This window comes from Cibotium barometz, chromosome 46, assembly GCF_041138505.1.
Source record: "Cibotium barometz isolate CiBa-2024 chromosome 46, ASM4113850v1, whole genome shotgun sequence".
NCBI classification, from domain to species: domain Eukaryota; kingdom Viridiplantae; phylum Streptophyta; class Polypodiopsida; order Cyatheales; family Cibotiaceae; genus Cibotium; species Cibotium barometz.
The window spans coordinates 9537911-9682089 of NC_141091.1; the positions used below are offsets into that span (position 1 = coordinate 9537911).

The 144179-nt window shown below is 42.2% G+C and overlaps 3 protein-coding genes across 6 annotated transcripts; all 3 read right to left on the minus strand.

The window, feature by feature from the left end:
- Positions 1–16999: 16999 nt before the first annotated feature.
- On the minus strand, positions 17000–101229 carry LOC147611851 (acetyl-coenzyme A synthetase, chloroplastic/glyoxysomal-like). 4 transcript variants are annotated; one of them, XM_086783729.1, is made up of 16 exons: positions 100310–101229; positions 100050–100199; positions 99796–99951; positions 99416–99538; positions 99059–99230; positions 98789–98871; positions 98550–98651; positions 58707–58795; positions 58407–58497; positions 58203–58316; positions 41791–42015; positions 41465–41697; positions 38580–38670; positions 38376–38474; positions 38042–38161; positions 17000–17360 (listed from the first exon to the last, which is right to left on the minus strand). In XM_086783729.1, the coding sequence occupies exons 1-16, from the start codon at positions 100517–100519 to the stop codon at positions 17295–17297; spliced, it is 2124 nt and encodes a 707-aa protein (XP_086639855.1). In that variant the 5' UTR covers positions 100520–101229; the 3' UTR covers positions 17000–17294. The 4 variants fall into 4 exon arrangements, with proteins under 4 accessions (XP_086639855.1, XP_086639856.1, XP_086639857.1 ...); XM_086783730.1 differs by having other exon boundaries at positions 17185–17379; XM_086783731.1 differs by lacking the exon at positions 17000–17360 and adding an exon at positions 35106–35177.
- Positions 101230–123210: 21981 nt separating this feature from the next.
- Positions 123211–126658, minus strand: LOC147611852 (pentatricopeptide repeat-containing protein At5g39350-like). Its single transcript, XM_086783732.1, has one exon. It carries the CDS (start codon positions 126656–126658, stop codon positions 124211–124213), a length of 2448 nt encoding a protein of 815 aa, XP_086639858.1. The 3' UTR covers positions 123211–124210.
- Positions 123211–128551, minus strand: LOC147611853 (uncharacterized). The gene is made up of 3 exons (XM_086783733.1): positions 128297–128551; positions 127586–127696; positions 123211–127489 (listed from the first exon to the last, which is right to left on the minus strand). Exons 1-3 carry the CDS (start codon positions 128505–128507, stop codon positions 127413–127415), a joined length of 399 nt encoding a protein of 132 aa, XP_086639859.1. The 5' UTR covers positions 128508–128551; the 3' UTR covers positions 123211–127412.
- Positions 128552–144179: the final 15628 nt, after the last annotated feature.

Below are 144179 nucleotides of genomic sequence, written 5' to 3' on the forward strand. Positions count from 1 at the left end.
CTGAAGGTCTTAATCTTTACATCTTGAAGGATGCCCAAAGGTTTAGCTATCATTAGGGGATTTGGGAGGTCACTTTTGGGTCACGTAAGAAAGTCCAACTCAGCATAGCGAGAGTATGAGAAACATTTAAAAATAGTAAGGAACACTAATATAAATAGAATACAAATAATTAAAAAATTAAAATTATATCATTCTGATAACCATTTATGAAATAGTTAGTAAGAATGGTCGGTGTCATTAATATATCACTTTTCATGGATGTACATAGAAAAAGTCGTTATGAATTTATATATATTCTTCATAGCAACAATCATTGTAAGACAATTATTCTCTAAAGTACAAACTTTCACACCACTTATCTTCTTTATATTTTCTACATAGTATCTAAGTCTCATTTTGAAAAGTAGAAACATAGAAACTATGGTGAATAGTAGAAGAGATTTATATAATTATCATATATTAGAGATTGATAGAGAATATGAGCAACTTAAGAAACAAAACAAGGTAAGTACTTTAACTCTATTAGAGGCAACCAATATGAGAACACAATGAAAGAAGAACATGGTTCTATGGACACATGAAAGGATTTATCTAAAGGATCCTATTACAAATTCTACACCTCCATTCTCAAATATCACAAGTATTCTTCGATTTATAGGTGATGGAATAAATGTCCTCCAAGGATATACAATGTATCTTCATGCAAAAAATGAAGTCCTAAATATCGACAAACATCTCAATATATCAGAATGCCAAAGATCAATGGAAGAGAATGAGAAGATTATACAAAAGCTGAGGTTAAACACAAAAACAATCACCACATTAGAAAAGAAGCTTATTGAAGCAAGGAGAAAGAATATTGTACTTCATGTTCATTCAAGAAAGAAGAAACTCAATAATATAGAGAATCTCTCAATCAGTGGGTGGAAGAATCTCTCAACAAGTGGTCGAAGCCTTAAAAGAAGAGTTTAAGCAACACGTATTCTTCAATACTAACTATTTATTATTTTTTCTTTTAGATAAATTATAAATTTTATTATACAAAAATACTTCATCTAGATAAAGAAAACATTGATCTATGTAAAGCTATTGATGGATATAATAAGCTTATTGATGCTTTGATTATACAGAATATGTGTGAGAAAAAAGGGTATAAATTCATTGAAGAGGTTTTACAACGAAATACCATAGACACAAATGTAATTCAAGAAACACTTCACAATTTGGGCATAAGCCGTAATAGATATTTGCAATTTGGGCATAAGCCGTAATAGATATTTGCAAGTTTACAAAACATTATAAGGCAAGCTTAGAGATCAAAGCAAATATTCTACCTATAACATACATTTGTAAGACAAGAATATCATACAATGAACAGAGAATTGTTGCGAGGATATATGCCATGGAAAGAAGAAAGATCTGAATCAATAAATCTAATAATATTATCTTTGATCTTGTGGTAATTTAGATTTCAATGGTTACATATTTTGATATTACTCATGAAGAAGTCAAAGATGTGCTTAAATTTGTGATAAAGCTTAATGAATGTGAAAGCGTCACTCACAAGAAATAAACAAGAGCGTGTTTCAGTGACACTTATGAACAGGGCCCTTGATCCCTTTATAGCAAATGCAAACACACATTATTTTAGTGTGCAATCAAAGAACAACATTTGGTGGTTTAGGGGTATATATTTTTATAAATTTAAGTTCTATGTTTATCAATATACGATTATTTAACATAATGAATATAGTGGTGACAATGAAGACTTTGATATCTTATATTGGATTTTTTATCATACTGTTATCCCCACTATGATATCAGATAAAATAAATGGTAAAAAACTTCATATAGATGGGATAGGAGAATTCAATGTAGAGTGGCACATGGCAGGAGATTTGAAGACACTCAAATGCATACATAATGTGTCTAAAGGAGGTAATGTAAAATCTCAATTTTTATATTATATAGAAACTTCTAAAGTCATGGATACAAAATATTGGAATAAAGTCTTCTATCAGACACCTCAAGGATCTTGACTTTAAGCAGGTGCTTAACATTTCTCTTAAAAGGGTCCACATTTACATCCTGCATGCTCTATGTAGAATCATAGAGAAACTTATGTATCACTATATAAGATTTGCGTGGAAGTTGAAACCGAAGAAAGAAGGGTGAAAGTTATCAAAATAATATAGAAAGTACTATTTGATATGGGACTCCATGGTGGCAATGTTCATATAGAGACAAACATAAAAAAGTCTACCAATAAAAAAGATGTTCCAACCAAACTGTGAATTGGTGGAGTAAAAGCCAGAAGGTTCCTATCATTTCAGGTGAGGAACAAAAGGGAAAAGCAAAGAGGCCATAGAACAAACAAATACCCAAGTCAATTAGATATGAATAATGGAAGAATCTTCATAATGCAGTGAAGGATGATACAGATGATGGAAAAGCCAAAAATAATAAAGTAAATGTTTGGAAGAATTAGACAAGCTATTTGGATATTAGGACAAAAAGAAGTGGAATAAGCAAGCCTTTTGAGAATTCAAAAACTGTTTAGAATCTTTCAAGTCATCTTTGAAGGATGCATGATAGTGAGCCATTAGTACATGAACAAAAGAGACTAGAGTGATACATGTTAGGGAAGCATTGGGATGAATATTTCATGAATTATATGGCAATATCATATCTATTCTATTTTCTTTCTTCCTTGTGTGCAAATCACATTTTTCTAACTCTTCTTTTTGTGTTTTCCTAGCATATTATATACAACCCATCTTCCTTACTTTATCAATGAGTATGGACGTCCATCTATTTTGTCCACATATAAGGCATGAAGAAGTCTCAAAACCAAGCACATACTGCATTTTTTAGACAAAAAAAGATACCAGTCCAATTTAAGTAAACAATTTACTTGAAGTTTTCCAATGGTTGTATAGAAGAATTTTCTTTAACTTGAAAAAAAGATAGCAATCCAAGTCATCACATGTCTCAAGAACAATTTGTCTTCTTCAGAAACAAAGGAGACAAGAAGCATGGCAAAATCCAGTAGTACATCATATATGATGTAATGGCTCCAAGGAAAACAATGTGCAATAAGAAAGTGGATTCCATTAGAGCAAAACCCTAAAATCACTTCTTATGTTTTGTTGCTTATACAATGACTTTGCATTTCCTAAGTGTCCTCTTCCTCAATACATACAATTGGAGTATAAGCTCATCTTATCTTGTGTATATTGAGCTACTACTTATACAAAATTGGAATATATAGACTGATTGTCTCGTGTGTAATATTGATATTTACGAGATGAGAGGGCTATACACTACTCTAAGTGGGAAAACATCATTCGGCTATCGTCAGTTCCCTACATTGTTCAGAAAATATTGTTATGATCATTTTTGTGCAAAATACCCCCATATCCAATGTAGTGTAGGTTGCTAGCTAGCTCTACTACAAAATAAGGCCAAATATGTTTGATTTGAAAGTTACCTACAAAAGAAAGTAAATGAAATAAAAGGATCTCAAACTCCTCAGATCTTGGTTGTAGGAGTGAATTTAACATTAGATTTGCATTGAGGCAACACGTGTGACTATCAACTTGCTTTGAAACTTTGACCCTTATGAAATTTGTTTAGTTGACATAAGTGGCACCTTGTATAATTACCTCCATAACACTTAAAATTTTCTTAACAAACCCACATACAATATTACAACTAAGTATTAATTGTCAATATTACAAAGATTAAACCACTTAGAGACACGTGTGACTATCAACTTGCTTTGAAACTTTGACCAGACATAAGTGGCACCTTGTATAATTGCCTCTCACAACACTTAAAACTTGTTTAGTTGACATAAGTGGCACCTTGTATAATTACCTCCATAACACTTAAAATTTTCTTAACAAACCTACATACAATATTGCAACTAAGTACTAATTGTCAATATTGCAAGATCAAACCACTTATAATTTCACATTTCCATGGTATCCCATGATAAAATTGGTATAGTAGTAATTTTTGGCCGTTCATTTACAAAGATTAAACCACTTACAATTTCACAGTTCCATGGTATCCTACGATAAAATTGGTATAGTAGTATTTTTTGGCCATTTAGATCAATAATTACTAAGCTCCAATGCGCACTACAAAAAGATATCTTTCATTAGACAATAGTGTGATTGCTTGACTTATAACAATTATTACTTTTTGTCATAAGCCAAGACAAAAAATACTACTATGTCAAAGTCCACTCTTGAAAACCAATTTAGGATATCCAGGAAGATCTTATCAGGATGGTGCAAAAAATTAGAGATGATAGGATCAAGAATATGGATCTTTGGTTGGATATCTTTTGAAAATCCACTCACGATCATACTGAACACCATATACACATATAAGTCACAAGGCAATACAAAATATGCTAATATACATATAACATAACACTAAAGTAAGAAGAGTAATCATAATTGTATCATTCATTTCTCTCATTCGATCTTAGAAGATGTCAGTTTCTTCTTCATGTAAACTGTTGTAGTCCACTGTGTGCATAACTACCCTCATAGTAAATTCAGGTCTAAGTTGTTGCAAAGTAGTAATATTTAAACGACCTACTTCCTCTTTGCTCTTTTTCTTGTGCCTTCTTCTTCTCTACTACCATGGTCTGTATTTTTTTCCCTTCTTTGCTTCACCCAATTGAGTCTCTCTTTCATGAGTTACTTCTTCTATGTTAATTTCTTCTTTATGTAGCGTAAACTATTATGGCCCATTGTGCATAAGTACCCTCATAGTAAATTAAGGTCTAAGTTGCAAAGCAGCAATATTTGCATGACCTACTTTCTTACAAAACTTTTTCCTTCAATCTCTTTGCACTTTTTCTTCTTTGTCATGGTTTGTATTTTTTTCATTCTTTGCTTCACCCAATAGAGTCTCTCTTTAGTTACTTCTTCTATCTTAGTTTTGCCTTCAGGCTTTTAAGTAGGGGGCTTCTAAGATTTCATGCATTTTTGGATCTGCAATATATATAGGCTATGGTGATGGATCTCTATGATATCTAATGCGGCACGAAGAATGCATATCCTTGTCCATGATAGTAACTCTATGTGCATGGGCTGTTGCAAAGATAAAGCTGTCCTAAACAAATTCCACCAGCCAATATTTTGTAGCCTCAATGGAAGCACAATAAGGCTGATGATTGCCATTTCATTCCTATGTTATACTCGCAAATTTGCCTGACCAGTGTCTCAAAAAAGGAAGCCCTGGCATAGACACATTCATGCATTTTTGGGATCTTCTGATTTCCTTGAGTATATTAGTGTGTTGAATCTTCGCTTTGACATAGCCATATTCATGCATTCTTGGGCTCTTCTGATTTCCCTGAATATATTAGTGTGTTGCTTGAATCTTTGCTTCTGTCTCTTGAATTGAGGCTTTCCATTGATTTTCGCTTTCCTAGAGACTTTCCTTTCCTAGGTGTCCTCGGTCGCTTACTTGTATATACCATCTTCTGATGAGTAACCTCTGGGTCCCCCTTAACTTTTCTTGCAATGCTCTTAGTACGTGCCATCTCTAGACAACTAACATATGAAACATAATCAAATGTAATATAATGGAATAAGATGCATCAACCATATTGTGCTGTGATGAAATAACACATGGAAAATAATCACATGCAATAAAATGTGATATGTTCTCGACAGACATGAGATGTATCAACCATATTGCCTTGTGATATTATGAACTAGTACATGGAAAAGAATCACATGTAATACAACACAATGTGTTCAAACAGACATGAGATGCATCGCGTTGTGATGAAAAGAAATGAAAATTGATTTCAAATGGATGATATGAGCAACACATTGTAGTATATAGACCACACATAACTTAATTTAGTGATATTGCATTGTATCGTGCCACAACACAAAAGAGGCCTTTGAAACATGATGAAGAGCACTTTCATCACCAGAATGGGTTGTATCACATTTCAAGGGCACAAAATAATTTTGAGAAAAAAATTATCTAGATTAGACGTAAGTAAGTGAAGGACATAGTGCATACAAAAAGCAGAATATGTCCCCTAGAAAGTGATATGCATAGTGTAGACATAAGGAACACAGTGTGTATGGTGTCTTAGGAAAAGATGCACTACCTTGCATGTCTTACCCAACCATGTGAAGACTTTGTCACCTATGTGCTCAAAGAATTGATTGATAATATCTCCGAAGTACACGAATGATTAGCAACTCATTAGCGAGCGATCGTGCTTAGGACTACACGTGTGGGGGGCGCTTATTGAGAAAAAGTGGTATAACAATACATGCGAGTTAGTGGTCCATGCTGTGTTCATATAACGATATATGCGAGATAACGGTCATCTGTTTGTTGATTTGACCGATTACGTCACCTTGATCATTACATCCGGCATGTTGGTCTCACTGATACCTTCATATACCCGTTTCTTGAAAACCATTCGTCCAATATTACCCACCTCGATATTATGCACCTTGAGAAATCATATTGCTTGATTACATGTGTATTTTTCGTTCATTTTTGCTTGTTATTCCCTTGATATTCTGAATATTCTGTCGGTTTTGACAATTCTCGAATACTTGATCTCACAAATATCACGTCGCACTCATGTTTTGACCTTTCCACACTGGCTCTTGAAACGCAACTCCATGCTCATGTTTGCAAATTGAAAGTCTTCTTTTGTTTTCTAAAGGTACGCAAGCACACGTCGTATGGCTTTCAGTAGTCTCTTTATTGCAAGTGATAGCAAAACTTTGTTAGGCTTTCAATTTATGGAGGTGGTCATGCATGTTTTAATACAAAGTGATAGTATTTTTTTCACTTATATAGGCATGTATCTATCACATTATTATGCATCGTTGAGGTATAGCCAAAGCAAATAAAATCGATATATATTTTCTCCTTATTAATACAAAGTGATACTATTGTTTTATTTATATAGGAATGTTCGTCTATATCACATTATTATGTATCCCTATGAGGCTCCCTTTTGGGTCAACTCATTATTAAATATAGATTCATGTTTTCTTCTCATCAATGAAATACGAAGCATGCTATCGTTGTTTTAGTTATGTAGGTTCGTCCATAGCGTGTTGTTATGCATCCCTGCTGTGAGGCTTCCTTCTCGGTCAACTTATGGTTAAATATAGATACATGTTTTCGCCTCACCAATGTAATATAATGCGATACTGTTATTTTATTTACATAGGTTCTTCCATTCACTTCTTCGTAGCCTTGAAAGAAAGAAAATCTAATGAAAAGAACCATGTTACTGGAGTTTACACAGTTTAGGCTCAAGAGGATTCTATACTCTAGCTCTTATATAGGGGAGAAAACCATAGCCAAGAAAGAAAGAAAGCCTAAAGGCTTTTGATTAGTAAAATAATTATTTCATTTGTTAATGCCCATAATTGGTATTTATACCTCTTACCTTTATACACTACCACTTATTAATGTCCTCTATACTTGGGTAGCCCCTTCCCAAGCCCATGGTCTTGGTCCCATTATTATAGATGGCCCATAAGCACTTTCTTACAAACCATCTCCACCCATAGATTTCATCCTCGAAACCTTTCATCAATTGAATAATCTCCACCTGGGTAGGATCTCCAATCATAATTGCTTGGATACCAATCATCCAAATTTAAATGAATGAATCGCATATCCAAACCATAATATCTATGAGCTAGTTTGGTGTTGATATTGTCCCTAAGAGATGCATATCTTGATTTGGGAATGTGGAAAGCACCCAATCCCCTTCTTTGAATGGCATATTGCTTCATACTCCTTAAGCAAGATTTAAATTATCCTTGCATGAGTTTGCATCCTTTTAACATCATCCTCTGCATTTGGATTTGCAACCTCTTCTCTATTGATCACCATTGGCACATGCACCTTGTATCCATAGATGGCCTCAAAAGGCAACATTCCAATGCTCACATGATTTGTACTATTGTAAGCAAATTCCGCTAAAGGCAACCAATTATCCAATGTATGTTGAGTGTCATTGACAATAAATAGTGTCTCAAATATGTCTCTACCCACTTATTACCTCTCTCTGTTTGCCCATCTGTTTTCGTTAGCACATTCACCTTGTATCCATAGATGGCCTCAAAAAAGGGTGACATTCCAATTCTCACATGATTTGTACTATTGCAAGAAAATTCTACCAAATGCAACTAATTATCCAATGCATATTAAGTGTCATGACAATAGTGTCTCAAAACATGTCTCCACCCACTTATTGACTCTCTTCGTTACCCATCTATTTCTGGGTGATAGGTGAAGCTAGGAGTCAATTTGGTTCCTATAAGCCCAAACAATATTCTCTAAAATGTACCCATAAATTTGGAATATGTATCACTTACAATTCATCAAGGCATTCAATATATTTTAAACACAATTTATCAAGGCATTCAATATATTTTAAACACATACTCCACAAATGGCACAGATTGCATGTATGTGAACCTTAGAAGGAATGAAATGTGCCATTTTTATCAATCTATCTACCACTACGTACATGCTATCCTAACCCTTGTATGAGGAATTCCTGTAATAAAATCCATGGATATATACATCCATTTACCTTTGGGAATAGGCAATGGCTAAAGCAAACCTCCTAGTTTATGCATTGGATCATTATTGTTGATAGACAAATATCTTGTCACATATGCATGTACATCTCTCCACATATCCTTCCAAAATAAGCTTATCAAAGGTTTTGTAGAGACTCAAAAGCCCCGTTATAGGGGTTACATGATGCAAGTACTTGGATAAAAATGAAGACATTGAGAACATGAGTGTGGCCTATTAATAATGAATGGAAGTCCTGCATGGCCTTGAGTATGCTTAAGGACAAGACTACTATCCAAGATTATATCTTGAGCTTCATATCATTAATGCTAGATATTGAGGATATGAGTGGCGTAGACCATTTGTTCGCGTTCATCTCACACATTCATCCTACCACTATTATTACAAGGCAAACTAATTCTGACATTTTTTCCGCCGACGAAAAGAATTGCTTGTAATATTTACGATCGTCTCTATGCGCGTCGGTATAAAATCGTCAGAATGATCGTCGAAAAATGGTCAAAATATACGTTTCAGCAAACATCTAAATATTCATTAGAGAAAATGTCGATATACCTATGGTTTTTGACGCTTATCTTGACAGATATACCTATGTTTATTCTGATGTATATACCCATGGACGCAAGAATTTATCGCGCCAGTTCAGACGGATGCAGGGAATTATTGATGCATGGAATTATTGAGACGGACATTCCAACACTTTTTTCGACGGATGTACTTATAATTTTTTTTGGCATAATGGTGCATCTAAGTATAGTTCTATACCTAGATGCACCATTATGCCAAATATGTAAAGACTGGAACATTTGTGTTCAACTGAAGTTTTATACAAATTTAAAGAATTGAGGCAAACAAAGATACATTGACACAAAATCAAGTTTCATTATTGGATATCAAACCACAAAGATACATTGTTACATTGTTACTAGTTGCTGAATATCAACCCTTATACGATAAATGTTATATACAAAAAAGTTCCCGCATATGCGAGCAAACTATACATGCCCAAAAATAGTACAAAAAAGATCTATACAGTTTCAAAAATATCTATACAATTCCAAAATCTCTGCGAGCTAAAGTGGTGTCCAATCTACGAGCTAGCCTCAACGAGAAGACTCGGGTATTGCTCTCAGCAAAAACAATGCAAAACCCACAAATTAGCATATACAAATTTATTGAAATCTCAAATTGGCATATGGTATGAAGCACTTACCGAAACCATAGCTATCTAATCTACATTTCCACCGTCTTGCTCAATGCAGTCAAGCAAGGTATAAGTGCCATACTTGAATGTATAACGCTCCTCTAGCTCGGTAGCCTGGTGTCCAACCACCCTCTCCTGTGTATACATGAAAACAAAACATAAATCAAAACATACAACTATACACTAGTTGACGTACAAACATGAGGCTACATTAAGCATGGATACTTACAAAATACTCATAAAATGAGTCCCATCCACCGTTCCCGAGGTGCGAGCTCCCCACGCTCTGTAGTCGCCTCGCCACTACTTCCTCTTGTTGTGCATATCGTCGAGAGGGTTTTCTTTGTGCTTCCTCATCTCCTCATCCCATTTCTCTTGGTCGCAAAACCAAGGCTTTTCTCCCCTTGTTTTCACTGCTTGGACGACATCAGACCTCTTGTGTTTCATACAATCTCTCATGAGATCGCATATCCACTTGTTGGGTACTTCCTCGCTACTTGGGCCAGGCTTGAACTCATTCTTGATTTAATTACACATTCTTGTTTTCTTCTCCGATGATGGGAGGTGGAGGAATTTGGTCAAAGTCTCATGGTAAAACACTATGTCACATAGCTCCCTCACACGATTCCGCATCATATAACCTACATCATCAAAAGAATGATCTTCCCTTCCCGCACTACTGTGTAAAGATGTTGATATGCATTGAGGAGAGGGTTACTACCAAAATGTCGACGACTAGATTGACGCAATGAGATGGGGGTGTCGGCCGCCACACTATGTATGGGTGGATGCTCTTGCGGAGGGTAGATGCATCTGTGGCACTACTGCCACAACAACCACCACTACCCCTACCCCTACCCCTACGACGCCAACTACGACTACGGTTGGAGGAACAACCCGAGGGTGGGGGGGTTTGAGTAGGGGATGGTATGGGTGTGGATGTGACTGTGGTCATAGTTGTTACCAATGGGCCTGCACTTGGTTCGTCATGGGTAAAATAGGCTCTAGCCATGGCTACTTGCTCGGGCGTGGCTTGTGCAATGAAGAAAAAAAACTGGTCAAGGCTCATGACACGTGGAGTAGGTGGGACAGTTGGTTGGAGGGTAATGTCAAGGGTGATTTCTAGACTACATATGTGGTCATCCATCTGCATACGTGCATGGATATGGTTATGCAGGTTATGCAGGAGCATATGTGAACATGTGAAAAATATATTAAAAAAAAGCATAAGATCAGAGGGCTTACCTCTGAGATTAGTTGTTAGAGTTCTTGCATCACAAAAGCATAAAACCTACACTAATTAGCTACATTTTAAAAGCATAAAATTAAATAAATATGGAGAGATTAGGGAGAGAAAAAAGGGGCTTACCTCTGAGAGATTAGGGATAGATGGTAGAGATATGCAACTTGCCAAAAAAACCCCAAAAAAAGATTTGAACACTATATGCATATGTAAGAAAACATGAAAGCAAGAAAGATGGTGGTGTAGGAGAGTGCAGGGATGTAGGAGAGAGACAGAGAGGACAACCAATAGGTCATCATGTGGGGGGGGGGGTGTGGAGATATGCAACCTACAAAAAAAAAAAGAGATTAGAACACTATGAATTTGTAAGAAATCGTGAAAGCAAGCAAGATAGTGGTGTAGCAGAGTGTAGGGATGTAGGAGAGAGAGAGAGAGAGAGAGAGAGAGAGAGAGAGAGAGAGGAGATGCAATAGGTCATGTGGGGGGGTGGGAGATGAACTTACCGGTGTGCCACAAACGAAAGCTTTCAAAATGAGGAAAACAGAGTCCGCGATTCGGCACTGTAATTTTTTTCCCATCGCCGAAATGAGCGTCGAAGAGTGTGCCGAAGAGAAGACGTTGGAAAAAGTGTCGGAAAAACAGTGTTAAAAAAAATCCGATGTTATTTTTGACCTGTTTTTCGACAAATTTGTCAATGTCAATTTCGAGGACAAGAAATATTATTATGAAAAATGTATGCGACCTTTGAAATTTCCCACCCCGACACCTTTCCCATTAGAATTTAAACTTTGGCCGACTAGACTATGGCCTAATATATAAAGGGCCATTTCCCCCCTCCCAAAAAACTCAAATTTACGGTCATGGATGGTGTGAACACTACAAACACGTCAGAATGCTTGAACGTAGAGGAGAAATGCTTGTGCCATTGCAATTGGTGCAAGTATCAAATCTCTGGACGATGAAGAATTTGCAATGACCATATAAAGAAAAATGGTATATTTTCCAGTTGAGTGTCTAAATGCCTTGCTTGGTGGTTCTCAAAATGATGAACAGATCAATTGCTTGGACCTTCAACCTGAGCGGAGTGCTAGACGAATACAACAGAAGCAAGTACTACTTAGCCTCATGTTGAAGAAGAAACTATGGTGGACTCTCCGGCGTATTTGGAGCAAGACATGGATGACATGATAGACGCCCTACATGACACAGGGAATATTGAGCGAGAAATAACACAGGAAATGGGCGCTTTCCATCGATGCATGGAGCAGGCCTTGAGAGAAGAGCAAGAGTTGCATAGGCTCGCTCGTACGTCTCTGTAGTATCATGGTGCACGTATATCTATTTTGTGTACATGTGTTGCAATGCTAAACTTGCAATCAATATTTGGAATATAGCTGTAATAGTGCTTTGGAAGACTATTAATGAGATCACAAAGAGCAAGGGCCAAAGGGAGGATTTATAAAAAAAAAGTGATCGTATGCCACGAAACCAAAGCTAATGGTAAGTTGCTACTACCTAAAGCTCCTTGGGTATTGACAAAAGAAGAGAAAGCTCAAGTTAAGAAGTGCATTTCACAGTTTTGTACTCCGACTAAATATATGCACTGCCTAAAGGGGGCGTTTACAAAGGATAATGACCTCTTCGGCTTAAAATCACACGATTGGCACAAGTTTTTGCAATTTGTCTTACCTATGGCCATAAAGGGTTACCTCACCGAGAGAAGGATGGATGTGGCCTTACGAGATAAGATCAATAGATTTTGCATCTTAAACTCATAGAGTATGCAAAAGTGGATCGAGTGGTAAGGAGAGGCCAAAAACGAAAGGAATCAAGCTCGTCAATCTTTTCGAAGGAGTTGATCGCCAAAACCATACCCTTCATCACTTGCTATACTTCCAGACTTCTGTCAAGTAGATGCCTTCAAAAAACCTTACAAGAAGCAAAACTTTGTGATGAAGTGATTACAGATGAGGAAGAGAAGCTTGCATACAGTTGTGACTACCGTGTAGGTGATTTTATTCATTTTAAGCCTCGATATGTTCACATGTTCTTCAAATATTATTTACAACTTTTCCATAAACTAATGGTGTTATTTTCTTTTAGTAACAAAAATTTACAACACTGTGGTCACATGGATACCATTTTCCAGTGGAGCGGATCGATAAGAAGAGAACAACATTTGATTGTGGTGTCAAAGCAAATTTCATGCAGGAAAGCAAGAGTAGTACAAGTGATTCAAATACGGATGTGAACATGCTCGATTACTTTGGAACCATCCAAGATATCATCAAGGTTGGCTTTAGAAAGTTTGATATGTTTATCTTTGATGTGTTAAGTAGTTCAAGATAGTCACAATAGGAGCACATGTAGCCCGTACAAAGAGACAAATCCGGATTGCTTTAAGTGGACTCCACAAAGATATGGACAGACCAAAAAGACACATTTGTACTATCAGAGAATTCTGAACAAATAATCTTTGAGGAGGACCCAAGAGATCTAAGATGGTGGTTTGTAATCTAAGTGGCACCATGTAGTAAACAAATATATGAAGACATGGAAATAGTAGAACTAGATGAAGTAGAGATTGGTGTGGGCCAACAAGATCAAGTTTCACTACATGTCGAAGTACAGCAAGAGCAAGGGCTAGACAAAGGTATAGAGATCGAACAATTAGACACATGAGATGTCTCAAACACAGTAGTAGACGGTGATATTGACGAAGAGCCAGCACAACAACAACAAACGAGGAACTAGAGTTAGAGCTAGAAGATTTAGAGGCCGACATAGATACATCTTCTATTCCTATACAATTCGAAGATGGAGGGATTTTCCATGAAATAGAGAGAGTTGATAATGATCAACTATGATTTTGTAAACATGCAAATATTCTCACATGCTATGATTTGATGGTAATGTATTTGTGTACGTGGAAAGAGGGGTGTGAGGACCATGAATCACCTCGACGAGATGAACTTTTTTTGTTGGTTTTATTTACTTTTGCAAGTATTTATATATACCAAAAGTGAGAAAAAAAACATATATATTGGTTAAGATATAAATAAGGTGAAAATAAAAAATTTTGAAAAAGAATTTCGATGTCTATTCCGACAACATTTTTGACGTATTTTTGACGCTTTTATGGATGGCATTTCCGCCGCTGAAATAATTGTCACGAAACTCACCGTCGGAACATAAGCATCGTGTAGTTAATATATAAACGTTATTTTCGAGGTCGAAAAAATCATTGAAACATTAGCATCATGTAGTAGTGTACTACAAGGGGCGAGGTTGAGAGACAAAACGTTAATAATGTGCCTGAGGCCTTGGGGGCTACAAGTAAAATCATAGATTTAAAATATTCTAATAGACCAAATAGGTTCTCGATGGAGACCAAGCAAAAGCAAAGAGCTTCACACCTTAAGGAGTTCAAAACAAAGGCAGATGCTTCTTCATCAGTTGCTTTGGCTGGTTCTTAGGTGTCGTGTGACTGTTCCAGGAAGCAGAATATGTGTGTGCACAGAGGCGGGCCAACACGTAGTGTAAGGGTGGTTTTCTCCGTTTGGGCTTCATTGCGGTGGGCTTGGTTGGGGTGCTTCCACATAGCCACCTTGGGCAAGAGGACCCAATACCTATCATGAAAATATCAAGGGCCAAGTCCTTGTAGTGTAAAAGGAGGGAGCTTTGCCTAACCGAGTCATTGAGAGGACGTTGATTGAGGGGGGGCTAGAGTCTAGAACCCGATTGTCCTTTGGGTCTAGTCAACACACCCAAAGGATCAAGCATTCCTCTTTTGCTTCATAACCTAAATGTGGTGATGAATGCAAGTGTAATGGCCATTTACCATAAAAGGAATCATGTGTGTTGACATAGGTCATTTAACAATGACCTATGTTTGTTTTTTTGTTTTTTTTTCCTCAATATGATTCGCTATCAAATCAACCTAATTTAATGAATCGTCACTTTTTTTTAAATTAAAAATCTTATATTAGATTCCATAAAACTACTAACCAACTACTAACTTGATTTGTGTAAACCAATTTGGAAAAATAAGTCCCTATGAGGCGCTTGATCTAAAGTGCTAGTGTCCATATGAAAGGGTTCAAAGTTCAAAAATTAACTGTGGCTTCGTGTTTAGAAAAATCACTACGTGGAGCAAAAGAGTGCCATGCCCTTTGTAATGTTTTTTTAATTGTAAATTCCACTTTAAAAATGTATTTTCTCATCATTAGCTTCAACACATAAAAAAGAATAAATTTGATCACAAAATTCAAACACACTTTCAACATATAGCATTCTGCTCTTTTTATTCTCTCTTCACCACTCTTTGTAAGATTATTTGAAGTTCAACATCTTCACAATATAGTTTTTACAAGCTTACTCCCATTGTCCTTTGTTTAGAGTAATAAAATTTAAATGTTTGTTTGGGTACAAGTTTGGAAGGAGGAAGACTTTCTATTGGTGACATTCAGGTACATTTTTAGAACCCACCATAACAAAAGAGGGCTAGCATATCTTTTGAAAATAAAAGAACCTTTATTTGCAACATACTTGATGTGTATAGCTCCACTCAATAAATAATCATTTCTTGCTTACTAAGATTCAAATTAAACAATAAAAAATGTCATCCCACATGCCATTAACAAGATAACTCACTCCCTTGTTCCATGCCCCCGAGTAGTTGAGAGTTGATTTTGCAACTAATATCATCAATGTGATTTTTAAAGTGAAGTTGGCTCTTACCATCATGTAGAGGAGCACATGCCCTTAACATAGAAGGTTGGAAAATGGGTATGCAATATAAACTCTATAAGGTGAATGAGGAAACTTCTTCTGGGATTCATACCAAACTGCCATTAAAAGTAGGAAAGCATTCATGGCCCTTGAACACTCAGTCTTTGCGCGTATGATGTGATTCTACTGGCAAATGGGCATCACAATTAAGTAGTTTCTTCATTGACATCATGCTATGGTTCAAGGAGCACACACAATTTTGATTAATATCACCTTCAAAACAAAGAACATGATCTCAAACTGTAAGTCATGTAGAATATCACAACATTTATGTTACAAGTGCTAGCAGTTAGGGAAGGTGTCTCTTAAGTCTTAGAATGATTAAGATGGCCCTACTAGGCTAGAAAGAAGTCAAACAAATCCATTTGCATTATGTTAAGGTTTTGGGTCTTTGGAAGTGTTAACTTTACATGGGGTACAAGATCTTTGGAAGTGTGAACTTTATTATGAATGTCACAGACAAATAATTCATCTACATAACACTTCATTTGACATGGCTTATGAAGAATAAAAAGATGAGTGACAAAAGGCAAGTTAAATGCAGTGAAAAGGGAAGAAAACATAACCTGACCAATGCCCATAGAGATTCCAATTGTTAGCTACAAGTCCTTAGAATTATAAATAAGCTATCAAGTACTACATACATTGTTTAGTTTTTTTTTTTCGTACACACCCGGGGCCCACTCAAGTGGGTGGATCCGATTTCCCCTTCCAACAATTAGCCAATTATCATGGTCGGGCAAGGGCCACGTACCATCAGGCAAGAGCCACGAATTAGGCATCCCCCATGACCACCGCGATGAGTCGAGCGCTGGAACAGCGGAGGGGTCTCGTATGGATCCTCCTATCTCGGGTGATCCACCACCCAAGGAGGAGGAGTCACTTGAGTGTTCAAGGGGCAAGAGCCCGAGCAACCAAATACATCAAGCGAGCATAGGTGTCCCGTTATAACATGCTTTTCTTAGTAGTTCTATAACCATCTATGTTCTATGATGCTTTTTCATTTGACATGGCTTATGAAGAATAAAACGATGAGTGTCAAAAGACAGTTAAATGCAGTGAAAAAGATAGAAGTTTGAAAGAAACATAGCCTAACCAACGCCATAGAGATTCCAATTGTTTGCTGCGAGTCCTTCAAGGACATAAACAAGTTATCAACAAGTAATAAATACATTGTTTTGTATGTTGACTTTATTATGAATATGCTTTTCTGACTAGTTCTATAACCATCTATGTTCTATGATGCATCTAAACACTAAAAATTCTGCAAAGTTTGCTATCTAAGAATGAATAGATAACCATGCCATCTGGATGGATGTCTCATGATTCCAAACCTCATGTTTCTACTGATAAATTATTGAAGCAACTCCATCTGTGCATTGTTTGACATACTTTTGATATACAAATATAGAATAGATTCTTTTCCTACTAAGATGGCTTTGACTTGAGGATTTCATCCACAATGGTTGGCTCTCCAAGTGAGCTCAAGTCTCCCTAGATTGGGGGAAAAAAACTGACATAATTATTAGAGCCAGAAGGCGGCCTTCAAAATGAATACAATCTCACAATTGAACTGGTAAGGTGCCGATATGAAACATTCAAACATTTAGAAAACGCTCTTAATCATTGAAACACAGTACACGAGACCATATCTCCTAACTTATCGATCCTCTGATTTCATCGAAGAGGCCTCTGCCCAGTTTCACACGACTCTCCAGTCTTCATTGCAAAGGCACCGTAGCCCACACATACTCCTCAGAGTGGCAAGCTTGCTTGAAAACCAGCACACACAAGCTTGCTTGGTACACGTATTCCATGTCCCATGCACAATGATCATGTTCAATTCCAATGCTCCTGTCAGAAAGTGCACAAACTCCACTTTGACCTTTAAAATAATCAATTCCAACTACTGCTCATGGCTCGATCTCTAACCCATTGCCACGACGTTTTCCACGGTTCCAATCATGAACTCGCCATTGGACTCTAGCCAAGAATCAAGAAAGGCTTTGCTAAATAGCTGTCAGCCTGTTTATATGCTCATGACTAGGAGAAAACTAGCATGAAGTGCTAGTGCATTTCCCATGCGTGGCTGGCTTCTCTTGCTGCTGGGCCGACTGGGCTGCATAGGGCTAGCCCCCATACTGTCACCTGCTTGGACATTTCCAAGCATGAAAGGGGTTCGGTGGACTCTAGGAAGTCTAAATATTTGGAAAGTACAAGCTTTGGGAATGGGAGATCATTCCCGAATACAAAGGATCACACTCCTAAAATTTAGGAGTGTTGCTATTTTTGGCCTGACTTCGATCTTAGATTGGGACATGTCACATGTGGCAAGAAAGTGGATCAAGGTGAGACAAGTGGCCTCACACTTGTTAGAAAGTAGATCAAAATGAGACAAGTGGCCTCACACTTGTCACTATAACTATTGTGTGGCTCTTGACACTTGTCATTATAGCCTTCTCTTGCCATTTTAGCTCATATGAGGCCCAAATCTATAAATTGGAGCCCTCTCTCTTCATTTGGAGGAGGCTCTATTGTTGCAAACTAGCCTCTACCATGTTGGCAACTCCTCTCTATTCTTGGTGGTTCTCTACTCCAAGATTATGGCTCTCTACGACTGTTAGAGGTTGCCATAATGCTGGCTGCTCTCTTTCTCTTTCTCTTGAAGGCTTCCCATGAAGTATACCGGCTGTTGGGGACTGTTTTGAAGGCTTCCATTGCGAAGAAATACTGAAGGCAAGGGTATTTAATCATTGTATTATGATTTCTAGCCACTGTACTTATTGTACTAGTCCTTGTACTTTCTATACCAACCCTTGTACCTATTGTACTAGTCCTTGTACTTGCTATACCAGCCACTGTACTTGTTATACCAACCACTGTATTTGTTGTACCAACCATTGTACCTCTTGTACCAGCCCATTTACTTGCTATAAATGGAGAGCTGTACTTGTTGTACTAGCTCTATTGCATGAAGACCCATGGTTTTTGGAGAAGAATCAGTACCCACATGGAGGTACATGGATTATATTGTTGGCTCCGCATTTCTACAGCTTGTGTACCGGCTGAATTTTATGGTTGCCTCATGTTGGGTGTGTTATGGCGTTTGTATATGGATAATCCGGCATCTCCCGTGGGGAGAGTAAGGCCCTCAAAGCTTGTACATGATATTATTCTCCTTGGGTAAATACAATTCTCCTTGGGTAAATACAATACTCCAAGAGGGGGGGTCAGCCCATTCTGGTCTCTATGTGCACATCTCTCTTTTATAGTTCTGTGGATTAAGAGGCATATGTTTAAGGTTGTGGCCAATTTTAGTGTTTAATTGAATTAATGGTCAAGTGTTTTGTGAAACAACCCTGGTTTTGGTACTGTGCTTGGATGGTGTATATGTGGGTTTCTCATGGAAACAGGACATTGGTTTTTGAGAGGAAACAGGACTTTGGTTTCCAGGAAACAGGCCTATGGTTTATGGGATACAGGTCCTTGGTTTCATGTGGAAAACATGTCTTTGGATTCATGTGAACAGGTTGTAGTTTTCTCGAGGTTACATGCAAGCTGTGGCTATAGGGAAGGACATGTGGTATGGTACAGCCCTACTGCTATTTGGGAAAGGGTTTGAGGGATCCATGGTAGAAATGGAGAAGACCTTTGGAAGCAGGGAGGTGTTATACAGGTGTGCCTTCTCTATGGTATGCGGTGTTGTGATAACGAGAGTTCTCTTTTAGAAGTCTTGGGTGAAACTACAAGGGATCCTGTTGGTGGAGGATTCTACAAGTTGTACTTTGTACTCAAATTTGATTAAAGTAAAGAAATACCGCAAGGGGCGCCACTGCGTTTTGGGGCCAATCGGTGTCTGTGTACTTTTTGCATGAGCACTCTAGCTCCCCCTGTTTGTTTTCCTTTTCCAGGTCCTCAAAGGTGTTGAAGTGTTTTGTGTGCGAGTGTTTGTTTCACCGCCCGTCAAGTTCTCTGAAGGCCGGTTTCAGTCAACCTATCCACTTATGGGAGCAATCATGCATCAAGAGCATGAACATAAGTCAACATGGTCTATGGATTTGTGGATTCATGGAATCTATCTTGGAAGCATTGAATTGGCTTTATTATGCATGTTGGGTATTGTTTTCCATATCGATATCATGGATCATTTCATCAAGCTCAAGACAACCTATATGGAGATACATCTATTGGGCTTTATGACGAACTTGCCAAGAAAAGCGAAGTATTCCTTTCTTTTTCTTGCAAGATTGTTACATCGGATTTTTGAATGCCTTACCCTTGTATCTTTGCAAGGAGAAAATGAGTGTGTTTCAGGAAAGTATTGATGAGCTTGATCTACATGGCTACAATATGATTTCTTCTAACCTTCCGCGAATGGGATATGATATCAACATTACTCTATGGAAGAGATTGTTATTATGGACTACATTCATGGATTATTTGGTTGCATCTATAGGACCTTCCACGGATGGGATATGATGCATTACTCAATGGAAGCGATTGTAATTTGAACTATGGACCACATTCATGGATTATTTGGATGTATCTATGGAGATTTCTTTTTTGGACGAGATTTATATAGATATTGGGCTTTGCAAGCAATTTCAATGGACAAATCTGTCCGAGCTTATAGAGAAGAAATATATGGATATCTCATGGATATGATGCTTTTATGGATTTTTCCATCAACAACCGAAATGTTGATAAACTGTAAGTCCAAGGTGTGTGGCTAGCACGGAGCATGTGGTAGAGTTATGGTAATGGTTTGGCATGACAACTCATTTCCATTGACCATGCCAATATGGGTCTACCGATTGCCCGCTTTAGAAACCTATATTTTGCTTGGTATGGGACACGACAATAGTGGTATTACTGCATGGTAGTACTGTGATCGAAAAACTTCACACTTTGGTGAGTTCATTGGAACTGCGTTCTGTGTGTATGCATTGGACTGGCATCCATGCCTATTGCTTAGCATGGGATTGACGCCGTGTCGTGATATATTTGAATGGGAGATTAAGAGTTAGGGTTTCATGTGGGAGAGAAGTATACCAGTTGTTCCGGGACTGTGTTGAAGGCTTCCATCGCGAAGAAATATTGAAGGCAAGGATATTTGATCATTGTATTATGATTTTCAGCCACTAGGGATTTGTCTTTTTAATTGGTTGTATACAGACAGCCATCAGACACTTCTACAACAATTGGGCATGCATTTGAGTCACTGGGTACTTACTATCGCCATTGGCCATGCATTTGAGCCATTGGGCACTTCTATTGCCATGGGGTATTGTATCTCAGCCATATGGGTTCATGGAAAGATTTATGGACTTATGATTCAGCCATATGGGTTTATGGACAGCTGTGGGCTATTGGATAAGCTATGTTGGCCGGTATCCACACGGAATATACATATTCTTGGAATTTTCATGGGGCTTTTTGATGACAACCCATATATATATGAATTATTCATGCTTGTATGTGGATAAATCTAGATCATGTGCTCCCCCAAATCTTTTACATGATATGTTTCTTCTTGGGTAATAAAATACTCCAAGGGGGAGGTCAGCCCATTCCGGCCTCTATGTGGTGTCGGATGTGCACATCTCTCTTTTACAGTTTTGTGGAGTTAAGTCGCATATGTTTAAGGTTGCGGCCAATTTAAGTGTTTAATTGCATTAATGGTCAAGTGTTTTGTAAAATCCCTGTCCCACTTGGAGTAACGCTTCTTGTGCGGCAGCACGCCTGCAATTGAAGCTCCACCTCCCATATTTGCAACTCAAGTCGAGAACGGGCCTGTTGCATTAACCCCTCAATGGAGTTAGAAGATATAGGAATTGGGGTAGGGATTTGGGTGAGAACTAGAGAGAGGGGAGGAGGAATGGGGGAAGAAGGGGCTAGAAGAGATAATAGGGTTTGGATCATAGCTTTCTGCTCAAGCAATTGATCTCCCCGTTGCTTCATAAGATACGTTAAATTCTGGAACATAGTATGAGTAACAGTTCTTCCTAGATCTATTGTTCTCTCATCCTTGGACATCACCATAGTGGGGGTGGCCAAAGGTGTAGGGATGAAAGAGTGCACGAGATGAAGGCCGGATGCAATGGCTTGAAGCCTTGAGCAAGAGAAATGGAGCGTGAGCCTCTATGAGGGTGAGCGTGGAGATTCGAAAATCAGAGAGAGAGAGAAAACGTATGATTCTTGGAGTTGGGGTAATGCTTGTGTGCTTTAGAAGCCCACTTACCCTTTTTTATTGTTGTGGCCTTTGGGCCTTTAAAAATAGTCCTAGGCCAAGTTCAATGTGAACTTGGCCAAGACTTTAAAAGTATACATTGAGCCTTATAAAAGGCTATATACAAATACAAGGGAGGCATTTAGCCTTTAACCCAACAACCTCCCACTTAAAGGCATAAATGGCGCCTTTCAGCTATGTAACTCCCACCATCTGTATGCATAGCTGATGTTGTGCTTTGGGTAAGCACTTAGTGAGAGCATCTGCAGGGTTTTGTGACGTATGGACTTTAACCATAGTGAGAAGTCCATCCTTAAGCAACTCTCGAATGAAGTGATAACGCACATCAATATGCTTTGTGCGCGCATGAAACATAGCATTCTTTGCCAGACATATGGCACTCTGGCTATCACAACCAAGCATAGGTGCCTTGTCAGGCAAACCAAACTCCCTGCATAAACGTGCCAACCATATGGCTTCCTTGGAAGCCTCAGTGGCTGAAATATATTCAGCCTCTGTAGTAGACAGTGCAACTATTTTTTGTAGTCTAGAGCACCATGAGACGGCACCTCCTGCAAGAGTAAACACATAACCACTTGTGGATTTGCGTGTATCCACATCACCTGCCATGTCAGAGACACAAAATCCCTTCAACTCCAAAGGACCCTTACCATAACAGAGGCATTTGTTTTTAGTCCCTTTCAAGTACCTCATAATGGACTTTATTGCATCCCAATGCAATTTGCCTGGATTAGCCATAAAACGGCTCACAACTCCCACTGCATGGGCTATGTCAGGCCTAGTAGCAACCATAGCATACATAAGTGAACCACAAGCTGATGCATAAGGAACACTTTGCATCTCATTGGTTGCCGTGTCAGACTTGGGACAATCTTCCTTGGAGAATTTCACATGTGGCTGTAATGGCACACTAAGTGGCTTTGCATCAGCCATGTTAAACCTGTCCAGCACCTTTTCAATGTATTTTTCTTGCGACAAATACAATATGCGCTGGTCTCTTTGCCTTCTAATTCTCACTCCAAGAACATGCTCTGCTGCCCCAAGGTCTTTCATAGAAAACGCAGATTTCAGCTGTTGCTTAAGAGCATCAACAGTGCCTCTTTTCTTACCAGCAATCAGCATATCATCGACATAGAGCACAAGAATGATAGGGCTGCCATCCTCATCAAGTTTTGTATACAAACAGTGATCTGCATGGCTTCTTTTGTAACCATGTTTGAGCATAAACGCATCAAACTTTTTGTACCAATGTCTAGAAGCTTGCTTCAGCCCGTATAAGCTTCTATTGAGCTTACATACCATGTGTTCCTTTCCGGGAATCACAAAACCCTCGGGCTGTTTCATATAAAGCTCTTCCTCAACATCACCATGCAAAAAAGCTGTATGTACATCCATTTGGTCTAATTCCAAATCAAGGACAGCCGCTATGGCAAACAAGACACGCAAAGTGGTCATCTTCACAACAGGAGAGAACACTTCCTGAAAGTCTATGCCTTTTGTTTGCGCATATCCCTTTGCAACCAGCCTTGCTTTATACTTGGGTTTTGCATCAACTGTCTTGATTTTATACACCCATTTGTTAGGAATGGCCTTCCTACCTTTGGGCAATTCAACCAAGTCCCAAGTATCATTAGCATGCAAAGCTTTAACCTCTTCCTGCATAGCAAGCTCCCACTTGCTGCTGTGCTCACATGTCTTTGCCTCCTTGTAAGTAAGAGGCTCCCCCTCATCTGTCAACATAATGTAATGCAAAGAGGGATCGTATCTACTCACATTCCGTCTTGGACGAGTAGAACGCCTCACCCAATGATCCACATTATCCGGAAATGGGTTTACATCAGGTGGGATAACACCATCATCAAGTATGGGCTGCTGTCCATCAATTTCAGCACCATTTTCAGCATTGATAGGCTGCTGTCCAAGCCCTTCAGGAGCCTCATTTTGCTGTCCAACATCATCTGGCTCAAACACCACTGGCTCATCAACATTTTCAGTCATATGTGGTGCATCCTGAGGGTCTAAAAGAGGCCTAATAGGTGTCTGTACATGCTGAAATTTGACCTTTTTATGGTCACCATGAGAGGCACAATTGTGTTTAAGCAGCTTTGCCTCATTAAACACAACATCCCGGCTGCGTACAACCTTTCTGAGTGAAGGTAACCAAATCCTGTAACCCATTTCGCCTTCTTCACCATATCCCATGAAGAGGCCTTTAATGGAAGTGGCATCGAGTTTACTTCTCAACTCAGGTCTAATATGTACAAAAGCTTCACAGCCAAAGACGCGTAAGTGATCATATGAAGCAGGTTTGCCAGACCAAACCTCTTCAGGGATGTCACCTTTGATAGACATGTGAGGGGATCGATTGCATATGTGTACTGCAGTTTTCAAAGCCTCTCCCCAAAAACCATGTGGGAGATTAGCTGTGGACAGCATGCATCTCACCCTCTCACAAAGTGTCCTATTGTATCTTTCAGCCACACCATTAGAAGAGGGGCTGTATGGAACAGTAAGCTCCCTCTTAATGCCTAAATTTTCACAAAATCTCGTAAATTCAGCACTTGTGAACTCCCCCCCATTGTCTGTACGCAAGCATTTCAGCTTTCTACCTGTTTGGGTGGTCACAAATGCATGAAAGCGCTTAAACGCAGCAAAGGCTTCATCCTTAGATTTAATCAAAGAAACCCAAATTTTTCTAGAATGGTCATCCACAAAAGAGACAAAATAATTTGCACCCCCCATAGACTTGGCGGGCATGCTACACACATCAGAATGGACAAGATCAAGCACACATGACTTACGAGAGACACCGGAGTAATAAGAACGCTTCACTTGCTTGCCATATTGACATTCATTACAAAATTCAAGCTTTGTGCCTTTAGCATCAAGCTTATTCAAGTTACAAAGCTTCGTGAGGCCCTTTTGGCTCATATGGCCAAGCCTCTTATGCCACAATTCCATATGGGAATTAATTTCAGCCAAGGCAATAAACTTGCCCAACAAGGCCTTGCCATGCAAGCAGTAAAGTGTCCCTTTCTTTGTGCCTTTCACAATCAGCCTTGAGCCTTTAGTCATTTTCCATGATCCTCTCTCAAACAAGATGCTGTAACCATGCATATCCATCTGCCCAACAGAAAGCAGACTCTTCTTGATTCCCGGCACATATCTAACATCATGCAGCACAAGCTCATTCGTGCCATCCGTAGAAAGATGCACCGTGCCAATACCCTCAATGGAACATGCATGATTGTTTCCAAGGTATACATGGCCATGGCTGGCACCGGAATCAACAATCCAAGTCTGAGACAATGCATCATTCACAGTCAACAAAGCATCAATGAGATCACTTTTAGTGATCTGCATATCCTGTGTATGAACATAGAGAGAGGCATCAAACTCATGGACATCATCAGCTGACAAAGTAGCACATAGAATGTCCTCTACATCTGACAGTTCCTCAATAACAACACTTGAGGCCACATTGGCCTTCTCTTTGTCCTTAGAGCTGTCCTGTGCATCTACCTTGACTTCCTTCTTCTCTTTCTTTTTGTCTCCGCCATTCTTTCTTCTTTCCAATTCTGCTTTGTAGAACTTGCAATCAGGTTTCTTGTGACCTTTCCTGCCACACTGATAGCAAGTCACATCACTTTTGCCCTTGCTGGCATTTCCCCTTTCCTTACTCTTACTCTTACCTCTCTGTGCATAGGCAGTCTTCTTCTCTGTCCTGCCTCTAACCATGTTGGCTGCACTGCCTCCCTCTCCACTTGCTTTCCTCCTGATTTCCTCATTCAAGATTGAACCCCTAACACCATCAAAGGTCAGATTGGGGTTGTTAGACAACGAAACCACCAATGTTTCCCAAGAATCAGGTAACGTCATAAGCAAGAAGATAGCTTTCAGCTTATCCTCAAAGGGAGGCATGCCAGAATCCTGTAACTGTGATAAAGTACCTGTAAACAACGACAAGTGCTCTGCAGCGCTCTTGGACTCATCCAGCTGCATGCCAACAAGTTTTCGCATCAAATGCACTTGGTTGACCGGCGTTGTATTTTCATACGTTGCCTTTAACTTTGCCCATAGCTCAAAAGCAGTGACAAGACCTTTGAGATCAACCAAGATCTCGTCAGAAACGGCCATCTTTATGTACGTAATAGCCTTCTTGTTCAAAGTAGCCCATGCATCCTCAGACATGTCCCCTGGCTTCTCTGCCTCTAATGCCCTGTCACAATCCTTGAGGAAGAGGATTCCTTGAATCCTTTCCTTCCATAGGTCAAAACCTGTACCCTCAAACCGCCGGATCTCAAAGAGATTCTTCACGTCGGAGGATGACGCCATAGTTGCACAAAAGGGCTAACAATCTGAAATTTTGGGCAAAAATGCACCAAAATCGGAGTATAGCCTCACAGAAGTGTGCACTGCAGCTCTAAATGGTCACAGGAGCAATTTAAGGCAAAACGGGTCCGTTTGGGCACAAAAAATCAATTCTGAATTTTCTGCGCAGAAAATTACAGCAAGTTGATTTGTGCCTAAAAACAACAAATTTTGTTGTTTTTACCCTCAAAAGACATACACAGAAGGCTAATTCACAGCCTGTAGAAGCATGTAGCATGAAAAGTCCCAATTTGTAGCATCAAGTTTGCATGGAATTGAGCCACAAATGGTCATACATGAGCAAATTTGGTCAATTGTGCATAAATTATGTCAATTTGCATTTCCCTCAATGTAAATGCATCCCCCGCACGCTTATAAAAACCTGCGCAAATCTGAAATTTGCTGTAAAACTCTGTTTTGGCGACCTGTTTGCGGCAATTTCGGTGTTTTCGGGTTGCGGGAAGCAAGAGGAATCGTTCCCTCAAGTTAAAACATCAAATAAAAACCTGTGTTTTTGCTGTCATAACCTGTTTTTGCCCTAATTTCAGCCTGTTTAGGGCTGTTTTGGCACTGTAGGTACCCTAAAGTACTCCGGAAGCAAGGGGCTTCGCGATAGAAGCGCCAAATCTTGCTAAAAAACACCTGTTTTGCTGCTGTCCAGCCACCTGCACTTTCTGTTTTGTAACCCTAATATGCTCTGATACCAGTTGTAGGGATGAAAGAGTGCACGAGATGAAGGCCGGATGCAATGGCTTGAAGCCTTGAGCAAGAGAAATGGAGCGTGAGCCTCTATGAGGGTGAGCGTGGAGATTCGAAAATCAGAGAGAGAGAGAAAACGTACGATTCTTGGAGTTGGGGTAATGCTTGTGTGCTTTAGAAGCCCACTTACCCTTTTTTATTGTTGTGGCCTTTGGGCCTTTAAAAATAGTCCTAGGCCAAGTTCAATGTGAACTTGGCCAAGACTTTAAAAGTATACATTGAGCCTTATAAAAGGCTATATACAAATACAAGGGAGGCATTTAGCCTTTAACCCAACAAAAGGTTCTTCCCGACCGCAAACAGACTATCCACTGTGTGTGTGGGAGTTGTTTCCAATCGCATTCTAGAGGCTGAAAACCAACCGTCTTTCAAGGGACAAGAATCACACCGGATTGGGGAGTGCTTCTGTTGTCTAAACTAACCACACAAGTGAAAACTTTTCTTCCTTTTTTTGGGTGGAATTTCTTCACCAAAAGGCAAAGCTCTGATACCACTGTAACATGCGTAAGCTTACAAAACGAGGATTATACTCTGATAAACAACTTTCAGCCCTTTTGTCATTGACGATGTAAAGCACAATGTAATGAGAATAAGACTGCACAGAGAGAAGAGAGACAATACATAGTGTTGGGTCCCAAATACCCTCTAAGGGCCCCCACCACGTATGGTGTATTTGCTTTATTGAATGAGTAGTCGAAATGACTGACTGATGGCTGTAAATAACTAGGACTGAACTGTCCACTTGGCTGAGATAACTCAGCCTGAAGATGACCCTTGATCTTCTCCTTCTACCTTGCCCTTGGCTCCATTTGGCTGTCTAGGCCCTTGACCCCTCGCACTTGCAGAATATATGAGATGATTTATGCAAGAAACTGAAGATCACTTATATATGTTCTCCAATATGCTGGTCGGTTTCCTTCAACAGCTGTCAGCCTGTTTATATGCTCACGACTCGGAGAAAACCAGCATTAAATGCTAGCGCTTTTCCCCATGCATGGCTGGCTGCGCTTGTTGCTGACCGACACGCCTTCTACTGGCCGACTGGGCTCCATAGGGCTGGCCTATGGCTATCCCGCATACCCATGGAGACTCTTGATGGTTCTTGATCTGGCCCTTTGGTGGGCCATGGGCTGCAATAAAAGTGGAAGTCCAAGCAAAGCCCGGTCCACCTCTACATCATTTCAGAGGGTTACACATACGTGCGGGACATGCACTGACTTCATGTGCGAAACATGCACACATGACCATGGCCCTCTACAATGGATCCCTGGCCGACTCGTCCCGGACAAGGGCTCACAAAGGGACAATTACCACTCTTAAGTCTTGCACCTTCTGTACATATATCATATATGTCTATGTAGGCTGGCCCTTTGGTAGGCCATGAGCTGCCATAAGAATTGAAGCTCAATCAAAGCCCGGTCCACCTCTACATCATTCCAAAGGGTTACGTAGACGTGCGGGACATGCACACTTGACCATGACCCTCTACGGTGGATCCCTATCCGACTCGTCCTGCAAAAGGGCTCACAAAGGGCCTTCTACCACTCTAAGTCTTGCAGCTACTCTACTGTAAAGTCCTTCCCTGAATCTTCCTAAACACAGCTGAAACCAAGGTTAGTCCTAAACCAAATCATGAGGTAACAGGCTAGCTCACCTCCCAACTGCGACCGGCATCCACCGATCTCCCCCGAGCCAAGACTAGGGCTTCTTGCACAATCCCATAGGTCCGTGTTTAACTCCGATGTCCCATACCACTGAAGCCCACCCGTCGGCCTTCGACACGCCAACCTATGTACTCGCCATGTGCATGGCATTAGTATGTCGGCTCTCCTGGTCCAAGTTAGACCTTCAAAGCTGCATGCGCACAACTGTGTCTCATAATAACCCGAGCCCTCACCTATATAGTGATAACTACGCCATAAATAGCTAACTCGCTATAAAAGGCCATTAAGCTTGTTTTATCAATCCATGAACTCTAGCCATGTATTAGCATGCTAATCCCTAATCTCGTTGGACTAGATACCTAATCCGTAGATTAGTGTCCAGGTACATAACATCTATAGATATGTCCACGTGGCATCCAATTGCTAGATGCACGTGACATAGATCTTGGTGGGCTCATCAATCCTTCCCATAGATTCATAGACTTGTTTGAACTTATGCAGATATTGAATGGGATCTCCATGTCCGTCAAATCTAGTCATTAGCTCAAAGATGTGGATTGGCTTGGTCTAGGTGAAGTCCATGGTTCTAAGTGCCAAATGCATGGCAACCCCCCTTCCTACTTCCTATGCCATTTGAACATATTGCCAACATCATTCATGAGGTGGCGAAATGTAAGGGAATGGTTATGGATAACCTTCTGCCTAAGGATTTGGAGTTTCAAGTCCCATCATGGGAGTCGGTTGTACGGTTTCCGATGGCACCAATGCTATGCCTGGCACCGACATGGCTGAACATACGTTAGGTGGTTGTCCTTGTGGAACACCTAGGTTGGGCATAGTTCCTCAGATAGGTTCTTTACCTTTCCCCACATTCTTTGCTCCTCATCCGTCAAAACGAAGAAGAATTGGAGCTTGGTTCCGCGGTGAAGAGATGTCCAAAGAGGGCTTTTCCTTGAGAGGTGGTACTCCAACTTTCACTGTGTACGCTTGCGGACCAGTTTGGGGGTTGCCCTATGGGTTGCTTGCCCTTGACAGTGCGCCAAAAGAGATGTGTCCCGATTGCCACAAGGGAGGTAAAGGGGTTGCATGGCCGAGGCCAGGTCGGGGCACTCCCAACTCCAAGCCGACGCCAAGGGTTTGAAAAGGTGTGGCGTCCAATATGGATTGAGTCTTTGGCGAACCTTGATGGTACTAGCCCACCTCCCTCATTGGAGCTACATCCAAAGATAGGACAATTGATCGTTGTGAACACAATTTTCACGAAGTTCATGGTGCTTTTCAGTGAGCATGTTGGCGAATTTGGGGCTTGGGGGACTGTGGCGTCTCCCATTTCCAGGGGTTCACTAGTTCATCCAAGTCTACGTTTATTTGGCTCATTTTTTCCCAAAGCTCCTTGCTTAAGGTAGATACGAAGGTCGCTTATCTTATTATCATCTTCACTCCTAGTCAATTTATGGAATCGAAGGCTTGGTGGGTTTGAAGAATTGTCGTTTCCTTGGGCCACCTACGCAGGTCTGGATAGCATCAAGCACATGTGCACTGCACAAGTTGCAAGAAATGTTTTTTTTTTTGGTTTCTGGGTTTTTTTTCTCTTTTTTTCTAATTTGGCTCTCATGAGTTTGGAAAAACTTGGGTCACCCAGGTCTGGTGAGCTTGGCTCATGTGAATTTAGTGAGCTTGTTAGACATCATCATCCCCTTGTTGTTGCTGGCTTCGTTTGTGGTGTCCTATTTTAGCCTTTACGGCTGACCATGTTAGCTAGAGGGGCTGGTCACCCCTCACATCATTTTCCACCTTTTTCCCCCATTTTATGGAGTCTTGGGCATTTATCCTAGTCGTGGAGAGCTGGTTGGTTGCCCCTACATGGGCATATATATAGCCGGTCCCTCCCTCACTCTTTTTCATTACTTAGCATTGTTTGTCGCAGTCCCTCGTATACGAGGTCTTCTCCCCTCTTGCTCGGGACATGTATTCTTGGATGATGATATCGAGAGCAGGTCCATACCTGTGTTTCCTCTCCATCTCTCTCTCTCTCTCTCTCACTCTCTCTTGTGTTTCCCTTCTTCCGTTGTGCATTCTATCATGGTATCAGAGCGCCGGTGACATGCAGTGTTGGATGCTCCCTCCTCTTCTTCTCTGCGTTTTTCTTCTCAGATTTGCTACTGGTCAGCTGGTCACTTCCCGGCTCTTCTCCACTGCAGCCCGTGGTCTTCCATCGCCGGTTTGACCCCTGAGACCCCCCCCCTACACACCTCTCAGCTGCTCTGTTTGAGGGCAGCAGCATCTGTTGTGCTGCATTTTTTTTCTACAGGTGTTTTGCAGCAGTTTTGTTGTCAATATTCTTCAGCATCTATCCCTGTAGTGCTGTCGGCCTGTTCTGTACAGGACAACAGCAGTATATGTGCTGCGTTTTTTCTCCTACAGGTTGTTTTCTGATGCTGATTGGCTGATCTAAGGCTTGGTGGTACCTTGCACTTCTGCGCTTCCAGAATCTGCCCTATCTACAGCCCCGTTTCACCTCTGCGTTTTCAGATTTGCAGCCCTCTGGTTGCTGCGTTTTCTGGACTGATCTTGCTGGTAGCTCTACCTTCATCTAGGCGTCTTCAGTTGCACCCGAAGGTACCTTCTCTTCAGCTTTTTTCTCATATGAGGTGTGGAACTTGGTTGGCCTGAATTTTTAGGTTTGTAGCCCTCTGTTTGGCTGCGTTTTCTTCTCCAGTGGACACATATCACATGCAGAGGGGGTTTTGTGTGGACTGTGGCTTTGGTGGCAGTTTGGTACTTGAGAGGGACACTGAATTTCTGACTTCAGTCACGTTTTTGCTGATTTTGGAGCGTCTATACCTGTGTTTTGTTCATGGCCTACACAGTTACCCAGTTTCTTCATGTTCCTTGCCTTCTGTTGGCAGTGGAGTGCTGTTTTTTGCTGGACAACAGTGTTTTGGCTGTGTTTTGCTTCCCAAAGGAGTTTTTTCGGGAGCTGTTTTGTATATATGGAGACTTTCTTCTATGACAGGAGTTTACAGATTTTGGAGGAGAGGAGTGATCTTTTCAAAGATCCTAAGCAGAGTTTATTTTGTTCGAGCCTGTTTTCTTTGCAGTGTTTGCAGAGAAAGGGGGGTGTTTTGCTTGTGAGGTGTCATCCTTTCACATGGATCACTTGTTTGTTGCTGATTCTTGGGATCTAATTCTACTTATGGAGGAGCAGTCTTATGTTATCAGTGATGCTCTTGAGGAATTTGTTACCATTGCAGTTTATATTCCTGCTTCCCTTCCTCATTGTGAGGAGTCTACCTTTGCCTCTCTTTGTGATGCTTCGGATGCCCCTCCCCTTGCCAGTTTGATGCGGTGTGCAGGTTTGTTGTTTTGGAGGATGGACTTTTGGACCCAGTGGGATGCTTTGGATCTGTGTGCCTGGGGCACAGTGGTACTTTCAGAGTTTTTTGGATTTGGATTAGAATTAGGTTGGGCTTGTACCAGTCCAACGACATCTTTTTTCAGAGGGGGATGTGGAGTCCTTTCATCTGGCGATGCCCACCTTAGTGGAGTGTACTTATGTACAGCATTGGGCAACTCATGGTACGGAGTTGGAGTAGATGGACCCCATCTTTTCTACAGAGTCTTTACATCTTGCGATGCCGACCTTTCCAGAGGATGCTTCTTTTCAGCATTTGGCAACTCTTGTTACAGAGTTTGAGCAGATGGACTCAGAGAGTTCCAGTGAGGAGCAGCCTGCTTCTCCTAGGCTTGATTATCTACAGGATCTAATCTTGGTTGGTTTTGAGGTTTTTCATACCTTCTCCAAGCTGGATACATGACATTTGACTTCGGGGAGTGTTCTTACACTTGGGTTTGGCACCATTATTTGAAACAGCACGTCACAACCTACTTGGTTGTTTCTTCCAGAGGAGCGGTGTACTTGGCAGCTTGTTCTGTTGCTTTTGTAGCTGAGTTGCTAAGGAGATTGCTTGTGGAGCTTTCCTCGTGCCCGTTGTTGCAGTCTTTCATCTTTGATCGAGGACGGCGTCTCTGGCTTCTTGGAGTTCACTCAGCATGCGGTGCTGAGAGGGGGTCTTAGACATCATCATCCCCTTGTTGTTGGCTTCGTTTGTGGTGTCCTATTTTAGCCTTGAGGGCTGACCATGTTAGCTAGAGGGGCTCGTCACCCCTCACATCATTTCCCACCTTTTCCCCCCATTTTATGGAGTCTTGGACATTTATCCTAGTCGTGGAGAGCTGGTCAGCTACCCCTACATGGGCATATATATAGCTGGTCCCTCCCTCACTCTTTTTCATTGCATAGCATTGTTTGCTGCAGTCCCTCACATATGAGGTCTTCTCCCCTCTTGCTCGAGACATGTATTCTTGGATGATGATATTGAGAGCAAGTCCATACCTGTGTGCCCTCTCTCTCTCTCTCTCTCTCTCTCTCTCTCTCTCCTATGTTTCCACTTTCCCTTCTTCCACTGTGCATTCTATCAGAGCTCACATCACATCTGGGTGGGCTCATGCAGATCTAGTGAGCTAGGCTCACACAGTTTTGACTTGCTTGGCTCACGTGTGATGTAGACTCACACGCTCACATCACGTCAAAATTGAGACTTGATTAGCTCACACAAATTTGGATGAATAGGCTCACACGGTTTTGGATGAAATAGGCTCATATGATATAGGCTCACGAGGGTCTGGTAACACGAATTTGGTGAGCTCCCATCAGATCTGGTAGGCGCATACACACTTCATGTCTGGTTGGGATCACGCAGTTTTGGTGGGCCAGACTCATGTGGTTCTGGTGGACTAGACTCATGTGATTCTGATTTCCAGGTGGCAAGTGGGGCCCTGTGACCGCTCCCTACAGGAGACCTGGAGATCGGAAGACAATATACACATATTTAGAACACTTAATTTCACTGTTATTAAACAATGGAAACAACATCAGCAACACAAATACTGGAAATACTGAAAATACAAATGACACCAGCATTGGGGCCGGAAAGGGCCGCCCCCTCCCCTCCCCCCCCCCCTCAATACTTTTTGTATTTCTTGGAGTATTTATATTTGTACAAGTGTCATGGGCCTGACAGGCCAGATTTCTCCACAAGGGAGTGAAAACAACCAAATAAAACTCGTTCAAGTCAATGAAGAGATGTTGGTCGAAGTAGCCCCAAATCACAGGCTCATTCCCACCTTCACTGGGTGGACACCTGCCTTTCAATGGGGACCGTGCACCAACAGGCACGCCTGTACTAACGCAGGCCAAGGGGTATACCGCGGAGGGAACGTGGCCTGGTTCTCCCCAATGAGCTTTGCTCCCAAGTTCCCTTGTGAGTCAAGCCTTCACTGGCTCTCAGAAGCTCTGAGAGCGCGTAAACAACACCACACAGGGAAATATATTGACCACACCAAGAAGAACATTCCTCAGCATGGTCAGCATATACATGCTTTGCTCCTACACTACACAACTTAAAGAATTCTCTGAATTTTAATTAACAAATTTCAGAATTACACAAATGAGAAAACATGGGGGCACCTAGTACAATGAGTACAATTCCGGTATAACAAGTACAATTTGCAACAAGTACAATCAGGCACATCAGGTACTTCACACGTGTGTAGGTACAACCAGCCAGGTAGTATTCAGATTCAGTACTTGCAGCAGGTACAACAATACACTAGATGCCCCACACGTGTGCAGGTACAAGCAGCCAGCAGGTACACATGGCCGTAAATGAGCATGTACTGCAGGTACAACAGGGACAACAATCGGGTACAGCAGCCAGGTACAGGTGTGGGCAGCAGTCGGGTACAACAGCCAGGAACAGGCATGGGCAGCCGTTGGGTACAGCATCCACGTACAGGCGTGGGCAGCTTCAGGCGTGGGCAGCAGTTGGGTACAGCAGGGCTGCAAGGCGTGTACAGTACGGTTGTAAGGCAGGTACAGCAGATACAGGTACAAGCGGGTGCAGCAACAGCACGGAGGTGGGTACAGTAGCCGTAAGGAGGCAATGGAGAAAGAGGCCATGCAAAGACAGAGCAAATCCACCAACCCACCACACGTGGGAGATTTTCCAATAATGTTCCATGCAAAAGCCTTTATCAAAGGTTATAAAACCTTAATACATAATTAACACTTATGGGCACCCACACTAGAAAAATGTCTAGCCCTTCTTTTAAATGTGTGTGAATACATTGCCTTATAAAAATTAAGGTTTACTCTAGTTTATGGATTTTACCTTTTAAAAAGGACAAAATGAAAATACTTACCACCTGTTCACACGCCACACCACTAAGTCAGCAAACAGCATTCCATGGTACACTGGGGGCGTCCTCGTCCAGTGTACTGGCACGACATAACAGGTAGACACGCAAACAAGTCATGCAAAAACAAATTTATGCATGCAGGCATAAATGCATGTGCACAAATAATGGACGAAATCTCCCTTTCATGAAACTTGTACAAGAGGTTCCTGACGGGCACAAAACTGGTGCGACAAATATAAATAAATATGTCCTGGTCTTCCTATGGAGTGACAGTCCCATAGGTAAGACACCATCCTGGCCATACACGGGTGGCACCAACAGGCTCCCGTCCATACAGCACGAAGCAAATCACACATGGGTGACACGAAACTGGTTCCCGTCCATGATACGCAGCACTGGTCGCACACGGGTGGCACTGATCTGGCTCCCGTCCATGTGACACCATAAAACTGGCCCTTTCACATGGGACACTGGCCTGGCCCCATGTGAACATGGCACAAATCTGGCCGCTCTATGGAGTGACAATCCCATAGAAGTGGCTCCAGAAATGGAGATGGACCAAATGGTGACAAGCCCTTAGGTGGCAACTGGGGCCCCATGCCCATGACAAGGTTGGGTAGCAATTATTGAGGAGTAATTATGGCTTTAGTGCTCATAAGGACAAGAATTTTCCTTGGGAACTGATGCTCATACAGATTTTTTGACGGAAAAATTGTTCCAAGACATGGTAGGTGAGACCTTACAAGTCTTCAAGGCGATGTTAATAGTCCAGTACAATATTAGGTGCAACTACCACTAGGCTCACGTCACCTCCTAGACTAGGCTCACATCAGGTCTGTTCAAGCTCACTCCACACCTCATGTCACGTACTGGACTAGACTCACGTCACAGCTGCTAAGGCTCACATCACATCTGTTCAGGCTCTAGGTTTCGTGTGACTGATGGCTCACATGGCCGACCAATGAGCTGTTTTTGCAGTTTTTGGGCCTGGTTTTTTCGGTTTTTCTTGGCCTCTTGGAGTTGTTTGGAAGCGTTTAATGTTCCTAATCCTAATGAAGGGGTTTATGCAGGTAACTGAATTTTCAATGGTTTTTTTTTGTTGATTTTATGTTTTATTTGCTACCCAATGTATGCAGTGCATGAACAACTTCCACACTCTAATCCACATGATTGGGGCTTCTAGCTAATGTTTTCAAAATTGATATCACTCCTAATCACAAGGCTAAGAAATCCCTTGGCTTAATGCAACGAAATGAAAGCATTTTGAGCCAAAAAATTATGCAAATTTAGGGTTTTTCCCCTTCCAAAACCTGCAACTCAAATGTCCTAAACCAAATGCAAACAAGATTGAAATTACAAAACAACCATATCCGAGGCTCCAAAACCAGATGTCATTCGGAATGTGACCTCCTAATCAACACCAGGCGATATTGGGTAGTCCCAATAGCTTGGAATGCTTGGAATTGCAGCTAAGCCCTTAGGCTACTCCCTGGGGATGGCACCAAATATGTTCTAGTTAGAACTTTACCTAGCCTTCGTGAACATGTGTTGCTAGGAGCTTTGCATTAGAGCCACAAATTGTAACTTCTCCATTGTGGTGGTGCTAGCCGGTCGGCCGGATCCTCATTCGCTTGTCACACCCATGAGCTCCATAGCAATGGGATGTGGAGGAAGAGCTTCAACCACCTTGATGGAGGCAGGAAGAGAGTTTTCTTCATGGTGGTTCTCGCTCCCACAAGAGGCGTTATGAGAGGGGAAATCATGCAAGAGAGTAGAGAGAAAAGGAAAGAGAGATCACAAGAAAACGATTGTGTATTGCTCAATGTCAAAATTATCTTATATACAAACGGCTAGCGTTCACACTTGGCCAGCCATAACTTCAAAACAGTCCATGGGCGCTATGTCTAACATTAAGAAAATATATGCATGAAATCGTAGACTTCCCCATTTGGCGTTAAGCACATAGTAAGTCCGCTTCATATATTCCAGCGCTGTCTTACAAAAGATAAGCTACCGCTCATTACATATGGGTAAGATGGCGAAGCACCTTGCAACAGTAGGATAGGTGAGGCCATGTTGACCGGGATGGTAACACTTGCTTCACCCTAAGAAGACAACTTCCACCAAATAGCTTCAAGCTTGCTTCAGGGGGCTATATCTTCATCTTCTCAGGCTGATCAGTTTTGGTTGGCACCACTCAAACCCCCATAGGATTATCTAGTGTTGCATTCCACCCCTCCATAGAGGTGACTTTCAGCCCTCTCTAGCAGATACCACCCTCACACCAACATCTAAGGCTCATCAATCAGCAAATGACTGCAGCTCCATCAGCTGCTGCCACAAGCTTTTGTTACAGCAACTAGCTACTTCTTGTTCAGAATGATGAAATGAAGGTTGCATTCCTAACCTTTATGCATCTGATCTAAGCAGGAAGAAAATTATATTTTAGCAGCAGCTTTGCAGACACCGGCGCTTAGTGGATGTGTGGATCACTGGATAGAGTTTAATATGGTTGAGCAACCCATATACAAACTAGGAGGAAGGAATAAATATGTCAACCCCTTGGAGAGGGCTTCTTGGGATTCTTGGGATGAGTTTCAGCTTACTCTCAAGCCAGAGATTTTTTGGTATGGGGATGAGTTCCAGAAACATGCAGCCAGAGATTTTTTGGTATGGGGATGAGTTCCAGAAACATGCAGCCAGCCTTCAGTTCTCCGGCTCTAGATAACATGTGAAATATAAGGAAAATTCATGCCTTTATCACGGGAGAGAAACAACTGAGAGATCGTCACACTCTGGGCATTATGACTTTAGAGGGAAAATCTAACTTTAGACAGCATATCAAACCGTAAACACGTCATGATACTCACCAGATCATTCAGTTGACCAGAGGCTATTTTTCGGAGGATTCTTCGCATTACTTTCCCACTGCGTGTCTTGGGAAGTCCTGGGACCCAGTGGACGACTTCAGGCACCGAAAAGGCTCCAATCTGCTTATGTCACCACCCAGGGTCCCACCAGTACAATTAAAAAAATAGGTGTAAATCAGAAGTTCATCAATGCCACCTTGGTTTTGGATTTCAATTCATGTTTATAATGTTGAAATTAGATGTTCTCTCTCAATAATGCCTTTGGTAAAATATAATGAAGAGATGCAAAGAAAATGTGTAAGAAGTAGGCAGGGTAAGAATAAGCTTCCATCACCTCTTTTCTTACTGACTCTAAATAGGATCTCCTCAACTCTTCGGAAACTTGAACTCCTTGCACAAGCACTACAAAGGCATATATTCCTTGGCCTTTGACCTGTATGTATATGATATATCAGTTCTATAGATCACATGAAGATAAAGTCAAATTTATAATGGACCAACAGAGCAAAAGAAAACTACACTATAATTGAAGCTATACCTCATGAGGAATTCCAACAACTGCTGCTTCTGCACAGGTAGGATGAGCATTGAGCACAGACTCTACCTCCCCTGTGCTGATTCTGTGACCACTGTCAAAAGACATCATAAAAACAACCTTTTAGGAAAGCACACAATATTCACACCTGAATATTCAATGGAAAAGGCCCGTGTGAAAACTGATACAAGCGGAGTGACAGGATGGCGATGTGATAAATGCCTAAGAATGATATAATCAGTTTATCAACATGTCATATTACGTATTATCAATGCTCTAGAATGCATTAGCATGATAGAGAAATCACTTAAAGATGGATCCCGTTTAGGGACAAAACCTATCAGGGATCTAAATGGCCTCTTCCATTTCGAGTAAAGAAAAGCCACCACGATGATCTACCAACATCGTGAAACTTGTCATGTACCATGCCCTTTAACCAAGGCTGAAAACATGCCACAAGCACATCGGTACAAGTGTTCTAAGGTTTTGAAGTTTTTGAAGTTTTTGGAGTTTCCTTTCATACATACATACATACATATATATACATGGAAAAATTACCAATTTGACCCTATCAAATTATCAAATTGGCCTTAAATTTATATATACCTAGATGAATCGAGGAGCATGCCCAAATTCACCTTATAAGAAAGTGCAATTTATAACCTCATGGTAGTCATCCACAAGATAATAAACCATCAACTCCATCATGCATAGTATGGACTAGATACTACAACATCCCCACTAATGTCATCAGTGTCCAATAGTGGGTGTAGAACTTGGTATCAATATATGATCCCACACACACTATTGGCCTTAAATTTGACTAAATTCTCGTATTGACCCTCGTATTACTACCATTTCTAATTTGGCCATATTTCGCATCAAAATTTCCATTTTGACCCTAAAATTTGCTATAATTTTCACATTGGCTCCCCAAAACTAATGGCTCTCTAAATTGTAGTAGAGGTTTTCAAGAAAGTAGAAAAATTGGACAATAAAAGACACGTGATAAAGCATCTTAAATTGGCATTACAATACTCTCACTTTGTCATCTTAGTTTGAGTCTTGACACTAACAAAGACTATGGACACCAAATTGACAATCTCCTTGAAACAAAACATGACAATCAACTTGGCTTTCCCAGTCTGGTCCGCAGCTTTTCTACGAGGATAGTGGTACACAGACTCTGCTATTTTCATTCGTAGAAGTATTGCCAAGCATGGTTTATATGTCCCTCGCTCTGATTATACACCCCCCAGACAGAGGTTTGACACCAGTTGGGAGATTGTTGCCAGTATTATATCATGGCAGATCTAGTGAGCTAGATGCACGGAGGCTATTGAGGGTGTCCAAATTTTTGGGTCTCAGTGCATTAGTACTATATGGGGTGACATCATCCATACTCTCATGGCTCATATTCAGGGATCCTCTCGTTCTGCGCAAGCAAATCACGTTATATTTATGCGGGATGAGACCATGGCATTTTCTTTTCCTCTAGTCCCACAAATCTCTCATGGCATCATGATGCTCCTCAGTGGTTGAAATCACAATACATATCGGGTGATTCTGTACTATTCCAGCTTATAGTTGTGATTGTCATATGCCTTTTTCATACTTAATAGAAGTCTCTTTCTTTTAAAAAAAAAACATGACAATCACTCCTCCAAACACAATCCTCTAAATCATTTCAGGAGTCTATTGTGGGTGCTAGTGCAAGAATTGTGGCTTGTTTTGAACTCACACCTTGAGTATATGAAGACACGTTTCTCTCTAAAGCAATCTTCAGTGTGTATCTCATTGTTATGGTTTTAGATATTTAAATCGTAATTGGATTATTCCTAGCTTTACTATGCTACACAATTTAGGCTTAATAGAGGAAAAAACTTTTTTTTATTTTGCTTAACTAATGTTACGGCCTGAATGTTGAATCATTGACCCTACCCATATCCACACTAAAACCACTTTAGAGAGAAACATATCTTCATATGCTCAAGATGTGAGTCCAAAACGAGCCACAATTCTCGCACTTGCAAATCACCCATAGTAGACTCCTAAAATGATTTAGAGGAGTGATTGGCATGTTTTTGTTTCAAGTAAATTGTGAATTTGGTGTGCATGACCTTTGTATTGTCAAGACTCAAACTAAAATGACAAATTGAGAGTATTGTAATGCTAATTTAAGATGCTTTATCATGTGTTTTTTATTTGTCCATTTCTTCTACTTTCTTGCAACTTCTACTACAATTTAGGGAGCCATTAGGTTTTTTTTTTTCCCGAGAGAAATATCCTTCAATTAGATATAGAAAAACAGCCACGAAGAGTTAAATACAACTACGAAGGGCTAAATATAAACTCGCCTCATTTAATGGAAAGGTTTCATCCTCCTTAGCCTTGCAAAACCCTAACCCTAGCTTTGTGCAGCCTTCAAGGGTTTCACTTGAAGGGAACCTTACTTTGGTATCAAAGCCAAGCGACGTTCTCGAAAGGCAGATTCTTCCTCTAGCACTTGTTTTCTTCTCGAACAGGTGGACAGGTTTTACAAATTGGAGTATCATTTTGCCTATTTTCTCAAGGGCAACTTAGCTGTGTCGAGGGCCTGGCCATCAACTTTGCTGCTGTCCAGCAGCAGCTTACACACCAATGTTCAAGAACAAAGGAAACTAGTCAAAATTTACTGCTTGGAAATTTCAAGCTTACGATGAGTGGAAAATTTGTAAAATGCAATACATGAGATTATATAGTAGATAGCACAAATGTATCAAGTATAAAACCATTCAAACATGTGTACAAACTAAGTATCTAGGCTACCTCAATCAGCAACAATTCATGGCACAAAAACAGGATTTTTATCCGCTATTGGCTTTTTCAAGGCAAAGCAAAGGCTTCACCTAACGTTGATGACATCATCAATTCGACCAGTTATCCAATAGTAACCATCATGGTCACGCCGGCATCCATCACCAGTTGTATAATGCCCCAAGAAAGTATTGAAGTAGCTTTGTTCAAATCTCTCATGATTCTGATACAGTGTACGAGCTATGCCAGGCCAGGGACCTTTTATGCACAAATAGCCTTCACATGCACCTTGCTTCTCATTACCATTCTCATCAACTACAGCAAGCTGGTTCACGGATTTTTGTTAATAATCAATTTTATGTTTTTGGAAGATAATCCAAAATAATTGATACTTTTTAATTAAAATATGAAGAAGTACCTGCACACCAAAGAAGGGAAGGGTTGCAGATCCAGGTTTCAATGGCCAGGCCCATGGCAGAGGTGCGATCATTGCTGCACCTGTCTCTGTTTGCCACCATGTATCAATAACTGGGCATCGTTTTTCTCCCACGACTTCATAGTACCACCACCATGCCTTGGAGTTGATAGGCTCCCCAACACTACCAAGCAGCCTCAAAGATTGCCTTGAAAATTTCTTCACAAACTGCCCAGACACACGCAAAAAACTGGAGCAATTACTAGCAAAATATGCAAGCAAAAATAAGTCACAGCCTTCAGAATTCAATGATGACCGTTCATGTGTGTGAGTGAGTATGTAGGCTGAGAGGTTCTGGTTCTTGCGTCTTCTCCCACCTGAACTTCTGAAAATCGTCACCTGCTTTTGTTGCACTTACGGCCATCGACTGTTCCTGTTGTGCTGAGACAGTTGCGTTGCCTATACTTGCTACTCAGAGGGCTGTTGCCTGTGGTAGTCACCTGTCCTTGCAGAGAGCCGTCACCTCTTCTTTCTGGCCTTCGTTCTGTTCTTGCTTCTCCTGCTGTTATCGCCTTTTCTTGCATCTTCTCCCGCCTGCTGCGTGTCGCCTCTTCTTGTTCATAGTCGTCGTCTTTGCTTTTTGCTCAGCTTCTTGGCTTGTGTGTGTCTTTGTAAATTCTTTGTTTTTGCTGTGTGTGTGTGAGAGAGAGAGAGAGAGAGTTCTACAGAAATGTAAAGAAGTGTACAGACGCAGAGATCCCTCTATTGAGCCTAAGAGAAGAAACATAGGAGGAGACTCCTAGCAAGTTGAGATGCAGTCCTCTCGTTGCACCAATCCCGACCTACAACATTTCTGTGACACTCTTCAAGAAGGTTTTGCTGAGATCAAGAAAGCATGGGATGAGCCTGCCCCTCAGTTTCAATTGCGGGTTCCTGGCCACGTATTACTAGACCCTGTGATGAAACTTTCACAAAGAGCAATGCTCCTTTTTTTTTCTGGGAAGATGCATATTGGGCAGTTGCTTAAAGCTTTGTTTGGAGGATGCTTTGTTGAGGGTTGCTACTTTGCTGCTCGTGGCTCCTATGACGTTCTACTTATTGATCTGCAGCGAAAACAAAATATTTTGGAAAAGTCACCAGCAGATGGTGCATGTGTACCCATGGCCGCCTACAAAGAATCATCAAAGCTTCATCAAGCACAGATGTTGCATAGTGATACATGGAGCCAAGCAAATATGCAAGTTGAAGGGTAGCCTATTTTGTACACATGCTGTAAATAAGTATATACTAATCAAATGGTTTATATATAATGTGCAAGGCCTTTGTGATGCAAATAAATGGAGGCTCCTTTGGTCTTATATAAATACTATGCAGCCACATATAGTTTGTTTGCAAGAGCATAACCAGAATGCTTTTGCTGGTAGACATGGGGTTTTCTCTGGTTATCACATCTTTTGTGCGGAAAAGCAACCTTTTTCTGGTACTCTTATTATGCTTAGACATGAACTTAAACCTCTATTGGCATACAATGATCCCAATGGCAGCTGTGCAATGTATGATTGTTGGTGAGCTCTATGAATTTGCGAATGTCTATGCCTCGCAAACTTTAGCAAGCACGACTGCAATGTGGCAGTGTTTTTAAACATATCCATGCATAACAAATGCTTTTATTACAGGGGATTTTCACAATTCACCTACTTACGCTGACAATTCGTCTTATCGTTCTCATGTAATGTGCATTGAGAAACAAGTGTGAGATCAAACCCCAACTCTTTTGGATGTATGTGATTTGTCGACATTCTCATGCCTCAGTAATTGGGCTTTACTTTCCATCATAATCCACTTACAGACTATTGGGCATGTTTGGACAAATGGTATCTTCTGCATGCTGCCCAATATGATGCATATACTTGCAAAATGTGGATTAATCATACATTGAGGCTTTCGGATCACGTGCCTGTATGGATTCGGTTATATTTTGGTATGCTGATCCATGACCATGCTTTACATGACAAAAGGTTGTTGATGGTAAATAACACTTATCTATCGCATATTCACTTTATAAAGATGGTACATGCCGATGCCCATCCTCTTATGCTTCACATGAGAGAGGATTTGGATCTTGCTTGGCATGGTTTTGAGATGCGCATGCAGGCTGTCATTCAAGATTATTGTAGATGGTATATCGGGGAAACTAGGATGTAGGTGGCTCATGCAAAATCAGCCCTGCAAGAATACACTGAAATTAGCCAATTGCGACCTTTGACAGTTGATAAGCATCAAAATACGACATAGGCCAAACATTGTCTTGACCAAAATGATGCTCGTAAGTTGAACAAATGGCAAATTCGAATTCGACAAAATCTTGACAAAGGCTGTTCTTCCAAATCCTTTTTTTTTAAATTTGCACACATCCACGTAACAGCACTCTATTGCAAGAGTGAAACTATCTGATGGAACTTGGACATGTAACAAAGCACAACTTGCTGATGTTTTCATCACTATTTTGTAGACATGTTTGCTGCCCCTCATTCCCCTCATGCTTCTCCCCACTAGTTGTATGGTTGCACTCTAGGCATTAGCCAACAAAATAAACAAAGTTGTTTTCTGGCTATATCAAGAAGGTACATCGAAATGCAGTTTGGGAGGAGAGCTTTCATCTCCCTAGAAGTTAAGCAAATCTCTCAGACAGGGATGTCCTCTCAGTGCCCTGCTATATGCCATTGCTACGGATCAGATATGCTCCTGTACATGGATACGCTCTCACAAGATGGCTTGCTACATGAAATTTTCATGGGGGATGGAAACAAGTTTGTGGCTCAAGCCTATGCTGATGATTCTTTCTTTTTATCTCAAAACACAGAGCCTAATGTGAGCGTTCTCATGCAAGCTTTGTCACTTTATGGGTTGGCTGCTGCACTTAATGTTAACTTTGCAAAATAAAAGCTGTCACTACTTGGATAGATTTCTCTGGCCAGGACAAATTATGCCACTTGATCATATAGTCAGACATCTTGGATATCCCATTGGATGGGAGATCTCCCTCAAAGAAGAGACTGACTGGTTGATATAGAAGCTACATCACAAAATTGAATATTGGAAGCTATCTACATGGCCATTGCATGTAGGTCTGCGAATGGTGCACTCTACAAGCATGGCCTATGTGCAATTCTAGAAAAGCCCTTCGTCTAATGAAGCAAGAATTGGTTTGCTCGCCTACGATGCATGGTGGACTTAATATTTTGAACATCCATTATCATGTCCTTGCGTGGAAGGCCATGCTTCTACCTGATTTTGTGGCACAAACAGCCACGGGCCTGCATGTTGGGCAGTATGTGTGTCTCATGCACAGAGAAGCATATGGACTTTGGGTCACCCATTACGATGACATAGTTTTTGGACATTTTAATGACAAAATCACGGGTTCTCCCTATGCTACTACTCTCATTCAAGAATGGAAAGCTTTGTTACTCCGCCTACATTGGTCGGGCTGGCCCCCAAACCAAGGAAACTCTTTGACTATGGAGAGCATTCATTGGAGTAGGGTGGTTGAAGTGCCTCTTGCATTATCCCAGCCAAGGAAGGCCTATAACCTTTGCATGCTTGGAATTCGCCACATACGGGATGTTATTGATGAGCATGGTATGCAGTCAGACATTGTCATTTGGGATTGCATCATAGGTCGATTTGGAGGGTCATTATGGAGATTATGCAACCATTGCAACTAGTGCCTGCGCTTCCAGAAGAAGGCCCACTCAGACATTGGCTTTTTGACAAGCAGCTGCCTGGATATACACCTCTTCCTTTTCATCGGCTCATAGTTTCTAGGGAGTACAAGCCGCCCCCCCCCCCCCCCCCCCCCCCCCCCCCCCCCCCCCCCACCCTGGATTCATGAGCATGCGAATAATCTATGAACGATGTCTAAATCCTTGCCTCGGTGGAAAGTGGCATTGGGACGGATATGGAAGAGCAAATTGCTGAAGCAACGACTGTTTCTATGGAGATGTATTATGGGTATTTTTCCGATGGGGATTCTTTTGGCACGTAGATACATTGCCTCAGCCTCATGTAGGCAATGCTCTCAACCACGTGAGACAATGCCCCATCTTCTGTGGTATTGCTCCTATGTATGTATCAGACACCACTCTGATCCAAAGGAAACAGAAGCGAAACGAGTCAAACTTCCAGAGAATCCGGAAATTCAATTTCTCTATGATGTATTGCACAAAGATTATGAATTGGCACAGAACAAGTAGAGCAAGGCAAAACCATATCTGAAAGCGGTAGTGCAGAGAGAAACCATAATGCCTAAAGTGAGGAAAGTTTAACAGCTGCCCGAGACATATGCCCTCAACGAGGGATATTCGTCAATGGGTCAACAATCTCTTGGCTAAAGAATGTGTGGACAGAGTTTACTACGCAGCGACAGGATTCTCAAAAATCTTGCTTAACTCAGCGCAAGCAAAGAAAAAGTTGTTTGAGATTGCACCTCTCTTTTACACCAGGCAAATGGTGTATGTGTTGCCATGGGTGCTTAACACTTACTATCAAGGGCTGCTAAAACACAATGCCCGGTATGGGTTGAGGTGGTGGATTTCCCCACTGATTTACAGGATGCACTGCCGTAGATAGCTCAAACATTGGGAAAAGTATTATGTACACCCAGAATCATAGACAATAGAAACAAGTTCTGTACACTATGGGATATGGATGTGCCAACACCTGCAAGTGTTGAAGTCGAGATTGTGTCAGAATACACAACAGATATGAGACAGAAAACTCTGAGCAGAAAAACGCAGAACACCACGTTGAAGATGTGCCCACGTAGAAGACAAATACAGTAGAGAGAAAAACGCAGAAGAGAGAGTGAGAAGCTGTATAAACTCTGCTATATACAAGATCCGATACAATTGATGAGTGGGGGATCGTGGGACCCATCTATGCTGGTCGGCCAGGCAAAAAGACAGCCGACAGGCTGCTGGACATGTCCATGACTGCAGTCATGCAGTCAGCCAACAAAGAACAGTCGGCCAGGTATAGCAGTCCCATGACCAATAAAAATGGGGAAAATACATGGAAAAATGGATGAACACCTAAATGAGCGGACACACTCACAACAATGGCCCTGGTGTGTACTGTACAAACAGGAGATGACAGCTAACCCTGTCAAAATACGCAGCGGGAATGATAACAAAACTTGAGACCACAAGAGCAAGTAGAGTGCAGAAAATAGACAGCACAAGAAAGACAGAGAGATAGGCGTGTAAACTCTTCTCTATACACAAGATCCCGGGACACTTGAATGAATACAATGTGGGAATTATGGGGCCTATTTATATGGCCCCATGAGTGCAGTCGGCCAGCGCATAGTGTCCCACCAGCCCTTCACGACTGGGCACAACCAGTCAGCCAGCAGAGACAAAAACACCACGACCCCTCCTGATCAAGTCGGCCAGCTCCAGGTACACTAGAGTGCAGTCGACCAGCATCAGGGGCTCCTGCCAGCCTGTGGCATCCACCCACACCATGGAAAAAATGGAAAAAATTGGGGAAAAATACGAGGAGTGAGGAAAAATGATAAAACACCTATACGGGGCAGGCACACCCACAACAGAGCCCTGGTGTCTGATTAAGACAAGAGATGACTTCTAACACCCCCTCTCAGCTCCTCGCTGTGAAATCAACCCAAGGGAGCTAGAGTGCCGCTTGAGCGTAGCCTGAGGTAGAGACTTCGTGAAGAGGTCCGCCGCATTGTCCTCCATCGAACAATAAAGGAGCAAGATGTCACCAGCCAAGATCTTCTCACGTACAAAGTGATACTGTATCTCTATGTACTTGGTCCGAGCATGGAAGACCGGGTTCCGATATCACACTGGATGACTGTGGGCCCCTTCTGTGGAAACCCAATCTCGCCTAGCAGCCTCCGCAACCATACAACCTCGCAAGCAGCACCACACGCAGCCCGGTACTCTGCCTCTGTCGAAGATAGGGCAATAGTTGGCTGCCGCTTACTCCTCCAAGAAACTGCTCCTGAGCCAAGGGTAAAACTGTATCCTGAAGTAGATCTCCTCGTGTCTGGATCTCCTCCCCAATCTGAGTCACTCCAACCTTGGAGTCTGACTCCATCCCCTCTTGTGTAAAAGAGTCCTAGATCCTTCGTACTCTGCAGATACCGCAAGATCCGCAATCCTGCGTCCCAATGAGACTTCAGTGGCGTCTGCATAAAAGAGCTCAACAGCCCCACAGAGAAGCTCAAGTCCAATCTGGTGTTCAGCAACCAAATCAATGAACCAACCAACTTCCGGTACTGCGAGGCATCGACTGGCTCACAAGGATCATTAACAGTTAACTTTGTGTTTGGGTCCATCGGCGAAGTAATAGGCTTGCAGTTCTCCATCCCAAAGGCCTCAAGCAACTCATGAGCATACCGCTGCTGAGAGACAAAAAACCCCCTCTGGGTCTGCCAGATCTGCCCGACTGGCTCACAAGGATCATTAACAGTTAACTTTGTGTTTGGGTCCATCGGCGAAGTAATAGGCTTGCAGTTCTCCATCCCAAAGGCCTCAAGCAACTCATGAACATACCGCTGCTGAGAGACAAAAAACCCCCTCTGGGTCTGCCAGATCTCCAATCCCAAAAAGAAGTGGAGTAAGCCTAAGTCGGTCATCTCAAACTCTTTTGACAAGGCAACCTTCGTCACGCTAATGTGCTCCACATGACCGCCGTGAGAATGAGATCATCCACATAAAGGATGATAATCGTAACCATTCCGCGTTCCCGAAAGAGATACAGGTTAGGATCTGCAACCGATCTCTGAAATCCAGTCCGAACAAAGAAGGAATCAATCTTCTGATTCCAAGCCATCGGAGCCTGCTTAAGACCATATTCCGTAACCTGTAAACCATCCCTTCTAATCCTGGAACAACAAAGCCTGGAGGCTACTCAACATACACCTTCTCCTACAGGTCACCATTAAGGAACGTAGATTTTACATCCATTTGATACACGGGCCACCTCTGAGAAGAAGCAAGGGCAAGAACGGTCCGAATCGTGGACATCCGTGCTGTCGGTGCAAAGGTATCCTCGTAGTTGATGCCTGGCCGCTGAGCATAACCTTTAGCCACAAGTCTGGCTTTGTGTTTGTCCACCGACCCATCTGACGCATATTTGGTCTTAAAGACCCATTTGACACCAATGACTGACCGTTTCGACAGCCTCGGTAGCAACTCCCATGTGTTGTTCTTCTCGATGGCATCAAGTTCCACCTGCATGGCTTTCCTCCAAGTATCTTGGTGAGAGGGCTTCCTTGACGGAAGTGGGCTCCTTGTCCCGCATAATACGAGACATCAGAGCATAGTTTACCTGAAGAAGCCCCGTTGTATTGTTGTTGTCTCGGATCTTCGAGGGCTGTCCTCTGTGGTCCACTCGGAGGGTAACTCCGTAACACCTGACTCCCGAAGGGTGTCCAACAACCACCTAGGTACTCGAACAGATCGTGGAGCCTCCTGCTGTTGCGAGGGCTCTACTCCAGCTGCGGGATCAACCTCCTGTGTTGACTGAGGGTGATCAAATGGAGCAATGGTCTGGGAATCATCATCAGACTCTTCTGGATCTCCAAGAAGTGGCGGCTCCTCGACAGTGGATACTGGAACATGCTCATCAAAGACCACATCCCGGCTGACAACAATCTCATTCCTGTCTGGATCATACAATCTGTATCCCTTGGAAAGAGAATTATACCCCACTAATATAAGCTTGCGCGACTTGGAGTCAAGCTTCCCCCTCTGCTTCTTCGGAATATGAACATACGTATCACTCCCAAAAACACGGAAGTGCGAGACATCAGGTTTCCTGCCAAAGACGTTCCCAGTGGACCGTCAGTTGGACGGGAACAATTACGGCATCTGGAAGGTGATGATGGAGTCTGTGCTGGAGTCATATGACCTTGCTGATTTCATCGTCATCGGGGTTCCACGGCCGGAAGCAGAGGAAGGACAGTTACTGTCGATGAAGAAGGACCGAGAGACACAGGCACAGATGTGGGATCGTGTCAACGCCAGGGTCCGGTCATTTATTTTCCTCAATTGCACACCACAAGTAATCAATCACGTAAAGCACATAACGCTCGCCAGAGGCATATGGCAGCACTTGGCTTCTCTTTATAACAGGGTATCACCCATGAAGAGGTTCTCCTCGGAAGTGCAGATGCGGGTTATGAACCCTGCAAAGTCATCGACGATGCGGGAGCACATTAACAAGCTGCAGGCCCTTCAGCAGGAAGTCCTCCAGGTTGGCAAGGAGATATCATCTGAAGACATGGCCATTATTTTGCTGTTCCACTTGCCTGCTCAGTATTCTGCTTTCTACTCCTCTTTGATTACGAGTGGCAGGCTCAGCACCATTACCCGGGAGGAGCTTATGCCAATGGTCTTGGACCAGGAGGAACGTTTCACAAACCCTCCTCACAACGGAGGTTCGGAGGCCTTAACTGGCCAGCGGTCAAAAGACCGGAATAACAACAAGGGCAAAGGGAAGGCTTCATCGAAGAAGTCTTTTGAGAAGAAGCCCGACTCAGAACAAGAGAAGCTGAAGGCCGAACAATCCTGCAATGATTGTGGCGAGAAAGGCCACTATTGGAGGAAGTGTCCTAAGCGGACAGGAAAGAGTGCTGATTCTTCAGCCTCAGCTGCAAAGACTCCTACATTTGTGCACTTAGAGATGATGGACTCCGATGCTTCATCGTCTTCGAGCGATGAGGCAGTTGGCTTCACCGCGAAGGATACCCGGGAATGGATTCTTGACAGTGGTGCTTCCAGGCACATGACTTCGTCCCGTGACTTCTTTTTGGATCTAAAACGGCAGTCAGGTCGCATTTTTATTGGCGACAACTCAACTATTCCGATACACAGTGAGGCTCCTGCCAGCCTGTGGCATCCACCCACACCATGGAAAAATTGGAAAAAATTGGGAAAAAATACGGGGAGTGAGGAAAAATGATAAAACACCTATACGGGGCGGGCACACCCACAACAGAGGCCCTGGTGTCTGATTAAGACAGGAGATGACTTCTAACAAACACCCCCTCTCAGCTCCTGGATGTGGAACCAAGTTACCAACCCCAGAGAGCTGGAGTGTTTCCGGAGCATAGCCTAAGGTAGAGATTTCGTGAAGAGGTCCGCCACTCCTACAAAACTCTAGCAAGATGTCATTAGCAAAAACTTCTCACGAACAACATGACTTTGGATGACTGTGGGTTCCGCCAGTGGAAACCAATCTTGCCAAGTAACCTCTGCAACCTCACCACCTTGCAAGCAGCACCACAAGCAGCCTGGTACTCTGCCTCTATAGACGACAAGGCAAAGTTGGCTGCCTCTTGCTACTCCATGAAACAGCTCTTGAGCCAAGGGTAATTCCGTAGCCTGATGTAGATCTCCTCGTGTCTAGATCTCCTCCCCAATCTGAGTCACTCCAACCGTGGAGTCTGACTCCATCCGTCATTCCCCCTCTAGTGTCATAGAAGAGTCCAAGATCCTCTGTTCCCTGCAGATACCGCAAGATCCGCAATCCTGCGTCCCAATGAGTCTTCAAAGGTGTCTGCATGAATGAGCTCAACAGTCCCACCAGGAAGCTCAAGTCCAATCTGGTGTTCAACAACCAAATCAACGAACCAAACCACTTCCGATACAAGGAGGAATCACAAGGATCATCAACTGTAACTTTGGTATGCCAAGTCCTAGGAACCTACTGAAGACCATATAAGGCCTTCCGGAACCTATAAACCACCCCCTCTGAACCCGGAACCTCAAAGCCTGGAGGCTGATCAACAGACACCTCCTCTCGCAAGTCACCATCTGCCACTTGCATGGCTTTCCTACAAGTCCCTTGGGAAAGAGCTTCCTCAGCTGCAACAGGCTCTTTGTCCCGAATGATACGAGACATCAAAGCATACTTTACCTGTAAGGTTCCTCTGACTGACAAATGCAAGAACTGGAATGTTCTTGCCTGCTGCCATCATCTAGCAAGCCATCCAGCATCTAGTCCTGGAAATCCTACCACAGTGGATCCACTTTCAAGTGGTCATGACGAAACTGCCACAAATCACCTAACTGAGAACTTGTAAGAGAGAGTGTTGAGAGTTTGTAGATCCCATTCTCCACTCCGCCTTCCCGTACAATCTGGCCTGTTACTTTGTCCCGTAGAGCAACAAAATGCTCATCAAACTCCACCCGTACGCCAGTCTTGCAAACCTCATGCACTGACAACACATGAAAACCAAGGGATGGGACATAAAGAACGTGGGAGGAATGCTTCCCCCCTCTACCATCGGGAACGATCTCTAACTTGCCCTCACTGTGAATAGGGATAGTGGACTTGTCACCAATCAGGATGTGACTTGCGTTCCTTCTAAGATCCTGTAATAACTCTCAAGAAGGAGTCATGTGCCTGGAAGCACCACTGTCTAGAATCCAATCTCGAGTGTCCCTACTAGCGAGTCCAACTGCCTCCCTGCTTGAAGAAGATGAAGCATCTGTGTCCATAATCTCCAAGTGCACAAAATCTGGAGTCATCATGGTTACTGCTAAGAAATCTGCACCCTTATCAGGCTCCACTTAGGAAATTTCCTCCAGTAGTGGTCTTTCTCGCCACAATTGTTACAGGTCCTCTTTGCCTTCAACGCATCATGATCCAAGTCAGGCTCCGGCTCAGAAGACTTTTCCTATGCAGACTTCCCTTTGCCCTTACTGCAACCTTTCGACTGCTGGTCAGTCAAGGCCTCAGAACCTCCGCTCTGTGGAGGGTTCATAAAACGCTCATAGACACAAGCTCCTCCCATGTGATGGTGCTGAGCCTGCCACTGGTGATCAAAGAGGAGTAGAAAGCTAGCTGAGTATTGAGAGGTCAGCTGAGACAGCAAAGTGATGGCCATGTCCTCTGAAGATATCTCCTTCCCAGCCTGAAGAACCTCCTGCTGAAAAGCCTGCAACTTGTTGATGTGCTCCCGCATCGTCGAAGACTTTGCAGGATCCATCACCCGCATCTACACCTTCAAGGAGATCCGCTTCATGGGTGATACCCTGTTATACAGAGAAGCCAAATGCTGCCAAATCCCTCTGGCCAGCATCATATATTTGATAACATTAATCACCTGTGGTGTGCAATTAAGGAAGATGAAAGAACGCACACGGGCATTGACGTGATCCCATAACTGTGTCTGAGCCTCCCGTTCTTTCCGAGTAGAGAGTAAAAGCTCCCCGTCCTCCAACTCCGGCCGTGGAACACCAACCACAATGAAATCAGCCAAGTCATAAGACTCCAAGACAGACTCCATCATTACCTTCCAGATGCCGTAGTTGGTCCCGTCCAACTATCGATCCACCGGGAATGTGGGGAGAGCAGGGATCTTCGCATACCTCTCAGCCATCTCAATCAAATCTGCCATCTCGGGGAGGTTACTTTGGTCTTGTGAAGGGAGGGTGGGTGGGAAAAAAAATAAAGAAGCACTTGCTTCTCCTCACTTCTTCAAGTCCCGTACGCCCGATCAAGCTCCAATAAACACCAACAACCAGCAATCCCGCAAGCTCTTCAAATCTCCCGCAAGCTCTCCAATATCTCCAAGCTTCAAGCCACCTAGGGCTCTGATACCATGTCGGAATACGCAGCAGATATGAGACACAAAACTGAGAGCAGGAAAACGCAGAACTCCATGCTGAAGATGTGCCCACGTAGAAGACAAATATAGTAGATAAAAAAGTGTAGAAGAGAGAGAGTGAGAAGCTATATAAACTCTGCTATATACAAGATCCGGTACAACTAATGAGTGGGGGATCATGGGTCGTATTTATACCACCCATCTATGCTGGTCGGCCGGGCAAAAAGACAGCCGATAGGCTATTGGACATGTCCACAACTGCAATCATGCAGTCCGCCAGCAAAAGAACAGTCAGCCAGGTACAAGGCACTAAGTCGGCCAGTGCAGCAGCCCCACGACCAGTAAAAATGGGAAAAATACATGGAAAAATGGATAAACACCTAAATGGGTGGGCACACCCACAACAATGGCCCTGGTGTGTACTGTACAAATAGGAGATGACTGTTATGTTCCCATGGGAGAAAAGCCATATGAGTTAAAATGGTCTCCTTTTGCTCGATCGTGTTTTAAATGTCACAAGTTTCGGCATTTTGCATCGGAACGCTCTCGACACTGAAATTGCAACCCCTTGAGGACTCAATTCCTCCCCATTGGTGTAAGGACAGCCAAAACTGCTAGAACAAATATTAATGGTAGATGTGGTGAATGCGAATGTGAAACAAAGTATGGCAAAAAATAAAGAGAAAGCAGTGCAACAAGCACAAAATAAAAGCAATGTGCAAAATAGACAAATCAACCAAAGAAAAGATGATGATGGTTGGACAACACCAAATGCTCGACAAACAATGGCCTTGAAAAATAAGCCATTGATTGCGAGGCATTGGGATAAAACATCTATGGCCTCCACCTCGGGCGAATCAGCCACATGTATATCCATGAATTGGTTGAATGCAGTGAAGGGAGGGATGGAATACTTGCAACAAATCCATGGAGAGCTACAGAGAGATCTAGTATTAGCAAATGACTATATGCAAGTTGCATGATGGACATGAAACCATGTAAATATGTAACATATAATGTATTGTGTTTCTCCGATCCAAATAAATGGAGGTTGCTCTGGATTATGTTCCTTTGGCAAATCCGGACGTCGTTTCCTTGCAGGAACAATGCAACCACAACGTCAACTAGAAGGATAGAACTCCAGAGAAGACTGGCTGTCTTTCCGTGGCTGACAAATGCATTTGTGTTGGGGGACTTCAATAACTCTCCATTAGTGCAAGATAACACATCTCGAAATTGACACATGATTGTAGCAAAAAAAGTGACCTGGCAGACATTTAGAGACATTGTAGCAATAAATATGTGGAATGTGAATTGTCAGGACAAAAGAGGATTCACATTTCAGCATAATGCTAGATCAGAGTATCAAGTGAGGCTTGACAAATGCTGTATGTTTAATGTGCACGATGGGGATATGAGCCCTGCAAAGGTATGGGTGCATTATGCATCACAATTATTGGATCATTATCCATTATGGGTGGGGATGCATTTTGACATAGCTATGACAATGCAAGGTTGCCATGTAAAAGACTGAGCATAATCAATAGCTCCTACCTATCACATGATGCATATCAAGAAAAGGTGTACAAAATCATTGCATTACTTAGAGAAGATGCCTGCTATGACCTGGACCATGCATGGAGAAACTTTACAAGAAGAATGCAATCAATCATTATAGAATACAGCAAATGGTATATGGGGTAGCAAAGAGAGCAAATAAACTGATGCAAAGTGGATGTGCAGGCACTGCATGAGGTTGCACAAACAAGGTAGTTGAATCAAGAGGAGGAAAAAAAGTTGTTAAATGCACGATATATAATAGATTGCAAATACGAGCGAGGCAAAAGCCTTTACTAGATAAAGGCTGCTCGTCAAAACAATTTTTCAAAAGCTTGCATGCTCAGTAGCCTGACGGTCAGCAAACCAATGATGTAAATGAACTCGAAAGAGAATGCATGACACATTTTCAATCAATCTTTGCTACACCAAGGCACTTCTCGCGCAGGAAGAGTTGAAAGTGAAAGCCAGGATACATCATGTGCACTGGCCTAATGGTCAATGGACCAATGATGTAAATGAACTCGAAAGGGAATGCGTGACACATTTCCAATCAGTCTTTGGCACACCAAGGCACTTCTCGCAGGAAGAGTTGAAAGTGAAAGCCAAGATACTTATAAATGTGACACCAATTCTTAATCAACAAGAAGCTGCACAGATGGTATCCCTTTTCACGGACATGGAATTGCAAAGTGCTCTTGCTAGACTAGGTAAGTGGCAATCACCAGGATGGGATGGATTCGAGAGGAATTGGAAGACATTCTATCGGCAATGATAAATGTTACACGGCTACAAGGAGTGATGCTTGCTTCCTGGCAAGAGAGCCTTGTGAAATTGGCGCGAAAAAAGGAAATATGCTTGAATTTGGCTAATTGGAGACCTATCACTTTAATGCCAGTGCTATACAAATTGGTGACAAAGATGATCTCCAATAGAATAGCCAATGTGCTTAACAAACGGTTGCATCCAACCCAATATGGGTTCATTCCTAGATGACAAATAACAGACAACATATGTAATGCTTATGTGGAAATGGAGTATGCCAATATACTAGTCAAGAGGTTTTTCTATTGAAGGTACACATCACCAAAGCATTTGATGCCGTGCACTAGGACTTGATTGCTGCCAACATGAAACATTTGGGGTTTGGTCCGAAAATGACAGAACTCATCTACTAGCTGTATGTAGGCAGCATAGCTAGATGTTTAATTGGGAAAGGATTACCATCACCCTAGACTTTGGGAAGATAGTTTAGGCAAGGCTGCCCACTAACCACCATGTTGTATGCAATTGCTACTCATCCTTTGCTGATGTATATGGATATTCTTACTCGAGAAGGAGAGTTACATGGTTACAGTCAGACTCTCTTTTCTTCCCAACAAATACTCCAAGGGATTTGGCAGTGATTATGGCATTGTTTGGGACAACAGCGGGGCCTGAAAATCAACTTTAGAAAGTCGAAGTTGCTACCACTAAAATACGCAGATTGGCATAGTATACTCTAGCCAGGAGATATACTACCCCCCAGACAAATCACTAGGAATTTGGGATATCCTTTGAGTTGGAACATTTCTTTCAAAGAAGTAGTTGCATGGGTGCAAACAAAAGTCAAACAAAAGGTTGATTATTGGCAATTGTCTACATGGCCTTTGCATGTCAAGCTGTGAATAGTACAATCCATCATAATGGCTTACATACAATTCTTCTTGCCATTGCTGATTTGGGACAAAAAATCGCTCGACACATGCATGTCATTAGCAATGGAACTGTTATGGAAAACAAGCACTGATAGGAAGGCTTTAAGGCTATTGAAAAAGGAGCATGTATGCAGCCCTAAAATGCATGGTGGGATGAATATCTTGAATGTGCATTACCATGTACTCGCTCGGAAGAGTACCAACCATGGGCCCGGATGCTGGTTGCAATGTGTACGCTTTACAAGGTTGATTCTTTTGGGCATTGGAATCTCTCCTACTGGATATTTCGGTAGGTCACGTACAAGGAAAAATCACGGGCTGTCCCCCACTCTTCCAGATTGCTACAAGACTGGAAGTCTATGCTCATAAACTTGCATTGGGCACACAGGCCACTGCTTCCTGGAAACACATTGGTAGCTGAAAATGTGCATTGGAGCAGAGTATTTGATACGCCATTGGCAGTGGCTGAGCCAAGAAAAGCTTATTTTTTAGCACGAAAAGAAATTTGCACAGTGGAGATGTCATATCGACTGAAGGCAGACCATTATCGTTTCCACAAGCACAACGAGGTGGCAATTGGGAGACCATTATCGCCCTGTATGGAGACTTGTTGTTGCTCAGCTAGCAAGACATGGGGATATGTTGTATATATCGGTTGGGCAACGCCAGGATTACTGGCTGCTAAAGAATAGTAGACTAGGTTATATTACGGGGTTTCCTTTTTGTAGACTGACAACAGCAAGGGCATATAGATTACTGCTTCCACAGCCATGGATAAAGGGACATGCGGATCCAGCGTGGCATATGAACAAGTCCTTAGGCTGGTGGAAAGGTAATTTGGGAAAGATATGGCAAAGCAAATTGCCTTTAAAGCAGAAGGTTTTTCTATGGAGATGCCTCACTGAAACGCTCCCAATAGGAGAGTATTTGGCAAAGCGAAAAATTGTGGCTCCAAATTGTTTCTGATGCAATCATCATATGAAAAGAGTATTTACCATTTGCTATGGGCATGCACTGATACAAGGGATTTTCTGAATCGTCTATTTTCAGATATGCGAACAAAATTCCCTAGGATGACATTTGGGAAAATGTTTTGGATGTTTGGAAGATATCCTTCCATAGTGCAAGAATATGCTCTTTTCTTTGCATAGACAAGTTATTGGGCTATATGGACAATATGGCTGGATCGTAATTATGAGGTGTTTGCACAAGCTCGGATTGACAAGTACCTATATTTCTATTGATCATTACGTCAGTCATTGCATGAAAGTTTTGAGCTGCAGCAGATTGATCCTATGAAGTACTTTTCCACTCTTTTTAGATGTACTTTGATGAGAGCCTCTCACTTCGAGGGTTCTCTCTCTCTCTCTCTCTCTCTCTCTCTCTCTCTCTCTACACACACACAGACAATCCATGGGTCCATGGGCTTGAAAAATGATCAAACTCTTATTTTCATTTGGCTTCCTTTCTAGAAGAGATTACAACACAATTTTTTTTTTTGAAAAGCATACTTCATCACCGCGTGCCTCCAATGTACGGATTGCTGTTGGTGCTGTAAGTAAAATAGTTACTTTGAACTTATCAATTATCTGCCAATACCTTCCAGCATCAGGCCAAGCTGGTATCTGCCTTGCAACAAAATGAAAAATAGTTGAGGTGTGCACATTACTCAATAAAATAGCATCCACAATACAAACACAACCTGGAAAAGATACCCCTTCATAAATCACACAAGTTGCACAATTCAATAGCGGTCCATACGTCACATACGTGTGACCCGTAATCCATCCACAGTCAGCTGTACACCTGTGCAAATATCAAATTGCAATTCACATAACATGGCTCCTGTGTGGGTTAAAAGACAAACACCAAATCATAATCATTCATGTAAGCATATCTGAAAATTTGAAAGGCTTTCTTATTCAAGAGGTCTATCAAATGAAGCACAAGCCACGGTGAAATAAGATGCTGCTAAAGTGAAATTTCAAAGTGAAAGCTGCAAAGTGTTACGATACCAGAAGATATCGCCTGGTCTGAAGTCGAAAACATATTTGTAAGTAATAGCAGCAAACAACATGTAGCCCCCAACTGTATGCACCACACCCTGCAAAAAAGGAAAAGAAATGAAGCTAGAAGTCCTTCCACTTTTGGAGGCTCTAGCCCAAGTGGTTGTGCCTATTCTTGTTGTGTAACAGGTTCTAATGCTTGTAGATTAGAGAAAGAATCACCCAAAAAAAGGATTTCCACTTCAATTTCAATGCAAACGGTTCAGGATCCTGTACTTCATAGCTTTGACAGGCACGCTAACGCTCTGATTGAATTGAAACCCCTCCTCCTAGTGCGAGAACAGTTTTGAGGCCTTCAACATTAAGAGTCAAATAGCACACATATTGAAGTATATTTTCCTTTTGACAAATGGGTACTAGAAGGATCAAGTATACACTACCTTCGATAGTCCTGGGCATTAGTTTGTTTCTCCAGGGTCTAACACGGCTTCAGAGTGCCACCCTTAGATTCGAACAGAGAAACGCATTTGCCATTAGCTTCGTCATTCCCATTTCCGAGAGCAGTTTTGCTGCCTACCTTAAGGCATTGCCCCGGGGGGACCAAGTCTCGCATCTGGGCACAGCAGCGACCAAGTGTGAGGAGCCCAGGTACTGTGGGACTTGCCTGCCACCGCTCACCCACTAAAAACTCTCTATACCCAGGTAGGAATTGTAATAATGACAATGCATTAGTTCATATCCTGAAAAGGTTGATTTATTAGTAGTTGTGCTTTTAAATAACTCAAATCCAAACTGCTTTCCATGAGTGAGATCCACAATGCATAGGAAGGCCACATGACAACCAATCCAAAAGACCATAAGTGTATGCTGATCTTGTAAGCTTGGAGCCATGGAAGATTTTCATACCCTGACACTGGGTGGCCCTTAGCTAATCATTGGGATTAGGGCCTAATCTTGAGGATTAGATACATAACACCCTTCTGCCACAAGTCCATTGACACTCCTGCAAAGTCAGCCCACTCCATATCCATAACCTCCACAACCAATGGGAGCAGCTCTAGGGCCATGCAGGACCAATGGGCAGCTTTTCTACCCATCTGGAGCCTCAAACTAGATTCGCCTTTTTTGGGTCGCCTATGAGCTCCCCGACTACGGAGGCAACAAAATGGGTTACTCCAAGGAAGGAGTATATTTGATAACATCTTCCCATTTTGGGAAGTTGTAAAGTGGGCTAAATCTAGCCAGCAACCTCTTGCCATCCTCCTCCTGGACTTTGAAAAAGCATATGATAGAGTGGATTGGGACTTCTTGGAAGGCATGATGGCATGTATGGGGTTTTGCCAGGACTGGATCAGAGGGGTCTCTGCATGTATAGGGAGGCCCATAGCATAGTTTTAGCATGCGGGGGATGTGGTGTGACACACCTACAAGAATGCAAGGCACAACTGGACATTAGAGAGCCACCAACAGGCAAGTCTGACAAAGCGCAAGTGACACGTGGCACTGCCACATGGCTATGATGATGTGGCGATAATGAAGTGGTAACAGCACTACTGGCTGGCTAGGAGCATTGGTGCATATATATACGTGGGTAGCCAAATCTTCGTATTCATCTCCTTTCCTCAATGTTGGACTTCAGAGAGTGTTTCTCTGTAGGCAAAGTGCTAACCACGAGTGTACACAAGATCATAGGGCTGTGATTTGGTGTCTTCATTCTAAGCCACATCTTGTTCTTGAATTTCAGTTGTATTACTGCTTTCTTCTATGTAATACAAAGTAATAGTTCAGGACTCTTCTTTGTGCTATATGTGTCATTTTGCCACACTCTTCTTTCTATCTATGGAAAACCCTAGCACATAGGTGCAAGTGTTCTACACTTGGTATCAAAGCCTAGAGCACCTAAAAGTTTTTTTTCTTTTTTGACACCCGTGTGCATTAGCTGCTTGGATGAAAGTGAATATCCGCTTCATTGTACCTAGGTTCATTGGGGAAAATTGTGCTTTCCTGCCCCACCAAACCCTTACCTCATCACGCAGGGCTGACATCCCTCACCTGGTCCTTGATCACTTGATATTTGCCATGAATTCAAAAGTCACTGATTTTCTTCTTAGTATGAAGACATCCATGGACACATAGGTGGTTAAATCGAGGCTATATCTGCCCGTCTCAACAAGATGGAGTCGGCACCTCAAGCACCTATTATTCCGGATCTGGAATCTACAAGGCCTCATGCTTCGGAGCAAGCGTTGGACGATTCGGAGGATCAAGTGTCAAAACTTTCTAGAGGAAGATTTTTCTCTCCTTTGGATGCAGGCAAGGATACATTGGATGAGCTTTGCTCCCACTCTAGCAGACATCATTCTACACTAGCGTGTATGGCCATTCACGTCACCAATAGTCTGTCAGAGTACGCAGCGGAGATGATGACCAGATCTGGGAACACGAGCAAAAACGCAGGCAGAAAAACAGCACAAGAGAGAGAGAGATGTAGGCGTGTAACTCTACTCTATATACACAAGAAGATCCCGCGAAAAGATACAAAGAGTAGTGGGGCATATTTATATGCCCCATAGATGCAGTCGGCCTGTGCTAGAGGCCCTCCACGACTGCACAAGGCAGTCGGCCAGCTGTAATAGCCTCCACGACTGAAGAACCGAGTCGGCCAGCCACCAGCACCTACACGACTGTGTAAAACAGGTCGGCCAGCCATGGGGTGCAGTCAGCCAGCCCCATGGGCTCCTGCCAACCATCTGGCATCCATCCACACTACGGAAAAATGGGAAAAAATAGGGGGAAAATGCGGGGAGTGAGGAAAAATGATAAAACACCTGATAAGGGCGGCACACCCACAACAAAGGCCCTGGTGTATAAATCTAGACAGGAGATGACTTCTAACACCCCCTCTCAGCTCCAGGCTGTGAAACCAACCACTGGGAGCTGGGGTGCCGCCTGAGCAAATCCTGAGAGAGCGACTTCGTGAAGAGGTCCACCGTACTGTCCTCCGTCGAACAGAACTCTAGCAAGATGTCATCAACAACGATCTGTTCACGAACAAAGTGCCTCTGGATGACCATGGGTTCCTCCAGTGGAAGCCCAAACCTGCAATGTAACCTCCTCCTGCTCCGTAAAACTGCTCCTGGGCTTGAAGTAGATCCCCTCGTGTCCGGATCTCCTCCCCAAACCAAGTCACTCCAACCGTGGAGTCGGACTCCATCCAACAATCCCTCTCCTGTGTACAAGAGTCCCTGATCCTTCGCATGCCGCAGAAACCACAGGAAACGCAATCCTGTCTCCCAAAGAGACATTTGCAACCATGAGCTCAACTGCCTCATCAGGAAGCTCCTGTCCAATCTGGTGTCCATCAACCAGATCCGTGAACCATACAGCTTCTGAGTCACAGAGACATCACACTACTCACAAGGATCACCACCTGTTACGGTGCACAAACAAGTCCTGGAAACCTGATGAAACCTGTCAACCACCCCCTCTGAATCCGGAACCACAAAGCCTGGAGAAACCACCTCCTTCTGCAAGTAAGCACCTGCCACCTGCCTGGCTTTCCGAAAGGTCCCCGTGGAAAGAACATCCTCAACAACTGGAAGTTCTATGTCCCGAACACTACAAGACATCAGAGCATAAGTGACCTGTTCAGCTTCCTCTAACTCACGAACACAAGAACTACCAACATCAGTACTGGAAAGTTCCTGCCAACTGCTACCATCTACTGGCAAGCTATCCACCACTTGGTCTCGGAAAGCCCGCACCTGCAGCGTATCCACACTTAAGTGGCCATTACCAGATTGCCACTCATCACAAACCTGAGGACCTAGGAGAGAGAGTGCTGAAAGCCTGTAAACTCCGTTCTCCACTCCGCCTTCCCAAACCACTTGGCCTATTGCTTTGTCCCGGAGAGCAACAAAATGCTCATCAAACTCCACCCGTACGCCAGTCTTGCACACCTGATGCACTGACAACAGATGAAAACCAAGTGCCGGAACATACAACACCTGGGAGGAATGCTTCCCCCCTCTACCATCGGGAACTATCTCCATCCTCCCCTCACTGTGAACTGGGATAGTGGACGTATTCCCAGTAAGTATATAACCAGAAAGCCTGCAGAGATCCTGTAAACCGGAACGAGGAGGAGTCATGTGCCTAGAAGTACCACTATCGAGAATCCACTCCCGAGTATCCGTTGCGGAGAGTCCTCTAATCTCCTCCCTGCCTGAAGAAAATGAAACATCGGTGTCCATCACCTCCAGGTGCACAAAAGCCGGAGTCTTCATGATTGCTGCTGAGGAGTCTTCACCCTTCTCGGTCTTCCGCTTGGGACACTACCTCCAGTAGTGGCCCTTCTCGCCACAATCATTACAGGTCCTCTCTGCCTTCAGTTTCTCGCGGTCAGTGTCGGACTTCTTCTCAGAAGACTTCTCCGATGAAGCCTTCCCTTTGCCCGAGTTACGGCCTTTCGACCGTTGGCCAGTTAAGGCCTCCGAACCTCCACCCTGAGGAGGGTTCGTGAATCGTTCCTCCTGGTCCAGGACCATGGGCACAAGCTCCTCCCACATGATGGTGCTGAGCCTACCACCACTGGTAATCAAAGAGGAGTAAAATGTTGAGTACGAAGAGGGCAAATGTGACAGCAACGTGATGGCCATGTCCTCTGACGATATCTCCTTCCCAGCCTGAAGAACTTCCTGCTGAAGAGCCTGCAGCTTGTTAATATGCTACACCAACAATGACGAAATCGACGAGGTCGTAAGCTCCAGAACAGATTCCATCATCACCTTCCATATGCCGTAGTTGCTCCCGTCCAACTGACGGTCCACCGGGAACGTGGGGAGTGTCGGGATCTTCACATGTCTCTCGGCCATCTCAAACAGATCTGCCATAGCGGGGATGTCCTCTGAAAAGGGTGGGTGCGTGGGAACAAAGAAGAATTGATACCTACAAGTGGCTGTCCAGCAAATCAGCCCGCCTTCCTCTTGCTTCTCCTCTTCCCGAACAGTCCAGAACAGTCCACCAATCAGCCACAAAACAGCCCCCCTCTTGCTCACACACATCCCAAGACCTATCTAGAGCCTAGGCTCTGATACCATGACAGAATACGCAGCGGAGATGAGATGAGCTCAAACGATGAAGCTTCTAAAGCGTCCCAAGTTTAACAGGCTGATGGACGGAGAAGTCATCACCAATTGGACGCGTGAGATGGATGCCACGTTGGCCGCAACAAGTGGTTCAAATATTTTTTAGTTCCATTTGGTGCGTAAAGCTTTGACGGGTGCCGCTCTCTTGTGGTGGGAAGACCACCTTAGGCACCACTCTCTGACTTGTTGGGATGACTACCGCAAGGCAGTCTTGAAGCAGTTCATTCCCATAGATTAGCAGCATGAATTGAATAAACAGTTGAAGCGTTTTATGCAGAAACATGGTGAATTGATAACCAATTATCTCGCTCGTTTTCGGAAGCTTTTGCTCATGATCCCAAGGACTGTCCGCCAATTGGAGCAGGTTGAACGATTTGTGGGGATTGCGCTGGAACATGCAACCATTCCTCTAGTTTGTGAACAAAGTCACTCATCTGGCTTTACAGTAGAACAAATCGGATGGTTTGAAATCGTCTTTGCACGCAAACATTCGTGCACATCAGCCCCGTGATCTTTTAGATGCGGTTCCTCTTGCTACAACCCTCAAGACACAATAGTTCCAAGTCTAGGACTCAACAAAAGTGGTAGCAGAAAGGCAATGACAAGGGTAGCCAATCCAAGGCCAAGGATGATAAGGACAAGGCAAGTGGGAAAGCCTCAGTGACTGGCATAGATTTCTCTGTGAAGTCCTCAGTGCAAAAGGCTATTTCAAATTGCCTTATGAATGCAAGTGCCTTGGTGGTATACAGCTTTCCATTATAGCTCTCAAATTTAATGTCCTTGTCTCCCGACTTAAACTCTTTGGCCTTCTTGATGTGTCGAGCATCCCGTCGCTCTAGAACATCATCCTCTTCGTCATGTCTATGATGGATGCAATACCCAAGTCTAGGGCTGATTTCATGTGTAACACCCTCCACTCGGAATGGAACTCTGGGAGCAGAAACATACCTAGAAGGTGGAGATATCACAGACAATGCATGAAGATCTTCTGCATCTCTCAAATGGGCTGAAAACCCCTCATCAACCGCTCGGGCTGCATGTCGATGTACATAATCCCCTCGGGCTGAATGCCCTCTCATATCAGTTGCATGGCCTGCATGCCCCCTCATAACATCTGTTCGGGTTGCATGCCCACTTACATCACTTGCTCAGGCTGCATGCCCTCACATCACTGGTTCTTCGGGCTGCATGCCCTCTCACAACATCATCAAAATTCTCTTCACGGAATAGCCTGCGAGGTTGTCGTGTGAAGACCCACTTGCCCTCATCATCAAAAACATCATCGCCACAGCTTTTCAAATTAGCAATAGCCAACTCTCCAGGTTTGTCAATTCCCATCTATTGGACAATTGCATCAAAAGAGACCACATCAGCCTTAACCTGAGACTTTGATTCAATAACCCTTTGTACATCCAGATCCCTCTGCAAGGCACGGAGCTCTTCAAGCTCATACATCAAAGCATCAAGATCTTGCTGATCCTCAGCCCTAGCAGATAACAACGGATCGTTATCTACCAAAGCCCCAACTTGGCCCCTATCTCTATCCTCTTCCCGTATGCGGCGAATACGGATAGAGTCCTCCACAGAATGATCTAACTGGCTGGCCATGATGTATTTACCAGATTTTCAGAAAGAAAAGAATTCCCATGCCCCGGAATCGCTCTCTACCAGCTTTCCAAGTATGATACTGAATAGATTGCAAGGGTGCAACAGTGCCCCTACACAAAAAGGAGGGCCAGTCTTTCCACACGCTCACTGCCGCTTAAACCAAAAGCAACCTCTTTCAAGGCATAATAGTAAGAAGAGGACTTCCTCAAAATCCCAACCTTCTCTCATGGATAATGACTCCTTACAGCAGCCATATCCAACATCATATAAGGCGCAAGCTTTGTAGAAAGCCAAGCTCTGATACCAATGTAACGGAAGGGCAATTGTAACATGGAAATCTTATCAATCATGAAAACTCATTAAACACATAAGCATGCCAGATAAGAGAAAGATAACAATTCTACACAGTACACCACACTAGGGGCCAGAACATGGGCTGACCCCCCCCCCCCCCCCCCCCCTCTTTATGGTTAGATTACCAAAAAGGAGTCTGCTTCAAATACAACTTTGCGGGTGCCTAAGGATTCTCCACTAGCTAGCACCTGTTTCTTCCAATACAATATGAAAACAAAACAAAGCATATGTTGAATTTGAAGTCACTCCTCAGCACAAGAGAGCATTCCCACCATAAAGCACATGTAGGACAACCATGGACAGCCCATAGCACTACCACATCAGCCCGGGACAGCCCTGCATCTCCATCTTCCTCTTGTCTGGCTCACAAAGCAAGTTGACCAGCCTTGAAGGATTGTTTACCGCAGTCAACCAGCTCTAAGAGAAGTTGACCAGCAGCAGTTCACAAGCCAAAAGGTCTCCAATCAGTAGGGAATCCCTTTCACACAAATTGGCCAGCTCTTATGCTCTTTCCAATGCCCTTACCAGCAGCTTTTTAGGGCTGTAAACAGCCGGCCAGCATATGAGAAGCTTCCAAAAGAAGTCGACCAACTTCCCCCATACTCCTGGTTGATTTCTGTCGCAATAGATGGCAGTAGAAGGCTGTAAAACTGGTCGACCAGCTCTCTCATGCACACAGAAAGCATGTGCCTGAGCCAAAACTGGAGTTCCTTCAATAATAGAGCACCTCAGCCCAAAAATAACCCAGTCGTGTGCTTTTTTGGTCCAAAAGAAGGCGCTTACTATCAGTCCGGTGCCCGCCTTTTGGCTGCCACATGTATTAAAATAGTCCTGCCCAGTGTGAATATCTTATAAGTTGTCCGGTCACTTATAAGTGAGTGTGGACGTGCACCCATAATTATTAGTATATGAGATCATAAAGCTGTAAATTGGGTTTTTAGGGACACTTACCACTTGCAAAACACATGTAGACCACCTATCAGTCCCAAACAGGTGTGCACATACATGTCCACAGGGTGCCCATGCGTCACTGGCTCCATGGACAACACAGGAAGTAATCTCAAGCATTGTCCAGGCAAACAATACAAGTCATCCAAATATAAAATCGAAGTCATGCACACACATGAGTGCAGCTAGACTGGAAGAAACACCCATCTGCTCAGTTGTATCAAGTAAAGTGTCTAGGGCTTCATGATTCTTTCGGAATCTTCCCAAAACATAAATACAGAAGATCACCACGATAACTAGTCCTGAGAAATCATCTCATGTCAGGCTCCATGAGCCACACATGTACACCATGTCAGGCCCCACAAGCCATACATGTACCATCATGTTAGGCTCCATGAGCCATACATGTATTGTCATGTCAAGCTCCATATGCCATACAAACACACCATGTCAAGCTCCACAAGCCACAGATGTATGTCATGTCAAGCTCCATATGTCACACATGAACAGTAGAAAACAGAAGCAATGAGGAATTTTGTGACAACTCGCACTGTTACGACCCTGTGTTTTTCTCTGGACAGAATGCAGGTGGGCACGAGGACATGGTGGACAGTGTGAATGGCATCAGTTTGGAGTTAAAAAGGAAATCCATGTGTGGACAACCCCAAGTGTGAAGGGGACAAAGAGATTTTAATTTATAAGGTTTTATAACCTTTGATGGTTCAAAAAAAGCTAATTTGGGAGACACGCTTTTTGCTATTGCTCTTGTTTTTTTTAGGAGAAAAGGGGGTTGGCGGGCTGTTTTTGAGGCACCTCCCTATTGGTTAAAAAGGCAGAGAGCTTATGGAGGGGCTGGCGCATCCAACAATCATGAGTTCTCGATAACTATCACATCAGAAGCTAAAACATCTGCTCAACGGAATCTTGTAAACCATACATTTGCCACATCAAAGGTGTGGCTAATGAACTGGAGTGATCAATTTCTTCCCAATCCTGTCTTGACACACCCACACTCCACCTGAAGAACGTTGACTTTCAAGTTAGTCCACCACATCAATTCGCCCTATATGATACTCCCTCTTACTTCCTCCCATAATCATGGGGCTACCATAAGTGTAGAACATTCATCTATGGCAATCCTGCCCCAAATAAGATCATGAACCTATCCAAAATGTGAACACTCATCCACAAAAATTTTGTCTCAAGTAATATTGTGTTTGTAGCAACTCCCTGGCACATAAGACAATCACACTTATAAGGCTGGCCAAATCCTCAATATGGCTACCACATGTTAACCCTATTAACCTCAGTTTAAAACCAGGAGAATAGTCTCAAGGCACACTACTTTTAACCAAAATAGCACCGTTTCTCGAAAGAAACCATAAACTCCATAAGAAGTTGCTAAACTGTCCCAAGGAAACAACCATAGCACCCACCTCCACCTTTGTATTTGTGCACTAAAAACAAACTTAAGCCCCATCCAGAAGACAAAATCCTCGGATAATCAAGTTATATCCAAGAACACCATCTTACATGCAATAAGTGATAGCCTCTCTCATCTCGAAATCTGAGATGAAACAAAGGTGCATCCAAACTAAGCCCTAAGGAAACCTGCTACCATTACAGCATGCAAGAACTCCACAAGAAATGCCATCCAACCCTTCCTATGATCCTGGGCTAGAGTACATACGTGAGCCAAAGACATCTCAAAAATCAAGTATAGGATATACCATCAATGTTGTGTATATCACACATCTTCATATCATGTCTCCCTCACGTAACATCTCTGGTACTAAAACCTAGTACCGATCCAACTCCGAAAGGTAAAAACCTCAATCTAGGTCTATAAAGGGATCTCTACTCTGTAGAGCCCAAATCTGCACATTGTAAAAGTACCAGTACAATCATCAGTAAGCCTAGTGCACCTTAAGGAAAATATCGCACAACGGCCCATCCTCGCCATGCTAACAACAATAAGCTATCCATGGTCACACAAAAATCTCGTCAGTGTAATCTTCTCGACAAAAGTTAAGACATGCTTCCCTCATGAGTCATGTAGACAAATTAGGGGAGCTCTCTAAAAGCGAGTTCTTAGACTTATCAAAGCTTTCCAGACCAAGGGAGTCTAGAGATGATTGGCTCATTGAGCCGGACATGCTTGGACCATTCAATGCCCAGTCCTCAAAGCCATCCATAGATGATTTACTTCTTGTAGATCTAAATTTGGAAAGGGATAGGAAAGGCAAGAGCAAAATGCATCGGGAGACTGAGAACCAATGGGAGTTTGTACGACAAATTCCAGTGACAAAGGTCTTACAGGATGACCCACTTCAAGAGGTCTATAAGGACTCTTTAGAAGGATATTATGCCACAACTAGATTGCCAGAGCTAGATCTTCCTCTAGCACTTGTGGTGGTAGTCGAGAAGCTTGCAGAATACAAGAACCGAATCGTTGATAAATGGGCCAATGAATACCGAACCTTAGATTGGAAGGAGATTCGGGAGCTCACTTGGAAAGGACAACCATTATTCATGGAAGTGTTCTCAACAAATACAGCTAAACCAGGAGAGACAGCCTTTCTTGGAGAAACTGCTGCTCCTCCTCTACGAGAGTTCATTAGAGAGGGACACTCAATATCAAAGTGGACTACTGCAAGTAGCCCAACTCTAGCACCAAGATATTATCCTACACCAAAAGTGCGACCACAAATCACACCACAACAACGTTTCTCTCACTATGACAATCGGAGGGTAGGGGAGCCAACTCGGCCTCCCATAAATGCACCTCCTGAAATGCGGATAACAAGATCTTTGGAGGGGGTTGGTGAGGCAGGTAATAGGTGACCCACCCCAATTTGGGATGCATGTGGACCATTTTACCAAAGAGAGGAACAATTCCCACTGAGAGTGAGAGGCCGTAGGCCCTATAATGAGTATTCAAGACAAGTAAAGCCATCAACTCTTCAGAAACTGGTAAAGAAGTACGAAGGGTCGGGAGATCCATATGACCATGTAGCAGCATTTAGGCAAGCAGTTCGAGCTGAGCAAGTGACTCACAAGCATACGCAAATTGAAGGATTTGGGCTCACTCTTGAGAGAAAGGCCCTTGCTTGGTTTCAGGCACTAGAGGCTTCAGACAAATCTTCTTTACGAGTTCTGGAAGAGAGATTCATTGCTGCTTTTTCCTTGATGGGGATTCAGCATGACACGGTAGCAAACATCTGCTCTTTCAAGCAAGGCGAGACTGAGAGTGTTAGAGATTGTGTAAATAGGATGAAGTAATACATTAATCGTTGCCCAGAAGACGAGAAGCCCACCCGAGTCAATTAATTTCTCTCTTCTTAAAAGGACTCAAAAATTCAACACTGCATACACATCTCTATGCAAAGAAGCATACAAATTTCAATGAGTGTTGCCATGATGCTATGGATTTCACATATAACTTCAAATTCCAAGATGGTTCTGGCCCTGAGGTGCAACCTAGGGATCAGTGGGATAATGACCAAAGTTCAGGGTCTAGTGCGCTAGTAAATCCAGACCAGATAGCTAACCTAGTACTAAGGAGATTGGGACAAACCTAATGCCCATCCATGCAGCCACAACAACAGCAGAGCAGCAAATGAGGAGTGTACTACCTACAGGTCCTCATCTTTGTGGAGCATGTGGCGGTAACCATAAAACCGAAGAATGTAATACCTTTTCTCCTCTAGTCACAAACCAACCCACAAAAAAGTGGTGCCATGCCTGTGCTTGGAACTTTACCCACACCACACAGGAATGTACTCGCATTGCAAGAATGAGACAGGAGCGTGAGCAACAAAGGGGTGGAGTGGCTCCACAAATGCATCAACAGTATACTAATTTTGAACGTAAGCCACCGATGGCACAAGAGCAAGCACGACCTGTTCTTGGAGCTCAACCTCCTACTCTTGGGACTGCTCCTGTGAGGGTTGTTGACTACGACAATTCAAATATGTGTAGAGACTTGGTAAACCCAAGCTATGTGGAGGAGGAATATGCATCATATTCATCCAAGGAAAATCTCTTTGAAAGTCCCGCATATCCAAGCCAAGCACTGGAGGCTCAACCAGGGAAACAAAATTCTTTGATGTTGCTAGGCGACTACCAACCTAGGACTCCAGGCCCCTCAGGTCAATGGCAGCAAAGGAAAGTAGAAGCCAAACTAATGGGCCCCTGTTATCAGTGCGGTTAACCCCATTGGGCTCGTGATTGTCCACATCGCTCAAGGCAAGCAGCTCAATCCAATACAACAGTACCACAGTTTCCACCAATTGAAAGATATTGTCTAGGGTGTTGTGTAGAACACTTCCCAAAGGATTGTTTACTGAAACCGCATGAGGAAGGCACCTCTCAACCAAAGGTCTCAGTCAACTTTGTAGGGGCAGTTCCATCGCCACCTTCATCAGAGAATGAGGATGTCGTGCCACTTAGAGTCATGACTCGATCACAGACACGAAATGCCGAAATGCAAACTGATGAGACACCTCGAACTAGGGATGCAAAGGCAAATCTAGTGGACAAGACCCTACATCCCAATAGAAAAAGGACCACTAGGAGGAAAAAGAACCGCAACAAGCAAACTAAGAGTGCATCCACTAGTTCTCAAGAAGTCTCTAAACAAAACATGAAGGATCAAGCGTTTACATCCCAAGAAGTGCATGAGGAGCATCAACCTCAACCTGGGCCTAGTACTAAACAAGATGAGGCTAGTACGACCGAGGATAGTTCTGGGGGTTCTCTTTTTGTGGATAAGGTGAACGAGACTCTAGATGCCATCATCGATGCTCATAGAAGTCGCATTGCAGCTTTATATGAGCTACCCAAGAAGCTTCAAGAATACCCAAACCCTCGTGAGGAGAAGATCAATCTAGCTGTACATCAGCAACTCATTAGGGAAGCTCAATCAATACTTGAGGGACCACCTCCACCTATCCCTCGGGGCCCAACCTCTTAAGCCAACATTAGAAACCATACCAGAAGTGTCATCAAGTTGGGAAATGAAAAGTGAGCTCATCTCACAATCTCATAGCGAGAAGTCTGCACCAATTGACACCCAATTGAAAGAAGGCATTCTGCCGCCACCTAGTCTTGCCTTCCCATGCAATGATGAAGTTATTGATGCTAACGAGGACATGGCAAATGAGATCTCGGTAGCAGTTCATGAGAAAGTTAATGAGAATATGTCCTCTATTATTTCACCTCCATTCTCTAAGGTGGATTTTACCAGGGGTACAGAAAACAACTTTAGACGACCAAGCATCCAGGAGGAAGTTCAAACAATTGTTTCTCCTAGAAGTAAGCATACAATGAAAACCTTACCATCTTATTTGGGAGAATATGAGAACTGTTCTCAAACCTTTAGGATACCCTCCATGCATAGAAGGTTGACAAAGGAGATGGATATGGGTATCGTGCAAGCTATTTTGTCAGCACCAGTGGCTTGTACCATACCTTTGCTTGATTTGATAAAGCTTCGACCTGAGTTGTGGAATGATATTGCCACATGTTTGTCAGAGCAGGTATTGCTACAAAAGGGTCACCATCATTGTACTATACACCCTGAGACAAAGCATGTTATGTCAGTTCCTATCAACAAAGTAGGAAAATTTTGTGAGGACGATCAGGGAAATGCTACCCTCCCATTAGAAGTGCGAAAAGTAGCTTCGACTGCAATACTTGATAGTGGTGCACGAGTGGACATTGTGACAAGGTCCATTTGGAAAAAGTGGGACAAACCAGCTATTAGGAGTACCAGGATGCGCTTGCAGCTAGCAGATGGAAGCTTAGAACATCCCCTTGGGCTGCTTGAGAACATATTGGTCACCACATGTGGGATTGAATATGAGCACACCTTTGCAATAGTGGATTTTGGAAAACATCCAAACTATGAAGTGATATTGGGTAGACCATTCATGCGACAATTTTAAATGATTCAAGATTGGGGATACAATTATTTGTACCTCCGGCATGATTTTGTCATCACAAGGGTCAACCTAAAGAATCACTCATATCGTGATGTAACAAGGTCTCCAATAGATGAGTTTGATTCTGCTTCATCTGAGGGCTCAAGAGTTACATGGTCAGATGAGCGAGAAGATCTGTGGATGTGTGGAGCCTCATGTAGGGATTTCAACACTGAGAGACTTAGGGGTAATCGAAGTGTATCAGATGAGGCATACATTCCACAACCCTTCCCTGAGCACTTAATTGATCCACTAGAATGGAGTCATGTCCTTGCAACATTATCGACATGTGCTTTACCTAAGCCAATTCAATTTTGTGACTCAAATGGATATGACATTATTCCTATACGAATGGTACAACCATGTGACCTTCTAGATGTTTTGTACTATGGGGATGCATCCACAACAGCACTGCATGTAGAGGAAGTCTCAGTGGAGGATTTAACACTCGAATCAACTAATGATGCTGATAAGGAAGATGGATGGAACTCTAATTTTGATAATGATGTGATAATCCCTGAGGAAGAGTTAGGAAAGGCACGCCTGCTCTTGAGAGGAAGGGAGGTTTAAGTAGAGATCCCTCGAAGCCGACCTAAACGTAAATGTTGTAAGAGCCATAAGAGAATCCGTAAACAAGATGAGAGGGAACGACGTGAGAGACTACAAAAAGAAAAGGAGGAGTTTAAGAATGAACACTCTCGACCACCACCTCACTTCTCAGGAAAGAATGGATATCTATACTATGTCCAAGCACAAGCACAAGATAGTATCAAAGACCAAGTAAAACGATCAGATGGATTCCAACCAGGAGAAAAGCTAAAAACTGTTAGCAAAAATCGCAAAAAAAACGAAGAAACAAAAACCAAAACTCAAGTCTCAAACCGATTCAAAAGAGAGTGTCGGAAGTGCAAAGATAACGGTTGAACAAAAAAATCTGATGCAAGATTGCAACAGAGAGCTCAAAACCACATGGTCGTCAATTAAAGATGACTCAAGTGGACAAGAACAAGGTCTCAATGTTGCCCCCAACTTCACACAGTACACTCTTCAAGATCGGAAGATTGTTCTTCAACAGCCCATGCAACAAAAGCCAAGCATGCCAGGGGTTTTATATGATGGTCCACAGAAGATGCAAAAAAAATTGATATCACTAAGCCAGGAGAAGAGCCTCGCTATGTGTGGATTGCCACAGACTTGTCCTTAGATGAGGAGAAGTTATTAATTCAAACAATAAAGGAGTATCGCGATGTTTTTGCTTGGAGTTATAAAGACCTCAAAGGAGTTGATCCAAGCATATGTCAGCATACAATTCCATTGCGAGAGGATGCAAAGCCTTCCAAGCAACGTCCTTATACTTAGAATGAGAATTTTGCACGAAAGATAAAAGAAGACATAGACAAGCTCTTAGAGGCAGAATTTATCTATGAGATTGAACACACTGAATGGGTCTCCCCTATTGTAGTGGTGCCCAAGAAAAATGGAAAACTTCGAGTATGTGTAAACCTCAAGAAGGTAAATGCAGCTACTATACGTGATCATTACCCACTTCCAATCACGGATCATGTTCTGGAACGAGTTGCAGGGAAAAAGGCATATAGTTTCTTGGATGGATTCTCCGGTTACAATCAAGTGTCATTTGATCCAAAGGATCAACACAAGACAGCCTTTGCTACTGAAGATGGTATCTTTGTCTATCGTGTTATGCCATTTGGTCTAACAAATGCACCAGCAACCTTTCAGCGGTTAATGAGTCATATATTCAAGGAGTACCTTAGGCAATTTCTTGAGATCTTCATGGATGATTTATGTGTTCACTCACAAGAGCGTGATGATCATATACAACACCTCAGACTTGTGTTTCAAAAGTGTCAAGTTTATCGTATATGCTTGAATCCTGACAAGTGCAAATTCATGGTAAGACAAGGGAAAATTTTGGACCATATTGTTTCTCGCAATGGAATTTCAACAGATATGGATAACATTGATGTCATTGTCTCATTACCTCGGCCTATCAACCCTAAAGGGGTACAAATATTCATGGGACATTGTGGCTATTATCGTCGATTCATCTACATGTACGCTGTCCTAGCCAGACCATTATATGCTCTTCTTGTAAAGTTTAATTGGACTGATGAGTGTGAGGAATCCTTTGAAAAGTTGAAGCAAGCATTAGTGACTGCACCCATCTTACGGGCACCAGATTGGAACCAAATCTTTCATGTCCATATTGATGCTTCAAACTTTGCAATTGGATGTATTTTGGCTCAATCGGGAGAACATAATGAGGAGTCCCCAATCTCATATGCTAGTCGACAGTTGAACAATGCTGAGAAGAATTATACCACAACAGAAAGAGAAGGTTTGTCCATGATATATGCAATGAAAAAGTTTCACCCTTACCTTTTGGCAAACAAATTCATATTTTTTGTGGACCATCAAGCATTGCTATATTTGGTGAATAAGCCTTGTGCAACTGGAAGGATTGTGAGGTGGTTTATCATCCTTCTTGAGTTTGATTTTGAAGTGGCAGTCCAAAAAGGAACAACTCATCTTAGGGCAGATCATTTGTCTCGAATCACCTCTGGCGTAGCTCCTGTGGGTGTGGATGATGATATGTTAGATTCAACACTTTTCCTTGTAGAGACAGCTCCTAAATGGTCTGAATCCATCTTAGAAATTTTGACAAGTGGGCAGATACAACTAGCGGGTCCTAATGTGGACTTATGGCGACCATTCAAGTTAAGCTCAGGGAGATTATATCGTCAGGGTAATGATGGAGTGTTGCGGCTTATACCTAATCCTGACCAATATGAGGAGATCTTGGAAAGGGCACATGCGGGTATCGGTGGAATCCATGCATCAGCTACTACTTGTGTGCGACGTATATCTCAGGATGGGCAATGGTGGCCTACCATGCATGCGGATGCTGAAAAATTTGTTCGTAACTGTGCTTCATGTCAATTCATAATGTCACATTATTCCAAATTTCAACTACACCAAGTTGGAGTAAGTATATTCTGGAATATCTTCAGCATGGTCATACTGATCAAAAAATTCCTAAATATCGAAAGCATGCTATTGACGTGGAAGTGGCAAACTATATGCTGATAGAGGGCCAACTCTACAAGAGGGGCAAGGATGGCAACTTACGCATGTGTGTATGTGAAGCTGACTACTTGAAAATCTTGACTCATGCAGATGTAGATGTTGGGGGTGGACACTTTTCGGGCAATACCACAGCTAAGTTGATTAGGTGGTCTGGGCTTTGGTGGCCAACCTTACAAATGGATGCCGAAGAATATGTAAAACGTTGTGACGATTGTCAAAGGACCAAACCTCCCATCACAAAGGACAATATGCCATTGCGGCCTATGTTAAGCACACGTGCTTTTGCAAAATGGGGTATTGATTTTGTCGGTCCCATTAAACCTCCAGCTCGTCACACGCATGCCGAATATATTATAGTCGCAACTGACTATTTGACCAAATGGGTAGAGGCAAAGGCTACAGTTAAAAATGATGCCAGAACCACAGCCAAGTTCTTGTATGAGTACGTGTTTACACGCTATGGCTTACCTATTGAAATTGTTACTGATCAAGGTGTGCACTTTGTGAATGAGGTCATAGAGTTTTTGCTTCAAGAATTTATGGTAATTCACAAGCGTTCTGCACCCTATCATCCCCAGACCAATGGACAAGCTGAGAGTACTAATAACAAGATTCTCTGCACAGCACTCACAAAGATTGTTGAGGGACATAGGACTGATTGGGAGCAAAAGTTGCACTCAGTTCTTTGCGCATATAGGATAGCCTATAAAACATCTGTGGGCACAACCCCATTTGAGCTTGCTTTTGGGCTAGATGCAATTCTTCCCATTGAATTTCTTGTACGTACTCTACGAGTAGCTAAACAATTGGACTGGACTGGTCATGAGCTTTCACAACGCATTGATGAATTGGAAAAGCTTGATGAGACCCGCTTATTGGCGGTAATGGGGATGTATGCCGAGAAGAGGAGACAAAAGCAATGGTATGATTGAAATGTAACAACTGGCCGATTCAAAAAAGGAGACCTTGTGCTCTTGTACACACTTAAGAAGCATAAGAGAAAGCTCAAGAAACGTGGCCTAGGACCGTTTGTGATTAATGAGCTTACTCCAAGTGGTGCAGTGCGTTTAGAGACACTAGAAGGTGAGCAAATGCCTAACTTCATTAATGGAAGTCGTCTCAAGAAATACAATGAACCATTAACTGAAGCCATGCTTCAACAAATGCATACTGCACGTACACGGAAAGAAGCACATGACCTACTTAAACGTCAGGCTCAAGAAGAGGCTAAAGCTAGAGTTGCAAAAGCCAAGGAGCGTCGCAAGGCTTCTATGTTGGCCTTACAGTTGGCTACTGATGAACAATATGTCGATCCTTTCAATATTCAAGTGTGTCTTCATCTTCATGAGACTACCTACTTTGTCTCTGCCTTAATTGACTCTGGTGCAGATTATAATGTTCTCTCGTTTGACACATGGATAGCCTTGGGACAACCAACACTTGTGCACATTCCTATTGACTTACGAAGCTTCTCAGGTGAAGATAACCCTATAGAGAGAAAATGTGTCATTATGATGTCCATTCAGAATCACCAGATGTCAGTTCCCTTTTATGTTGCAAGTAAGTCCAAGGCAGTGGTAGAGGCTGTTCTCGGTCGATCATGGTTAAGTGCTACCAATTGTTCATTAGATTGGAAGAAAAGACAATACAAATTGCAAATTGATTCTGATTGCATCTTGGGATCTGCTACTCCACGAGCTTTATCATGTCAAAAGGGTGGTGTTTCTACCTTAGACAACCCACTTTCAAAATCTGCTCTTGTAGCTCCAACACAAATGATGTGGATAATCGATGAGTCCTCAAGTGAGGGCCATGGCTCTGGCATGTTCCAACTACTCTAGTCATTGCTCAAAGAAGGCCGGGCAAGAAAGAATTATCAATTTGGCTACCCAAAGATGCATACAAACTTGTACCATCTAGCCTAGTTGCTAAGCCTCCTAAAAAGCACATCTTTTCCAAGCCTAAACCTCACATTGTTACTCATTGGGTCCCAAAGCATGTTCTTAAAGCACAAGGCTATTATGAGGGTGCGAGGTGCAACAGCACTTTGGCTTCCCAAATGCCATGGTTTACTAGAGGCAAAAGAGTGTATCAATAAGATTCCAAAAGCCACCCTTGGTTTTCCATATCAGTGGGTGCAAAGGAAATCAACACAACCTCTTCAAGATAGGATAGGTGGTTGTGATAGCACCTACAAATCTCCTTGTGTTGACCTTCCCAAAACATGTATTGAATCACCAGTTGTCCCAATTTCTCCTAGTTACACAATTCCACCATCAACTTGTGTACCTAAGACAAATCCAACTTTACACGAGTCTCCTTTGAGCATAGATTCTAGCACTTCAATGCCTAAATCCTCTTATCTTGCTCAAATTCCTCAACAATTGCTAACCTTTCCACCTCTTAAGAAGGACATACCCAAAACCAAAAGGTAAGGCATTAACACTACAATTGAAGCTCTTTGGTAGATCAGTGTTTGAACAGTCTCACATTTACTAATGTGGTTCCTTATGCCTTTAGAGGATTGTGTTCTTTTTGAGATGATCTTATCTACAATGTTTTTGATTGGGATTGTAATGATGGATATGAGTGTATAAAGTTTGAAGTTTCTAAATTTCATTGTTCTACGACCAGATACCTCCTGATGGATACTTAGCAAGATACATGTCCACCATGCATTGACCCTGATAGTACTCAACCTGAACATCGCGGGGGTTATAGTGCTCCTCCTTTTCAAACTCATTCTAGGTACTTTTATGCTCCCTTAGGTGAAAATTGCTGTGGGCATCACTTTGTCACTTTATTCTATCAACAGCATCACCCATTTCCACATTGTCAAGAGTGTGCACGACTCGTATTAGGAGAAGCTTCACACATTTGTTGGCTATGCCGCTCTTACTTTCGACGATATGGCACGGGCTTAATGAAACAAATTGTGGGAATTACACCCCAACGCCATAACCTTCTTGATGTGAGAGTACCAGAGAGAGGACCAAATCAACGTAGATTACCTGAGGAGATTCAAGCACAACAATGGAGGGATACATGCATAAATGACTTGCAACTACCTATCTTGCAAGCCCTCCTTCCCCCAGCCTCAACATGTCAATTTTGGATCACTATGAGTACCTATTCCAAAATCGAATTGTCTGCTTAACCTTCCCATAGAACCAATGCTATATTTTAGCGAGGAAGAACTCCTTCCTCTACCACCTTCTCCAGAGGCCGGTTTTTGTACAGGGTTGTCCCTGCATCCTGAAGTGATTGATACCATCTTTCCAACAGAAGTGGACACGGATCAACCACTAGTGCAAGGGTGAGCTCATCGACTCCACAATAAGATCAACAAGCCAGGGCACTTTTCTTCCACTGGGTTTTTCTCCTCGGCTATATTCGGTGATTGGCATCAATAACAAATTTTTTTCGTTTCTTTTCTTTTCTTATTTGTTAATAAAAATTTTGCAGAGATCTCAGCTAAACAAGAGCATACAAACACGCTCCAATAGTCCACCTACCGTGCACACAAATTAGGAAGGGGGGAGACATGCAATGCCTACAAAGAGCAAAGAGAAGCAATCTGTACAACATCAGCAATGCATCAATGCAAACGCACAACATACGAGCACTACAACAGGTGTATTCAAATCGTAATCTTTTGTTATATATGTACTTTTAACTTTTGGATATATTGTTTGCATGTTCACACACAGTTGGCTGGTTTAAGTTTTAAATTAGTTGTTAAAATGTGGTGAGTGATTTCTAGATTCTTAGAGGACTTTGTAGAAGGTATTTCTATTTGAAGACGGTATAGGATATATACCAACGGAGTATGCCAAGTTCTTATGCTCTCGAAGTATATTAGTTATCCCTAGTGGTAGCTACCTCTTAGGTATGGGCTAGGTGCTAGGATTAATAAAAAATTTATAAAAATCATGCCCTAAAAAATATATACAAGTGAATCGAGACATGGCGTGTCTACAGCCATGTGGAATGCTTGGTAGGACCTTGGGTTGTCTAGCACCTGAGGGCCGATGCCTTGGTTTCCACGGGGTGAACACTGACGTCTAAAGATTCAGAAAAAGACCTTCAAGGACTCTATCGCCTAGATAGATGTTGGTAGGACTCGGGGTTACATTATGGGTCCTCGAGACCGATGCCCTCACCTTCATGGGATACTCCTTATGTCAAAAAGAAAGAAAAGGGTCTGTCGCCCTTGAGATACTTAGCGGCCTTTAGATTCTCTTGGCGGAGGTCTCTTGGCCATTGCTTGGGTCTCATTGGGATGAAACCTTTCTCTTTATCATCTTTTACACACACAAAAAAAAAAAAAGAGGTCCAATCACCATTGCTCATATTTAGGAGTAGGTTTGCCACTTAGGAAAAACTTAAATACTTCTAGGACATTGAGACTGCGGTCATAATCTGTGGTGTGCAAGCACACTTGCCTTTGCATAGCACTATCTACCACTTAGTCTCACTTTGACTAGTCTTTACTCACCTCTTTTAGCACTCTTTAAAACTCTAATCAGCCTTTCACTTGTATGCTCACGTGTGAGATGGTCATTGCTGTTTTTTTTTTCACAATAAAAGGCTTTCCTTGTATCCATTGTTTTTTGCAGCTTTTGCTTCTACCGCGCTCGAGGACGTGCGCAAAATAGGAAGGGGGGAGTGTTGCGTGACGAGTGGTGATCAATGCAAGGATGCAACTCAAAGATGCAAGCAGGAAAACAAGTGATATTCTTATTTAGGGCTCTTGTAAAGAGTTCCAAGTTGTAGATAAGTGTGGGAGTGGGCTTAAGAATAATCCCACATGGGAAGTTTTGGGAGTTTTAGGAGTTTGAGTATAAAAAGTGGCTCATTTGAGAGCTTAGGTATACATTGGGCTAAACTCATGTTTGAGCTCTCTTGAGACTAGCTCTCCCTCTTTTTTCATAGAGGTGCAAGCTCTTCTCTCTCCCCATCTACATTATTGTATGAGCAATGTTCTTTTTTTAATTCAATGCAATGAGATGATATTTGTCTCTCTTCTCATGTCTATTCTCTAGTATGCATGTTTCTTTGTTGATAGCTTCAAGGTTTGTGTGCATGCTAGGGAAGTAAGTACTTGAGAATGAAGTATGCTTTGAGCTTGTGTATGCATTAGCTTAGCTTTCTTCTTGTATTGGATGCATGAATGAGTGGGATGATGAATGAATGAGCAATGGCAAGATTGGGCTTGTGTGTGTGTTAAGTCTATGTCAAGGTAGTGGTGTTCTTAGCATTCTCTCCATTTGTGGGTAAGCTTTTGTGCACCGGTACGGGTTGAATCCCTAGCTCCGAAAGGGATGCAAATCCCATTGGATTGAGCTACACGTGGATCATGCTACTCTTGCTACAAGTGAGAGAGTTTTCCGTCTCTCCATTGGCACCGCTGCCGGGAAAAAATAATATATATACATTGGACACATTGAACAGGCGTGCCTTTCCTAACTCTTCCTCAGGGATTATCACATCATTATCAAAATCAGAGTCCCATCCACCTCCATGTGGTATTGATTAGGTGGTCTGGGCTTTGGTGGCCAACCTTACAAATGGATGCCGAAGAATATGTAAAACGTTGTGACGATTGGTCCTGGGAAAAATAATATATATATATTGGACACATTGAGCAGGCGTGCCTTTCCTAACCCTTCCTCAGGGATTATCACATCATTATCAAAATCAGAGTCCCATCCACCCGCATGTGGTATTGATTAGGTGGTCTGGGCTTTGGTGGCCAACCTTACAAATGAATGCCGAAGAATATGTAAAACATTGTGACGATTGTCAAAGGACCAAACAATGGAGAGACGGAAAACTCTCTCACTTGTAGCAAGAGTAGCATGATCCACGTGTAGCTCAATCCAATGGGATTTGCATCCCTTTCGGAGCTAGAGATTCAACCCGTACCGGTACACAAAAGCTTATCCACAAATGGAGAGAATGCTAAGAACACCGCTACCTTGACATAGACTTAACACACACACAAGCTCAATCTTGCCATTGCTCATTCATTCATCATCCCACTCATTCATGCATCCAATACAAGAAGAAAGCTAAGCTAATGCATACACAAGCTCAAAGCATACTTCATTCTCAAGCACTTACTTCCCTAGCATGCACACAAACCTTGAAGCTATCAATAAAGAAACATGCACACTAGAGAATAGACATGAGAAGAGAGACAAACATCATCTCATTGCATTGAATTAAAAAAAGAACATTGCTCATACAATAATGTAGATGGGGAGAGAGAAGAGCTTGCACCTCTATGAAAAAAGAGGGAGAGCTAGTCTCAAGAGAGCTCAAACATGAGTTTAGCCCAATGTGTCCATAAGCTCTCAAATGAGCCACTTTTTATACAAAAACTCTAAAACTCCCAAAACTTCCCATGTGGGATTATTCTTAAGCCCACTCTCACACTCATCTACAACTTGAAACTCTTTACAAGAGCCCTAAATAAGAATGTCACTTGTTTTCCTGCTTGCATCTTTGTGTTACATCCTTGCATTGATCACCACTCGTCACGCAACACTCCCCTCTTCCTATTTTACGCACGTCCTCGAGCGCGGTAGAAGCAAAAGCTGCAAAAAACAATTGATACAAGTAAAGCCTTTTATTGAAAAAAAAACCAACAATGACAATCTCACACGTGAGCATACAAGTGAAAGGCTGATTAGAGTTTTAATGAGTGCTAAAAGAGGTGAGTAAAGACTAGTCAAAGTGAGACTAAGTGGTAGATAGTGCTATGCAAAGGTGCACACCACAGGTTATGACCGCAGTCTCAATGTCCTACAAGTATTTAAGTTATTCCTAAGTGGCAAACCTACTCCTAAATATGAGCAATGGTGATTGGACCTCTTCTTCTTTTCTCTTTCTTTTTTTTTGTGTGTGTGTGTGTGTGTGTATGTGTGTGTGTGTGTGTAAAAGTTGAATAACGAGGAAGATTCCATCCCAATGAGATCCAAGCAATGGCCAAGAGACCTCCGCCAAGAGAATCTAAAGGCCACTAAGTATCTCAAGGGCGACAGACCCTTTTCTTTTTTTGTGACATAAGGAGTACCCCATGAAGACGAGGGCATCGGTCTCGAGGACCCATAATGTACCCCAGAGTCCTACCAGCATCTATCAAGGCGATAGAGTCCTTGAAGGTTTTTTCTTAATCTTTTAGACGTCAGTGTTCACCCCATGGAAACCAAGGCATCGGCCCTCAGGTGCTAAGACAACCCCAGGTCCTACCAAGCATTCCACATGGCTGTAGACACGTCATGTCTCGATTCACTTGTATATATTTTTTAGCACATGATTTTCGTAAATTTTTTATTAATCCTAACACCTAGCCCATACCTAAGAGGTAGCTATCACTAGGGATAACTAATATACTTCTAGAGCATAAGAACTTGGCATACTCCGTTGGTATATATCCTACACCGTCTTCAAATAGAAATACCTTCTACAAAGTCCTCTAAGAATCTAGAAATCACTCACCACATTTTAACAACTAATTTAAAACTTAAACCAGCCAACTGTGTGTGAACATGCAAACAATATATCCAAAAGTTAAAAGCACATAAAGAACAAAAGATTATGATTTGAATACACCTGTTGTAGTGCTCGTTGATGTTGTGCGTTTGCATTGATGCATTGCTCATGTTGTGCAGATTGCTTCTCTTTGCTCTTTGTGCATGTCTCCCCCCTTCCTAATTTGTGTGCACGGTAGGTGGACTATTGGGGCGTGTTTGTATGCTCTTGTTTAGCTGAGATCTCTGCAAAATGTTTATTAACAAACAAGAAAAGAAAAGAAAGGAATAAAATTTGTTATTGGTGTCAATCACCGAATATAGCCGAGGGAAAAAACCCAGTGCGAGAAAAGTGTCCTGGCTTGTTGATCTTATTGTGGAGTTGATAAGCTTACCCTTTTACTGGTGGTGGTTCCGTGTCCACTTCTGTTGGAAAGATGGTATCAATCACTTCAGGATGCAGGGCCAACCCTGTACAAAAACCGGCCTCTGGAGAAGGTGGTAGAAGAAGGAGTGCTTCCTCGCTAAAATATAGCATTGGTTCTACGGGAAGATTAAGCAGACAATTTCGATTTTGGAACTGTTCAATATAGGTACTCATAGTGATCCAAAATTGACATGTTGAGGCTGGGGGAAGGAGAGCTTGCAAGATAGGTGGTTGCAAGTCATTTATGCATGTATCCCTCCATTGTTGTGCTTGAACCCCCTCAGGTAATCTACGTTGATTTGGTCCTCGTTCTGGTATTCTCACATGAAGAAGGTTATGGCGTTGGGGTGTAATTCCCACAATTTGTTTCATTAAGCCCGTGCCATATCCTCGAAAGTAAGAGCGGCATAGCCAACAAATGTGTGAAGCTTCTCCTAATACGAGTCGTGCACACTCTTGACAATGTGGAAATGGGTGATGCTGTTGATAGAATAAAGTGACAAAGTGATGCCCACAGCAATTTTCACCTAAGGGAGCATAAAAGTACCTAGAATGAGTTTGAAAAGGAGGAGCACTATAACCCCCGCGATGTTCAGGTTGAGTACTATCATGGTCAATGCATGGTGGACATGTATCTTGCTAAGTATCCATCAGGAGGTATCTGGTCGTAGAACAATGAAATTTAGAAACTTCAAACTTTATACACTCATATCCATCATTACAATCCCAATCAAAAACATTGTAGATAAGATCATCTCAAAAAGAACACAATCCTCTAAAGGCATAAGGAACCACATTAGTAAATGTGAGACTGTTCAAACACTGATCTACCAAAGAGCTTCAATTGTAGTGTTAATGCCTTACCTTTTGGTTTTGGGTATGTCCTTCTTAAGAGGTGGGAAGGTTAGCAATTGTTGAGGAATTTGAGCAAGATAAGAGGATTTAGGCATTGAAGTGCTAGAATCTATGCTCAAAGGAGACTCGTGTAAAGTTGGATTTGTCTTAGGTACACAAGTTGATGGTGGAATTGTGTAACAAGGAGAAATTGGGACAACTGGTGATTCAATACATGTTTTGGGAAGGTCAACACAAGGAGATTTGTAGGTGCTATCACAACCACCTATCCTATCTTGAAGAGGTTGTGTTGATTTCCTTTGCACCCACTGATATGGAAAACCAAGGATGGCTTTTGGAATCTTATTGATACACTCTTTTGCCTCTAGTAAACCATGGCATTTGGGAAGCCAAAGTGCTGTTGCACCCTCATAATAGCCTTGTGCTTTAAGAACATGCTTTGGGACCCAATGAGTAACAATGTGAGGTTTAGGCTTGGAAAAGATGTGCTTTTTAGGAGGCTTAGCAACTAGGCTAGATGGTACAAGTTTGTATGCATCTTTGGGTAGCCAAATTGATAATTCTTTCTTGCCCGGCCTTCTTTGAGCAGTGACTAGAGTAGTTGGAACATGCCAGAGCCATGGCCCTCACTTGAGGACTCATCGATTATCCACATCATTTGTGTTGGAGCTACAAGATCAGATTTTGAAAGTGGGTTGTGTAAGGTAGAAACACCACTCTTTTGACATGATAAAGCTCGTGGAGTAGCAGATCCCAAGATCCAATCAGAATCAATTTGCAATTTGTATTGTCTTTTCTTCCAATCTAATGAACAATTGGTAGCACTTAACCATGATCGACCGAGAACAGCCTCTACCATTGCCTTGGACTTACTTGCAACATAAAAGGGAACTGACATCTGGTGATCCTGAATGCACATCATAATGACACATTTTCCCTCTATAGGGTTATCTTCACCTAAGAAGCTTCGTAAGTCAATAGGAATGTGCACAAGTGTTGGTTGTCCCAAGACTATCCATGTGTCAAACGAGAGAACATTATAATCTGCACCAGAGTCAATTAAGGCAGAGACAAAGTAGGTAGTCTCATGAAGATGAAGACACACTTGAATATTGAAAGGATCGACATATTGTTCATCAGTAGCCAACTGTAAGGCCAACATAGAAGCCTTGCGACGCTCCTTGGCTTTTGCAACTCTAGCTTTAGCCTCTTCTTGAGCCTGACGTTTAAGTAGGTCATGTGCTTCTTTCCGTGTGTATGCAGCATGCATTTGTTGAAGCATGGCTTCAGTTAATGGTTCATTGTATTTCTTGAGACGACTTCCATTAATGAAGTTAGGCATTTGCTCACCTTCTAGTGTCTCTAAACGCACTGCACCACTTGGAGTAAGCTCATTAATCACAAACGGTCCTAGGCCACGTTTCTTGAGCTTTCTCTAATGCTTCTTAAGTGTGTACAAGAGCACAAGGTCTCCTTTTTTGAATCGGCCAGTTGTTACATTTCTATCATACCATTGCTTTTGTCTCCTTTTCTTGACATACATCCCCATTACCGCCAATAAGCGGGTCTCATCAAGCTTTTCCAATTCATTAATGCGTTGTGAAAGCTCATGACCAATCCAGTCCAATTGTTTAGCAACTCGTAGAGTAGTACAAGAAATTCAATGGGAAGAATTGCATCTAGCCCAAAAGCAAGCTCAAATGGGGTTGTGCCCACAGATGTTTTATAAGCTGTCCTATATGCCCAAAGAACTGAGTGCAACTTTTGCTCCCATTCAGTCCTATGTCTCTCAACAATCTTTGTGAGTGCTGTGCAGAGAATCTTGTTAGTACTCTCAGCTTGTCCATTGGTCTGGGGATGATAGGGTGCAGAACGCTTGTGAATTACCATAAATTCTTGAAGCAAAAACTCTATGACCTCATTCACAAAGTGCACACCTTGATCAGTAACGATTTCAATAGGTAAGCCATAGCGTGTAAACACGTACTCATACAAGAACTTGGCTGTGGTTCTGGCATCATTCTTAACTGTAGCCTTTGTCTCTACCCATTTGGTCAAATAGTCAGTTGTGACTATAATATATTCGGCATGCGTATGACAAGCTGGAGGTTTAATGGAACCGACAAAATCAATACCCCATTTTGCAAAAGCACGTGTGCTTAACATAGGCCGCAATGGCATATTGTCCTTTGTGATGGGAGGTTTGGTCTTTTGACAATCGTCACAACGTTTTACATATTCTTCGGCATCCATTTGTAAGGTTGGCCACCAAAGCCCAGACCACCTAATCAACTTAGCTGTGGTATTGCCCGAAAAGTGTCCACCCCCAACACCTGCATGTGCATGAGTCAAGATTTTCAAGTAGTCAGCTTCACATACATTAGGACCCGCTAGTTGTATCTGCCCACTTGTCAAATTTCTAAGATGGATTCAGACCATTTAGGAGCTGTCTCTACAAGAAAAAGTGTTGAATCTAACATATCATCATCCACACCCACAGGAGCTTCACCAGAGGTGATTCGAGACAAATGATCTGCCCTAAGATGAGTTGCTCCTTTTCGGACTGCCACTTCAAAATCAAACTCAAGAAGGATGACAAACCACCTCACAATCCTTCCAGTTGCACAAGGCTTATTCACCAAATATAGCAATGCTTGATGGTCCACAAAAAATATAAATTTGTTTGCCAAAAGGTAATGGCGAAACTTTTTCACTGCATATATCATGGACAAACCTTCTCTTTCTGTTGTGGTATAATTCTTCTCAGCATTGTTCAGGTCGTGCTTGCTCTTGTGCCATCGGTGGCTTACGTTCAAAATTAGTATACTGTTGATGCATTTGTGGAGACACTCCATCCCTGTGCTGCTCACGCTCCTGTCTCATTCTTGCAATGCGAGTACATTCCTGTGTGGTGTGGGTAAAGTTCCAAGCACAGGCCTGGCACCACTTCTTTGTGGGTTGGTTTGTGACTAGAGGAGAAAAGGTATTACATTCTTCGGTTTTATGGTTACCGCCACATGCTCCACAAAGATGAGGACCTGTAGGTAGTACACTCCTCATTTGCTGCTGCTGTTGTTGTGGCTGCATGGGTGGGCATTAGGTTTGTCCCAATCTCCTTAGTACTAGGTTAGCTATCTGGTCTGGATTTACTAGCGCACTAGACTCTGAACTTTGGTCATTATCCCACTGATCCCTAGGTTGCACCTCAGGGCCAGAACCATCTTGGAATTTGAAGTTATCTGTGAAATCCATAGCATCATGGCAACACTCATTGAAATTTGTATACTTCTTTGCATAGAGATGTGTATGCAATGTTGAATTTTTGAGTCCTTTTAAGAAGAGAGAAATTAATCGACTCTGGGTGGGCTTCTCGTCTTCTGGGCAACGATTAATGTATTGCTTCATCCTATTTACACAATCTCTAACACTCTCAGTCTTGCCTTGCTTGAAAGAGTAGATGTTTGCTACCGTGTCATGCTGAATCCCCATCAAGGAAAAAGCAGCAATGAATCTCTCTTCCAGAACTCGTAAAGAAGATTTGTCTGAAGCCTCTAGTGCCTGAAACCAAGCAAGGGCCTTTCTCTCAAGAGTGAGCCCAAATCCTTCAATTTGCGTATGCTTGTCAGTCACTTGCTCAGCTCGAACTGCTTGCCTAAATGCTGCTACATGGTCATATGGATCTCCCGACCCTTCGTACTTCTTTACCAGTTTCTGAAGAGTTGATGGCCTTACTTGTCTTGAATACTTATCATAGGGCCTACGGCCTCTCACTCTCAGTGGGAATTGTTTCTCTCTTTGGTAAGATGGTCCACATACATCCCAAAATGGTGTGGGTCCCCTATTACCTACCTCACCAACCCCCTCCAAAGATCTTGTTACCCGCATTTCAGGAGGTGCATTTATGGGAGGCCGAGTTGGCTCCCCTACCCTCCGATTGTCATAGTGAGAGAAACGTTGTTGTGGTGTAATCTGTGGTCGCACTTTTGGTGTAGGATAATATCTTGGTGCTAGAGTTGGGCTACTTGCAGTGGTCCACTTTGATGTTGAGGGTCCCTCTCTAATGAACTCTCGTAAGGGAGGAGCAGCAGTTTCTACAAGAAAGGCTGTCTCTCCTGGTTTAGCTGTATTTGTTGAGAACACTTCCATGAATAATGGTTGTCCTTTCCACGTGAGCTCCCGAATCTCCTTCCAATCTAAGATTCGGTATTCATTGGCCCATTTATCAACGATTCGGTTCTTGTATTCTGCAAGCTTCTCGACTACCACCACAAGTGCTAGAGGAAGATCTAGCTCTGGCAATCTAGTTGTGGCATAATATCCTTCTAAAGAGTCCTTATAGACCTCTTGAAGTGGGTCATCATGTAAGACCTTTGTCACTGGAATTTATCGTACAAACTCCCATTGGTTCTCAGCCCCCTGATCCATTTTGCTCTTGCCTTTCCTATCCCTTTCCAAATTTAGATCTACAAGAAGTAAATCATCTATGGATGACTTTGAGGACTGGGCATTGGATGGTCCAAGCATGTCCGGCTCAATGAGCCACTCATCTCTAGACTTCCTTGCTCTGGAAAGCTTTGATAAATCTAAGAACTCGCTTTTAGAGAGCTCCCCTAATTTGTCTACATTCCCTGGATGATAGGTGACTTCGTAGCGAACACCATCTCCACCCATGTACATGTTACCCTGGTCATTGACTAGAGGTGCTCTATCAAGTTCTGAGAAAAAGTCTGCGATCTTAACAAGATACCGTTGTTGTGGATCCCTAAAGATCTCAACTCCTTGAGCATTCATGTAGACATATTGAAGTCTCACATTGAGTGGTAACCCCATGGTGTCGGCTTCAAATGGATTAAAAGATCTTGTGGGTATCCTATTTGGGGCTAAGGGATGACTATTTGACGGCCCTAGATTGTCCATGGACAATGAGCTAGTTGTTCTGGAAAAAGTATCAGATTGGGATTCGAAAAAGATTTCAGCAATATCTGCCAAATTTCCTACCGATTGAGTCCCACTTTCTTGCGTAGGTACTCCAGAAGGTGCCCTAGGCCCTATGGCAGTGTCTATTTGACGTCCCGATCGCAAGTGCATAAGGTCAAATTTTAAGGTTTTTTTTTTCTTTTTTCTTTTTTTTTAATATATCCTACCTAACCACTAAATGCAACTAACATGAATATGTGTGTAAATACCTATCCTATTTTTTTATTTTTTATTTTTTGATTTTTTTTTAACTTTTTTACTAATTACACAAAAATACTAATTACGCACAAAATTACAAAAATTTAAAAAAATGCAAGTTACACTAATTATGCAAAAAATTACAAAAATTTAAAAAAAATGTAGAATATGCAAGAAATGTAGACTCAAAATAAAACACATAATTTATAAAAAATTTTAAATTTTTTTTTATTTTTTTTCTTTCTTTCTTTTCTTTTCTCTCTCTTTTTTTTATATATTTTTATTGTTTTATTGTTTTTTTCTTTTTATTTTTATTATTTTTAAAAAAAAATACAAAAAACATGAAAATTAACAAAAAAACTAAAAAATAAAAAATAAAAAAAATACTAACCTTATCTTTCTGCCGCCGGTGCGTCTTCTTTTTCGCCGCCACACCTTATCTCCTTCACGTGCTCCTTGCCGCCACGACCTTCTCTGCCGGCCTCCAGCTGCCTTCGCTTCTACACCCCGCCTGGCTCTTCGCACGCTCGGCCAGCCCTTCACAGCTGTAGCCGGCCAGTCGGCTCCAACCGCCTTCGTCTCCTTCTCGACTCCTCTGCCCGCTCTTCACCTTCTTTGCTTCGGCCTTCAGTGGGTGACTCTTTGCCTTCGCCGCCCACACGGCCTCAGATGCAGCCGCCTGGGCCTTTGCCTTCGCACCGGCCTTCGCTCTTTCCACGCGGCCGCCCTGCAGAGCCGACGATGCCGCCTTCGTCTCCAACGTTGGCCACTGCAGCGGCCACCTAACTACGTTGGCCACTGCGAAGGCCACTTCACAACCGCCTTCACTACCTTCGCTTTTATGATCTCGGCCTTCAGCGGCCAGCTAACCAACTGACCCCGCCCGCCGCCTTCATTTTCGGCCACCTTCACAGCCTTCTCCTTCGCTCTCTTTCCACGCGGCCGCCCTGCAGCCGGCCCAAAGCCTACGCCCCTCACTTCGTGGCCCTTAGCTGCAGCCGGCCAGTCGGCTCCACCCGCTTCTTCAGCGGCCTTTCACTTCCTTGCGGCCGTTTACAAGCTTTGGATTGAGCTTACGGTAGTTGTAGATTCCATATTCTCACAGGTAATCAGAGCTTGAAGAGGCGAGAGCGAGAAGGTAAGGGACGCTCTAGCATTGCCATCGTAGCAATGGCCGCAACAGTAGCTAGTTCATCCCTTTCTCCTCTTCACACTGCATGGTTTCTTTGTGTGTTTTTTAAAAAAATATATATAACAAACATAAAAAATAAAATTTGCGACCTCTCTCCTCCTCTTTTTTTCCTCTCTCCCTTAAGCGGCCTTCACACTTGAGAGCCTATGGAGCTTGCATAAGCTATGGAAGAGCTTAGCAACGCACCCAATAGCATTCCGCAATGCTCCATGAGAGCTACAACCCGTCACAATGCATGGTTTCTTTATGTGTTTTTTAAAAAAAATATAACAAAAATAAAAAAATAAAATTTGCTACCTTATCCAGCCCCTCCTTTGTCTTTGTAATCTACCTTTTTTTCTTCTAATCACTAGCTCCGAGATTCCACACTCGTGCTAACTCTAACCCTAAAAACAAAAAGAAATAGTGGTAGTAATGCAAGCTTCTCAACCGGTTTTGAGTCTTTTCCCCGGCAGCAGCGCCAATGGAGAGACGGAAAACTCTCTCACTTGTAGCAAGAGTAGCATGATCCACGTGTAGCTCAATCCAATGGGATTTGCATCCCTTTCGGAGCTAGGGATTCAACCCGTACCGGTGCACAAAAGCTTATCCACAAATGGAGAGAATGCTAAGAACACCACTACCTTGACATAGACTTAACACACACACAAGCTCAATCTTGCCATTGCTCATTCATTCATCATCCCACTCATTCATGCATCCAATACAAGAAGAAAGCTAAGCTAATGCATACACAAGCTCAAAGCATACTTCATTCTCAAGCACTTACTTCCCTAGCATGCACACAAACCTTGAAGCTATCAACAAAGAAACATGCACACTAGAGAATAGACATGAGAAGAGAGACAAACATCATCTCATTGCATTGAATTAAAAAAAGAACATTGCTCATATAATAATGTAGATGGGGAGAGAGAAGAGCTTGCACCTCTATGAAAAAAGAGGGAGAGCTAGTCTCAAGAGAGCTCAAACATGAGTTTAGCCCAATGTGTCCATAAGCTCTCAAATGAGCCACTTTTTATACAAAAACTCTAAAACTCCCAAAACTTCCCATGTGGGATTATTTTTAAGCCCACTCCCACACTCATCTACAACTTGGAACTCTTTACAAGAGCCCTAAATAAGAATGTCACTTGTTTTCCTGCTTGCATCTTTGTGTTGCATCCTTGCATTGATCACCACTCGTCATGCAACAGCATGTTATATACTCATGGTAGTCAACCCACAAGATTATACAACTACCAACTCCATTATGCATAGTATGGACTAGATACTACGACATCCCCACTAACGTCATCAGTGCCCAATAGTGGGTGTAGAACTCTGTACCAAGATATGCTCTCACACACACACACACATAGATAAGAGCATATATTCACACAAAGCCCTTCATACTCAGTTTTTGTTAAACCTCTGGTGATGCAGGGCAGACTCAGCCATAATGAAGCCTAGCACTAAGGGAAGTAGCAAAAAATAAGTAGTTGATAGGGCAAATGCACCGCTAAAGATAGAAAGAATAAGCACAATATCAACTGGCTGCAACTCAGACGAAAACTTCACAATGTGAAATCTGCATGTCCGCTAATACGGCTAAATTATATACCTAGATGAATAACTCATCAAAATATAGCTCTACCCACATGAAGCTACACTAAATCCCTAGCTTAAAGCCGGAAACTGTCTGTCAAAAGATGACTGAATAAACGGTCTCACTGAGATCTTGTGCACTACATCCAAAAAATGTGCTCGATCAAATACATGATCTAAGATCACTGTTGGTAACTCAAAATAGGCAAGATCAATGATCGTTCAGGAAAGTAGTAAGTTACTACAAGTAGTCACAAATCTGGTGACTAGCACGGGTTGTGACACACGTGGATTACAAGAGTTTAATAACCCTTGTGCACTGCAAGTGTTACATTCATGTCATCACTCTTGTAATACTTTCCCATTTGGTTAACCAGAATTTGAATGAGTTCGGCTAGGTCGTCCCATCCTCCCTCTATACATCCTTCTCGTGAGGCAAAGGTATTCCTTGATCAATTGGAGGGTTGGCCTACATTTTCCTTCCATCTAATCTTTTAAATCAGTCCACAGTCGCGGATTTCCTCTTAGTCAAGTTCCAATTGGCATCTTGATCTTTGCAGAGAGAAATGCGGATAGCCCACCGGCCACATCCTTGGGTGCTCGGTTTTGACCAACACAATTACTGTATGATTCTAGAATAGGATTTGCTAAATCATAAAGAGGATATTTTCCTCCTTCATTAAATATCCTTGAGAATAGGTCGTTCCTTCCTTCTTCTTTCGAGTCAATTTCACCCTCACTAAGTTCTGAAACAATCTCCAGCACGTTCAGCTGTTTGGCTTCCCTCGTGATAGTCTACCTAGGGTATATTGTTTCAATAGCCCGACTAGCTGATAGTCACGTCCCCTCAAACATGTTTTGACTTTCTCGGACTAAGGTTTATGCGCAACCTCTAGCTTTTGGATCTCCTTCTGAGCATTCACCCACTCCCCTCGGTGTCGGGGTTCTTCAACTGCTTCGGTTTCCTTCCATCGAAGCAAATGCCTAACGAAATTCCTTCATCAATGGTGTCTATCCAATCAATGTTGTTCTTGGATGCACGAAGGAACTATTTACCATGCCAACTCTGCCACCGGAAAAATAAAATCAAGTAAGTGCATAGTATACATAGCACTATCAAAGTCATGCTATCGATCCTTCGCATCTTCTCCTGCTTCAGACCAAGTAGCCTAAAATCACTAGGATCCCTACAAAAGACGTGGGTTCCAAACATTACGACACACAGGTCATGGAATAAACACCAAAGTACGACACAATCACTAGGATCCCTACAAAAGACGTGGGTTCCAACGTTACGACACATGGGTCATGGAGTAAACACGAAAGTACATCCGCATCCAAGAGTTCATCTAAGCAAACTCAAGGTTACCCTACAACACCAAAGTAATCACTAGGATCCCTACAAAAGACGTGGGTTCCAACGTTATGACACACGGGTCACGGAATCAACACCAAAGTACATCCGCATCCAAGAGTTCATCTAAGCAAACTCAAGGTTACCTTGGCAAGACCAACCAAATGAGGCTCTCTAGTCTCCCAAGTCAATGGTCTCTGCAATAAATTCTTCTCTACAAGTCGGGGATTTTACCCAAAAGGAAATCACCCATCTACAATTGGACCCACTCAAATATCCAAAACAATAATCTATCAGCCATCTTATACTAGATGAGACACCAAGGTGTTATGTCTCCAAGGTGTGTATCTCCATCTGAATCTCCCAAGAGATCAACCACTCTTGGGTCCCCTGCCTCAAATCACCCCTACAATGGTCCGGATCTACCCCTTCAGTTCCGTCGACCATAAGTTCATCTAATCAAGGAGAATTTTGGTCCAAGTTGTTCAGCTAAGGCATTATGAGTGCATACAAATCAAGAAGCTATCAAGAAATCTGCTTCTCTCTACGTACTCAAACAATTCTCCTTCCACCTATGGTTGCCCGTCGTGGGTGTGTATAGCCCACAGAACAGTCTAACGAGGGAAAACAGCCCCCAGGTATCTGAAAGGAATCATGAAGGAAGTCTCAAAATTTTCTGCTCCAAAAACGAAAATCTACTTGGATCAAGTCACTCTCCAAACGATCACCCCATAAAGTATGATGGCTTCATAAACGCCTTGCACGATGAGGTAAGGGTTTGGTGGGGCAAAGAAGCTAAATATATCCTATAGAAGCAAATTAAGCTTCCCCATTGGCTTATGCTATAAAAACATAATGTCTACCCATGCCTGCTTTCCTCCTGTGTCTCCTCCTTCTCACACACAAATGCCTGAGAGGTGAAAGAAGGTAGCACAGTAAACAAGTGCTCCCGTCATGACCACAACTGCCGAACCCAAGTGCCTATCTTATTCTCAAATGGCCATCTAATGGTCACGTTGCTCCCTATCATCCTGGCCAAGTTCCCCAGCAGTGATCTGTTCTTTCTCATGATCAAAAAGATCATCTAAGAAAGTAAGGGAGGTAATCTTTGCCATGGATAAGGAGAAAAGAGATTCTTCTGTTGCTACAACGTCAAAATAAAATACATGCTGATTCTGGAAATCACAAAAAAGCCAGGGAAACAAACACACTTTACGCATGAAAATCTGAGAATAAGGGCGAGGAAAAGTTTACTCATGTTCCGTGTACAAGAGGAGGGCTGCGAAATCTGCCTCCCGGTGCTTTTGTCTCACGCGAACAAAGGAGTCAACTTGTAGCTTTTTACACCCATACTGCTTTTTTCAACAAACAAAAAAAAAAGCGCCTCCCTTTTAGAATCCCCAAAAACAACTAAAGTCACTCTATTTGGAAGGTTTCTCAAAAAAAATAGCACGCAAGCTTTCTCTTCTTCTTTTTTTAGAAGCAACATCAAAAAATAGCAACTTGCGTTTTTTTTCTCCCGGTGGCCACATGTGAGGAGCACCCAACAGCCCCCCTGTATGGACCCATACACTTGCACAAATCAATCTGGAGGAGCTGACTGCTCGCCCCTTTGCTGGCCACCCTGGTTCACTCTCTCCCTCTTCTCTATTGCGCAGCTTGGCCTGTTGCTGCACTGTAGGAAGACAGCCTGTGGCCACCTCTCTGAGACCTTGTCTCTGCCAAACTAGCCACCATACAGGTCTGGCTGCCCTGCACACACAAAAGCTGTGCACAAACTAGTCTACACACTCATGCCTGACTGCCTCTCCCCTTCTTGTGCACATATCAGCCCTCACACATGCCCGGCACTCTCGCTTGCCTGCTTGTCTGCCATGCTATGGGCAAATTCAAGTCTAACAAAAAGCTGCCTTGGGCAAATGTGGCTTCCACACACCAAGGACACACAACCTGCATACAGGGTGCTTTTTTACCTTAGACCCGACATCGTACGCATCGCATGACCAAGATAGATTGTGGCTAGCAGCTCACCACCCAGCCATTGGTTCAATGCCTCCAACCACCCCCAAGCCTGAGGTTTGATTGCCGCAAGCCTACTCGGTACCGATGGCCCAACCTTGCATCCCATACGACTAGGCTGAACCAGCCACCTTGCAGCTCCATAGCCATAAGGTCTTGCACGTCCCTACTAGTAGCCCTCCTCTCTACCACGTGGATACCTCAATAACTCATAAGTGTCCCCAACATCACTTACATATAAATAACTTTGCTTTATTGGCCCTTGCTTTATTTATAAGCTTTCTTGATTTATTTATAAGCTTTTAGCCATTATTAGCCCTAGGCTATTAATTATAAGCTCTTAGCCAATCTAGACCTCATCTTTCTAGCGCCCTTAGCCCACGTGTGAACCCTCCAGGTCCCCACGCCCCAGCTAAGCCCTTAACCCTAATCTTGGGTTAACCCTAACCCTAATCCTAGGTTAGTACACGTCCCTAGCCCTAACCCTAGGCCTGTCGAGAGGTAACATAGTGGGCTAACCAAAGTTGGGCCCTTGGGTGGCACCTCTCCCAACGTCTGAGTCCCACACGGAGGAACTCTAGAGCCACAAAACAAACTATATAGCCCATAATTCACTTTACACTAAGTAAATTGTCCAATCTCATTATGTCCATACAACATTCTCCCCCTCCTCAAAATCTCGACATTGGCATCGAGTGAAGTAACATTCACCTTAGTGTTGTCTCCATCTCTGCGATCTCTCCATTTAATCAACAAGGGTTATGATTATTCTTTTCTGATGATTTTGGAAAAGATGCCCATTGTTTAGATTCATCATGGATAAATCTGACCATCTCCAATCAGGGTCAAGGAGAAGAGAGAGGCCCACAAAGCTTGTACTATTTTTTTAAGAAAGAGACTTCTATTAAGTAAAATAAAATCATACAAAGAGACAAAAGATAGGGAGATCTCAATCAATCAGGGGCACTATGCTACCCTAAAAGGCCCGTAGGAGCGGAGGAGAAGAAAATACCATGGTTCCTCTCTCTCATAAATCTAGTGCATTTTGTCTATGCAGCTCAGGCGGCCAAAAGAGTGTGAACGATGAACAATGTCACTCCATATACTGCAAATAGACTGGGTGTCATAACCCTGAATACCCTCTAAGGCCTCTGAGCATCTAGTCTTCCAGATATGCCATGCTATGATACTAGCAATAATCTCCCACGTGGTGTCAATACTCAGCAAAAGTGGTGTGTACCATTGTCACGATTGTGACGTGTTTATATATCAGATTCTCTCTTCATTGCTGATTACTGTTGCAGATGCAAAGAGTTACCAGCCAAAGGGAACCCCTACCCTCGACTGGTTGCGACTCTTCGTCAAAGGATGTACCTCTTCATCGAATAGCCACATCTCTTCGACGAATGGTTGTATCCGTTAGTGAATGGTTGTGCCTCTACATCGACTGGACACATCCCTTAGCCTAAAAGTTGTACCCTTTCGTCTAAGGTCATGTCCTTTCATCAAAGGACATGCCTCTTCAAATGTGTCTCTTCATCTCCTATATAAGAGACCTATTGTACTCAGTTTAATAACAACAAGTCAATTCAATCTTGTCTCAAGTGTTCTCCTGAAGGTTCTTGTTCTAAGTTAATTACTTAAGTAGTAATTAGTACACAATATGCAGGATTAACAACATAATCCTCACAACCATAACTGGGGGATACCTTGAAGCAAACATCTCTAAGCTATGCCCCTATGGACAAGCATAATAGGACATGGATCTGCTCCCCTGCCCTCAAAAAGAAGGTGTGGGCCAGATTCAGTCAACCATGCAAAAGCACCCCCCTCAATCTGCAGAACTGGGCTATAGATGTCCAGATCCTCTATAGTCCTCCGCACTCTCATAAGCAATGCTACACAGTCTCGGATGGAGCTGGGCATCTAGGACAAGAGGGGTCCACACCAAAAATAGATCTCCACACATTCCACCCTAGCGTGGTGTCCCTATGCAAGTATCTCTTCAAAGTGTTGTGTAATTAGATGTGGCCAACTTGATAATTGATAAATTGCATTAATAGTCAAGTGTGGAAGCCTCCTATTCCATCACTAAAGACGCCTTTTATGGGCTATATATTGATGTAATTCCTTGCTCGTTTGTGAAAAATTTGCAATGAAATTAGATCCTTGCTTTGAGTCCACTATTTTGTTAAGCCTTGCTTAATTAAGTGTTGATTATCTTGCTTAATCAATCATAGTGTTTGAGCCTCCTAATATCCAAATTTTGTCTTTAGATACTTTTTTCACAGTAGCTACTACAAGGCCACCCATGGATGTAAGGAGAGATGATACAATTTTGGTAATAGTCACCAAACGTCCTAAACCCAAAACCAGGTGTCAACCTACCATTAGGCAGAAACAGGCAACCATGATTTGGCATCAATAAGAAAGCATTGATTAAAGAGAGTGAAGTTTGAATTCTGCCAGCCTGCACCAGAAGAGTGAAGGAAAAAAAGGGCGAGCTGAAGTTTGCAGTGTAATTATGGATAGGACAAAGTTATTAGGTCACTTCACCTTTGGCTTTCCTGTTGAACCGCTTGTGTATAGCATAAAGAGTGGGTCCTCAGCCTCCATCCATTCTATAGAAGCTTCAATATTCATTGAAGTGACTACATCCTGAAAGCAACCAACAAACAAAATTAAATCTAGAAACATTGTTTTGGATGTACTCAAATAAAAGCTCATAATGAGTGGTAGCATGAAGCTATGCAAGTTCTGAAAATCTCATAACAATATGTAGAGAAAAAAATCACCTGCCACCAAAAATCTCGACCCTTTTTCCAAGAAATGCTCTTACGTGAAGCCACTCGATGGTTGTCGTAGACTAAGCATGTGTCTGAGTGAGCAATCATAATGCTATGAGACCTAGCCAATCATGTCTCATTAACAAATCATGTGAAACTATAGACGACAGGCACAGTACACAAAGCTGCAAATGCATTCATGTATGCTCACATGTAAACCCAACAATCAATGGAAATCGATTTTAGCATGCACCCACACCAAAAAAGAAAACTACATGCCTGGGCTAAAGTTGTCACGATCTAAACACAACTGCAGGGAGCCATCAACAATTTCTTTGAGATGAATGAGCTTGTTCCCACGCTTGAAAGCAGAGCATGTTAAGATCATTTTTGGGTGGCAATCAAGTATGCGCCCAGCCAATGACTCTGCAGAAAATCCAGCAAAAACCACCTGCACAAAATTGAAGCCATAGAATGTGTAAATTTTCATACTGGAAAACATTGTTGACAAGTTTAAAAAATTGACATATAAGAGCTCAAACGTCAGCATGCAATCCGAAAGAAAGCATGTATAACCACGTGCATGACTGTGCGAGTGTGCGTGCAAACCCAAGGACTAAATTTAAGGAGATATACCGAATGTATGGCTCCAATTCTGGCACATGCAAGCATGGCACATGGCAATTCTGGAATCATTGGCATGTAAATGCATACCCTATCACCCTTGGCCACATTCCTGGATCGGAGAAAATTTGAAAGCTGAAAAAAACCAGACAGTATCCATTTAAAATTTATAGAATTCTGACATCTTAACCAGCAACTAACAGCACCCCCCCCCCCCACCCCCCACACGAAAAAAAAAACCTTGCGGTAGAATTTTTAAATTTTACATGAACTTGCATCAAAAACACAATAGCTTGTACAAGAAGTAGCGATTTTATCTTTTTGATAAGGACATGCTAGAGAATCACATGATAACAAGAAGTAGCAGAGTAACAGGTTAACCTTGAGCTCACCTGACAGGTATAGTTCAGCAAGTTGCTGTAGGTTAAACATGCATCCTGGCCAACTTCATTTCCTTCCCATAAAATAGCCGGTTGATTGCCTCTCCCCGCCAGAACATGACGATCAAGTGCATTGTAGCAGACATTTGTATAACCTCCTCGGAACCACTACATGAAGCAAAATGCATCGCCATCATGAATGGAAATTGTTATTAAAGTGTTCCAAAAAACATATGAAAACTAACCATACAAGTCATCAAACTCACCTCCACATATATAGGACCCTTGCGTACATCAAAATTATAGCGACAAAGTGGTTGCTTGGTATCCCAATCTTTCTTCCAATAAAAACCTTTGGCTAATTTACTCCAAAAAACATCAGGTTCATGGATAGACTCCAAATACATGCTTGCATACTGCCAGTCATCAAAAAAAGTTGCAAGCGATGAAACGAAAACAAGATACAGATGGAGATGTGGCTCATCCATGTAGCATCTTAAAAGCAAATATCAAGAGGATGTCAAACCTGTTCTCTCGAGTTGACATGAAGGCTATGCTTGATATTTCTGGGGACAGCAACGACAGCATCGCCTTGGTGCTGCCATGTGAGCTCATGCCTGCAGGGCACTCCAAAGGCCGAATGAGAAAGGCTAGCATCTGCACCCTTATGTGCCAGATGTGAAAGCATGGTCTTAAGCCTTGCCTCAGCCCTTGAATGAGATCGGTGCTCCATCATTCCTTTAGGAGTAAAACTTCAATAAGAGTTGGAGGCTTCAATGAATGGCAGCTGACAAAAGGAGGGCCCTCACACTCCTTTGAGGTAAATGCGCATTGCAATGCTCAGCCAACTCTCTTAGAGGACAGAGTGCTTCACTCTTGATGCTCGGGAACTCCCAAAAGATCTTTAGTCTTGCAACTGCACGTTAGCAATCTCTCTCATGACCATGATATCGATTGTGATCTTTGCGTACGGAACAATACTATGCGGGTGTACGGACTGGTATGGGGACGGGAATGTGAAATCATGGATAGGTATAATGACCAGTGGACAAGATTATGGAGCCCAATCCCGTGCAAGCCCTTATGATGATGACAACGCCAATGATGATGATGAGGAGTCTACTAGAGTGCAAACCATAAAAGCTTGTTGTTGATGATGAAGAGACGACAACGTTCAAGCCTGAGCTTTTCGAGCGTAGGATGATGCTCCCGTTCGCGCCACCAGACCAGCTCCTGACTGCTCAATTAACCCTAAAGTCGCCTGTGAGATCATTTCCTGAGAATCGAGAGCCGCTAAAACGTGTCGTTGCTGTCCCTAAAAACTCGTCACCCAGATAAGAGAACTCGTCACCCAGATAAGAGAGGGGACCTCTAGCTAGTGAAAACCCCTCGCACGGAAAAGCAAAATTTTACCGCGAGCAAAAAGGAAACGAACGAAGAAGGTTGGAAGTTTTTTTTTAAGTACCCATCGAATTTTTAAAGTATCTTCTTTTTTTGGTTTCGCTAAAGGTTGGTGTGAGAATCTCTAATTCTCACACCATGGAGAATCAAGGATTCTCATGGTGATTTCTCATCAAGTCGTGATTTTTTTCAGAACTAAGGCTTACTTGGCCCTCAAGAAATTTAATGACATCCATTTCCATGATGTCAAATTAAAGCTTTTCATAGGTTGACAATTTTCATGGCATGAGAATCAATTATTCTTACTGGCTTCTTGTGATCTTCACATTTGTTTGAAGATTAGGTTTTTATGCTAATCTCATTTTCCTTTACTCAAGGTTTTCATGTTCAAGCAATTTCCATTCCCAAGTCAATTCTTACGGTGTAAGAATCAAAGATTCACATGGTCATACAATATTGTTTCTGATGATTTGGTGAAGTTGCTGCAACAACTTTCATGTCGATGCCGGAGTAGTCTCCTCCTCTCATGAGTCGTCCGTCACCCCCCCTCTTCTGTTGTTTCTCCTCCTATCATGGCGAACCTCATCCTCACCCACCCCCCGTCTTTCTCTTTCTCTCTCACCTTAGTTTTCATGACGTTATTTCTCTCTCTTGCCCTTCTCAGGATGCGCGAAGTGGGTGAGAGGGGGGAGGGGTGTAGGCGGGCGGCGAGTCCGATGAGAGGGAGCAGGGTCGTAGGTGGACAGCGTGTCCGCAAAGTGGGCGAGAGGGGGGAGGGTTGTAGGGTCCGGCGCGAGAGGGAGCGGGTAAGGTTGATGATTTATTAATAAGCTCGTTGTAGAACTAATTAATGTTTTTCATCATCTTTTTGGGCTCCATTGATTAGTAAAAGGGAAAAAACTTTGTGAACAAACGTTTAAAGGTTTGCATTGGAAAGAAATTATTGATGGATCTCGTCAAATATATATTTGACATTTTCCATGATCCCCCCTTTTGTTTTCATTTCGTTTCGAGTCTAGGGATCTTTTTTGGATGTGGCATGCATGCAAGAAAGTGTGTGACCATTTTTCTTCTCTCTTTACAGTTGCACATCAAATTTCTCTATTTCACTAGGGAGATTTCTCTTAGGTAGATAGATAGCTAGATTGCTCTCCTCTCTCTCTCTCTCTCTCTCTCTCTCTCTCACACACACACACACACACACCCACCAGAAAGAATCTTTTTATTTGTCACTAGTGCTAGAGAATCTCTTTGCAAGCACCACAATAGGTTGAGGGCATAGGAGAGCGGCAATTGGAGTAGGGAGGGGGGCATGGTTGCTAGCATTACAAAATGTGAGGTTTCAAGCTTGCTTGGATTTTCAATGTATTATTGATAATTTTTGGTATGTGAATATGGAAAAAAGTTATTAAGCGTTTTCTTACTTAATGATGTGCATGCATCATATTGAGCTCAATGTCACGGGACCCTTTTGTACTTCTTGAAGAAATAATTAAAAACTCATAAAATATATCAAAAATTAAAACAAAGACTTGAATTAAATTGAAATCAAATAGCATAGCATAACATAAAGAAAGGGAAATAAAATAACATCACCATCAAGACAAGATTATGGGCAACCCCGCCCTCGTGCCGTGTAGCTCTACTTCCACGACATGAGTATTTAAAGAATTTTATTCATAAAAATAGCCCAAGGAGCTAAGAATAGACGAGCGTACAAATTGGGCTTACTTTTCCCACTTTTGGGATATTGCTTTACATATTTTTAATCATATCAAAATCCCTAAGGTTTGTACCAATAAAAACCTTTGCCCAAATATAATTGCTATTGTGCCTTGTTACATACAATAACTTTGTACACATTTGCACATATATTAATCTTGTGCTCACTTGCATATTCCATTAAGTTGAGTCCTGCACAAATTAAATTAAACATATTTTTGTACGATTATTAATTCATCAAAAATATGATAAAATATATACCTATAATAACAGTCCTCCCATTTGAGGAAGCAACTGTCCTCAGTTGTGTAAGAAAAATGCCAAGAGAACATAACCTGTAAGGTAAACTCAGAGGTCCGAACATGGCTCAAAGGCACAAAGGCATAGCTTAGAGGTTCTTATGGACATGGAATACCAATCAAGAAAACTCGTGCGACACCAAAATTGGTGATCTCATCACACTGATTATTATCAAATAAAAAAATATATATACAAAAGAAAAATGATCATCATCTTCACACCACCTCTCAATCCACCAGCCATACGACACCTCAATCGGTATCCTCGTATAGTGCGACACCTCAATTGGTACCCTCGTATAGTGCGACACCTCAATTGGTACCCTCTCACTTCTCGTTTACTATACTCAGACACTATTCACGTTAGTTAAACAATTAATTGAACACATCAATTAATCCCAACGTCATCTTAAGATATAGACAACCCATAAATAATCAAATAATAGCCACACACATGTTTGCCAGGCATAAGTACTCCGAGAATCACCCCTCCATATACGAACCAACTGAAACAAACAGTGGAGGCAGCCACACACATGTTTGTCAGGTGTAAGTACTCCAGGAATCACCCCTCCATGATGCGAACCAACTGAAACAAACAGTGGAGGCATAAAAGCATGCCATATACGGGCGTCCCCGATATACAGTTGCACAAACGCATGAGAGGATGGCTTCATGATTGGTGTGGAAGGCTAGATCTACACATAATGCATATGCAAAATGAACCAATCAAATGAATGTATGTAAGATGAGTCTAAGTGTCCCATACCACATAGGTGCGTTGTACACACACAGGATGGTAAAAAGATAGAAGACATAAATGTGTTTGGAGTAAGTATATAAAACCAATCTGATGTCTCATACCACCAGATTAATTATATACATCACTTCCTTCAGAATAGAAGTTTGAGGCGGAGTGGCCAGTTCCATCTGAAACTTGAATTCCGACACAAATTTTCTCTATCTAGAAATTTTTTTTAATGTTACTGAACTAATCTTAATGTTGAATCTATGGTTTATTAATCAGGTTCTTAGATTGAAAAGATATTATATAAATATTTATGAAAAATTTGTATAAAAGGAAGTGAATATATACATATACATACCTCCATCGTTGTGGTGTCATTGAAATTATATGTCAAATGAATTTTGACACTCAAAGGTACGTGAGTTGTTAAACAGAATCCATGAGAAACTTAACATTATAACAGATAATTTGATTATGGATAAGAAATACTAACCTTGAGTTGAAAAGTTACTAGAGAGGTTGTGAGATTATAAACGAAGAGTAGATAAAATTAATTTTTGAATATATCAAAAGTTTAAGCGTAAATATAAATGAGAATGACTAGTAACAATTCTAACAATCTTGATTAAGTGAACAAGTTTAGATGATGAAAGATTAATTTACTTTTGAAGTTGAAATATACTTGAATAATAAACATGAAACTTAGCAATTATAAGATTGAGTTAAGCGTAAGAGAGTCGTACCTTATATATATCCGATTGCAATGATGTTCTACATTGAGAAAAATGAGAAACAATGTGAATGGATTGAATATAATTATTCTTCCAAACCTAACTAGGGTTGTATTAAATTTACAACTTTATGAGAAATAAAACTTATTATAGTATGGTTTGAGATTCTACGCAAAATTATTTTAAGCATGATGATTATTGTAAGGATAGCAATAAGAAACTTACTTGGAAGGTGTTCAAATTACTGTGTGGAAGATAAAGCATACATAGAGTTATTAAAAGAATTATTGACTAAGTTATGAAGGATAGCAGCTTACTTGTAAGTGTCGCATAGCTTTGCTACAAAATACATCATTAAAAGGTCACAAATATTGCAAGTATATGTGATATTTCAATTATGGAAAATAGAGGAACTTACTTGGTAGTGCTGGAATCATCATGAAAAAGAAATATTATTGCTCATGCTATATGGTACCAAACAATTTAAAAGTAGTTCCAGGATTAATATATCTTGAATTAATTATTACTAATTCTAAGCACATAATGCAACAATTAATGAATGGATTGAATACGTACTCATATGATGTTGGGGAAGCACATCTATTAAAGATTTCACGTCACATTCACACACTTTCTCTCTCTAAGATCATTTTCTCTCTGGAAAATTAACTAAAAGGGATGATTAATAACACATACTCTTACATATTTGAGATTCCCCTGGTGGGGAGGGATCTTACATCCTCCCCTACTTGAAGAATTGAGATTTCCTCATGTCTCACAAAATCAGGGGATGACCTTTTAGGAATCACTTCCTCTTTCTCCTATGTGGCAACCTCAACTGGGTAGAATTTCCATTTGAATAAATATTCTCTCAAGGTTCTAATCCTGATAGGCTTCTCCTGAACATCCAAGATGGTTTCTTTATCCCATCTTCATTTGGAATACGTAGCCAATTGTTGAAATAAAGACATCATTTTCTAGTTTGTATCCTTGAACCTTGTTTATTTTATGCGGAGGTTTGCTTTCCTGCATGATTAAGGTAATAATGGGAATGAAGAATCTATCATGAGTGATCCTATCTCTAACCTAGCAAGGGATTTGAAACCATGATTACTACAAGTATCCATGGTTACTTTACTACAAGTAAGGAAGCCTTCCTATTTAGTGAATCAATAATCACGTTTTCCTTATGATTTTAAAATCAAATTCTTGAAGAGTTTACATCCATATCCTCTATTACATGGTTAATTCATCCTTAGTAAAGATCCACTTTAGAATCTTATGGTCAGCTACCAAAGTGAACATTTTTCTAAGGAGATAATGTATCGGCGGCGGTAAAGATCCACTACCAAAGTCAACACTTATCCAAGGAGATAATGTCCCCATAACTTTGAGGTATACACTATTCTCTGTTGCATGTTTAATTCATCCTTAGTAAAGATCCACTTTAGAATCTTATAGTTAGCCTACCAAAGTGAACATTTATCCAAGGAGATAATGTCTCCATAACTTTAAGGTATACAACTATCCTATGTTTAATTCATCCTCAGTAAAGGTCCACTTTAGAATCTTATGGTCTACTAAAGTGAGCATCTGTCCAAGAAGGTAATGTCTCCATAACTTCAAGGTATACACTATTGTAAGTAATTTTGAGTCATTGAGGACATAAATTTTCTCATGCAGTTTGATCTTTGGGTCTTGTATGCCATGGGACATCCCTCTTACATCATAATATTACTCCAATTGTAAACCCAATGGAAAACCCATGAACATCAGTAGTTACTTCAAATGGCTAGCCAAATTTAGGTAACTTCAGAATAGGGTTAGTTTACCAAACTAAATTTTAATTTGTCAAAATTTGACACAAAATGGAACATCTTGATTTAGAAGTACTGTCAATGGAGAGGCTATCTTGGCATATTTGGAAATAAAAATCTGATACCATCTAGTTATCTCTAAGAATCCCGTGATTTCTCTCAATGACCTTGGCTTTGGCCACGGGCTTTGGCCAATCTATAATGGCATGTACCTAAGCTAGGTCAGCTATACTATTTTATCCTTCGAGAATATAACTCTGAGATACTCAATATGATTAGTGAAGATACTCAATATGATTAGTGAAGAAGGTGCACGTTTCTCATGATCGACAATATCCTTAGAATGAACTAAAATATCTTCAAAGAAGACAATAACAAAATCATCTAGGTGTTCCCTAAAGGTTTGCAGACCTTTCGATTAAAGGTAGCAGGAGTATTTGTCAATCTAAAGAGAAAAGGCTTTGCATTCTTGAACAAGTGATCCAAAGATGGATTAAGTTTCCAAAAAAATCATTTAAAAAGAGCTACTTTATCCATGGCATGAGAAAATCAGAGAAGACTAAGCTTGGTGGTAGTCTTTTATAGTATTCTCTTTTGGGGACAAATTCAAGAGTTTATTCATCTTGTCTTCCTAAAATTTTGGAGGGTAAATCCTTTGGCCAAAATATTGCTTTATATCATCCCAAATCGATTGATGTTAGATTAGGTGGTTGGATTCCTTCCACCCAATTTGAGCATTTGTGATCTTTTTTAGATGAGCGCAAGAGCCATCTTGCTTCTTTCATTGTATCGGACCATGTCAAAATATTTATCTATGGAGTGGATCCAAGTCTCCACTATTTCTCCCAAATTTTAGGTCTAAGTTGAGCCTTGTGGGAAAAGCCTCCTTGATGTCATTATCTAAGGTTTCCATGGAGGATTCAACACTTCGATGGGGACCATGGTGCATCTTTTCTTGCCTAAGAAAATTATATGTTTATCTTAAAAAATAGTTCAACTCCTTTAGCCAAACAAGCGAAAGCATTGATATTGGCCTATAATTATAAATTTTACTCTAGGAAGGTACAATCTAAGGTGTTAAAGCCTAGCTAAATACTCATTTAAGGAAAATTAACTCCTCCCACACGAATTCTATACTCTTTAATGAAACTCAACTTCTCCATTTTTATGGTTAAGTTCAAGTTAAAGGAATAGTATGGAAGGTAATTTAGGTCAACCACAGTAACTCCTAACTATCCTCATCCTGCAAATGATGCCATATAATGAGTTGCTAGTATACAGCTCTCCCTGAAATAATACTCCCTACACACTAGGTAGTATTTTAAAACCTTTAGCTTATCTATTTTGCCATGTGCTTGAATACAACATGACTAGCTTCCTAATCTTGTGAACAAGGGCTTGATTTTGGGCCATTCTGCATTCAATTTGATTTTGGGCCATTTACATGCTTCTAAAGTTCATTTTAAATAGAAGACAAATCAAGTTTATGGAAATAAATATTTTCTTTCATTTCATTCTTATTTATTTACAATGGATAATTTTGATCATAAGAGCTCGAACTCTCTCTTAATGACACACCATGATAAACATGGGCTAACGCATGTCGAGGAGCTCTGATCCTATGGTGAGGTGGTATAAAGTAACTAATGACTCAATAAATATAATGATAGAGTCTGATAAATACTAGGGGATCAGGGTCCATAAAGTACCAACTCTTTCATGATTCCTAGCTTTTCTAAAACATGACAATGGAGATATTTTCCTTCAATCTCTTGGTCTCGCTTGTATAGGTGAAGATCCCCCGCCCACCACTTGTGCCTACTATGATCTACTGGGTGGGGAACTAGAGGTCCTTAAAATGCCTCACAAGCTTGACTCCCTCTTGGAACCCTCTAGAAGTAGGAATGTGCTATTATATTTTCCTCAATAGAATGCCTAGGAACTCCAAATAATTATGGCCTAGCCATTTACTAATCCATCTGAAAAACAAAACCTAGTAGGCAATTTGGAAAATGTAAAAACCACACTTTGATACCAAATGTAAGATCCCTATTGGGCAAAAAAACTATTCTACAGGAGTCGGGTGACTCACGATGAGTAGCTATCTCAGTGGCTTCCCGAGGCATAACTAAAAAAGTTCAGTACTAAGAAATGTAGGTGAATCCTCCAAGTTAATTAAATAACTTTTAACAGTATCTCTACAGTTTACTTTTCTAGTCCTAAAGTTGTTTTCTATTACACATAAACAAATCATGGATTGATCTTAACCCTATCTGACCCATGGGCTAGCCTACCATCCAATACGTGGTTTCGGTGTTCGAGTACACACCCACTTGTCACTTTTACTATCACACACACCTCAAAAAACATACACGCGCACACTCCTCTCAAGATAATAAATCAAACATCTTAATATATTCCCGAATCAAAATTTATACAAAAAATCACCATAAACCTTTATAGCTTGAGAATTACACACACTCCTCTCAAGATAATAAATCAAACATATTAATATATTCCCGAATCAAAATTCCCACTTAGAACCACTTCATCTAGTTAAGTTATCATCTCATTAGGTAGCTTGTCCACTCATGGGTCACTTTGGAGATGCTTCGTCTAGTCTAGGCCAATGCTAGGGAGCCTATCCAGTCATGGGTCACTTTTGAGATGCTTCGTCTAGTATGGACTAGTGCTAGGGAGCCTATCCACTCCAAGGCTGCTTCAGCATTCATCACCTAGGCGTTGTGGGACACCAAGATGGGTCAAGGTCTCGGGTGACTACATTCGTGTTATGCCTTCATGTCCACTCCAGGGCCTTCAACATTCCTCACCTAGGTGTTTCGGGACCAAGATGGGCCAAGGTCTCAGGTGATTGCCTTCATGTTACGCATCCTACAAATGACCTCTACACGATGAAAAAACCAACCTATGTGGTACCTTCATAGGCCATTGTGCCACAAAACATTGTGTTTCACAAAAACATTGAAATACTTCAATCAAATTCATCAAGCAATTATCAACAAATAACTATGGTACATAAACCATTGTAAGTGTGGGACAAGACAACTTAGACTTTTTCTAAATGAATCTCTACCCACAATCCACACGGTCTATCTCCATAAGACAACTATGGTAACTCAACAAATAACGATGGTAAATAAACCGTTGTAAATGGGACAAGACAACTTAGACTTTTTTTAGATGAATCTCTACCCACAATCCACATGGTCTATCTCCACAACAACATCTCTTTAAAAAATGATGGTTTTATTACTTTCTTCTAAGGCTATCATCCAAGATACCTATTTCTCATAAGTAGCTTCTCAAAATAGAGCATAGTTTCACTAGAAATCTTGTTAAACCGAGGGTATTTCTAAGGTTTAATCCAAGGTCATTGGGATCTATTTTGGTCCATATAACCATCAAGAGAACTTTTTATTAAAGCTCCAAGTTATGGTTTGATCAACATCCCAATGATGCTTGCATTCATGTGATAAGTACCTCATACTAAGCCATGCCAATATCTCTCTTGTTGTGGTGAAGGGTAAACATGTTAGTCATAAGAAAGAAGCTTTTAAGGACACTAGAAATTAAGGTCTCTTAAGGTTCTCACCTTCTCAAGAGCATTAAGCCAAAAAAGAGGGTTTTCTCTTCTCATTTCCTTATAGGCATTTCTACTAGAAAGGGAGAGTACCACAAATTTATTGTGAAGATTAATGTGCTAGACTATGAAAGGATCCTTTCTTAAGATAAATTGAAATGATAGGGGATTTTTCTATTATATTCTATAAGCTTTAGAGCAAAAGAACCATGCAAGAAATTGCCACAATGTACTCCACTTTGAAGTCATTTCTCTAAATAAAGCTCTTCTTCCTTTAAAGGCCTAAACTACCTCATGACTAAAGGTCATCATTAAGAGGTAATGTTTTCTTTTGGAAGACTATAGGCACATGACCTAAGGGAAACCATTTTCCTAGCTATTCCCATTTACATAGATGCACCCATTTCTTAAGGATAATAGTGCTCTCTTACATCAAGGATCTCTTGGTTCTTTAAGTCCCTAAATCTACCTGATTCAATTATAAACTGAAACTCCTAAAATAAGATTTAATTAGCATCTAAACACACCTTAAAATATCTATGGAAGGGCTTGTGCATACTTTTATCATTGAGGGTAAAGAGCACTAGGTTATTCTGCACATATTTCATGATCTTAGTCCATAAAAATCCTCAATTTTTAAACACAAGGTAGCTATAATTTATGTCATATTGATCCTAAACCTACCCTTAATTTTGCTAATTGACCTCCAAAGGATAGCTCATTAATATCTATCACCATGTAAAAGAAATGGATAGTTCGTTAATATCTACTGTCACCAAGTAAAAGAAATGGATAGCTCATTAATATCTATCACCAAGTAAAAGAAATGGACTTTCAATGTCAAAAAGGAATCCAGGAGTTTATTGGCATATTGAAAATCTTTTGTGTGTTTGAGAATGGTGAGTGGATGGATATTGAGAGAGAGAGAGAGAGAGAGAGAGAGAGAGAGAGAGAGAGAGAGAGAGAAGCATTATCATCTATCTTTGTAGTTTAGCAAGTGGCACATATGTTATACTAAAGATGCAACACGCTTCATGCATGGTCATGGGCAAGCACCATGCTTCATTGATTGGATGCAAGTGACTAGACACTTCTTCACGGTTTTAGACACGGGTGAGAAAACACTTCTTCACGGTTATGGAATTTTTAATTAGGCACACTCCTCATATTTACTATGGAGATCCATGGTGTTCATTACATCCATAAGAGATGGAGCACCTTGCTATTCCCTTAGGCATGCTTCATTGATGGTGGACACGAGTGAGTAGACACTTCTTCATGGTCATGGAAATTTTAATTAGGCACACTCCCCATATTTATTATGGAGAGCTATGGTGTACATTGCATCCATTTCTTTCTAAAAAGAGATGGAGAACCTTGCTACTTTAGCCCCTTTCCTGGTTATGCATTTTCTAGGACCTTTTTCTAAGTTGTTTATGGGTCTTTACTTTGGTTATAATGCCACGTATTCCTCGAAAAACCATTAAGAACCTACCTCAATACTTCAAAGAAAAGTTCATCCATAAAGAAATCAAGGAATCATTAGGAGAAATGTGGACTCAATTTTGGGTCTTTTAGTCCTAGAGAGAGAGTGGCATTCAACCAATGAGGAAGAGGCTTCCGTAACAAAGAAATTCGGCATTTTCAAGCAAGAATTCAAGTAAATAGAGTAAAATTATGCTCAAAATGCATCTTAAAATAACATTTGCTCAACTTAAAATAATAATAAAATAATACTATCGAATCTTTGCATGTATGCTAAAAGATAGTGGTAGTTAATGATAGAGAATCTCTAAGTTTTCCCCCAAAACTAGCTCTGATATTTTTCATCTCCAACATAGTCATTCTTTCTTTTTCTAAGTCTCCTCCAAATTAAGCTTTCATCTTCTTCTTCCGTGTGTCTTTTGCTACACAAAATGGCAACCTGTAGAAAGCCTCATACTAGCATTTCAGCTATTACTGTATTCAATACTTATAATATGGACGATGGGACATGGATACCATCTACAATTACAATCGAGAGCTGGGTACTTTTACACAGAGAAGGAAGAGGAAGAGGAGAAATGAATTTGTGGAGCCATTCAAAGGACAAGTTAAAGAGTTCAAGGTATGTGAATCGAGCAAGCATGTGACAGAGGTACTAATACAATATGTTTTCCAGCATGTAAGACTTGAGGGTGAAAAAATTTCCTCCTAGTCTATCACGATATCGTCCCAACTGAGTAGTATCTTAGTCAAAGCTTATTTTGTTTTAAAAGTGTTTAATTGTTGTTATTATGTAGTTTTTTATCCATTCAATCTTGTCTCCTTATTATTTTAAAAGTGTCTAATTGTTGTTTTAAAAATGTCTAATCTTTTGGTTTTATGCAGATATTTATCCATCCAATAGGATAGACTGGTATAACCAGTGGAGAGTATAAGTGGGATTTTTGACGCTTTCCATGCATATGTAGGAGAACAAATTTACAAAGGAAGAACTCATAGAGATCTTGCAGACCACGTCATATTTTTCTATGATATGCAGTATTTAGAACCAAACACGTCTTCTAGATGGGGTCGTTTGACTCCATTACCCCTCCCATTATTTGGGAGCAAAGATTGGCCATTGCCAACTTCACAAACTAATGAAAGTTATAGGATCAGGCTGTATCACAACATATATAAGTCTCTTAAGGCATCTGTTTTTGCAATAAAGAATGTTAAGCTTACTATTTTTATGCCTACTATTGAAGTGTTTGTTGACTTTTTCTTTGATGAAGAAGTAAGAATTACTTCAATAATGTTTATTTGCAAGTCAAGTAAGGCACTGGACTTTTTGGACAATGGTTGGGACAGGAGAAAGACAGAAGGCATCATTTCTATTTTGGAGAAGAAGTCAATAGTTTGCAAGTACATTATTAGCTCTCAACACTACACCAAATATCATTATGTTAATGGCAACTTTGTTCCATTAGATAAAGATTTGGAGTCTGATCCCGAGAATACGCCTCTCGTAATGGAAATATATTTGGAAGGGAAATTGCTTACAATGCTGAACACACTATATAAAACATCTCTTTCACAAATTAGAGAAGACCTTACATATGAGGAGATTGAACAATTGTCAAAAGATTATACATTTACAATGGATACTAAAAAGGTAAACCATTTATATTTACATTTACCATTTAGTATGCTGTGCATAACATTATGTAAGATACCACTAACAAAACCCCTTTTTTATAGGTGCCAAGGCAAAAAGAGAAAATGACTTTCTACAAAGAATCTGTCTCTCATACTATTCACTTGATTAATCGTTGAATGATGACAGTATTGAGACATTGTAACTTCAAAAGAAATTGTATATATGAAAGATTTTTTTCTTACAAAACAATGTCAGGTCTCTTACAAAATTAATGTTAATGTTATAAATGTAAATATAAGTCTAATGATGGTGACACCGATTAGAAGAGTCAGGGGCACAGGAGCGACGCCGTGATTGAGAGAGGAGGTCGACTACGCTTGAGACTGAGGGGACCTTCGATTTTGCTCCTCTTGCAGCCTTTCCATTTCTTCCCATAGTGTTTCTTCTCTTTCCCTCTTCGCCTGCAGCTTGCCTGCAGCTTGTTGACCTGCCTCCTAGATTCCACCCACTCATCCACCTCTGCTTACAGTCTGTAATACTCATTCAGGGCAGCCACATGTTCTTCGACTTGTCTTTGTCGCTCCTCGTCTCGCTGACGTATTCTTTCTACAGCTTCCCTTGTAGATTTGTCTGCCCTCCTGATCTCTTCTTCTGCACGATCATGGACAGCCAAAATAATTATTTGTATAGATTTTGTCTTGAACTGTTTTACATGCAAGGGAGCATATTTGTTCAGACTTATTTCCTGTACACAGAGAAAATCTTTGTTAGGGATATAATAGCTATGTTTGATTATGCAAGTCTACGTTACAAACATCACTTACATCAGGAATATCAAAAAATTTCTTTATTAAAAGATAGGCATTTAGGGCCGTCCTCCATCCACCCACAGTTGACATCATTTGGCTAGACTGGCACCCTTATCCTACGATATGTCATGTGTTGTACAAGGTTCGGCTCCATTAGGAGATGTTCCAATGCATATACAAACTTTTGAGCTTATCCGAGAGGTCAAAAAACAAGCATCAGCTTATCCTGCTTAAATAAATCTACATGCTTGTCGAAGAGGGAAATGTCAATCGGGACTTACTCTCTAACGTGGCCATGATATTGTTGACCAGAGTTAGCAAAATAACATGTGTTTTGCTCAATATCGTACAAAAACAAACTCCAATGTCGGCTGAAAAAAATAGAGGACATAGGTGTTATTAAAGAAAACACATATAGATTACCAAATATTTGATGTCAATAGAACCAGTGAACCTCGACTTGGCAAGACTTGTTTTCATGGCTTACCATGAAGAGTGAGATTTTGGATTAAACCTTCATTTCCAATGTCCTTGACTGCATTATGTAGATCTTTCCATCGATTAAACATCTTTTGCTTATTTTTATCTCGACAGTCTTTGAGGCAGTATGACAAAAAACTTTTAGCTTTCACACCACCTATTGATGATTTTCTTGGTACTTTGCTGCCCCCTTGTGAGACCGCTTGTCGTCCTCAATTTTAACATGCCCTCCATGCAAGCCAATGTTTGATAGCACTTTTTCTATTGCTTTGATTGCTTTTAGAGATTCTTTTTTAGGCTTTAACGTCCATGCAAAGCATATGTACAAATACACCAACTTCTCTACAATTCTACATAGTGCATCCAATGTGCATATGTGCACTCTGGATAGAGGAATATCAAGCATTGCTTTGAAGTATTTATCTTTTAAATGCCTATCAGGAGATTTCTTTATCTTTTAAATGCCTATCAGGAGCTTTGTTCCATAGTACACGATCTAAAGTCTTGGCACTTGACATGCAATATAGACATGGACTCTTTGCATTTGCACCTTTCCTTATGCTATACATGCATTTTAGAGTCTTCAAATCACCTGCCATGTGCCATTCCACTTTATAGTCACCGAACCTAGGCACATGAAGGGCCCTTCCATTTCTTTACTCACTAATCAGTGATGGAATTGTAGTTTGATGAAACACACAATGCAAAATTTTAAAGTCTTCTTTATTCACTTGTGTCATAGGAAGAAGCTCATGTTTAATACAAGTTTCGTGTTTAAATTATTTCAACGTAATACACAGTCATATTCAATGATAAAGAAGATACCTCAAAAGATCCAAGTGGCAATATGTTATTCTCCGATTGAACACTGAAATATCTTGCATCATCTTTTGTAATAGTAACCCTCTCCATTTTTCTGTTCTTTAAAATCTCACACTCATCTAGCTTCAAAACAAATTTTAGAACTCCTTCTTCACATTCTTCTTGACTAATCTCAAAGAACTGAACTCCGTACCTAAGCAAAGCTTCAAGATCAAAGAAAATATTATTGTGCTCGTTAAAGAGTACATCTCTGTCTTTAGCAACGAATGTTGCTTCAATATGTACTGGTGAACCAAGCTTCTCAAACACCTCTAAGTTCTTCACATGTTGGCGTATAGACTTTACTTGCATTGGTTTTGGAAGTAACAAACCTTTATGCTTCTTCCTTTGACATTTCTCTACTAGTGTCTTAAACAATATACTATATGCTTTCTAAGAGATGCGAGTCTCATCCAGCATTGCTTTGCACCTGAGTTGCATCGAGCTGGTTCTTGTTCATAAAAGAAGACACATGCTTCTCATTGATTTTTTGAAACTTCTTTTGATACATCTCTTCCACTATTCCTTTTGGTACCAAATGACTGTAATGCACTCCAGCTTCGGAATGTACCTTGGACTCTGGATGAAGTAAAGATCTAAAAATAGAATAACATCAAATCTGATTACTTATTTCTAGTTTCAAACAAAGAACCTAATCTAAAAAGAGAAATATATATGAAATAAGAATTAACATTACCTTACAACATGTACTCTCTTATTCATCCCTCCACTTCCAACTTTCATTTTCTCTATGCGCTGCAAAGTTGCCTTCTTCTTTTACGTGGCCCTAGTGTTGTGTCCTTTCTCCTTAAAGCATCTAAAATCTTTTTCTCCAAGTCTTGAATTGTTTCTTTGTTTGCCATAAGCTTCTCTGCATACCACCCATTTAGTTTTTTTATTTCAGTGTTCTCTATCTATAGAAAATCCCTCTGCTGTTCTGCAACCATCGCTTTTGTTTCCAAGTGTTGGGCATAACCCAACAAACCTTATCTGCCATCACCCGTGAAATGTAGTAGGTTTGTATTGTTGTAAAATGGAGGTGGTGCATTTGTAAATGGATCCTTGGGATACATTGACCCATCGATCCACAAGTCCAAATGACGCTCTCCATTATTCCTAGTCCACATAAAGATAGTAAGTATCATATGTTCTTTTATATGCACCATTTCTACTACTGTTACTGAGAATTTGAGTGTCTCCATGTGTTGTTAAAGGTGGATTAATTGGAATCTCCAAATTTGGATTAATGTTCTTATTTGCAAAGCTAGTATTTTCTGTCATCATAAAACATATTAAAGAATTGAAACAAGAATTAACTTGATTAGTAAGGAAGTTTTTTTTAAAGTTTCAGTAGGAAAACCCCCACGGTCGAGATGATGATTAAAGCTTTCCTCGAATCTATTAAATGCATAACTACCTCAAATCTATGAAATCTTGGTTCTGAAAAGTTTTACGTGCATCCAACAAAGAATGCCGCCTCATGATGAAACCTCATTGAAAGAATATCTATATTTAAATATATTTAAACCTACTATTATAATAGTAAAAAAATGAGCCGAATTGCAAATTTGGATATGTTTTAAACCTTTTTTATTTTCTCTCTCTAAGCTGAGTTGGCACTTCTTAGAGGGCCCAAAATTGAGTCCACATTTCTCCTAATGAATTTTAAACAATATTCCTTGTAAGTTGAACATGTCAAATCTCTAAAAAGTTCCTTTGGTGTTAGATAAGCCAGATGTGTATGTGCCCCATTTGCTTGTGAATGTTATCTTGTGCCAATCCTTTGGGTCTATTTCCACTCGATCCATCAAGGAAGCTATAAGGTTTCTTTCCCACCATCAAGCACATGTTCGATAATGTTTTGTAATGTTCCATAAACGTGATCCTTTACAGTATCCACATTAATATTTTTGAGGTTTACACAAACTCTAATCTTTATGTTCTTTTTTAGCACGTACACAGTTTTACTTTCAAAGTATGGTCCTTTTTAAAGTGGTCACTGTCCCAGTCGCGTGGACCAATCTTGCTTCTTGCATATAGGGTCTACCTAACATGCACTCATAAATGTTTGGCTGCTATGCAAAGTGCATTACCATGAAAGAGTGGCCAAAACTTAGGCCAAATTTGATTTTTAGATCATGGGTTTTGTAGTGGCCCCATTATAACCAACTTCGTTAATTAGATGTTAGTTTCCCACACTTTTCCCCCCATTTTTAGATCCTGGGTTTTGCAGTGAGCCCATTATAACCAGCTTTGTAATTAGATGTTAGTTGCCCCCACTTTTCCTAGCCTTACTGCTTGGTGGTCATCACCATCCAAGATTGTTGTTGTTGTTGTGACTTGAAAGCCCTTGTTATTCGGCAGTGCCGCATTCACATATCGTCACTCTCAAAGTGGTGACCCAATTTTTTGGTACGCATCCCTTGCAAAGTAGGCTCTTCTCCTTTAGACTCATATGAGGTTTTTGGTGTAGGTTCCTCTTCCATGCCTGCGCTAAGCCTCTCCTCCATCTAGTCTTTTATGCCCTTACATAACCTTGGGCTTACTTGAAGAAAAAAGTCGATATATATCAGGACTTTAGAAAAGAGAAAGGTGGTGAGCCTCATAATATCTGAACTTGAGAAGAGAGAAAGGTGGAGAGACTCGATTGTGTTGAAGGTTGCGCTGGTCTACAGGTCAGTTCTCCTTGTGTGATACACATGGAGCTATAAGACCTTAGGGGATTCTTTATTATCATCAAAGGACCCCATGACTCCAACCCTCAAGCCATTTGGATCACTGGTCTCATGACACTGCACAACTGAAAAACCAATCGGTGCTTTTTGCTTCAAAACGACATCATTTGGGCATTGAGAGCATAATATTTGGGCTCAATCCTCTCCTATCAATCAAAGTTAAAGTCCTTCTCACATTTCCCCTTGATTAGCCCCTTTGGTAAGCTCAATTTTGGCCTCCATCTCTCAACCCTCTTAATCAGTGTGTATAAGAAGGTAATTAAGCTCATTAAGCTCATATTGGAAAAAATAAGGGTGTTTTTGAGTTTGCTAAGCATCTATGCATATCACATTGCCCCTTCATGAGTGTTGGGAAGCCCAAAGGAGCATATTCAAAATTTTCAGGTTTCAGGATTAGAACGCTCACATTGCAGATTTGTTAAGTTTGAAGTTTTTGGAAATTGAAAAGTCTTCTCTTGCATTCAAATCACTTCATTTCTTGATTTTGCACTTGAAAACCTCATGCAAGCAGCACTACTAACCTTATATGAGAGTAGACGCTAGCAAATGACTAGTACTCATTGCTCTAAGACCCTCTCAAATGGTAGTAAAAGCACAATAAAACAAGTTGAAAAATTCAATGGGAAAGGCTTTCATACCTGGGCTATGCAAATGAAGGATCTCCTCATGCACAAAAAGTATGTAAACTTATTAAATACAATGCACATGCTAATCCTAATGATGAGTAGATAGAAAAGGATGAGCAAGCACTTTCACTCATTGAGCTACACCTAGGGCCTCATCTTATCCATTAGATAGACTCTAAAGAACATGCTAAAGATGCATGGAAAGAGTTGAGTCAAGTGTTTAAGGCTAAAAAGCCAAGAATCAAGAAATTTATCTCAAAATTGAATTCTATGGGATTGAAATGAACTTCAGTGAGTCACTAGTACAATTTGTTAAAGCGATGAAAAGCATAATGACACACTTAGGTGGCATAAATGCTAAGATAGGAGATAGAGATGCATTAGCATTCTCTTAAAAAGCATGCCAAAGCAGGACAATGCATTGGTGACTAGACTAAAAAATTTGCGAGAACCAATCTTTGAAGAATGTGTATCCTCTCTTCTTGAACAAGAAAAGGAGCTAAAGCAAGGAAGCACAACTGCGGAACACACACTCTTCAACAAAACCACCAAGAAATGCTTTCATTGCGGAAGGATAGGGCATTACCCAAGTGAATGCAGATTCAAGCACAAGCCAAAGTGTGACCATTGCAAGAAGCTAAGACACAAAGAAGAGGAATGCAGATTCAAGAACCAAGCATCCAACTACATGGAGTCTTCATCTCTTGCAACGAGGAGATTCCCAATGATTGAGCAAAGAGGAGATCACCAATGATAGACTCTTTAAGAGCTACGTCAATAGAATTCACTACCCAAGCCTATATTTAAGCCTACATGTTGTAAAAAGGAGTCACCATATGAGTGGTCGCCTATCTCACATCATTTCTGTTGTTTCCACCACACCTTACCACACCTGAAGTAGCTATGTCGGCACAAGGGGGGTGATGACATGTTATAACCAAACCTTACCACCTGAGAGTAGAAAATCAAGCACCCAAGGGGGGTATAGGTGTTGTAAACTTCACTATAGTAGCCTAAAGATATGGTACCAACAAGGAGAGGTGTTGAGAAATATGGTGCCATGGAGCACAAGGAAGGTAGGAAGTGAGTGTCAATCTAGCAAACAACCACATGAGCAAGTATGAAATATCCCACATGAGCTAATGAAGCCAAGTTGTATTATCCACCTTATATAAAAGGGGTCATTTTTAGCAATCAAATCAAGCAAGCTCTCAAGTCTCTGTATGAGTACAAGTCTCAATCTTATAACCTGATTCAACTTGAGTCCAAGCTTTATTAGGCTGCATCTACCTTAGCTTAGTGTTTTGAATCATCACATTTTCTCACAACTTCATAGCCATCTTACTAGAAATACTCATGTTTTGTAATAGAGACTAACCCATCTTTGCATCTCCAATGATGTGTACATGTCTTATCATTACTTGGGTACCATAAGAACAATTTTGAAAAGCATGAAAGCATGTTTTTATATCGCGCTTGAATGGGAAATATTAGCCATTCCGAAAGGGGTTGTTGATGCACCCCTGGTCATATTACGGTAAAATCCATTAATGGAGAAGAGAGATAAGTGGTGGGAAGGACTAACCCATCTTTCCATCTCCAATGATGTGTACATGTATTATCATTGCATAAGAACTATTTTGAAAAGCAAGGAAGCATGTTTTATGACATGCTTGAATGGGAAATAGTAACCATGCCAAAAGGGGTTGTTGATGCCCTTGGTCATATTATGGTAAAAGAAATATTACTTGGGAGGGAGATGGACATTGGACTACCATGCAAGGGTGGGAATTTTTTTATATAAGAAGCTACTTTGTACCACTCCCCGCTCCTTAACTAATTATGGTTGTTGAGGTGTATAGGTGGACGGTGATTAGTACTCGATAGTAGTAATATGGTCTTTGTGTCATTTTTTATCACTTATTACTACAAGGTTGAAGCATGTGAATGTAATGGTTGAAAGGCTATTTGGAAATAGGCCTATCTTTTTGCAAGATACATTGTTTGTTTTTAATGCTTTCTTAGTATTTTGTAAATACCAACTATATTTGATAGTGTAACTACTCTTTGTGATTAAGGCTTTGCAATTCTAAAATGGAGACACGGACGAGTATATGCAGCATGAGAAGAGTGAGAGTACTAGAAGCAAGTTCAAAAGGAGGTAGAGCTTGACTCCCTACGAACAAGTTTAAAACAATCAAGAAAAATGTAAGCACCTTGTTATTTGTCATATTGCTCTACAACAATTTACTTTGATTTACTTTTAGCAATAGAAGTGTTGAAAGTACTATTCTCCAGTTTCAACAATGAAATTTCTCATCTACACAAGGAAATGGCACTTTCTTCTATGATTAAAGTTTCAAGGAAGACTTTGCCACCTCCTTGCCATATCTTGTGTATGGTCTTTTTTTCTAGAGGAAGTTTGCCATAGTCAAAATGATTAACTTCATTAGCAATTGATGCTAGATAACACATTGTTATATGAGGGTTTATGTGAGAGGTTTCTTTATATTCAAAGATTGAAGCATCCACCTTATTCCTAACGATTATTCTCCAAAGTTCAGCAAGTACACTCCTAATAGCATCCTTGTTTCTATAATCAAAATCAATATCTATGCAAGGAGCTATGAGAGGTAACAGAAAGAATGACGAGCTCTTATTCAACCACCTGTCATTGTTTTTGTTTTTTTAAATTTCTATACGTTTTTGCTATACTGTTTTTTTTTTGTTTATTAGATGTCCAATAAGCAAGTCCTTTCAGCCAATTGTTTGCATTCAACGAGAATTCACCTTCTGTTCTATTCCACTTTAATGAATCTTCTCTCCTTCTCTTCTCTCCTTCATAGGCTCCTCTCGACTCGGTTACCCTTCCACAGGCTCCTCCCACACTCTGTGTTGCATGGCTTCAACCTGCAACAATCTTCGATGGAGAAGTCCCATGACTGAGCATGTGTTGGCTTCCATGTGGTGGGAGAGACCATTGTCTTGATGAAATAGTGCATTATCTAGATAGTATAGATGCAAGCGTGCAGCTAGGCGCACATTCAACCTCGAGATTTGCTAAGGTTCAAAGCTTATGTATGCTGATGTTGCTGGTTTACCTATAATGTCCATCTTGGGTATCTAAATCTTGATTTTTGTCTTGTAAGCCTTTCTATGTTGATGTATATAGGGAATGCATATTGCCATAGGAGTTAGAGACGCCAGGCAGCTTCCACAACAGCTGGTGTGGGCGCCCATCAGTTGCTATGCCCTCGAATTGATCCTCCTGCATCAAAGGATCAGGTTTAACATGATTGTAATGCTTGATTTTCAGAGCTTTGCAACATGTAAGTATTGCTTCTTTTTAGCAAATTGATTTCAGAGCTTTGTAACATGTGGATTAGTGCTAAGGTAATATAATTTTAGAATTGAAATTTTGATTTGAGTACTTTGCTACTAATCATATGGCATCTATTTGAGTATATGCGATGTGTTTTTGGAACTTTGATATATGGCTTTAGAAATGGATTTACTTGAGCTTTTAGAACTTTGATAGATGATTTAAACATGGATTTCTCTGAAAACACACAAATAATTTTTGTGTTTACTTACATATAAATTTATATATAAGTATTAAAATCACAATTTGATGTAGTGGAGAGTTAGTACACTTCTCTCCAAAATTTAAAAGAGCCAAGGAACGTGTCCGTCCTTGAAAGAATATACGATTTTAGGAATGAAAAATTGATTGAGCACTATGGTACCGAGCATATGAGATCTGTTTTTGGAACTTTGATTTGAGCACTAAGTACTAAGCGTTCATCAATTTTTGGATGCCTGCATATAGAACCGGGATGAAGAAGTGCATGAAAACTTACTTGCGATACTGTACATGATGGATTTAATAAAATAGTATCATCACTACTAGATCACCAGCTAAGACTATTAGGTAGACATAATTCTGTGCAAAGAGCCAAATTTGAAGGTGACAGTATGTATTTGAGGCCCAAACCTCAGGTTTTAGCACTATGCCTAGGTGTGCACTCTGAGTGACAGCTTGCGAATCAGCCGATCTTTGGGAGACACTTATATGCAAGGTGGTGAGCGCAATCTGTGTAAGACCTCTGTTAGGGTTCTCCCATCTGAGCGCCTTCTAGTTTTCACTATCCAAGACATGCGCCTTCATGGTCTCAAACAGGCACCATGGTCGTGGTATACACACATGCCTTCCCAAAGACCAGAAATTCAACAAGAGTGATGTTGATCCAAGTCTTCATGTTGCAAGTCAAAGGATAGCCTTGTGATCATTATTTTGTATGTTGATGATTTAAATCTCACTCACAATGATAAATCCCGTATAGATGCTCTCAAATAAGCTCTATCAAGACATTTGAGATGACCAATCTAAGAAACCTCTCAGATTTTCTAGGCATCAAGACATTTGAGATGACCAATATAAGAAACCTCACAGATTTTCTAGGCATCAGAGTGTTGCAGACAAAAAATGGAATTCTTTTCAACCAATCAAAGTATGCCATAGAGTCATTTGAGATGTTCATATGTAGGGACGGAAGTCTGTTTCCACTCCAATGGAAGGGGTAAAGTTGGAGCTTCTAGAACATGAGCCAAATAAGGCAACAGTTTGTATCACACTCTAGTTGGGAAATGATCCTTCTTTTGATGACTGGTCTGCCAGACCTCTGCCTGATCCAGTTGCAGGTCCCACCAGTGCAGAAGAAGCATTAGGGTGCCTCTACACAGTTTTGGCGTGAACTGATCAGGCAGCCACAAATTAGGGAGAAATGATTGGTGCATTTGCACCCACCTGTCATGTCTCCGGCCATCACTGCCTGTCATTGAACTCGCATGTTAACAGGCACACTGTGGCAATCACCTCAGATGGGGTGCAATGGGCCTCTACAGATTTGTGTATTTGTTGTGCCCACAGATCCCACAGCACACCACTAAGAATTAACCCTATGGACCAAAACCAATGTGCAGGCAACCATGTGTGTATCCGCCCTGAATGGTTGTCCATTTCCTACACATCAAGACAGTGCATAATGGAGGTGTATCTAAGTTACATAACACATCCAAATTGATTGAACCAATTCAGATTTTAGCAAGACTTAAGTATTCTCCACATGATTCTTTGAAGTGGTGAACTTGATTTGCATCAGCTACTATAACCTCCCTGTTTCTTGTTAAGGATATAAGCCTTGTGACCTGACTACAGTCTTTATATGCATCCATGTTTGATGCTGGATGCATAGGATTTCCTGTAGATATTTTAAGCCGTGGTCAGCTTCTATGAGTGGGAACACATTCCTTTGCCTACTCTACACCAACTCCTTAGCTCTTTTCTCATCTGATGTAGCGGGTAAATGCCCATTTGTGCGTAATTTCCTGTCACATCCTACAGCAAATGCGCCTACTTCTTTCTCATGCTTACTCCAACTCTCGCAAAGTGTCCTCTTGCACCATCTCTTTTCTAAAATTTTCCACCTTGGCTGCAAAATTCCTCCAGGCCAGCATCAGCATAGATGTTTGACATCAGGACATACGCAGCACCCTCCTTGGGCTGCAGATTCACTGCATAGTCAAATGCCTGTTTTGCGAGCTCTAAATTGCCATGTGTATGACATGCACTAAGCAAGCTCAACCAAATGGTCAAATCCGATTGCATTGGCATCCTCTGCAACATGTTTGCAACCCTTTGAAAGTCCCCTGCGCGCCCAACAAGACCTACCATAATGCCATAATGCATTATGTCTGGATTTATGTTATAATTGCTGCTCATGTATTCAAAGTACTCAACACCTTTGACAACTAGGCCAGCATGACTGCAGGCCGAGAGTACTGACGTGAACGTTGATTGAATAGGCTCAATACCTTCCAATTTCATTTTTTCATACATGTACACGCTCCCTTCTCCTGTATAACTAGCAATGCATGCATTCCATGATACAACATCAGGATCAGAAAGCCTATCAAATACTGCTTGTGCATCTACTATGCTAGCACAACTTGCATATGCATGTATTAAAGTGGCTGCCATGAAGCCAATCTGGTCATACCCGAGAGAGACAATGTCAAAGTGAAGCTGTTCACATATCTCCAAGCTTCCTCTTTCAGTGCAAGCTTGGAGAATGCAGATAAGCGTAACATCATCCAGAGTAGCAAATTTTTTTTGCATCTGCTTGTAGAAGTGTAAGGCCTTCCTTCCTTGGCCCTGCTCAACATAAACTGAGAGCATTGCAGTCCATGACACATTGTCGTGCACAGACAATGCACCAAATACATTCTCTGCATCCTCGATGGCCCCACACTTGCCATACATACAGACAAGGGCAGTGCCAACAAGGACATCTGAAACATAGCCCTTCTTGCATGCATCTGCATGCAATGCCTGTCCAATTTCAAGAGACATTACTTTGATTGGCTGTCCCTTAGTTTCTATTTTCTCTGCAAGGGTGGCACACGCCTTGAAGGCAACCACAAATGTCCCTTGATCTGGACTCAAACCTTCCTTGTGTAGCTTGCTGTACACTCGTAATGCGTTTTCTGCCTGGCCTTGTTCTGTATATGCTGAGAGCATTGCAGTCCAAGACACAATGCTGCATGGGGACATTGCAAGGAAAACCTCCTCTGCTTCCACAATGGCCCCACACTTGCCAAACATACTCAAGAGGGCCGTACTAACAAAGGCATCCAATGTGAAGTCCTTCATATGTGCATCTGCAAGGAGTGCCCGTCCGATTTCCAGAGATATCATTGTAGCTGATACTCCCTTAACAAGCGCTGCTTCTTTTTCTACAAGGTTTCCACATGCTTGAAGGACAGACACAAGTGTGTAGTTGTCTGCACTTACATGTTCCTCTTGCATCTGTCGGTACAACTGTATAGCCTTATCTTCTTGGCCATGTTCTACATATGCTGAGAGCATTGCATTCCATGCCACAACATCACGTTGGGACATCATGGTGAACACATCCTCTGCTTCCACAATGGTCCCACACTTGCCGTACATACTCACAAGGGTGCTGCCAACAAAGATATCTGATGCAAAGCCTTTACCATGGGCTTCAGCATGTAGTTTCCTGCCCTGTTCTAGGTCTGGTATGCTGCCACAAGCTTTGAAGAGACTGGCAAAGGTGTGATCGTTTGGTTCCACACCATCGTCTTGCATAAATTGATACATTTCAAGTGCTTTTCGCACTTTGCCACACTCTGCATAGGCAGATATGATGGCAGTCCAGGAGAAGACAGTGCGGTGAGGCAGTCTTCTAGATACAAGGCATGCATCTTCAATGGCACCGCATTTTGCCAGCGTCACTACCAAGTAGCCGCCCAGAAGGCCAGTCAGGTTGTTGGGGCTATATTGGGCAAGATGCGCATGGACTCGCTTAGCTTGAGCTAGGGCCTTCCTCCTGTTGCATGCCTTAAGGAGACACATGTAGATGCCCGAGGATGGGGCTGTCTGCATGTGGGAGAGGACATCAAGGGCTCTGTCCAGCTGTCCTTCCTTGCAAAGTGTGTGAAGAAGCCGGCCATTGGAGGAATAAGCAGACAAACTCTTCCTTCCCACCTCTTCATGTTGTTGTGGGTGAAGAGAGGCATCATCATCACCACCATCACCATCATTATCATCATCATGGAGGGTCGACAGGCAAGAGTTTACCTTGGGGGGCTTGGGGCAGTTGGGCAGTAGGAAAACCTCTTTGGAGGCCTTTTCTGTGTGAGTGGGGTTTCTATTGTCGATTCTCGAGTAGTCCAACCAATGTGATGGACTAGAGATGAGGACATCTTGCCTCTCCTGTTGTTCTTGTCGGTGTTGTTGTGGGGATGGGCTGCTTCTTCGTTGGTTCCGCTGTTCTGGTGCTGCTTCTGATGCTACTGCTCCCAGTCTAAGAAGCAGTGGACAAGGAAGAACCGCCATCTCCCCTCAAACTCTTCAGATACCAGGACACCTTAATCTCGTTAAAAGGTTAGCAAGTCAAACCTTCATCTTGCCCAATTCTACGCAAAGCTTCCACAGTCCACTGCCCTGTTGCCATCTCGCTTGAACTTTGTAAAGGTTCTCTCCTCCAGGATAATCGAGAAGCAGGCAACCAGAGGAGGAGAAGTGTATGCATAAGAAGGTGAGAAGAGGGAAGTGTAAGCGTAAGTGGAGAGAAAAAAAGAGAAGGGTCAAGAAAAAATTGAATCTACAGCACTTTTATTTTTTAAGGGAAAAGAAAATCATTGCCACGTCGAAGCATTGAGAGGGCAGCATTTCTTTTGTTGCCTCATAGCTGCCTGCATAAAGACAGAACTGTAATACTCAAATGACCAGATGCAGGTATACTTGATAGCCCATGGTAGGAACACACTCCCACTACTATTGTTTACCCTTGAGTGAGGTTCTTGATAGAAACCATATCGGAGATTTCCTGCCACAGAGGCTTCCCTTATCACCTGGAGCTAACTTTGTATTGAAGTAACAAAAACTCTAAGCAGGCAAATGTGCATGATTTCTCAAATGACATAAGAATCTATCTTCCAGTGTTATTTTTGCCCGGTCCAACACATACCCTTGTAGGTGATTCAAAAAAAAAAACCAGTGCTTAGCTCTTGTCCATGTGATTTACCAACATTTCCTCAGACCAGATTGTCATAAGCAACTTTGTATGAAGGAAAAAGAACTTTGCAGTTCAGCGAATTGATTGCTGGTCTCCCTTACTTTCTTTGTTTCCCAACATGGAGAGCTCGCCCTTCTCCAATCTCACTCCTGAGTCACAAATTCCCAAAAAAAGACTTAATAGTGGGGTCGATCTATGGAGCTAGACACAACAAAGAAACACCCCAAGCTCGGCAAGAATTATACCTGACAAGGATGTAAGATGGAGTTGTGAACGTGGAGCAGCATACTTCCAAGCGTCTGCATCCAAGAGTTTCTCCTCTTTACGAAGGGACTGCATGAGATCTTCCATCAAAGCTGCAGCAAGCAAACGAAGATGGACAAATTGAATGAAGCAAGCCATTCGATGAGCACAAAGTAAAGATGAGCTACCATAATTGCAAAAAGTAAGGCCTTGATGCCCTTAACGCAGATGGCAATCCATAAGATGCTCTAAACGCAAGAAACATAAGTTGCCCTCAACGAGGAGAGTGAACCACGAGTTGCCCTAAGGCAGCGCCAAGTTGCCCGAATTTTACAAAGCAAGCCATAAATCACCCTAAGGAACACTGATTGCAAAACTCAAGCCATGCGCCATACATGCCATAACAAACCCTAGAGCCAAAAGGTAGCCATGATCGAATAACATGGCACTACATACATAGACCTGTATAGTCCTAATTAGGCCTTGATATGGCCTAACTGCACAGAGTGGGCTATGATTAACCCTAACTACAAAGTACTAAGCCGTGAATTGCAAACCTTACGCCTCAAATTACCCTAACAAGCACTGATTTCATTGACAAACCCTCATAGAAAAGAAAACATCGCCATGACTTGCAGAGAATGTGCCCTAGTTGCGGCAAAATGAGCTGCCCGACTCGCAGAAAAATGGTGAGAATCGCAAGGGGGGCATGCCTCGTTGGGTCTCCAACTTGCGATCCTCTACGAAGGTGAGGTCTTCGGCAAGGAGCGCAAAGAGTTTGTCCTCGGCAACTTGCTGGAGAGAGAGGGAGAGGCCTGTAGCAGATGTTGTAGAAGAAGGGCCAGGCCTTGTTGTTGCTGCTCCTGGAGGAGAAGGGGGTATGTTGCTGCCAGTGCCAGCACCTGAGCTGCCTTGCATCATCATCGATTCATCACCATCATCATCATCATCATCAAAATCGATATCTCTACTCTCTTAAATTGCATAGCCAAATAAATAAATAAACGTATATATATTTTATTTTTACAAGGTGCTATGGAATAAAATTCTTTGTATGTTTTGTGAGAAATATTCACTAGCATGCAAAAGAGGGAGAGATGTGCTCGTGGAGAGAGAGAGGGAGAGAGAGAAACAGAGAACTCCATATATCAAGATAAAATAATGCAAGAGAGAGCAATTGCAAAAGGAGAGTGGGTTAGTGGAGTGTTTAATCCTCTCGTGTGGGTGCATGCCCATCGTACGTCGACAGGTGCTCGACGTATTGGGTCTTGCATGGCAGTGGCCTCTAGCGGGTGGCTTCTACACGAGGATGAGGGGGCGATTGGATGGGAGGACCCGGATCCGAAGGTAGAGGAGGAGATGAAGCGCAAAGGTGAGGAGGTCGAGGTGGAGTGCGTCAAGAGGAAATGTGTTCCTGACTGGCTAAATGAAAGACTCTGTAACCAAGTGAAGAGTAAGGTATGCCTGAAGTTATCTAACCGAAAAGGTAAATTTTTTTAAGCACGTGAAAGTGCAAGATACCGTTCATGCCGTGAACCATTTCCTACAGTTTCACGACGTGAAACATTCTCTGTAGTATCACGGCTTCTGAAACAGAGCGATAGAATCAAAAGCAAAATCAAATTGGGTTGACAAATAGCTTATCAAATCGTACATACATGCACTTAAGATTTGGAAAACTCATCGGAGATGATCTTACGCCCGACGATAGTGCATCGAATCACCCAAGATCTTCCTACCAAAGAACTGTGGGATCAGGACATTCTGCAATCACATGCCTGAGTGTTTAAGAAACCTGACCATCACTGAAACTAGTAGCGAAGAGTCCATGGAAGAAGGGCTGAGGTATGTTGGGTTTGGGGAAGAGGAGAAACCACCCTCCCCAACCAGGTCCAGTGGTATCATTGATATCGCCCAAGAATTTTTTGGTCTCCAAACCAGCCATGATGAAGAAGCGCAATTTGCGGGCATGGTTCCGTCAACCAGCGTTGGACTCAATCCACGATAAGAAGTGCCATTCCAAACATCGAATTCTAGGTTGTCGAATACCGGCAGCCCTCAAATAAGACGAGACATAGAAAGTGCGGCTAGGATGGGTCAAATATTCTTCCCCACCATCGAGGAAGTAGAGTTAGACCTCAAACGGAGTGAGGTGGAATGATAACGAGAATTGAGCTTAAGGAAACAAGAGCTCGATACTCATAGAACGAGAGCTGAGAAGAAGGAAACGGGAAGTTTTAACCCACTCCTGTCACATGAGAAGGAACCAGAAATAGTTATGGGTAGAAGTGAGGGAGAAAACCCAAACTTGGAACCCATAAACAAGGAATCCAGGAACGGAGGAAGGGTTTACAACCATAGAAGAAGAGGGTAACCTACTTAGCATGCCAGGTGAAGTAGAGGACCGACTCTACACCAAAAAGGATTTTTTTGCAGATGATCAATAATCCTACATTCCTACAAGACATGGAACTCCTGATTCTGCAAAGACGGATAGATGCGACTACTGGGGAGTCACCCCAAGGTACCATGGCTAGACCATCCCATGGACCCGAAATACCAACCAATATAGGCAGGGGACGAGGTCTAGGAAGGGGGGGAGCAATTCCCCAAAGGCCTAGGATAGACCCAACCATGGACCTTAATGTAGCCACAAGGACAAACTTGCTAAATATGGCGGCAGAGATGGGCCGAGGGATGGTCAGAGAACTAGGCACTGCTCTAGAATCCCGACCTTCCCTGATGAAACCCCATATCATTACAAAACTTGTCCAAAAGTTCTCTGGGGACGGGGATCCTATCCAACATGTAGAGATTTTTGAACCCACATGTGAAACTTGCAGACCAATCTCAGTGATGTGACAATGATACTTGCCTTCTCACTGACTTTGGAGGGAAAAGCTCATCAGTGGTTCCGAACCCTTAAGCCTGAGGATAGGGTTAACTTCACTAGGCTAAAGAATTTTTTTGTGCCCAGTCTTGCCCAAAGTGGTGGAATCCTATGGCACAATTACATAATATTAAACAAAAGAAAGAAGAGACTATGTTTCTCGTCTAAAGCACTTAAATTCGAGGTGCAAACTTCGGGAAAGGTTAACTGATGATCAGTTGTTGCCTTGTTTCCGAAGGGGAGTTAGAGACCATAAAATGCATGATTACTTGGTACTGGCCCGACCTGCTACTCTTGATGCATGCTGCAAACTGGCAATCCAATATGAAGACAATATGTTAGAATTGCCATAACCAGAAGATGTTAAAACATCTTCTCAGCAACTACGACTTCGCGTGTCTCGAGCTGCCAAGAAATTGGAAACCAAAGCAAGCAAGTCGGAAACATGATAATGGATGAGCTCAGTAATGCCGTATTAGAAAAATTGAAAGTCAAGGAGGGAAGAGAAACATCTGGGCATGGGCATAATCACCTTTAGCCTTGCAGCGGGGAATTGGTGTGGTGCTCTATGTGCAGATTAAATCACACCACCACTGAGTGTCCACAATTAAGAGCGAGGCCATTACTCTATTGTGCTCGCTGTGTAAAACTAGGAAATCATGACACTTCAATGTGTAGATACCCAAGGTTTTAAAATATTACACAGCTACCAGCACTTAGAGCCCCATTGGCTTTACCACTGCCACCTGTACAAATCACCGCCAACTGCGGGGGGACAACCCAACTCTTCCTACTTATCTAGGGGGATGTTCCGGGTACAAGATGCTTCACCCTTGCCACCACTAGTTCTACCACCACAATCACCCCAAGTTAAGATCAATCAAGTATTGATTGAGGAGCCATCACAAGATGTTGATATGGTGTAGGAAATAGAACTTAACGGAGAGTACTACAAGGAAACGGCTAAGGTTACAGTACTTGTGTTTCAAACCATGGTACAATGGAAGGGCAAGGACATGAACTCGAATTTGAGGAGAGGACCGCTACAATGCTTTGGTTGCGGGAGGGCCACATCGAGTAGCCGATTGCCCAAACAAGAATATGAGTCATACACATCAACCACAACGAGTGGCAGCTTCGCCCAATGACATGCAGTGCTCACTTGTTGTACTAAATGTGGAATTGATCATTTGATCAAGGATTGTCCATACCGAGCAAGTAGCTCTGCTTCTACTACCAATCAGGCCACCATACGAACCATTAGTGTACAACCTCGGAAGATCACACTGCTCAATGTCCTAACAAGAGCTCAAGCTCAACTAGGAGACAAGGGAAGAAATCGAGCGGATGCGACTATTTCCAGAACTGGCCACTGTAGGAGAAGAGTGAAAAAAGTAGGTAAGGGTGAGACACGGGTCATAATCCAAGATGGATCTGAAGAAGATACAATTGATACCGGATCCAATCGAAGGAAGAAGGGGGTCAAGGGATCGATCATAGAGGATCAGACCAAGGAAAGCAAGGAGAGCAACCAATGACTCCTGAGGGGGTTGGTGAATATCCCAATGCCGATGAAGAAATAAGAAAGCTTGAAGATGCCAAGGCCTTAGTCGAAGAGTACCAAACGGCTTCATGAAGCCAAGCTGAGGACCAACAGGGTAAGGGATACAGTTTACCCACGAAACGAGCCAACTTAAGATAGAGTATTGGACGTGCCAACCCCAATTCCAGAAGGAATAGAAGAGGAGTCCCAAAACAAGCAAACATAATGTCCAGAATGTTTGAAGAAAATGTATTAGGGGAGTACATCCATTCCTTCCCTATGGAAGAATACGAGACACCTACATGGGAAGAGCACTCTATCTCCAAAGAACCCAGAGACAGGAAGTCTCACGGGCGGCTGTGCTATCCACGCCTATCTTAATGCCATTGGGGCAACTGTTATGCAATTCACCAATCCTATGGATAGACGTAAAGGAATGGGTAGAGGGCAGTCTAAGGGGCCAGATGATACCATAGATGAGACTCTGCAACCCTTGGCAGAAAGAACCTTGAAGCATACAAGGGAAACCTAAGTCGTTAAGATACTAGTTAACCAACTGGGATGCTAATACAAAAGTGATGACACAAACGCTACCATTCTGATTCATCATAATGGGTACCAAGCATTGGCTATCCTGGATGGTGGGGTGGGGGTTAGCATCATTACAAAACGTTGCTGGGAAAACTAGGGGAAACCCGATCTAAAAAAGCAGATCTAATCGTTAAAATGGCTGATGGAACATCTTCAAGGCCCATTGGGCTTTTGGAGAATGTTAAATTCAGACTTTTTACGTTTCGTTATCATCATACATTTGTGGTCATGGACTTCCTGCACCTGCCAGCCTGATACATATGACAATATATTGGGGAGACCCTTCATGAGGGGATCCAAATTGGTGCATGATTGGGCCTTGGATCACGTGTATGTACGTAGGGATTCACAAATCTTAAAGATTGATCTGAGGACATGGAAAGCACATCCCATGAAAGGGCAGTTGTTTGGTAATGATTCGGTCACAACGGAACGAACCACTTCCATACAAATATGCCAACCCACAGAAGGAGATTCCAAGGATAAAGAGGAAATGAAAATGTATGCGTCACTACCTCCTCCGTACTTCACTGAAAATTGGATGCATGTGTTGGCCATTGATGTAATGCAGCCCAAGGGAACCCAATATTTGGAATCTGGAACCGTCCCATATGACCTCTATCGCATGGTTAATTGGCAGACCATGGATGAGGAATCAGGAGGGAAAACATCAAGTACAAAAGGTACTGTAGCACGAAGCCATACCAGTGCTCAACGCCTCTCAGACGATGGCGGAAACAGAAACGGTATATAGCCTGACGAAATGCCCTACAAAGAAAACATACAGGCGCCCAGTGGTGGCTGAGATAACTTGAGGCCACTAAGGTACACGATGAGTTCTCAAAGGATTGGGGGCGAGGAGTTGAGTAAGATATCGTTGGAGGGAAGACACAAAGAGAAAGTCATCCTTCAAGAGCCAAATGCACCCAAGCTTACAAAAGTAGGGCACCGAAAATACAATAAAGCCCTAGCAGGGGCAGAATGCGAGGCAAAAAAGATCATGGCTAAGGTCAAAAGTGAGACAAGCAGGACAAGCCAGACTTGCTTTCAGTACCCGACCATTTCAAGAACTACACTGTTGAGATGAACGAAAAGTGGTCCGACTGACAGCTACTAGGGTGAAAGAGGATGGGCTGTCCGCATCTAATGATGGCTTGGCAGAAGTCAAGAAGGTGGATATTGCAGGACTGGGGGAAGAAGCTCGACCCATATACATTGTGAAAGATTTGACTTTGGTTGAAGATGAAGAGCTCATTGGTCTCCTCAAGGAATTTAGAGATTGTTTTGCTTGGAATTACAAGGAGATGAAGGGGGTACCACCTGAGGTGGTACATCATACGATTCCAATCATGGAAGGTTCGAGACCAACTAGGCAGAAACCATACCAGATGAATCCTAAGTATGTGGCAATTGTAAAGGAGGAAATTGATAAGCTCATTGCTATGGATTTCATCTATGAAATCGAACATACGGATTTGTTGTCGCCAATCATGATAGTTTCTAAAAAGAATGGAAAACTTAGGGTATGTGTTGATCTTAAAAAGGTTAATGGAGCCACTAGTAAATACCATTACCCATTGCCTTATACAGAACACGTTTTGGAAAGAGTGGCTGGGAGAGAAGCATACAGCTTCTTGGATGGATTCTCCGGCTACAATCAGGTGTCCATAGCACTAGAGGACTAGCACAAGACAACTTTCAATACAATGTGGGGGGCATTTGCATACAAGGTTATGCCATTCGGCCTCGCAAACGCCCCAGCAACCTTTCAACGGTTGATGTGCACAGCCTTCAAGGACTACTTACAAAAGTGGTTGGAGGTATTCATTGACAATCTATGTGCACACTCTCGATGGGTAGACCATCTGGCGCCTGCTTAAGGAAAGTGTTTGAGCAGTGTCGATTATATCGTATATCACTAAACCCTTTGAAGTGTCGTTTTGGGTCAAGCATGGTGTGATATTGGGACACATTGTCTCAAAGAATGGTATATCCACTGATGATAGTAAGGTCAAACTGATATTGGAGCTGCCATCGCCTACCAACTACAAAGGAGTGCAAAGGCTTATGGGTCATGTGGGGTATTATCGACGCTTCATAATTTTTTATGCTAAGATAGCCAGACCTTTATACAAGCTTCTCATTGTCTTTGAGTGGACTGAGGAGTGTTAGGAGGCATATGATCGTCTGAAGCAAAGCATTGGAAAGCACGCCAATTCTACGACCCCCCAATTGGGATCTTATATTTCATGTGCACATTGATGCATCAAATTTTGCTATTAGTTGCGTGCTGGCCTAGCCTAGTGAGTTCAAATTGGACTATCTAGTTTTCTTCGCTAGTTGTCAGTTGAATGATGCAGAGGTGAATTACACCACCAGTGAGAGAGAAGGATTGGCCATGGTTTACGCCATCAAGAAATATCGACATTACCTCTTGGCCAACAAATTCATATCTTTCATGAACCATCAAGCCTTACTGTACCTTGTAAATAAACCTTCGACCACGGGAAGAATCACATGATGGTTACTATTGTTGTTGGAATTCAACTTTACAGTCACGGTTAAAAAGGAAACACAGCATGTGTTGGCCGACCACTTGTTTAGAATTCCAAAAGGGGAACCAACAACTGGTGTTGATGATGACCTTCCTGATGCTTGTTTATTCAAGGACATGGTACCTGAATTCCAAGCGAAGAAATCTTAGAGTATCTAGCCTATGGTTTTTCGCATACCTTTGAACAAAGATAAAATGTGGCGGCTTATTAAGGTGGCTGCACCTTATCAATTGATTGCGGGAGAATTATATAGACTGGGAAAAGATAATGTGCTCAGACGGTGCGTTAGGGAGGATGAGTTCGTCACCATATTGGAAGAGGCTCATTCAGGGATAGCAGGCGGACATTTTGCTGGAGAAATCACAGCTTGAAAAGTGCTTCAAGCAAGACTATGGTGGCCTATGTTATTCGGGGACGCCTAGTGTACTTGTGATGGTGCATCTATGGAAAAAACATTAGATCACTCTAAGTATGGAAAGAGTGTAGTACCTCTTGGTCCCCACTTATCCATGGCATGTCTTTGGCTCCTCCAACTATTCCTCTAGCCCCAACGGTAGCTTCTACATCCGCTTCCATGGACGAGCTAGCCAAGCTCAAGAAGGAGCTTGAAGATTTCAAAAGGTCACAACAAGAAGATGCGGCTCTGGGGCAGCGCTTAGGAAGAAGATCAAGCAGCTCAAGGCTAAAGATCCTAAGATGAGTCCATGGTGCCCGGTATGTAGCTCGCAAGGCCATGTTCCAAATGATTGTCCCACCAAGAAATATTGCTCATTTTTCTCAAAGGAGGGCCATGAAGACAAGGAGTGTTACTACCTCAAGGGACTTTGCCTTATGTAACAACAACTTAAGCAAGGTGCCACCCCCTTTAATCCTATAAGGTTCCCCCCTTCTAAAATAGGAGAAACAATTAAGATAGTCCAGTAAGTCTTAACTTGGGAAAAATTTCCTATTTATGTACACGTTGACCATGTAGAGATTCAAGGATACGATTTATAGGTAAGACCTAGTCCTATCTCGCAGGGGAAGCGTGATCTTCTAAAAGTCAAATCACCCATAGGGTAATTTATTATAAATTGGGCAACTACTAGACTTGATTTCTAGAGGCAAGGCTTTTTTCCTCATCCATGCAAGGCACACCCGCCCACTGACCTAGTCTTCTCGAATAGAGTTGCCCAAGAACCTAATTATCTAGTGTAGGGCTTTCACTAAAGCTACCCGACTAATCGGGTCCACCCGTCCGTAGGATGGTGCCATCAGGGCATTCTATCCTCCCACTTTCCACCCTACTCACGCGTCAATTTGTTTTCTAATTAATCCTACCACACTGTTTGACATAAATAAACATGTTCCTTAATTAAGGCCCTTTTCACAAGGTTTGTTAAAACAACCTTTTTACACAATACAATCATGCTAAAAACAAGATATATATATAAAAAGTTTATACATGAATCAATTCCATATAAGCCAAACCGGCTCTCTTATTCTTTTCCTTTATTCTGCCGATGATCTAGAATTCGGCCTTCCAGCCTCTACATGCTGGGCAAAACCCTACGGGACCATACACCTCATCGCATCGGCCGCCGCCGCCGCTGGCGAGGACTCAAGCCAGCCTGTCGCCCTCTCAGGCTCCATCGCTCGATCCTCCTGCCCCTCAGAGGGATGTGTGCACACTAGGGTGGGCTTATTTACCGCACTAGCCTGGGCCCTCAGAACTAGGCAGCATCATAACCTCTCGCCTCAATCCGGCGAACCTTATTCTCCCAATGGTATGAGGGATATCTTGGGCCATTCCCAGGCTTTGCTAACGACACCGCCCGGCTACACAAGCACGGAACGGAGTTAGCGTTGAAGCCAGGAAGAACTTGCACTCTTTAAAGATAACAATTTCAATGCAATTTATTGAATATAGCATCACACAATTCGTAACTTCATATAATTTTATGTCATTATTTTTAAAAGGAAAAGATACACATTTATTAGCACTAATATTACAAAAAACTCTTCTTTAAAATATAACCAAGCTAACCTGGCCACCATTTCCTTGAGGAGCTTGAAAAGGGAGGGTTGGAGCCGCATCGGGAGCATCTTCCCTAATCTCGTTGTTGCGCGCTCCTCTCGAGACAATATTCTGACATTTTCGAGATGGGGCCATCTTGGACGTCGACTTGTAGGGCTTTTTATCTCGCAGTCGAAACGCTTCGGTCGGATCTCAATTCTAAGATCGTTTGCTCACTGTATGAGCAAAAGACTATAGCGCATGAACCCTTTCTTAAGGCAAAAACCTCTTATTAAAGTCTACGCAAGTGGGGGGGGGATCGGGGGGGAATTGTGAGATGTCCTTAAGACAAAAACGTTTTGCAAAAGGGGAGAAGGGATGAGGGCTACTGTAAGTCTCTTCACACAGGGGGGGAGAAGAGTTAAGGACACTGCCTCCTAGCAAGAGGGGGATGGAGGAAAATTGCCCTATCTGAAAAGAGACAAATGAGGGGGTGTGAGAGGGGTGGCTGTACTACAGCAAGTACACTGCACACGGCGGTACGGACGGGCATACGCTACACAGAAATGCATGTTGCCTGTGGAGCACCCCGGGGGTTTATATAGCTGTGGGGTATGGGTACGGGCACTGCACAAAGCAAGGACGAAAGGACGGTGTACCATCAAAGGCTATGGATCACTGGCCTGCATGGGTCTAGGACAGTGTCGGTTATCAGGGAAAGGAGTGGTACGCATGTACCTTATCTGGTCTGGGACAGCATGGGTATCCACGTAGCTGTACGTGTGGACCACACAGTGGGCGACCGTCCTTTGGTTCTTGTGCAGTCATCGTACGGGAACCCTGTGTGTACGGTCTAAATTTTGGGGCGGGGTTCCCAAATTTGGGACGCTCGCCTCGATTTGTGTGCCGGATCGCCCTAGGGGGCAAAGTTTTTTTTGTCCGGGAGGTTCTCTTGGTCGTTGGGGTTCAGACCGTTTGTCAATCGGACGCCCGGTCGTGCATTTATTAAGGTTTAAGGTCATCGCTTTTTAACTAAAATGACTGAAATTTGCGTATAAGCTTGATCCGATGTCCGTTTTGGATGCTATAAAATCCTATAGTAGGATAAAATTGCACGCAAATTCCAAATTTGGGCTCAGAATTTGAAGATTCTAAGTAGAAATGACTCAAATAATAAAATCATTGATTTTTATACCATAAAAACTCATAAATTTATCTATTACATTAACATTTCTTTATTAGTGAAGATGGGTATGTTACAAATCCCTTCGCCGAAGCCTACATGGTGACCCCAACCAATAGTGCTTCAACTTCTGCCTAGGCCCCTAACCACTAACCAAACCCAATACCCTTCTTGAACGCTCAATCAACTAGAGTAGCTACCCCCCAATCCCAAGCTTATATTAACCCTGTCACCATTGGCCCCTCTGACTTAGCTGCCCCACATACCCTTCCCTCCCCCATGGCTACTTTTGTACAAACCCCTCCACTGCGCCCCAAGCCACATCATCTTAGCACAGGAAGCTCAAGTAGCCATGGTAGCATACACCAATCAATACCCCTCATCCCCGAAGCAACCCTAACATACAACCCCCCGCCTATGCAAATCCCATATCAAGTAGGCACTCTCCCAACCTATCAATCGCACCTCCCACCCGTCCCGGTCCCACAAACACCCCAAGTCTATCAAAACCCACCCCCGGCGGTGGTCTATGCGGTAGCTTCTCTAGTACCTCCAGCCTCGCTATAATAACACGTATGGGGCTAGGCCTAACCAAAGGTTTGCCAATCGTCGTCCTCCCAACAACCCCACTCAACCTCTTATATGGTACCATTGTGGGGGGAGCGGCCACATGCAAGCTCAATGCACTATATCAGAGAGCTCGCCCCCATGCCTCCATTGCTTGGAGAGCCGAGAGACGACTACGCCCAAGATTATCCTTAGAACCCCATTGGTGAACATGGTGGAAGCAGTGGTGCCATCTCCCAAGGTTGACATTCTAATAGTGGTAGTGGTCCCACCTCCCACTACTGGCACTCCAATAGTGGCAGCCATCACCCGGTCCCAAGGAGTTCCAAAGACACCAACTCCTCCTCTTAATGGTGCAGTTTACCCATCCATTGTCGAACAAGCTTATAAGGAGACTATGGAGGAATTCACTCAAACACCACCCATGGAGATGGAAGTGGCACCTACCTTGGTCATTCCCCCAACCACCACACCTTCAAAGGCATCTATGAAGAGTCTACCCATCCCAAGGTTAGTAATATACGTTTGGGAGGAAGTGTTGGTAGGGTCAAATGTGGAAATCACCCTTCCTCAATTATGTGGTTTGAGCCAGGAAATAGGAGAGAAACTGCTAGGCTTGGTCTAGCATTGGATGGCGAAGACAACTAGGGGTGAAGCCACATCTAGTAGTAATGGGCAACGGCCTAGGCAGCAAGCATGGGTATGCCTCACTGCCCCAGGAGTGGCTAATCACCAAAGCCCGAGGGTGACAGTCTCTGTGGGAGGAACTCAAATTGCAAGGGACATTGTGGATGGTGGTTCTGGTGCTAACATCATGCCTGAAGCTACTAGGCAAGTCTTGGGTCTCCGAATTACTGAGCGAGCTCCCTTTGCTCCATCCGAGTGGCTGACCAGTGAGAGAAGTGATTCCCTTGGGACTAATCGGGTAAGTTCTGATCACTTTTGAGGGATTAGTATTTGAAATTAATTTTGTGGTGTTAGACCTCCCACCAGCTAGAGGGGCCTACAACTTGCTCATCAAAAGGCCTTAGTTGAGGGTAGCTCAGGTGATCCATGATTGGGGCCAAGATAAAACTTGCATATCCCTAACCCAAAGGGGACGATGACCTTGCCCTTGGAAAAATGCCCCGATGAGAGTGCAAGGGGCACTTCCCTACATGACATGATTCCCATTCGTTCGAGAGGGAGGACCCAATGACAAGGAAGAGCAGGAGGAGGAATGGCAAGGATTACCAGTGGGATGAGGCTTGGGATCCATTCGGCTCAGGAAGGAGAGGCTGCAAAACCTCTATGGAATTGGTTAAATTCCTATGAGGGGTTCCAATGCAATATGGTGAAAATAATGGACCCAGTCCCCATTCAAGAGGTCTCCCAAGAAGAAGAGCTCTCACAAGACAGTAGTTCGAGATTGGACAGAATTCTTGCTCACTCTAGCCTCCTCCTCTACACCAATATCCCAACATGAAGCAATAGAGGTCATGTCATAGTAGGTACAGGGAAACCAGAGTTTTCTCGACAACCTAGAAAGAAGGCCTCTCAGGTGGAGTCATCAGAGGAACCTATAACCCCTCCTAAACGCACTTGCAAGGAGGGCGGGCAGAGTACCTCAAGACTAGGGAGGAAGCCTTGCCAGTAGAAGACATACCCGCTGGTGGCTGGATGCAGGAATGTAGTGGTGACTTCCCTCTGGATATCACCCGAGCCCACCATGACCCCTTATCTCTCCACCAAACTGCACTCTGCACCGCTCCTCTTCCACCCACCACCACTTACCACGAGGCAGTGAGAGAGCTGAACTTGGCCACTGTAGAGAAGCCATACCCCATATTGGTGGCAGCTTGGGTCTGGGAGGACCCTTCCACTCTTTAGAGAATCACCGAATTTTTCAAAGAGCACCAATATGTGTTTGTATGGACTTACAAGGACCTCCCAAGGATAGACCCAACCATTTGCACTCAGAAAATTCCACTAAAAGAAGGCATTTACCGCATGAACCCAAAATATTTAGAAGTAGTGAAGAAAGATCTAGACAAGATGGAAGAGGCCGGTATCATTGTTCCCATTGAGCTTTTGGAGTGGTCATCACCTATAATGGTGATTCCCAAAAATAAGACCAACAAGATCAAGATATGTGTAGACTTCACACCCCTCAATGAGTGCACAATCATCAAAGATGGGTTTCCCTTGCCCTTCACAGAGTGGGTTTTGGAAGATATGGCTGGCCATGTGCTCTATTTCTTCATGGATGGGTTCATCGGCTACAACCAAGTAGTGATTGATGAAGGATCAGCTCAAGACAACATTTGTCACACAATGGGGAACATATGCCTATAGGATCATGCCCTTTGGTCTTTGCAATGCCCCAACCTCCTTCCAGAGAACCACCACCAAGATTTTCCAAGATTATTTGAATGATTTCTTACACATATTTTTGGATGACCTCTAACTTTAGTGGGAAAAAAGGCATGCTAAGGGTGATGGTTCTAGAGGAACACATACCTCAACTCACTTTGGTGTTTGTGAAGTGCAAGGTATCCAGTCTTTGCCTTAACCCCTTCAAGTGCCACTTCCTTGTGGGGCATGGCGCCTTGCTGGGTCACATCATTGCAGCTGATGGTCTTTCTCCAGATCCCGAGAGAAGATCATTATTATTCTCAGGTTAGGCCCAACGTCCAATCGTAAAGGTATGTAGGAATTTCTCGGGCATATAAGCTATCAACACTAGTTCATCCGCATGTATTCAGATATCTGTTTTCCACTCAACCACTTGCTCCACTTGGATGTTCCCTTCCATTAGGGCCTTCACTTGGATGTTCCCTTCCATTGGGGCCTTCACTTTTCTCAAGCACATGCTGGTGCACACTCTGGTATTCATCACCCCAAATTGGGAATTGATCTTCCATGTGCACATAGATGCTAGTGCAATAGCAGTAGGAGCAGTGCCAGCACAGCCAGATGGAGAACTGAAGATGGATAGGCCTATCCACTATGCAAGCATGTAATTCATTCAGGCTAAGAGAAACTACTCCACCACAAAGCAAGAGGGTTTGGCCATAGTATACTCATTTCATAAATTCAAATATTATTTATTAGGGCATCACTTTATGGTGATCATGGACCATCAAGCCCTAAAGTATTTGTTGAATAAAGCCCAGGTGGCTAGTAGGATCTGGAGATGGCTCCTTCTCTTTCAAGAATTTGACTTTGAGATTATGGTCCACACCCAGGGAAGGACCATGTCATGGTTGATCATCTTTCCAGAATCCCAAGTGGGGAGCCAGCCTCTAAAGATGGGATTTGTGATGATGTCCCGGACAACATGTTGTTTGCGGCGGTGGATGCCACCCCTACTTGGGTATGAGGACATTGTGATGATGTTGAGCACAACTTGGTTTCCCTCCAAGGCAAAGAGGAGGCTTTTACTTAGAGTAGGCCTTATCAGCTCATTCCGGACAGTTGTACAAGAGGGGCAAGGATGAAGTGTTGAGAAGATGTGTCAACGCTCATGAGGTTCCCCTCATCATGGGGGATGTGCATTCCGGACCAGGTGGAGGTCACTGGCCTAGCCATGTCACTGCCAAAAGATCATGCAGTATAGTCTATGGTGGCCCTCCCTGTTATCTGATTGCAAAAAGTGGGTGCAACAATTCGACATATGTCAAAGGTCTGGACCCAAACCAGATGGTAGCCACTACTCACCTCTCCATGTTTCCCCACCTTGGGAACCAGATGGTAGCCACTACTCACCTCTCCATGTTTCCCCACCTTGGGAGCGCTTTGAGAAGTGGGCCATTGATTTTGTGGGCCCCATCACCCCAAAGTTGCTCGAGAACATTTTGGTGGCCCCAACTATGTGACCAAATGGCCCGAGGCTAGAGCAACTCGAGACAACACCACTCTCACAGTGGCCAAGTTCCTATGTAAGAGCATCTTCACCAGATTTGGGTGTCCCATATAAATCATCAGTGAGACAGAGAGGAAGATTTGTTAATGAAGTCATAGACACCTTGTTGGCACGTTATCAAATCTTCCACCTGAGGTCTTGTGCTTAGTACCCAGGGCTAATGGACAAGTGGAGAGCACCAACAAGGTCTTGTGCAAGTTCCTACTATGGGTAGCCAAGGAGAACTCTCACCAATGGGATCAAGCCCTCTTGGGTGTATTGTGGGCCTATCACACAACTTACAAGGCAACCACCCTCCTGCACACTCCATTCCAACTTACTTTTGGGCTAGAGGCCGTATTACCTTTTGAATATAATGCAGGATCATCTAGAGTGGGCCCCCCTATCGCCTTGCATACTCCGCTCGACAAGAGAAGCTTGAAGTCTTGGAAGAGACCCGCCAACTCGCTCAGAGGGCCACATGGGTAGAGCAACTTTGACGTAAAGCATGGCATGATCGACACTTGAGACTTCCCCAATTCTCTAAAGGTGACTTGGCTTTGGTCTACAATTCTAAATATTTAAAAAAGGCTTGAAAAAGCATATTGCTTTTGGAAAAGCTACCTTTTTTTTGGGTATGCGTATTAAGGTGCCCTCGATTAAGAATTGGCCTTGAATCTCCTCGAAACAACGTGAGTGGCGCCTAAGAGTGAGAAACCAGTCATCCCTCAAAGAAAGCGTAACAGCTCACTGGTCTAGCTTCATGGCACTGAAAATGTCTCGGGGCTCAAGTGACTTACCGAAGCGACGAGACCTTGAAAGAAGCTTTTTCAAGTGTCAGTTCCGGGTAGTGGAGATCTTGCCCATGGGTGTGGTGCAACTAGAAACTCTCCAAGGTGCCTCGCTTCCATTGGTGAACGGCTCTAGGGTGAAGAAGTATTGGCCTCCTCAGGTGTGACAAGTCGACAGTGCTTGTGGGGATGACACGGGTTGTACATATTTTATATATTTTTTAAATCTTCTTTACCACTTCATTGGTTTTCTTTGCATTTTTCTTTTCCTCCTTTATTTTGCTCTCGTGGGTTACATGGTGCCCTCAATCTCCACCGATCACCCTACCCCCTTCCGTCTCACTTCTTTCCTCGGCCGTCCTCACTGACTAACCCAACCCCCCCCCCCCCTTTCTCACCGATTCAAGCCACACAAAAAAACCCTCCTAGTTTTCTTTTTTCCATTACAAAGCAAAAAAAAAAAACAACAACAACAACAAAACACAAAAAAATCTCCCCCTTAGTATTTTTTTTCCAAAAAAAACCCTAGTACTTTTTTTCCTTTTCTTCCAAAAAAATTCCCCCCTCTTAGTTTCTTTTTTCCATTACAAAGAAAAA

What these genes read in the sequence shown, in the direction of transcription:
- LOC147611852 (XM_086783732.1), bottom strand. Translation starts at nt 126,658, where the DNA reads ATGGCGGTTCTTCCTTGTCCACTGCTTCTTAGACTGGGAGCAGTAGCA.
- LOC147611853 (XM_086783733.1), bottom strand. Translation starts at nt 128,507, where the DNA reads ATGATGATGCAAGGCAGCTCAGGTGCTGGCACTGGCAGCAACATACCC. An exon ending in CAAGTTGGAGACCCAACGAG is followed by an intron (nt 127,697 to 128,296) that starts GCATGCCCCCCT and finishes TGCTTGCTGCAG; the next exon opens with CTTTGATGGAAGATCTCATG. An exon ending in CCATCTTACATCCTTGTCAG is followed by an intron (nt 127,490 to 127,585) that starts GTATAATTCTTG and finishes TTTGTGACTCAG; the next exon opens with GAGTGAGATTGGAGAAGGGC.
- LOC147611851 (XM_086783728.1), bottom strand. Translation starts at nt 100,519, where the DNA reads ATGATGGAGCACCGATCTCATTCAAGGGCTGAGGCAAGGCTTAAGACC. An exon ending in GAATTGGAGCCATACATTCG is followed by an intron (nt 99,231 to 99,415) that starts GTATATCTCCTT and finishes AATTTTGTGCAG; the next exon opens with GTGGTTTTTGCTGGATTTTC. An exon ending in TCGTGACAACTTTAGCCCAG is followed by an intron (nt 98,872 to 99,058) that starts GCATGTAGTTTT and finishes TTGCTCACTCAG; the next exon opens with ACACATGCTTAGTCTACGAC.